Here is a 144,179-nt window from a genome sequence, read left to right as displayed (position 1 = left end):
AATTCTAATTGGATTTACTGTGACTTTCCCTACTCTATTCAGGTTTAAGCTTTGTTCTGGGACTGTGTCCAGAAAAGCTGCCGTACACACTTCACTGGCCCAAACCAAACTGTCCCACCAGAACAGTATTCCTCGGCGGGAATCGGAGGCAAGCTGACAGAAAGGATGGTCAGATATTGCGTTTCAGCATTACTTCCTCACATTTCATCAACGTCACATATTAAATTATTGTTTATTATTATTTACTCTATAAGCATCATATGCACATAGCAAAAGTGTAAACATCAACACACACGTCTAGGTAGCGACATTCACTTCCGTGACACGTTCCCACGGATATCCCACACATGATTCCCGAATCAGAAGAGGAAAGATCTGAAAAAAGTTGCACTTTCAGAGATATTAGACTGAATTCTATGGAATTGTGTATGGATGGTAATTATTGATCGATTTTTAATCAATATGATTAATTCTGTAACTGTAATAACCATGTAAATCACCATGTAATGTCTTAGATTTGGGCTAAAGTGTGTTAAATCTGAATTATAGCTTTTCATAGATTTTTTCTATAGATTTGTTTCATTTTATTCAATGGTCATATATTTATTATTCACATTATTCACAATCGGTTTTTAAACATTTCATGTAACATTAAGTTATAAAATATGTGATCAAAGTTCAAATGATCAGATGAAATGTAACTCCCAAAAGATTTATAATATTTCACACATAATGGATGTAAGGATATAAAACATTAATTAAGAATTTGGCAGAAAAACAATAAAATAGAAAAACCCTTGAATTTTAAAAACGTATTTTATGTTGGTTAATTGGCTGAGACATCAGTTAAAGTGCCAATCCTCTTTTTGTTTTTTAATTTTTCCCAATTATCTCTTCAATTTAGGCTTTCCGAGGCCCCAGCTATCTATAACCGCATTGTGTTACCAGAGAAGGGAGGGTAAAGGTTAGTCTTTAGTTTTCCTCTGTGACGTGTGAAGCTCCACCACATCTTTTCAAACTGAGACTAACATAGCACTGAAGCTCAACATGGGTTTTGGAGGGCAATGCTAACGGCTAATTCTGCTAGTATTCGTCCATATCCAACTTCATTATCACCTCAGAGTCCATTCAGTCTCACTTTACCGTCTCTTCAGTGTTACCGCAGCCAATTAGCATTACCTTAGAGTCCCTTTAGTGTTACCTCAGTCTCTACAGTCTCACTTAGCGTTACTTCAGTGTTACCTCAGTCACTTAGTGTTACCTCAGAGTCCATTTGGTGTTACCTCAGTCTCTACAGTCTCACTTTAGCGTTACTTCAGTGTTACCTCAGTCTCTACAGTCTCACTTTAGCGTTACTTCAGTGTTACCTCAGTCACTTATTGTTACCTATGAGTCCCTTCAGCATTACCTCAGTCACTTCAGTCTCACTTTAGTGTTACGGCAGAATAACTTCAGTCTTACTTTAGCATCTTCAATCTCAATTTAGCTTAACCTCAGTTACCTCAGAATCACTTTAGAGTTAAGAGTTTAGAGTACCTCAACATTACCTCAGCCACCTTAATTTTAAAGTTACTTTAGAGTCAGTTTAGAGCAACCTTAGTTTCCTTCACTGCAATTCAGTATTCAGATTAAAAATGTATAAACAAGAACTGAACAATCTGAACCTGAACCTAACCGAAGTTAACCTGATGACATCATCGCATTTGTAGGAGCGTGGAGTGTTTATGGGAATGTTTATGGGAGTATTGCTTCACATCTGAGAAACTGGATTTTTTTTCTGTATATTTACTTATAAAAAGAAAACAGTTTAATATTACCATAGAAACATCAAATATACACTTACTCCCCCTCCTGGCCCCCATTTGGCACTGCGGCCTTAGCAGTAGTGATGTATGTTAAGTCTCACAATCGTTAATTGTGGTATGTAATGTGTGTGTGTGTGTTTGTGTATGGGTGGGTTATCCATAAAAAAGACAGCTTCAGTTAAAAATTTCTCAGTCTTTGACTTTCCAGGAGCGTTGGTCGGGAGGCGGCTACTGATGGGTGATGTAAGGCGGTGATGACCCCTGGCTGACTGTTAGCTTGCCCTTAGAACACAATCATCACGGACATCAGTTCTGTGGAACAGCAGCTCTGTGTGTGTGGGATTCAAAACATCTGATCGGGTAAAAAAGAGCGAGCTCTAAATGTGCTAAATCACTGAAAGCCCTTTGATGAATGAAGTAACTTTATGGATTATTACTCGGTATTGATTATCGTTAGCGAGGTGGACAGTGGCGATCAGTCAGTTTGATCAGTTTGGATGGTGTGACTCGACCCACGCTCCAATACCCCAATAGATTCAACACTGTTTTTTAGTTTTTCACTAGTATTTCATTCACTAGTATTGTGTTCATCAAGGCCAGAATCGCACGATTCCACAAAAATAAAACAAATAAATAAATAAATACATACAAAGAAACACCTCAAGAGCAGAGACGGAGGTACGAGAGTTTTGGTCCACATTTTCAAGATTCACAAATAAAAAGCATACATTCATAATTCTGAATCAAACGAGAAGATCGGCATCAGCGGAAGAAAAGTGAGAGCGGGAGCAAATAGAAACCGTTTCAGGAGAAAGAAACATGTCATGAATGATTATTTACAGAAAAAAAAAACAAAGCACTTTGTTCACAGTCTGGCGGAACAGACCTTCGGTCCGCAGCTTTCCTCCCAGCATCAGCGGAATTCCACTTCCTCTGTGCACCAGAACGTCTGTGCTTCACACACTTAGTGGCGCTGTTCCTCCATTATCTCTGACCAGCCCTTTATAAGCTCAGTGTGTGAAGGTGCTGGAAGGTCCCCACACTTCAGTTTTTTCTATTTTCAGATCCTTGCTTCATCACACAAAGTGTTTTTTCTTAAAGATTTCTCTAATTATACGAAAGCCATGTTTGTTTAAGGCCACTACCAAAACAAACAAAACAAAAACAAACAAACTAAAAGTTGTGTTACATCAGTGGACGGCCCCCTGCTGGTGGCCAGTCTGAAATGCCCTGCTCCAACCAGGAGCAGTTGGAGAAGCTCAGGTGAACGTTATGTCACAATGTAGTTACGTTGTACTGGCCATCCCTCTCTGGGTTTAGAACATGTAAACACGCACACTGAAGACTAGGTCTAGGAAGCTTTAATTCATCAGCCTGATTCCTACATCCCTCCTGTCTCTGTCCATTCTACCGCCCCCACCTGCGTTGCCCATTCCTCATAAGGACGAGGAGCTTTGGCTGTAGTGCCGCAGTACCAAGCACTCATATTTGGGGGACGGAGTTGGCCCCAGACCCATCTCTGAGCCACCGGGGGAGTTGGGGGACCCACTCCCAGAGGCCACAGAGTCCCTGAATGGTGATGGAGGCGTTAGCGGCAGCAGTTCCTCCAAGTCTGCCTTTGCGGAGGCGGCAGACTCGAGCGCCGATGCCGCACCCACCATCACCTCCTTCACGCTGGACACAGGAGAGCTCCTGGTGCCTGGACCCCGGGATGAGGAGCAGGACAGCGGGCACGGTGCCGGCCGACCTCCGTTGGACTCCACTGGTGGTAGCGGCTGGATCTCTGCGTAGGTCGTCATGGTAGTTGGCATGGAAACTTCTCGGGGGAGGAAATAGGGAGGACAGTTGGACGAGTGACCGTGAGCAGACACACTGGCTGACATGCTTGCAGACATGTTGGCAGACAGTGCCATGGGACCTCCTGGTGGTGAGTTGGTTAGCATCATGCTATTTAGCTCACTAATGTTAGCAGTGAAACGATTAACGACACAGCTAATCTGCTCCATTAGCGAGCCCTGTGACGCGCTGGTGCCACCGACTCCAGCACAGGACACGCTGTCACTGCGAGATGACTGGCTCAGATAAGACGACACTCCACTGATCACCTGTTCCCCAGTGCCTGAGCTCCTCACCAAAGCTCCGCCGACCGCCCTCTGGCTCACGGTGCTGATGGGTGATGGGGTCTGAGGACTGTATGTGACCGGGTAGTGCTCCGCCGGCTCTGTGACCTCATACAGCATCTTGTTGTTGCTGCTATCCGGTGGGATTTCAGTGCCTCCGCAGTAACGTCCCTCCGAAGTCTTTGAGAAAGGCTTGATGACGGCCGTCTGATTGTTCTCCCGTTTCTTGATGTGAAAGGAGAGACGCTGCCACAGGTGGCTGCCTTTGGAATTGCGCTCTGTCTGAGCCCACGTCACCGACTTTCCATTAGAGCTAAAAAAATAACAGAAAGAGAATTTAAGTTTGAAGAGTTTTAAGTAAGAGCTTCTGTAACATTCCCTTAGATCCTATGTTTATGTTTATCAGACGAGTCTCTGTCTGTTCATTTTAGTTTATATGAGGCACGACTCATCAGTTCATTGAATTAATGTAGAAAAGCCAAAGCAATCAAAACCCTATCGAATCTACCCCCCCCCCTCGCCTCGCTCTCTATCTGTTGGGGTTAATTAGGCTTGTTAGTGATGATTTATCTCTTAATTAAGATGCTGATTTTATCATGTAGTCCTGATTGAGTAATGGCAAGTACTTGAAGCTCTTCATAGATTGACTTCACACATGCAAACACATACACAAACAACCTCTTCCTTCTACGCTAATCTGAAGCTGTAGCATTATATCTGTAGACGCTTTCATATTCTGTCTAAAGACTAAAGCAGGTAATGTTAGCACACAAGCACACACCCTCATCCTCACCTGAGCGTTTCCCCAGACGACCCTCTCCTCTTCCAGAGGTTGACGAGGCTGCTAGACCGGCTGGCTGCCGAGGATGCCTTCCCTCCATCGCCCACATGCATGCGCACCACAGTGGAGGTGGTGAAGGCGCTTCGGACGTTCCTCTCCGGTTTAGCCAGTATGATGTAAACCTTGGGTACGAACATGCAGCCCAGCGCCACCGTGGCGCTCAGACTGACTGAGAAGCACATGGTGACGATCTTGTAGTTGGAGCCGAAGTAGATGGGCACAAATGCAAGCCAGATGATGCAGGTGGTGTACATGGTAAAGGCAATGTATTTGGCCTCGTTAAAGTTCGCCGGGACGTTCCGTGTTTTGAAGGCGTAGAACGTGCAGCTCATTATCAGCAGACCATTGTAGCCCAGCGGTGCCACCACACCCAGGTTAGTGGTATTGCAGATGAGCTTGACCTCTCGGATGGATGGATAGTCGAAAATGACATCTGGCGGCACCAGGACGAACAGAGCCACGATGATGCTGAGCTGCATGAGGATCAGGATGAAGGCAATTGCCACCTGGGCGCAGGCACTCATGAACCTCGGCTTCTTGGTGCAGATTTTCTTCTTGCTTCCAGCCAAAATCCGAGCGATTCGATTGGTCTTGGTGACCAGGGCCGAGTAGCTCATGGCGGGTGAGAGGCCAACGCCCAGGCGCTGCAGGTAGCAGTGGACCACGTGCGGTTTAGCAATGAGGCAGAAGGTGCAGAGGTAGCCCAGGCAGATCCCCGCTAAAATGATGTAGCACAACTCACGACTGGATGACTTGACCACCGGTGTATCGCGGTACACCACGAAGACAGCAGTGACAAAAAACGTGGCCATCAGACCCAGACATGAGAACACCACGGCTGCTATAGGCTCAGGGTCGCCCCATCGTAGATACTCCACTGGGATTGGGTCACAACCTAGCAGAGAAGTGACAATGAGTACAGGTCCTGCTTTACATTTACTCTAACAGATTCAATCTTTTTTCCTTTTTTTCTCTCACAAATGACATGTAATGGTGCTTTTTATGAATGACTCTTTGCTCAGGTCTCTGGAGCTTCAGTCTGCATTAATATTCAGGAGCTACATTTTACCTAATTTCACTGGATTTCATCATCGGACTGACATCAAACTCAAATTTTCTCAATGCAGCTAAAATGTTACCAGTTGCTCTAGCAAATATGCAATAAGTGGTAGATCAGACATCATATTTAAAGGTAGATAAGACGTTCATTACAGAAACAGATCAGGTATTCTATTAGAGAAAGATCTGACGTTCTGTTCCGCAGTAGATCAGACATCCTATTCAGAGTTTCACACATTCTATTCACAAACCTGACAACATGTACACATCTTTGCGTAATGAGTACACGTTTTGATCTTCTAGTACACTTGTAAAGTGTGCATATCGTTTAATCTTGCATTTTCCTCATGTCGTCCCAAATTTGTCTGTTGTGAGTGTGTTCCCGCCCAGTATTTCAGCCCTGAGAGATTATAATAACATTAAAAAAGGATCTAGGCTGCCAGACCTAATAAGTATTTTTAAAATGGCAATTAATTTCGATGCATATAGTGAGCAACCAATTATTATCCTTTAAGAAATGCAGGCCAGTACAGTATAAGACTTCTACAAACACATTATTATTATCTTTATCATCAAAATTATAGAAATTATCAAGATAGGTTAGTTGAATAGACTTTTTTATTTGGTAAAACCGGCAGTCCGGCAGTCTGTTTGGAGAAGATCACACTTTCAACGTTTCAGTGTAATATGTTAAAGCAGGAAAAGCACTAAAATGTGCAGTGCAGTGGGCCTGTTCATGGTGGATGAGACATTATGCAGAAATGTGTATATATGGCTTTCTGCTTGTGTCTTTGCTTGCTTGTTTGTTTGTGTGTTTGTTTGTTAACAGGCTCACCCGTGAGGTCATGTGTAGGCCAGGAGCCAAGTTCGCACGCTCTGCAGGTGTACTCATCAAACACGAACTCGTTCTCCTTACAGGGAGTGCACGTCCAGCAGCAGCTCACCTCACCTTTACGGATCACCTACAGAACGAGAGAGAGAGAGAGTCACTGGGGTTCTCCAGTGCTCCAGGTTCTAAGGAGCACATTAGAAGATGTGAGGTTCTAACCTTGATCTGGCCTTTATCGCAGGGTTCACTGCAGACTGACTTGATGATGGTGTCTTTAGAGGACCAGATTTCATCATCATCGATCTGCAGGCCGCTGTTATCCCAGCTACCAACGTTTGTGTAGTCGAAGTAGTCCTTCCCCATCTTCTTAAAATTCATTATCACATAACTGTACACACACACACAGACAAACACACACACAGGAAGCACAGTAAGAAATATGTTACATGGTAATTATCAGTTTACAGTATAGCTAAACTCACACGCAGCCAGTGCTTTTTTTTAATGACAATCATATAGTATGCATTTTTACAATCACACAGATGTGTGTACATATAAACAAAGATACACATGCGTGCGCACACACACACACACACAAATCAACACAAATCAGCATCTTAGCAACTAGTGGAATGCATACACTCACACAGTCACACACAAAAACCATAGAGACACACACTTAGATCTCTGACTCAACTACTGACTGACTAATTGATTGACTGAAGCACTGACTGACTGACTAAATGACTGCCTGAATGACTGACAGACCGATTGACTCACTGACTCATTGACTGACTGATTGATCTACTGACTTATTGACTGACTGATGAAAAGTTAACAAAAATATTTTCTGACTGACTAATTGACTGTCAGAATGACTTACTGGCTTATTGACTGACTGACTCATTGATTTGTTGACTAAATGACTCATTAATTGTCTGACTGAATGATTTACTGAGTGACTAATTTAATGATTGACTGACTGACTGTTTAATGATTTACTGACTGACTGATTTAATGATTTACTGACTGAAGGAATGATTGACTGACTGATTTAATTATTTACTGACTGACTGATTAAATGATTGACTAACTGATTTAATGATTGACTGACTGACTGATTTAATGGTTTGTTGACTGACTGAAATAATTATTGACTGACTGATTTAGTTATTAATGACTGACTGACTGATTGAATTGACTGACTGATGACTAGTCAAATTATTAACAGGCTGACTGACTGACTGATTGATTGACTTATTAACTGATTGACTGACCAAATGATTGGCTGAATGATTTAATGATTTACTGACTGACTGATTGACTTGACTGACTGATGACTGGTCAAACAATTAACTGGCTGACTGACAGGCTGTTTGACTGACTGACAGACTGGCTGAATGACTGACTGACTGATTGAATGAATAACTGACTGAACAAATGATTGACTGACAGACTGATTGATTGCATGATAGAATAACCAATTGATAAAAAAGTAAGTGTACCTCCCAGGAGAGTCTCCGTTTTCATCAAACTGGATGTTTTCTCCGGAGACTCCAGTGAAGTTGGTTTTCATGAGAAAATCGAGCAGTTTAGCTCCATCAATCGGCCGCATGGCATCACAGAGTCCTGCCGCCCCCCGACAAAGAGACTGGTGCATCTGATGGAGTCCGAACGCCATGCTGTAGATTGCATTAATCACAAAACCCATCTTAGTGTCCTGGGCGTACTGCTGTCGCAGGGAGTCCCGCTCTGCCAGAGAGAAAGAGAGAGAGTCGTCGTCACTGTCTGGAAAAATCTTTACAGGGAAAACAAGCAAATAAACTCACAAGCCAAAAACAATAGACTATCAATATTCAAATTGATCATGAAGTGTTACTTCAAGGCACAGCTTGGGAACTCCCGCACCTGTCCCACACTAAGTTGTCAGGTGTTATCTTGTGACTATCCTGAGGCTGAAAACTGGCCAATGTGTTTATGATAAGGTAATGTGAATGTGGTAGTGGGTGCCAGGTGGATGGGACTTTCCATTTCTGATCTTGTGGGCACATTAAACATCTGTTGATCCCCAACAGTGGCACGTGTATCTAGAATATATCATGGAAGGCATTACTACCCACAGTGGACAGTACAGTGGATGATAATGACTGTGACAAACATTGGTCCATATTTATCAAATTTCTTGAAGTAAAAATGCTGAACTCTTTACTGAATTCTATTAGACAGTTAATGAGAGGTAACTTTAGACCAGTACTTTTACTCTGAGACATTCACTAGCCCTTTTTCTTACCCTCACCCATTGTTAATTTCACAGAATATATTACAGTAAAATAATTCACTGCAGGAGAATCCCTCCCACATAATCCACAGGTCAGTGCAGTAATCAATAGTTTCCATAAGACATGCCAAATGTCATGGGACCCGCTATGAGCTCTTGGTATTCTGAGTTTTGCCATTTCACTGCTTTTGCTTTTTTCTTGCTGATGGCTGTGTTTCTGAATGAGTGCATGCAGGGTGTAAATATGATGGGTGGTTCTGTGTTTTGGTGGAAAGCTCTTTCTCTCTCTTTCTTTCTGTCTCCCTCTATTGTACTCTAAAGGAGATGGAGCAACTCAGCGGTCAGGATCTCGTTTTTATTCTGTTCCTCTTTTCTCATTGAAATTGAGTGTTTGAAGTCTCTGGGCTTTGAAGTGACGTGAGTAGAGGCAGTGGAGAGAGAAAGACAAAGAGACAGGGAGAGAGAGAGAGAGAAAGAGAGGAGGGATAACCGAGAGAAACAAATTGACAAAGTGACAGAGCGACGAGACGAGAGAGATGAAGAGTAAGTGAGAGAGAAACATAGAAAGAAAGACATTAAAAATATTATTTAAAGAGGCACTAGACCCTTAATCATTTTGTTTCATTAATAGCTGAAATGTGTTCCTTTTAAGTAATGAAACATACCAGTCCTGCTTAAAATTTCCTAATTTTAAAAAGCGCTCATTTCCACAACTGCAGCGCCCTCACAGGTTCAACTGTGCTATCAGTATAATATGTAAATCAGTCAATCAATAATAATGACCCCGGTGATGTCCAACCGCTATCAGAAGCACACTGCTCAGCCCAATCAGCTCTACTTACTGCCCCAACCCATACATCACCCATTGCCTCTCCCAAACTACTCCTCCCATTTTTAGCATTTGCTTGGGGTCCAATGTTCCACTAATAAGAGGTTTAGAAGGTATTTTTCAGGTGTTGCTCAGATCACATTTTGATATGTGATTGCAGATATAAGCCGGATCAGGTTTGCATTGGGTTGGATGTGTATATTAGTAAGTCTGATGTAGGTTTGGTAGCGTACAAGTGAGTGGTTTTTGATATGGGTTTGGTCAGGTTTGGGTGTGTGGTTGCTTATATGGGCTTGGGTTTGGTTCTAGTCAGGTCAGGTTTGTGTGTGTGTGTGTGTGTGTGTGTGTGTGTGTGTGTGTGTGTGGTAACTCATACAGGATGCTTTTATATCTGGAGTCTGGAGTGCATGCAGATTAGCATGTGAATGACTGGCTGTGGCATCAACACGCAAATATATTTATAAATAAATAAATAATTAAATGAACAAATGAAGGAATACATTAAGGATGTTTATTCACCATTCATTCATTCTTTCCCTCTCTCTTTCCATCAGTGTAACAAAGCTTCTTTAGCCACAGTTTGTGTGTGTTTGTTTGTGTGTGTGTGTACTTACTGCTGCAGGTGCGGTTATATTTGGGGTTCTCCTGAGGGTGGCCCTTCAGTCTGCAGTGGAACCGATGCTGCCAGAACTCAGGGAACCATGGGTTCCTCAGGTTGTTATCGGGACGGAGTTTAAGGTAGTAATCGTCGAACCACTTGACGTCAGCAGACTGGAGCTTTATGGTGATCCCGCCCGCTGCCTCACGCACGTATCCGTCCGTCACATCGTAACGATCTGCCCACCCATCACTGTGATTCGAGGAGAGAAGAGAGGAGTGGAGGAAAGAATTAGAGCTGAACTGATTACTTATTGGTTCTCTTCATATTGTTAATGTTTTATCATTATGGTATTGTCTGATATTTAAAGAATCAGGTAATTCTGATTTGATATTTAGAGAGAATTTCTTTAGTGTGTGTGTGTGTGTGTGTGTGTGTGTGTGTGTGTGTGTGTGTAATGTGTAAGTATATTCTACAGGTGTATGATATAGATCAGGTTAGCTATGTATTGACTGAGTGATTAGTGCAAGAGTGATGAGAATTTAGTTATTGATTAGCAGAGTGATGTAATGGAGTGTGTAATGACGATGCATCATGTGATTGATTAATTGATTTGTGTGAGAGAATGACAGAGTGATCTGCTCTGGGGAGAATGAGGTGCAAAAAAGTGTGTATAACGCTATGATTTGCCATGTCTGACAAAAAAGTCTTCATTCTTGATTAAGATTACTAATTAGGTTAAACTTTATATTTTACCTCATTCTTTACAACTCAGGCTGCATTAAACACTCATCTCATCTGAACAAGCTAGTATGGATAAAATATTTTATAAAAAAAAAAAAATACCAAATCACCAAATAGAGTTTCTCTTAATGTGAAAGCACCTACAGGGCACCACATCACATTTAATCCACTGACAGGGTAATCATTAGGAAACCTTTCACTCTCAAACGTATGGCCACACCCTTTACAGCACTAGACATTTCACATTTATTCCACTGGTGGACACTTCCCCATCAAAGGAGCACCTACTCAGGCACTTCATCATGTTTTTCCACCTTCAGGTGAACCTATTCAGCACCAAATCCTACCAAATTTTCTGTACTAGAAAAGGAACCCTTGGGTTTATGGAGAGTGGCACAGAATGCACTTCCTAATGGCACCATTATCACATTATTCATGGTCTAGAGGGCACATCATCATTTATCGCAAGAAGTGGTACCCTAGTGGGCACTCAATCACGTTTTCCTTCAAGAAGACCAGCCAGTAGGGCACTTTGTCTCTTTTATGCCACTATAGGGGGCACTTTATGGAATGGAGGTACTAGAGCAGAGCACTCCTCTCACAGCTCCTCTGACTGATTCTTTTACATTCTGTTCAGTGATCCCTCTCAATGATCCTCTCACTGCTCCCCTCACTGCTCCCCTCATTGCTCCTCTCATTGCTCTCCTCATTGCACCTCTTCCACTTTTTCTCACTGCTCCTCGTCCTGATATTCTCACTGATCCTCTCGCTGTTCATCTCACTGATCTTCTCACACTCCTCCCACTGCTCCTCTCACTGTTCCTCTCATTGATCTCCTCACTGCTCCTCTCATTGCTCTCCTCACTCCTCTCATTGCTCTCCTCACTGCTCCTCTCACTGCTCTCCTCACTGTTCCTCTCACTGCTCTCCTCACTGTTCCTCTCACTGCTCTCCTCACTGTTCCTCTCATTGCTCTCCTAACTGCTCCTCTCATTGATCTCCTCACTGCTCTGCTCATTGCTCTCCTCACTGCTCCTCTCATTGCTCTCCTCACTGCTCTGCTCATTGATCTCCTCACTGCTCCTCTCATTGATCTCCTCACTGCTCCTCTCATTGCTCTCCTCACTGCTCCTCTCATTGATCTCCTCACTGCTCCTCTCATTGATCTCCTCACTGCTCCTCTCATTGCTCTCCTCACTGCTCCTCTCATTGATCTCCTCACTGCTCCTCTCATTGCTCTCCTCACTGCTCCTCTCATTGCTCTCCTCACTGCTCCTCTCATTGATCTCCTCACTGCTCCTCTCATTGATCTCCTCACTGCTCTGCTCATTGCTCTCCTCACTGCTCCTCTCATTGCTCTCCTCACTGCTCTGCTCATTGCTCTCCTCACTGCTCCTCTCATTGCTCTCCTCACTGCTCCTCTCATTGATCTCCTCACTGCTCCTCTCATTGATCTCCTCACTGCTCCTCTCATTGATCTCCTCACTGCTCCTCTCATTGATCTCCTCACTGCTCCTCTCATTGCTCTCCTCACTGCTCCTCTCATTGATCTCCTCACTGCTCCTCTCATTGATCTCCTCACTGCTCCTCTCATTGCTCTCCTCACTGCTCCTCTCATTGATCTCCTCACTGCTCCTCTCATTGATCTCCTCACTGCTCCTCTCATTGCTCTTCCACTGCTCTTCTCACTGCTCCTCGTCCTGATATTCTCACTGCTCCTCTCACTGTTCATCTCACTGATCTTCTCACACTTCTCCCACTGCTCCTCTCACTGTTCCTCTCATTGATCTCCTCACTGCTCCTCTCATTGCTCTCCTCACTCCTCTCATTGCTCTCCTCACTGCTCCTCTCACTGCTCTCCTCACTGTTCCTCTCACTGCTCTCCTCACTCTCCTCATTGCTCTCCTCACTGCTCCTCTCATTGATCTCCTCACTGCTCCTCTCATTGCTCTCCTCACTGCTCCTCTCACTGCTCTCCTCACTGCTCCTCTCACTGCTCCTCTCACTGCTCCTTTCACTGCCCATCTCAATGCTCCTCTCATTGCTCTCCTCACTGCTCCTCTCGTTGATCTCCTCACTGTTCCTCTCATTGATCTCCTCACAATGATCTCCTCACTGCTCCATCCTATGTGTTTGTGTGTGTCTGTGTGTGTGTCTGTGTGTGTGTGTGTGATTGCCCTAAAGCTACGATGTAAAACACCATCTGGATCACAACTGATAGTGTCACCTTGGCACCTATTCACAGCACACAATACTGTCCACACAACTAAAAACTCTATTAAACACTCCACTAACTACTGCTCCTTATCACAGGGCTAAGCACACTGCTGAACACACTACTGAGCACTTTGCTGAACACACTGCTGAACTCACTGCTGAACACACTGCTGATCACATTACTCGTGTGAATGAGCATATTGTAGTAGGGTGCTACTTTACACTGCACACACTCTCACACACAGGGTACAGATGGCATCATAGCTTGCTCTACATGTGATCTCACTAAAAACTGTGATGTGATTGGCCACATGCAAATTAACTCTAGATACAAGTGATTTATTCAAGAAATGATAGACATATACATATTCTCTCTCTCTCTCTCTCTCTCTTCGCACACACAGACTACTGCAAATACACTAGTATAACTACACTACTGTAAAATGACTACTGCACCATTAGTACACTACTGCTTCGCCATTACTACAGCACCGTAAAACCACTGTACTGTAAAATCACCACTACATCTTTACTTTACTACAGGTATATGCCTACTATAACACTGTAAAGCCAACATTACACCATAGTTTAATCACAATTATACATTAACTACACTACTACACCACTGTTAACCACTGCTACCTTACTGTAAAACCAAACTTCTACACCATTAATACACCATGATAAAATCGCTATTACAACTTCACGACTCTATTGCTACACCACTACTGCTTTTCGTAAAATCAAACCACTATTACACTTTTACACTGTAAATCACTAATATTACATCATTATTACACCATTATTAACAGCACTACAACACCACAACTACACCACTGCAATATCGCAACTTAACCACTGGAACACCACTACTTTGTCAATGCAATTACTCTATTACAGTACTACTACTACTACATTACAAATACACTACAGTTAAATCACTACTACATCATTACTACAATAATGCTACAACATTACATCACTGGAAAACCACTACTACACCAATGCAACTGTACTAATGCAACACTACTACAACACCATCCTTACACCAGACCTGTGTATTGAAGTACACTTAAACTTTCTCACTCTCTCTCTGGTATTGTGGGCGGCCAGACAATATGTTCTCTCATCGTCTCCATCTAAAAGTGTCTGTTTCCGTGGAGACGAAGAGAGAGGAGACTGATCGTCATGGTGATAGATCTGTCACTGTTTGACTAGCCTGACAGCAACTCTCCTCAGAGTGAGTTTAACTTTCTCAGAGAGAGACACAGAGAAAGACATAGAGAGAGTGAGAAAGAGTGAAAGAGAGAAATAAACCGAAACTGAGTGAGAGAGACTGAGAGACCGAGAGAGACTGAGAGAGAGGGAGAGACTGAGAGACAGACAGAGAGATAGATACTGAGCGACTGAGAGACTGAGTGAGACTAAGTGAGAAAGAGAGAGAAACAGACAGAGAGAGAGTAGGGAAAATAACACGTTATCGGGTAAAAGAGAGATAAAAGACAGAGAGTTTAACTTAAATGGATGAAAGAATAAAGTGAGAGAAAGGAAGATAGTAAGGGAGAAAAAAATGAGGGGGGAATGAGCTCACACACAGACACACACACACACACACACACACACACCACCTGACTGAAAGCTTAGTTTGATCCCTCTATGAAAGATTCCATTCAGCAGCTGCACAGCTGTGTGGGCGACTGCTGTTATCTTTGGTATCCTCTGTGTGTATGTGTGTGTATGTGTGTGTATGTGTGTGTGTGTGTGTGTGTGTTTAGTCTCAGTTTCTCTTTTTCTGCCTTTTTTCTTCTTTTACTCAGATATTCCATCTGTTCACATATCTCTCTCTATCTCTTTCAGTCTCCAGGTGGTTGCTAAGGTTTTATAAGCCCATTACTATCTTGTGCGGGTGCTGGGGTTTTGTTGCTATGGAAGTAAAAGTGGTTGCTGAAGTTTTGCATGGAAATTCATAATCTATTGTAGTCTACGTGCTTGATATGGCGTCTTGGGTGGATGCTAGAGTGTTGCTATGCATAGTGCAGGTATTTGTAGGGCTTTAAAATAGTTGCAATTTCTGCCATTTGGAATAAACGTCATGTAATTGTACTGATTATAAGTGTGTAAACTGTATGTGACCATTAAATTTGCTCTTGGGTGAAGTTTAAGTAACACTATACTGGGAGTTGTTCTTTAAACTCTTCTACCTCACATTGATAGTACATCACACAAGAAGTACATCTTTCATTATATTCATAGAGTAGTCAGTTCATACTAAAAATTTAGTAGTTTTTTATCATATTTTTATTAGTCCATTTTCAGCCAGCGTGAAGTCACAGTTTTTACTAATCAAAAAGTAACTTGTGCGTATGACCTACAACACTGTGGCCAGGCAGTCAACCACTATATACATTTAAATGTATTTGATTACCCAAGAGAAGCTAGCACTGGAGGGCAAGACTACACACTGATGGTGAGTGGATGATTCTATGGTTTCTCATGCAGTTAATAGTGCACTGACATATGATTCTACTAGTTTTGAACGTTTTCACTGGTTTCAGTGTTAATAGACGCCAGATGTAAACACACCAAGGACAGTAGGACAGCTAACTACAAAGCATCTTCAGTAAATGTGAGTAAATGAAATATGACTGGAGAATCAGCAGGGGAGAAGAGGGAGGGAAGTGCTGAGAGGATAATCACTCTGTTCACTCCTGTTTCACACTTTCTTACAGTATTAGATAGAGTGTCACACTGTAAAATAGGCAAAACTATGGCTACAGCAGTGTAGTGAAAGTGAGACAGATAGATGACCAAACAGATAAACAAACAAGCAGAGTGAGAGAGAGACAGACGGATGGACTGACAGACTGACTGACAGAAAAAGCAAATGGATAGCCAGATAGACAGGCAGGGAAAGAGATAGACATATAGACAGATAAACAAAAGAACAGACAATAAAGCCAATGCTAATATTAGTCAGCCACTCTATAAAGTATATGGAATTCTCCATTTGATTTTCACCCTTTAAATCCTATACTATTTCAAACCATATCAACAATGGAGCAACCATTTGCCAACTATCATATATGGTATGTAGATAGATAGATAGATAGATAGATAGATAGATAGATAGATAGATAGATAGATAGATAGATAGATAGATAGATAGATAGATAGATAGATAGATAGATAGATAGATAGATAGATAGATAGATAGATAGATAGATACTTTATTGATCCCCGGGGGGAAATTCAAATGTATTGTGTTGTGTTGTGTCAAATGTATCACATAATAATAATTAAAAAAATAGTTGCACCCAGAAGGAAGCATTGGATTGCAATGCAATTCGGAAGGAATATAAAGTTTATATATAGCATTTGTGCATTGTGCTTTGATTGCAGCAGTGTGTGGACAAGCATAGTGCTGTTGGAAGAGCACACCAGCGTGTGCGTTTAGAAAAGGTAGGGTCACTGGTTGCACAACCTAATTAGCACAATAATAATATTAAAATGCCTGTGCCACAGCCTAGAAACCACACAGCAACCACATGTGATACCATTGCAACTGTTTAACCACACACCTGAGATCCTAAAGAAAATGTTTGGTTTTGTAACACCATAGCATCCACTCCTTACAGCACTACAAAAACAAACTAGCAACCCTACAGAAACCACCTGGGATACCATAGCAACCATTTTGTCACTGCATAGCTACCACATGGGGTACATTAGCGACTGCTTGGCAACAGCATTCATTTACAACAGTAATTAGTTGTGTAATTATAGAAACTCTAATACAGCAGTAGTAGTATGACCTTGCCTATTGTGTCCTTGTCTCTCTTTGTGGTCAATGTGTGTAGGGGTGTGTGTGTGTGTGTAGGTGTGTGTGTATCTCACTCCATCAGTTTTTAGAATCAAATCACTCCATTTTCTCTTACACACACCTGCGGCCCCCCCAATAAACACTCTCAGACCCACTGCACCCTGGACACACACACACACACACAAACACACACACACACATTGTCTTATCCCCACTCTTCATTATTCTGTCTATCTCTCTCTCCCTCTACCTGCTTCCATCTGGTTCTCTCTCTCTCCCAGGACGTGATGTGTAAACAGATGGGCTTTTGAGGCAGGATGTCACACACACACACACACACACACGCACCAACACACACACACCCACACACACTGGAAGACCCTTCGTCCTTGTGGATAAGAAAAAAACACAACCAGTTCTCATTCACCAGCTCCTTATTGGAACTGTCCATTCCACCTTAAATAGTGCAGCACTCTGGTGCATGACGCACAACACAGTTTAAGGTGGAATGGAAAACTGGGAAAATCCAAACCAGATCAAACATTTTAGGACTATTATGTGCTTATTTAAACACCATTCCTATTGGCCTCCAAACAGCGACTCAGAGCCTCCAGATACATCAATCAATGTTAATCAAAATCAATCGCCGTCAATCAAAATCAAACTCTGTCTGTCAGCTGCGGCTAAAGTAGGTGGTGGTTGGTCAGACATCTGTCTACATCCAAAAATATGAACACAAACAACTCAAATAAACTCTGCAGCTAATTCTATTAGTCTTCGCCCACTCGAACCATATTGTTCTACACTAACTTTGCAAGATGGCAAAGTTGTCAAATCACTTTTGTGTAATTTATTAATTAAAAAAACATGTTCTCTGGAATTTCTAATGCCCACATTGTATGTGTGTGTGTGTTTGTGTGTGTCTGTGTGTGTGATTTTGCTTTCTGTTAATAGCTGTACAGTCAGTGACAGCGTGCACTTACACCAGTTCACTGTCCTTCTACTGATCTCTCATTACAGCCTGCCCGCTCGCTCTCTCTCACACACACACACACACACACACAGAGGGCAGATGGTAATTACGGTGGTGACGCTGCTGTCGGCGCTCCTCCAGCTGACAACAGTCATTTTCTTGCTGAAGTTTTAAATAGACAATAACACACACACACACACACACACACACGTTTTTTGTCTAGCTTTTCAGGTAAACTATAACACACTCAGGTTGTGTCTATTTGTGTGCAATTCACTTCTCTCTCTCACTTTCTCTGCCTGTGGTGCTGAGGGGGGGTACACTCCAGTTGCCATGGTAACAGAGAAGGGTACCGGCTTGGCATTCCATCACACTCTCTCTCTCTACCCCCTCTCCCTCCCTCTTTTCCTCCCTCTCTCTCTCTCTCTTTCTCTCCTATCACACTCTCCATCTTCACATGCACATTACATGAAAATAGAATTTTTACAATTAGCACTGTGAGCATAATGAGTGAGTGGGGGATCTGATAGTGAGGGAATAAGTGTGGGATATGATGGTGAATGAGTGAGGGATATGATGGTGAGTGAATAAGTGAGGGATCTGATGGTGAGTGAGTCTGGGATCTAATGGTGAGTGAATAAGTGAGGGATCTGATGGTGAGTGAGTCTGGAATCTGATGGTGAGTGAATAAGTGAGGGATCTGATGGTGAGTGAGTCTGGGATCTAATGGTGAGTGAATAAGTGAGGGATCTGATGGTGAGTGAGTCTGGAATCTGATGGGGAGTGAGTGAGGGATCTGATGGTGAGTGAATGAGTGAGTGATCTGATGGTGAGTGGGTCTGGAATCTGATGGTGAGTGAATAAGTGAGGGATCTGATGGTGAGTGAGTCTGGGATCTAATGGTGAGTGAATAAGTGAGGGATCTGATGGTGAGTGAGTCTGGAATCTGATGGTGAGTGAATAAGTGAGGGATCTGATGGTGAGTGAGTCTGGGATCTAATGGTGAGTGAATAAGTGAGGGATCTGATGGTGAGTGAGTCTGGAATCTGATGGTGAGTGAGTGAGGGATCTGATGGTGAGTGAATGAGTGAGGGATCTGGTGGTGAGTGAGTCTGGGATCTGATGGTGAGTGAGTGAGGGATCTGATGGTGTGTGAATGAGGGATCTGATGGTGAGTGAATAAGAGAGGGATCTGATGGTGAGTAAGTTTGGGATCTGATGGTGAGTGGGTAAATGAGGGATCTGATGGTAATGAGTTTGGGATCTGATGGTGAGTGACTTAGGGATCTGATGGTGCATGAGTGACTGAGGGATCTGATGGTGCATGAGTGACTGAGGGATCTGATGGTGAGGGAGTTTGGGATCTGATGGTGAGTGACTTAGGGATCTGATGGTGAGTGACTGAAGGATCTGATGGTGCATGAGTGACTGAGGGATCTGATGGTAATAAGTTTGGGATCTGATGGTGAGTGGTTGTGTAATATAATGGTGAGAGGGTGTGGGATATAATGTGAGTGGGTGTGGGAATATGATTGTGGGTACATGTGGGAATTGATGGTGAGTGGGTAAGGGATATAATGGTGAGTGGGTGAGAGATCTGATGGTGAGTGGGTGTGTGATCTAATGGTAAGTGGGTGTGGGATATTTTGGTGAGTGGGTGTGGGATATGATGGTGAGTGGGTGTGTGATATGATGTGAGTGGGTGTGTGATTTGATGGTGAGTGGGTGTGGGATATGATGGTGAGTGGGTGTGGGATATGATGGTGAGTGAGTGTGTGATATGATGTGAGTGGGTGTGTGATTTGATGGTGAGTGGGTGTGTGATATGATGTGAGTGGGTGTGTGATTTGATGGTGAGTGGGTGTGGGATTTGATGGTGAGTTGGTGTGGGATATGATGGTGAGTGAGTGTGTGATATGATGTGAGTGGGTGTGTGATTTGATGGTGAGTGGGTGTGTAATATAATGGTGAGAGGGTGTGGGATATAATGTGAGTGGGTGTGGGAATATGATGGTGGGTACATGTGGGAATTGATGGTGAGTGGGTAAGGGATATAATGGTGAGTGGGTGAGAGATCTGATGGTGAGTGGGTGTGTGATCTGATGGTGAGTGAGTGTGTGATATGATGGTGAGTGGGTGTGGGATATTATGGTGAGTGAGTGTGTGATATGATGGTGAGTGGGTGTGGGATATTATGGTGAGTGAGTGTGTGATATGATGGTGAGTGGGTGTGGGATATTATGGTGAGTGAGTGTGTGATATGATGGTGAGTGGGTGTGTGATCTGATGGTGAGTGGGTGTGGGATATTATGGTGAGTGAGTGTGTGATATGATGGTGAGTGAGTGTGTGATATGATGGTGAGTGGGTGTGGGATATTATGGTGAGTGAGTGTGTGATATGATGGTGAGTGTGTGTGGGATATTATGGTGAGTGAGTGTGTGATATGATGGTGAGTGGGTGTGTGATTTAAAGGTGAGTGGGTGTGGGATATGACAGTGAATTAGTGGGCAAAGAGGTGAACTTACACTAATGCTCTAAAGAGAGGATAGAACCGGCACATAGGGGCAAGCATAAGTGAGACAATCTAACACTTTAACGCTTCTGTAAAAATCATGGTCGTCTTTGTCTCCATGGCAACCTGGTGAAGACAGGCACAGCAGATTTGTAGAAAATAAATTTCTGAAGCTTTTAACCTGAAGGTGAGAGTGAACTCATACCACAGTGAACTCACACCCGTAGTTCGGCCAGTTAAATGCAACAATTTAGTTCCAGCAACACATGGAATTAGTGCAGTATGTGTGTGTGTGTGAGTATGCGTGTGTTCAATGCTCAATATAGTGCAGTGACGCAGGAGGAAAGAAGACAGGAGTAATTTACTGGTGAGTTAACCACAGCACACACACAGACAGATGTAGGAGGCAGGGTGAGCTGCTGCTGTAATTGTGAGCAGTGTCACATCACCAGATACACTTTTATCACACTCCTCCACTCTGACTGGTTTGACTGGTGACACTCTGACTGAGACTGAGCTTAGCAACACTTTAATATTATTCAATTAAAAGTAACATTAATGTGACTGGACCTCGCTCTTTATCTCTCTCTCTCTCTCTGTTTCTCATTAAATACGTTTAACATTAATGTCCATGTCAATTAAATCATGTATGTGTGTGTGTGTAAGTTTGTGTAAGTGTGTGTGAGTGTGAATTGTGACCCTCAGTGTTTCCAATGCAGGTAATGAGCAAAAGGTGCTCATTCAATTACACATAGTAATTACAGCTTTACACCTATTAGAGAGAATGAGAGCCAGAGACACAGAGAGAGAGAGAGAGAGAGAGAGAGAGAAAGAAAGTGAGTGAGAGAGAGAGAAAGAGAGAGAGAGAGAGAGAAAGAGAGAGAAAGACTACCTGATGACGCTGATGACGATGTGATGGCAGCAATGGGGTGATGACAGTGATGATTATGATGTTGATGTGATGGCAGGCATGATGCTTCTGCTGCTGTTGGTGTAATGGCAGTGATAGTGATGTGGTGATAGTGATGTGATGATAATGATGTGGTCATAGTGATGTGATGATAATAACAACAATGATGATGTAATGGCAGACATGATGCTTCTGCTGCTAATGATGTAATGGCAGTGATAATGATGTGGTGATAGTGATGTGATGATAATGATGTGGTCATAGTGATGTGATGATAATAACAACAATGATGATGTAATGGCAGACATGATGCTTCTGCTGCTAATGATGTAATGGCAGTGATAATGATGTGGTGATAGTCATGTGATGATAATGATGTGGTGATAGTGATGTGATGATAATGATGGGGTGATAGTAAAGAGATGATAATGATGATGGCGATGATGTGATTGCAGTCATGATGCTTCTGCTGCTGTTGGTGTAATGGCAGTGATAGTGATACGGTGATAGTGATGTGATGATAATAATGTGGTGATAGTGATGTGATGATAATGATAGGGTGATAGTGATGAGATGATAATGATAATGGCGATGATGGGATTGCAGTCATCATGTTTGCTGATGTTGGTGTAATGGTAGTGATAATGATGTGGTGATAGTCATGTGATGATAATGATGTGGTGATAGTGACGTGATGATAATTACAACAGTGATGATGTGATGGCAGTCATGATGCTTTTGCTGCTGATGATAAAAATGGCAATAATAATGATGTGGTGATAGTGATGTGATGACAACAGCAACGGTGATGTGATGGCAGTCATGATGCTTATGCTACTGTTCTTGTAATGGCAGTGATAGTAATGTGATGACAATAACAACAAAGATAATGTAATTGCAATCGGGATGCTTTTGCTAATAATGTAATAATGATGTGGTGACAGTGATGTGATGATAATAACAACAATGATGATGTGATGCAGTCATGATGCTTCTGCTGATGATGACATAATGGCAATGATAATGATGTTGTGATAGTGATGTGATGACAACAGCAACGACTATGTGATGGCAGTCATGATGCTTCTGCTACTGTTTGTATAATGGCACTGATAGTAATGTGACGATAATAACAACAATGGTAATATAATTGCAATCATGATGCTTCTGCTGATGATGATGTAATGGGAGTGGTAATGTGGTGCTAGTGATGTGATGATAATGATGACATTGATATGATGCCAGTCATGATGCTTCTGCTGTTGCTGATGTAATGACAGTGATAATGATGTGGTAATAGTGATGTGATGATAATGATGGGATGATAATGACGATGATGGGGTGATGGTGGTGATGACATCCATTTGTTGGTAATGATGATGATGATAAAGATGATGATGAAGCTGATGATCTCCACAGTGTTTGGTGTTTTTCTGTAGATGTATTTATAGAAACAGTTAGAAAATCCAGAGTGGAATAAAGAGAGTTCATATTGTCGCTGTCCAGTGAAAAACACTTATCTCCAAAACAGCAACTTTACAGGAGAGAGAAAAAACCTTGTAAACTTTCAATGGAAGTCAATGTAAAAAGAGTTTATTTCAGGTCATTTTGAAGTATTTCTATTGGTCCGTTCATCAAGAAATTTTGGCACAGTGCAAAGGACGGTTTGTCTGTTCAAATTACGTATTAAACTAAAAATCAACAAAAATGCAGATAAGTGTTTTTCATAGGACAGCGACGATATAGAACAAATATAATACATTATCTCAAAAATAGTATTAGCTATGTAAGCAGTTTTGTGTGGTTTATGATTCTGAGACTCTAACAGATGTTAATGCTGCACTCACCTGCCCACCAGCACAAACTCTCCCACCAGGTTCTGTCTCCTCATGGCCATCAGGATCCCACGGACGGTCATCCCCTCGCAGAAGCAGGCAACCACCCGGGCTTTGGGAAGGTGGCTTCTCAGCTTCATCAGCAGCCGGTCGAAGTTCTGCTCACCAGCGTTACTCCAAATCTTATCAGAATGAGCGATACAGATCCCCTCCTTACCAGCCATCTCCTTAAACGCCGCCATCCCACTCTCACCATAGTTACCTAGAGGAGAAGAGCCAGAGGGAAACGTTAAACTCAGGATCTCACTCAAACACTTCTAAGCACTTCTAAGAGTCATGTGAGTCTACTGAATCTAGCAGACAGACTCGAGTCAGTATAAGAATCAAGAGTCAAATGATTCTCAGTCAGAGTCAGGTAAGTATCAGAATGCATGAAGTGATCAAGCATGTTCAGCATGTTCAGGGTGATCAGGGTCAAATGAGTAATCCAAGTGTGGTTACAGTGTTCAGAGAGATCAGGCTGTTTAGAGTGTTTAGGGAGATCAGACGTTTATAGGGATGCCCCCGATCTGTGTAAATTTCAAAGTACAAAAGATCCAAATCAAGGGCTCCGAGTGGTCCAGCAGGCTAAGCACTGCCACTAAGATCGGGAGATCGCTGGTCTGAATCCCAGTCATGCAGCTTGCCATCAGCTGCCAGAGCCCTGAGAGAGCACAGTTGGCTTTGCACTCTCTAGGTAAGTAGATGGCATTCTCCCACCACAAGGCATCTGTGAGCTGATGTTTCAGAACTGAATCGCTGCATTTTCCTCCGAGTGCACTGTGATGCTACTCGGCAATGCTGTATCAGCAGCAGTTCGAAAAAAAGGGCGGAGTCTGACTTCACATGTATCAGAGGAGACATGTGCTAGTCTTCAGTCTCCTGGTGTTGGGGCATCACTATTAATAGGGGCAGTCCTAATGAGTTTGTGAAATTGACCTTAATAAATTGGGAGGAAATTAGATGAAAATCACTGATTTGTCAACGATGTAACATTACCTTGTTACTCCACACATTCAACGCTGTTGCGTTGACGAAGACGCAAAAACATTTCCACTTTCCAAAATAAAAGTGATATATGCAGCTACAATTGTGTTTATTTCCTCCATCAAAGCTCTCATTTCAACTTAGTAACTCAGCTCACTGAGTAGCTTGTTAAAATATTACATAACAATATATATATTGCAATTGTATACATTGTATAATAAAATAAAAAGTCTTTAATTTAAATCTAGTCTGCCAGGCCTATTAAACCATGCTTTTTTTATAATTTTTATATAATTTGTTTATTTAAGAAAAGATGCATATTTAAATGTATAAATGTATATAGCTATTTAGTACTGGTTTATTTTGTGATACAGATTGGGTGTTTTGATACTGTATATTAAAAAATCAAATGAGTTTAAAAACAAAGAAACTTAGATGTGTTCTTTCTTTTTTCCCCGCATAACAAAAGTATCAGATCAGGACTCGGTATCAGCAGATACTCAAAATTAAATGATTCTGACTTGGAAGCAAAAAAGTTCCTGAACACCTTTACAGTGTTTAGGGTGATCAGGATGTTCAGGGTAATCAGGGTGAATGGGATGATATGGGATGATAAGCACTGTATACATAAACTGATGCTGCTGCTGTAGGAGCTGAGAAATATTACACAGTAGGCTGATGGTGATAAAAGCGGGTCATTAATTTTAATTTAACAAACAACACTCAGTATTACCATCAGTCTCACAAACACACACACACACACACTGCAGGAGTGAGTGTTAGGTGTTGTGAGTGCTTTGATGTCTCTGGCTGAACGATCAAAGTGTTCCAGTGTGAGATCAGAAAGAGTCGAGAACATCGGGGTCAATCCCCTCCCTTAACCAAACAATTTATCTCAGATTCTACAGCAAGCCTTTCAGCGCACCACCATTATTCCATATGATTCTTTCTTATTAAATGATTCAGCACATAATAACATTACATTCTGTTCCAACACAGATTCAGTTCAAACTGATTGATTCAGTATCCTGCAATGACTGTAGAACACATGAAGAGTGCAATGTCTTTTAAAAGTAAAGCCACCACAGGTCTACTACCTTTGCTGGCTGGTTGCAGTATGATGTATAGCTCCGCCCATCTCTATAGGCTTCAATGACAAAAAGCAAATCAGTGTCAAGTAATGAAGTACAAATACTTTGTTACGTTACTTAAGTAGAAATGTTGCTTATCTATACTTTACTGGATTATTTTTTTACAGGTTCTACCCCTTACTTTTGATAAAAACAGCCTCTTTACTCGTTATGAAGATGACCCGTGCAGAGACTCAAGAGACCTCGAGACAAACGTCCAACTAAGCTTCTTTAATATATTTACATTCTACTAAAATACATTCATCTTCAATGGGCATGTGCAGCTAAAACAGGGAGCTTAGTGCATCCCAAATTATTTATCAACATTAATATTTTAATATAACATTATAATCATTATGGCTTTTAGAAAAATGTGTTTTGTGAAGGGGGAGTAGTGCACTATAGGACCCTGTGATGCCACCTAAGCTTTTGTTCTTAATGGCATTTTTCCCCTTACATTTCTTTTACTTTTAAAGTCTTTTAAAACCAATAATTTAGCAGTTTCTCCAAAAGAGTTGGAGTGCACTGCAACAAAGGAGTGCGGGTTTGTAGACAGTCTGATAAGGATTGCTCTCATTTTCGAACTACACAGCTCCGTCTCTCTTTGCTGTTTCGTCATGAAAAGATTTATCTTCTACATCTGTATGAAGTGCACCACAAACTCATGTATTGCATCCAACTTTTTTGTTGTTGTTTAAAAAAGTACATTTGACAGTTTGAGCTTAATTCTGACTTGCTCTGAATGTGTGTATTGGATGTAACATGGTCGTTTTACGTCTTGTCAACAGCAAAACTCACAGAAAACTCACTGTTGCTGTGTTTTATAAAAACTTTGGGATACTGTTGTGTTCTATATTTTACAGTGCAGCACCCTGTGATTTTGGAAGTGTTTGGTTTACCCACAGCTAGTCTGTTCATTATTATTAGTGATGTTTGTGCACGAAGACAGACACATACCAGGAAGTGTAATAAGCTTTAGTGCTAAAAGAATACTTTTAGTAAGTATAATTGTGGGTGTTTTCATCTAAATCTGAAATTTTCAAACAATTCTGTGATTCCTTCTGTATTCTGTGCATCGCAGAAATCAGAGAGCCCTATTAATCTGGTGATTACATGTTTTTAAAAAAGCATATGATTAAAGTGACAGAGCCGCAAGAACTGGTTATGCAGTAGAACACTTAAAATTTTATTATAATAATATTTTTAAGGTTGTTTTGATTGCTGCAAGAGTACAAAACTGACTGGAATGGACAATCCATCACTAAACTGAACATTTCAACACATATTGTGTGTGTGTGTGTGTGTGTGTGTGTGTGGGTGAAACTGGTCTGGTCTATGACACTGTGGCACTGGTCGCTGTGGAGACGTGTAAAGTCCTGTAATTAGTCTCACAGTGAGAGCATCAGAGAGCAGACACCAGCAGATGGTACGTAAACACACACACACACACACACACACAAAGGCAGTGCAGCATGGGTGGTTCTGGTGTTCTGAGCTCAAGTGAAGCTCAGGCAGAGGCAGTACTGGTACCAGAATCCCAAAAAAGACCAAAGGTATTCACTAAACACACTTTTATATTAAAACCTTTTAAGATCACTGATTTTTAGAACCTTCTGGAGTTTGTTAAAATAAAGAGCATAGAAGGAGAGAAAGTTTGGGGGGCATGATGTAATATTGAGGCAACACTGTATTGAAAACTCTTTCTCTCTCTCTCTTTCTGTCTCTTTCATAGTGCAGTTGTGTTGTTCTCCTCATTGTAATTCAGTGTGTGTGTGTGTGTGTGCAAGTCCGAGCAAATAATAGATACAAACACAAGTAGCCAGTGTTCCTCGTTAGGACTGTGCTGTTCCTTATTAAAAGTGTTGCGCTGTTCTTCAACAAGGCTGTGCTGTTCCTTGTTAAGACCGTGCTGTTACTTACCAAGACTGTGCTGTTCCTGACTAAGGCTGAGCAGTTCCTTATTAAAAGTATTGGGCTGTTCTTCGATAAGGCTGTCCTGTTCCCTGTTAAGGCTGTGCTATACCTCATTAGGACTGCTGTACATCTGTAGACTGTGCTGTTTCTCAGTAAGACTGTGCTATTTTTTATTAGGAGTGAGCTGTATTTCATTAAGACGGTGCTGTCCCTAAATAAGATTGTGCTGGTGCTTGTTTAAAGTGTGATTTTAATCATTAAGGCTGTGCTGTTGCTTGTAAAAGCTCTTGCTACGGCTGTGCTGTCCCACATTAAGACTGTGTTGTTCCTTGTTAAGGCTGTTCTGTTTCTTATTATGGCTGTGCTGTTCTTTATTAACATGGTGCTGTATCTCAGTAGGAATGTGCTGTTTTTTATTTAGGTTGTGCTGTTGCTTATATAACGTGCTTTAATGTGATGTCCCACAATTAGACAATCCATCAAGACTATACCGGTCCTCATAAAAACTGTGCTGTACTTCAGTAAGAAGATTGTGCTGTTCTTCATTAGGACTGTGCTCTTACCTATTAAGACTTTGCTATTCCTCATTAAGCCTGTGCTGTTGCTTGTTAAAGGAGGTTTTCCTCATTGAGGCTTTGATGTTCCTCATTAAGGCAATAAGATTGTGCTGTTCCTCATTAGGACTGTGCTGTACCTCAATATGACTGGGCTGTTCCTCATTAGGACTGCTATTTCTAATTAAGGCTTTTCTGTTGCTTGTTATGGGTGTTCTGTACCTCTTTAAGACTGCGCTGTAATTCATTCAGACTGTGCCGATCCTGATTCAGACTGTGCTGTACCTCATTATGATTGTGTTGTAATTCATTAAAAGCGTGCAGATCCTGACTCAGACTGTGCTATTCTTGTAAGGACCGCTATTCCTCATTAAGGCTTTGTTGTTGCTATATATATATATACATAGGCGTAGGAACCGGGGGGGATGGGTGGGACATGTCCCACCCAATATTAGAAACAGGTGGATTTGTCCCCCCCAAAAATGATATCAGTTCGCTCAGGTCGCTGTACTATTAATGAGGAGACAGACCGGACCAATCACGGAGCCGGTTCAGGTATTAAGTCACGCCTCTCAGTAGAAACAGCCAATCAGCTTGCTGGTTTTGCGGCGCGCGGAGCAGAGGCAGTTTGCTGTTGGGGAAGCCCCGCCCCCTCGCTGTGAGATTTAGCAGCGGGATCGGGACGCAGCAGCTTCAGCTGATTTTAAAACAGATATGAATATACGGAGATTTTACTAAAATAAAGGTAACGATAGGCTAACCACTTCAACTGTGATGATATGTTTCTGATATCTGGTTAAAAATACACGTCTCTGAATCAGCACACAGTTTAAACCCACTGTGATTAATAAACTGCAGCTGTGTTAGTGTGTAAGCTTATCTTTGGAATTAGCTAGATTGGGAGTCAGGGTTAAAGGAAAAAAATAAAATATATATGTAATGTTTCCCTGTACCTGATCAGCTAATCACTTTAATTTTCAAACTGTTTATTCATTTAGGATTACAGGACTTACTGTGAGCTATAATGAACGAAAATTGATTTAACTAACTAGTTATCTAGAAGCTGGATGTAGATGATCGCCAGAATTTCGTACAGTACTTTAAGTTGGTAGTTTAAAGCAGTTACTTAACCCCAATCACTGCCCTAAACTAGTGTTTTCCACCTGATCAGCTAATACAGGTGCTGGTCAACGAATTAGAATAATTTGAAATAGTGCAATCATGAAATTCTTTGAATGCATTTTTTGTGCAGAAAGCAAATCAGGTGTTCACCGCACCTGTCCTACTCGTTAGACTAATCACAGAACTCGTTACCTGGGAAAAAATTTGCTCAGCTGAGCTTTCCAAAAGGCCCATTTAGGCCATTTAACTGTGACACTGTTTTTTTATTGAATTAGAATAATGGAGAAACCGTTTCATTGAATTAGAATAAATGCTCGAATTTTTGTTTTCTGTGAAGAGTGTTCACTGTGCAGTATAAAGTCAGGGTTGAGTAGAATTTCTAAGTTGTAAAATCAATCATGGGTAAGCAGCGCGACCTCTCAACCGGAATAGTGGCTCAAATTCAAGCTCTTCGCCAACAAGGCTTGACCCAAACTAAAATTGCTGAGCAGCTCGGCATCAGCCAGTCTTCCGTCTGCAAAGCTCTCAAGAAAAACTGCAGCAAGCGCACCAACTGTTCCGGCGTCCGAAAAACTTCTGCTCGCGACAACAAGCAGCTGAGAAAGATCGCAGTCAGCAACCGGTTCAAGTCCACTTCCGAGCTCACCGACTTGTGGAACAAGCAGACCGGCGCTGACGTCTCCAGATCAACCACTTACCGTCGTCTGCGCGAACTCGGCTTCAAATCTCGCGTTCCAGCAGTAAAACCGATGCTGAACAAGAAACAAATGGAGAAACGGCTGAAGTGGGCCAAAGAACACGGCGAGTGGACTGCTGAAGACTGGCAGAAAGTGGTCTTCAGTGACGAATCACGCTTCTGCATCTCCTTCGGTGACCAAGGTCCTCGTGTCTGGCGTCGTGGTGGCGAAACCTACAATCACGAGTGCGTGAAAAGATCCGTCAAGTTTCCCCAGAGCGTTATGGTCTGGGGATGCATGTCCGCTCGAGGTGTAGGGAAACTCTGCTTCCTCAAGAAGACTGTCAATGCTGCCGTATATCAAGATGTTCTGGAAACGTTCCTGATTCCGACTGTTGAGGAACAGTTCGGCGAAGAAGACTTCATATTTCAACAGGATCTTGCACCGGCTCATGCGGCAAAGTCGACCAAAGATTGGTTCACTAAAAAACAGCTTGAAGTTTTGGCATGGCCGGCCAACTCGCCTGACCTCAATGTCATTGAAAACCTTTGGGCCATCGTCAAGCGGAAAATTCGCGACAGAAAGCCTACTACGCTGGACCAACTGAAGCAGAACATCGCCACTGCCTGGGAAGCTGTGAGTGCGGAAACTTGCGACAAGCTGGTCAAATCGATGCCGCGGAGACTTCAGGCAGTCATACAAGCCAAGGGGGCAGCCACAAAATACTGAGAAACTGATGATTGTAATTATAATAAAAATTATTCTAATTCAATGAAACGGTTTCTCCATTATTCTAATTCAATAAAACAACAGTGTCACAGTTAAATGGCCTAAATGGGCCTTTTGGAAAGCTCAGCTGAGCAAATTTTTTTCCAGGTAACGAGTTCTGTGATTAGTCTAACCAGTAGGACAGGTGCGGTGAACACCTGATTTGCTTTCTGCACAAAAAATGCATTCAAAGAATTTCATGATTGCACTATTTCAAATTATTCTAATTCGTTGACCAGCACCTGTAAACAGTCATTTACTGAGTTTACCTGTTAAAATCCTTTAGCCCCCTATGGAGCCTAAATTAATCATGTATATCCACCAGAGGAAGCTCTAGAATATGCAGAACAGTTTTAATATGCAGTAGAATATATAAGAACTGGGTTGAGAAACACTGCTGTAACGTGACTTCTGTTCATTTGTATTTCACAGTAAGACCACATATCCTGACGTTTATAAAAGTCTGTATGCAACGTAAAGTTACATTCTTTTACATAAAAGGACACCATCTTAAGAAGAGCTCTTAGTAGAAAAAAATAAAAGTGCAGGAGAAAATGTAAATATACAACAGAATTGACATGCCAATACATAATAATAATAATAATAACAATAATAATAATCTGTTATATTATTTTAAATATTAGGTGATAACTGAAACTTTTTGTCATATGTACATAATTCAGACATTGCTTGCATAATTTTTCTAACAACAGTAGCTGTAATGTGGAGTAACATGTTTAGGTTGTAAAATCACCTTATAATAATAATTTACTTTTAATTAAAAGTAATTTCCACAAATGTTGTTCTAGGAATTGGGTGGGCTTGGGTTCATATTGGCAAATGTGTCCCCCCCAATATCAAGCCCGCTCCTACGCCCTTGTATATATATAAGGGTGTGCCAAACTTTTAAGATTGTGCTGTGATTCATTAAGACTGCGCTGATCTTGATTCAGGCTGTGCTGTACTTTATTCAGATTGTGCTGTATTTCAGTCAGACTGTGCTGATCCTGATTCAGACTAGGCTGTACCTCATTAAGATTGTGCTGTTCCTCATCAGGACTGTGATGTACCTCATAAAGATTGCGCTGGAATTCATCAAGACTGTGCCGATCCTGATTCAGACTGTGCTGTACTTCATCAGACTGTGCTGCACCTCATTAAAGCTCTGCTGGTCCTTTGTTTTTGCCCTTTTTTTTTACAATGGTTTTGGTTCTCAGACTCGTCACTGCGAGTGAGAACAGACAGACTAAATCCATGTGCAGCTCACATCAAATAGCTCTATCTTTTATTCATCTTTTCCCTCTCTTGCTCTCTATTCTTCTCTGTCACTCTCTCTCTCTCTCTCTCATTCTCTCTGCCTCAACCCACGCAGCCTAAGGTTTACAATTCAAATAAAATGAGAGAAAAAAAGCAGATAGAGAGACAGTGACAGTCATTGAGAGAGAAAGAGGGAGAGAGAGAGAAACAGGGATATGCAGACAGGAAGAGGGAGATAGAGAGACTAAGAAAAAGAGGGAGTGAGAGAGATATAGAGAGAGGAACGGATAGAGAGATAGAGAGAGCGGAAGGTGGTGAAGAGATAAGGGATGCACATCTGTTTGCATATGCAGAGTGAAGAGGTGAGGTTGCCATAGAGATGCTTCAGTCTGTCATTATTAATTATTCGACAAATTATAAAAACTCAGCTAAAGATCAGAGACAAAGAGATCAGTAGGTCTGTGTGTGTGTGTGTGTGTGTGTGTATGCGTGATCCCCTTCAAGCAGAATTTGTTTGTCTTCCCTCTTGATGTAATTTCATTTAAATTTCATTTGAATTTAATTAGAATTTAATTTTATTCCATTGGGTTTCTAATAAAGTGGCCAGTAAGTGAAAAGAAAGACACGGAAACATTCATTACACTGTGACTCAGCAAGTAGGCCCCTGTGTGTGTGTGTGTGTGTGTGTGTGTGTGTGTGTGTGAGAGAGAGAGAGAGAGAGAGAGAGAGAGAGAGAGAGACAGGGATCCAGAGTTTTAGTCTCAGTCTGATTGCCATCTTAATTAAGGTTGGATCAGTGTGTGGGTTTCTGGGCTTATGGAACACACACACACACACACACACACACATACACACACACACGACACACACACACAGATACAAACACGCACTTCCTTCCCTCAGATGGATAGTATGTTGATGAGATATCTAAGTTGATGTAAAAAGTGCTGATGAGCTTCATTACCAGAGGAAACAGAACTTCAACCAATCAGAGAGCAGCATTTTTATATTTTTATAATAGTTGAATATAGTGATCGATAAAGTGGCAGAATGAGCAGAATATGGGCATACAAGCAAATAGAGAGAGAGAGAGAGAGACAGACAGACAGAGAGACAGAAAGACAGAGAGAGAGAGAGAGAGAGAGAGAGAGAGAATGTGTGTATTTGTGTGTGTGACTCTTAGACAGAGAGATTAATGGAGCATTATTAATATAAAGGATGAGACCTGCTGGTTCAGATCATTTATAGTAGCTATTACACACACACACACACACACACACACTGCTAGGACACCCATTCTTACTACACACACTCTCAATTTGTACATACGTCTAATGCACACACTCACACATTCCTAATATGCACACACTGCATATATATACATACACTGCACACCGTCAGTTTGCCCATGTACCTAACACACACACAAACACATCTAACACACACACTCCCAATCCACACACTACCAATGCAAACTCCCAATCCACACACACATTCCTAATATACACACGTTGTCCATATATATACACACACTGTCAATATGCATATATACCCAATCCACACACTCCCAACACACACAAATCCAATGCAAACTCCCAATCCACACACATTCCTAACATGCATACACTGCCTATATATAGACATCTAATATACGCACACTTCCACTATATACATCATGCAATTTATTTTTCACAATCCCAATACACACATTCTCAATGCACACTCCCACTTCACACACACACCGTTCTAATATAGTCCTAATCACACAATTCCAATATACACATACTCCCAATACACACACTCACAATACACACACACGCCGAGCCTGATAATGATACTATATAAAAAGTCCAGTGCTCAGTAAAATACAATATATATACCCAATATATACATATATACATATATACATCCCTAATACACATTCAAGCAATATAGACACACTTGTAATATACACACTCCCAATACACACTCTGTAGCCTGTTTTGTTTTATAGAAATGCTGCACACGTACACACACACACAAACACACACACATGCCCTAGAGGGAGTTTGCCCTGAACAGCCTTTGCATTCACTTGACAAACAGGCCTACCAAACACACACACAGACACACACACAAACAGAGTGTCAGTTGAGTGTATGAGCTGCAGCACTGAGACAGAAAGAAGTCAGTGTGTGTGTTGCTCTCAGAGGAGTAACACAGCAGAGGTGTGAGAACAGCGCTATTGGGAATAGAGACGTGCGCACACACACAACACACACACACACACACACGCTCAAAAGCAATCCCAACGTAGCATTAAAGTGTTCACACACTCTCACATACTCGAACACCTCCCTAGACAGTTAAATTGTACAAAAGTGTATGTGTGTGTGTGTGTGTGTATCCCCACTCACCCTCTGTGTGAATAGCTGATACATAGGTCCAGTTGTACCTCTTGACGATGTCCACCATGGCTCTGGCCTGCTGGGCGTCGGAGGGCACCACCCTCATAAAGTACTTGTAGAGGGATTTGTCGCTGAGGTCCATGCTGGTGGCGGAGTAGGCGATCTGCGGGATGTTGAAAAGCTGCAGAAGGTTCTGGACCTGAATAGCCACTGAGCTGGACCCCGGACCAATCAGACCCACGATCGGCTTCTTCCCTTTCATGGGTGTGGCCGCGGGATCTGCACACCTGGCAGAAGCTCCGCCTCCACCTACTTCCGAGTCGTCGGCAGCGACCAGAGAGTCCCGTATGAATTCGATGCTTTGCTCGAGGGCCACGGCGGAGTGCCAGCAGGAGTCACGGATTTCACAGCCCAGCGTGACATTGGGCAGGATGTTCGGGTCGGCGTTGATCCGGTCCAGTGTCAACATCATTGCCTCCACGCGCTGGATCCCATACTGCTCCCGCACAGCTCCACACTTTCGTTCATGAACTTTGTCCGCTTGGGGCTGGTGATGCACGGAGAAAAGTGCACCAATGATGATGTCACCAGATATGTGGGCCACTACCCGTCGCTCGTTGGACTGGGCAGCACGGGTCAGCGGGAACAGCAGGGCGAAGGTCAGGGGCAGCAGGGCAGCCATCGCACGGCGGATGGGAAGACGAGTTTCGTACGAAACTGTTGAAATTAATAAAAGATGAGTCAGATGAGTGAGGCAGGTCAGATGGGTAACATGAGTTACATGGGTCAGATGATTAGACAATCAGATAGGTTAGAGGGGTCAGAAAGATCAGATGAGATAGACAGATCAGATGAGATAGACAGATCAGATGAAATAGACAGGGTACAGTTACATTTTCATTTTAATTATACAGCTCTAGAAAAATTAAGAGACCACTTTGTTTTCTCTAAATTTTGATATTTAGAGGTATATGTTAAATGAAAGTAAAATGAAGTAAAATTGTTGTTTTATTCTAAAAACTATGGAGAACATTTCTCCCAAATTCCAAATAAAAATATTGCCATTTAGAGCATTTATTTGCAGAAAATGAGAAATGGCTGAAATCAAATGGCTGAAAAGATGCAGAGCTTTCAGACTTTAAATAATGCAAAGAAAACAAGTTCATATTCATATTCATTCAATGTTTAAGAGTTCAGAAAACAACATTTGGTGGAATACCCTGGTTTTTAATCACAGTTTTCATGAATCTTGGCATGTTCTCCTCCACCAGTCTTACACACTGCTTTTGGATAACTTTATGCCACTCCTGGTGCAAGAAATTCAAGCAGTGGTTGGTTTAGCTTGGTTTGATGGCTTGTGATAATCCATCTTCCTCTTGATTATTTTTCAATTTGGTCAAATCAAAGAAACTCATCCTTTTTTAAGTGGTCTCTATTTTTTCCAGAGCTGTATGTTTGTACCTTTTAGTGAAAACTGTTGCTGTTACTATCCCGTGTGTGTGTTCTGTTCAGATGTGAAGAAATCCGTGCACAAACCTTTTAGGAAAGTGGTCACCGTGGGAATGTGCAGGTGGGGTCACGGATAAAACCGAAGTCGTGCAGCTCCTGCACTCGCTGGAGTCTCCGTGACAACCGGGACCAGGACATGGGGTCGTTGCTATGGCAACCGCTGGCTGGGTAGGGTGTGTGTGCAATCACGATGATCTTCATAACCTTAAATGAGACAAGACACACGCACACACACACGCGCACATACACGCACACACAAAGGTAAAGTTTTATTCCTCTAATAGGCATCTAATTTTTCCTATTTAATAACAGAAGACCTGTGGCATCAGATGAAGAGTACCCTTTCAATTCCAAGCCTTTACCAGTATCTCCCATTATAAAATAACTGTACTGGAATTACTTACCTCAGTCCTTTTTCTAGTACTTTTACAGTACCATCTAAAACCCACACATCTGCAACCTTTTATTCCTTTTATAATTCAGTGAATGGCCAACCAATCACAACTTTCTCTGACTGGCCAACCAATAACTTTCTTTGACCTTCCATTATTTACCAACCGATCATAACATTCCCTTATTTACTAACCAATCATGACTTTCCCTTATTTACTAACCAAATATGATGTTCTCTTATTTACCAACTGATCATGACCTCCTTTATTTACTAACAATCATGGCTATCCCTTATTTACTAACCAAATTCGATGTTCTCTTATTTACCAACTGATGACGACTTTCCCTTATTTACTGACCAATCACGTCTGTTTCATATTTACAGACCAATTACGTCTTTCCCTTATTATTGACCAATAACAACTTTTCAGTGTTTACTGTCCAAGAGAAAGACTTTCTCTTATTTACCAACCAATCACAACTTTCCTTAATTTACTGACCCATCACGACTTTCTCATTTTTATCGACCACTCACGACTGGCTGACTGACCAAGCATGACTTTATGTGATCCCCTAGCCAATCACGCCTTTATTTTACTGACTGACCAATCACATTGTTCTATGACTTACGAGCCAATCACAACTTTCTCTGATTTAACAACCAATCACAACTTTCTCAGATTGAACAACCAATCACAGCTTTCTCTGACTGAACAACCAATCACAACTTTCTCTGACTGAACAACCAATCACAACTTTCTCTGATTTAACAACCAATCACAACTTTCTCAGATTGAACAACCAATCACAGCTTTCTCTGACTGAACAACCAATCACAACTTTCTCTGACTGAACAACCAATCACAGCTTTCTCTGACTGAACAACCAATCACAACTTTCTCTGACTGAACAACCAATCACAACTTTCTTTGACTGAACAACCAATCACAGCTTTCTCTGACTGAACAACCAATCACAACTTTCTTTGACTAAACAACCAATAAAAACTTTCTCTGACTGACCTATCAGAGTGTCTGACACTCACAGCATCTGATACTCAGTGTCTCACACTTATTTTACACCAGCTTACTATGAGCACTTTTCACTCTGCGCAACTCAGCATCTCTTCCTGTGTCCCAGTGTCTCACTCTCACCATCTTACTCTCAGAGTGTCTCACTCTCACCATCTCACTCTCAGAGTGTCTCACACTCAGTGTCTCACTCTCATCATCATACTCTCTGAGTGTCTCACACTCAGTGTCTCACTCTCATCATCATACTCTCAGAGTGTCTCACACTCAGTGTCTCACTCTCATCATCTTACTCTCAGAGTGTCTAACTTAGACAGCGTCTCATACTCAGTGTCTCACTCTCACCATCTCACTCCCAGGGCATTCCACTCTTACAGTATCTAGCTCTCAGAATAATGACACTGGCAGTAATTTTCTAACTAAGTGGAAAGCTTCAGTCCCAACACAAATCAATTAGTGATCACCTCAGCCTTTCACATTCTCTTAATCTCTGTGTATTGATTACCAATCGAATGTGTAACCCGCACCCTGAGGGATGTATCCTAATAATTCTTAAGTAATCTGAAGGTAAAGATTCTTCTGTCTCAAGAACCTTTACAATCAGTTTTACTGAAATGATTCTGCTTCTAGAACCTGACACTCCACACACACACACACACACACCAAAGACACACGAACAAGTGCTCACTGCAATGTTTATCACTGTGTTTATTACAATGTTTATTGTAAGTGTTTAATATCAAGTGTTTAATATCTCTGTGGTTATTACTGTTTAATACTGTGATTATTACAGTAATTTTACGTTGTTTATTGTTGTAATTAGTGAAGATTGTGAGATCAGTGATATAATTGTGATTATTACAGTTTATCTCTGTTTATCGCTGTGATTATTACTTTGATTTTACAGTTTTTACTGTTTACAGATTGTGAGATCTGATATCACTGTTTATCACTGTGATTATTGCTTTGTTTATTACTTTATATCACATATCACTTTTATCACTGTTTATTACTTATGATTATTACTGTACATCTCGGTTTATCACTATGATATATTACTGTGACTACTACTGTTTCATGCCCATCACATTATCATTGTTTGTCTATGTGATTAGTACTGTGATTATCACTGTGCTTATCACTTTGTTTAGAATGTAAAACAGTTTTATTAATCTGTGTATATCACTGTGATTATTACTGCGTTTACCACTTTCTTTAGCATTTATTACTGTGTTTGTATAAATGAATGTTTGTTACTGTGACTATCAAGTTGTAATGCCCCCCTCCCCACCTGTTAGAACATTGCTGTGGGTTCAAATCCCTCTGCTGCACCTTTAAATGTGATACTAATCCTCAAATTGGTGATTAACTCATACACATACCACACACACATACACACACACACACACATGGTCTAACCTATGCAGTTTGACTCTAATCAGACCGAGGTGATAAATCACTTAATATACATTGATCCACCCAATTCCCTACAGCTTCATTCATCCCTTCATTCCTATCTCTCTTTGCCTCTTTCTCTATCTATTTCTGCCTCTCTCTCTCTCTCTCTCTCTCTCTCTCTCTCTCTCTTTTTCTCTGCCTCTCTGTGCAATCGTTTCCTCCACTCTTTTCTTTGATCTGGCCGCTGCTATATATCTCACCATTGATCAGGCTGCTACCCCCCCCTCTCCCCCTCTCTCTCTCTCTCTTTCTTTCTCTCTAACTCTCTCTCTCTCTTTCTTTCTCTCTCTCCCTCTCTCTCTCTCTATCTCCTCCATATTAAATGGGATTGCCAGATACTGTGCGGTTGTATGTAGTAATCCCTCAGGCTCTCTATCAGTGATGTAGGTGTGTGTGTATGTGTGTATCTGTGTGTGTGCATGTGCGTGTGTGTGTGTGTGTGACTCTATTGATCAGGCTGCATAAATCCTCCTCTTCAGCTGAACGGTGATTCGCCACTCAGACGCCAAACCACAGATTGGAAACGGCGCTCGTTAAAGTGTTTTATATGCTTTCCATTAAAGAGAGGGAGAGAGAGAGAGAGAGAGAAATGGAGAGAGAGAATCTGAATATCTCTCTGTAATAAATAGGTGAAGATGAGAGCTGAATGAAAAGAGGATCGAGATCAACATCAAAACAAACTCTCTGTTGTGTTTTGAACATACTGACCAAATTAAAACAACACTAATCACAATCAGCTCATCTTGCTGTCCCTCACGTCCACCACCATCACCAACATCACCACAAGGACGTTCACACTCACAGCCTTCTCTCTGACATGACCAGAGACATCGCAAATCAATGACCTTGCAGTAGGTCAGCACACCCCGAGCTGTATGTTCATCATACGGACAAAGTTTACCATATGAAAATCTGATATCTTTAACAACAACTGATCACTATACTCACATCATTAAGGAGGACTGTTCACTATACTGACATGCATAATGAAGACTGTTCACTATTCTGACATCCTTAAGAAAGACTGTTCACTATACTGACATTATTCATAAAGATCAATGACCAATTTGGAATTTTTATCAAACAATGTTCTTCATTGACTGCTCACTTTATTGGCATTTTTAATAAAAACTGTTCACTATAATGACATCCTTAAGAAAGACTGTTCTCTATAATGACATCCTTAAGAAAGACTGTTCACTATACTGACATCTGTAAAGAAGATTGTTTACTAAACTGACATCCATAATGAGGACCGTTCACCATACTGAGATCCGTAATGAAGATTGTTCACTATAATGACATCTGTAATAAGGACTCTGACATACTATACTGACATGTGTAATCAAGACTACTGACATCCATAATTAAAACTGTTCACTATACTGACATCCTTAATGAAAACTGTTCACTATACTGACATCCTTAATGAAAACTGTTCACTATACTGACATCCTTAATAAAAACTGTTCACTATAATGACAACTGAAATGAAGACTGTTCACCATACTAACATCCTTAATGAAAACTGTTCACTATAATGACATTCTTAAGAAAGACTGCTCACCATACTGACATCCTTAATGAAGACTGTTCACTATACTTACATCCATAGTAAAGACTGTTCAGTATACTGACATCCTAGACTGATCACCACACTTGCACCTTTACCAAAGACAGTTCAATATACAGACACCCTGATGATGACTGATCACCATACTTGCACCCTTACCAAAGACTGTTTCCCATACAGACATTCTTACCAAAGACTGTTCCCCATACAGACATCCTTAATGAAGACTGATCCCCATACTTGCACCCTTACCAAAGACACCATCCTTGCACCCTTACCATACACACATTACTATCATAGACTGTTTTCCCTGCAGACATCCTTAATGATGACTGATCACTATTCTAACACGCTTACCAAAGTCTGATCACCATACAGACATTTTTACCAAAGATGGTTCCCCATACAGGCATCCTTAATGATGACCGATCACCATACTTGCACCCTTACCATACAGACATTCTTACCAAAGACTGTTCCCCATACAGACATCCTTAATGATGATGGATCACCATACTTGCACCCTTACCAAAGACACCAAATTTGCACCCTTACCATACAGACATTCTTAGCAAAGACTGTTCCCCACACACACATTCTTGTCAAAGAGTGTTCCCTATAAATACATCCTTAATGAAGACTGATCACCACACTTTTACCCCTACCGAAGACTGTTCCCAATACAAACATTCTAATCAAAGACTGGTCCCTATACAGACATCCTTAATGAAGACTGATCACCATACTTGCACCCTTTACGAAAGACTGATCATCATACAGTCATCTTCTTCGATGCTGAAATTGTGATTCTGAGATGTAGACTGTAAGTGTTGCTGAATGGTGATGATGCTAAAACATTCACACTGTTCAATCTCGCTCTTCACTGTTCCCTCCTCAACACACTGCAGCGGCCAAAAGGACAAGTTCTGCTCCTCTCACACACACACATACATACATACATACACAAGCAGCAAATATTAAAGCCTGGTTTGCTGATTGGTCTTCAGAATGATTTGGTTCATCAGCCAGCCGTTCATTAGGATATCAAAGAGAAATCGGTCACACACACACACACACACACACTGACACACACACACACACACACACACAGCAGAACACACTGCAGGGCTTGAGTGGTATTAAGCCCATTACAGACAGAAGCCCATATGCGCAAAAAGGGTGCTCATACCTGCATGCACTCCTCATCCTCATCAGTAGCCTGTCTGGATTGGGAATGTGCTCGCGCTAAAGCTCGCTTTCCTCCAGTCGCGCTCTCTCTCTCTCTCATACACTCGCGCACTGTGGCGATGCGCGCTCACACCCCCTCCCCTACGGTCATGCACCTGCACTCGCGGAGAGAGAGGGGATGCATGTTATTAGCTGTGTGCAGAGTGTGGTGAATATGTGTATATATGTTGTATAATAATTGTGTGTGTGTATGTGTGTGTGTTTGGTGTATGTCAATGGAGTGTGTGTATGGTCTATCAATGAAGGGTGTGTGTATGGTGTATAATAAAGCTGTGTGTGTGTGTGTATGGTATATCAATGGAGTGTATGTGTGTGGTGTTTATTAATGCTGTGTGGGTATGGTAAATCAATAGCTTGAGTGTGTGTGTGTGTATTAATGGTGTGTGTGTGTATGGTGTATATTAATGGAGTGTGTATATGGTGTATATTAATGCTGTGTGTGTATGGTGTATATTAATGGAGTGTGTATGATGTATATTTATGGTGTGGGTATGGTGTATATTTATGGTGTGGGTATGGTGTATATTTATGGTGTGGGTATGGTGTATATTAATGGTGTGTGTATGTGTATAATTATGGTGTGGGTATGGTGTATATTTATGGTGTGGGTATGGTGTATATTTATGGTGTGGGTATGGTGTATATTAATGGTGTGTGTATGTGTGTGTGTGTATTGTGTATAATTATGGTGTGGGTATGGTGTATATTTATGGTGTGTGTATGGTGTATATTATTGGTGTGTGTGTGTGTATTGTGTATATTAATAGAGTGTGTGTATGGTGTATATTAATACTGTGTGTGTGTGTATGGTGTATATTAATGGTGTGTGTACAATGTAGATTACAGGTGTGTGTGTGTGTGTGTATGGTGTATGTTAATAGAGTGTGTGTATGGTGTATATTAATGGTGTGTGTGGGGGGTATGGTGTATATTAATGGTGTGTGTACGGTGTAGATTATTGGTGTGTATGTATGGTATTTCAGTGGAGTGTGTTTATGGTGTATTTTATGAGAAGACGCCCTCTAGTGGATGAAGCATAAAATCTAAAAATCAATACCTCAAATACCTCCACCCACCCTTCACCCCTCCAACACTACCTTCTCCCATCACTCCATTTTTATTTTTCTCTCAGAGTCTATATTTTTCATTCTGTCTGTCTGTCATTCTGTCTGTCTGTCTGTCTATCTCTCTCTCTCTGAGTGCAGGGGGTTTAGGGTGGTTTTGATAAGCTGATTTAATATGAGGCTCTGAGTTACACTGAGCACTATTTCAATCTGTCACTCAAATAAACATAAAAGCACTCTGACTCCACCCCCTGCTCCCTGCTTTCATCAGGTCTCTGATAGTGACCAGCAAGTCGTACAGCATCCAGAGCAGAAAAGAAAAAGCACATTCTCCTGCTCTGAGAGCAGAACTGTGAACCCACATCTGTCTGCACTTAGACCAAAATAAAGAAACCCACATCCTTCTGCACTGAGACCAGAACAGAGAAACCTCCGGCAATGAGACCAAAACACAGAACCCATATTCTTCTGCACTCAGACCAAAACAGAGAACCCACATCCTTTTGCACTCAAACTAAAACAGAGAACACACATCATTTTGCACTCAGACCAAAACAGAGAACCCATATCCTTCTGCACTCAGACCAAAACAGAGAACCCACATCCTCCTGCACTCAGACCAAAACAGAGAACCCATATCCTTCTGCACTCAGACCAAAACAGATAACCCACATCCTCCTGCACTCAGACCAAAACAGAGAACCCATATACTTCTGCACTCAGACCAAAACAGAGAACCCACATCCTTTTGCACTCAGATTAAAAAAGAGAAAACACATCATTTTGCACTCAGACCAAAACAGAGATCCCACATCCTTTTGCACTCAGACTAAAACAGAGAACCCACATCCTTTTGCACTCAAAACAAAACAGAGAACCCACATCCTCCTGCACTCAGACCAAAACAGAGAACCCACATCCTTTTGCACTCAGATTAAAAAAGAGAAAACACATCATTTTGCACTCAGACCAAAACAGAGATCCCACATCCTTCTGCACTCAAAACAAAACAGAGAACCCACATCCTCCTGCACTCAGACTAAGATAGGTAACCCATATCCTTCTGCACTCAGACCAAAACAGAGAACCCACATCCTCCTGCACTCAGACAAAAACAGAGAACCCACATCCTCCTGCACTCAGACCAAAACAGAGAACCCATATCCTTCTGAACTCAGACCAAAACAGAGAACCCACATCCTCCTTCACTCAGACTAAAACAGAGAACCCACATCCTCCTGCACTCAGACCAAAACAGAGAACCCATATCCTTCTGCACTCAGACCAAAACAGAGAACCCACATCCTTTTGCACTCAGATTAAAAAAGAGAAAACACATCATTTTGCACTCAGACCAAAACAGAGAACCCATATCCTTCTGCACTCAGACCAAAACAGAGAACCCACATCCTCCTGCACTCAGACCAAAACAGAGAACCCACATCCTCCTGCACTCAGACCAAAACAGAGAATCCACCTTCCTCTTCACTCAGACCAAAACAGGGAACACACATCCGTTTACACTGAGCGCAGAACAGAAAATCCATGTCCTTCTGTACTTAGACCATAACAGAGAACCACATTATCCTGCACTCAGACCAAAACAGAGAACCCACATCCTTCAAAACTCAGACCAAAAGAGAGAACACACATCCCTCTGCACAGAGAACTCATATCCTCCTGCTGTGGGACCCTAACAGTGAACCCACTCACTCTAAACACACTCATAACAGAAGCCAGTAAACAGAAGCATCACCAGCACACTGTTCCTGCTGTAGCTTCAGTCAGACCAGCATGTCCAACACCCCCCCACTGAAAAACCAGTACTAAAGCAGTACAGTACTAGTGAAGCAGGGGGTGTACAGCAGGGGGGTATAACAGGGGTGTACAGCACAGGTGAACAGCAGGGGTGTACCGCAGGGTGCAGCGGTGCTCAGTTCTACATCAAATCCATCATTATAATCCGCATTAATCTGAGAGAGTGTGAGCTCCTACCTCACACACACTCCGCCAAACAGTCTCTGCAGGCGACACTCGCTGTGGCGATCTGTCCTCCGCTCTCCATGGCAACCGCAGCAGTCTGAATCGTGTGGTACCACTCTCTCTTCACCACCCTCGGCTGTGATGTCATAAACTGCCTGTCCGGTGTGTCTGTACAAGGAGAATGACAGCGTGGGTGTGAGCGTGTGTTAGTGAGTAGTGTATTACAGACACATACACATGTAGCAGTGAGTGAAAGAGAGAGAGAGAGAGAGAGAGATAGGCAAAGAGAGAGAGAGTGAGAGAGAGACATAGAGAGAAAGAGGTTTAGTGATTCCGGGTGGGATTAACAATCACTGGATTAAAAGCCATTAAAAGCACAAAACCACCATGAGGCAGCGATAAGCTTTCTCTATAAAACTCTATCTCTCTCTCTCACTTATTCTCTCTTTCCCATTTCTCTCTCTCTTTCTCTTTCAAAAACACACACACTTGTCATGGAGAGAGGACATTTCTCTCCACCGCCAGCCTAGAGTTCAGTAAAGCTTAATTTAGATCAACTCCCATCACCACGGAAACAGCACACATTAACACACACATTAAAGCTCACACACACTTGTCAGCATGTGAAAGTAACATTACCAACAGTGTGGGAGAGTAATGTTACTGCCAGAGTCTGAGTTCTATTGCTGCCAATGTGTGATACTTACAGCTCTGTGAGCTACATATCTATCATATCTAGTTTTGAGAGCAATGTTACCGTCAACACAAGGATAACATTACTACTAATGTGTGAGAGGGACATTACTGCCAGCATGTAAGAGTAATGATATTTGCAGCATGAGAGAGTAACATTACTGCCAGTGTATGAGAGTCATCTTAGAGTAATGCTATTGACAGTCTGTTGAGAGGTAGGTTACTGTTATTGGTCGAGAGTAACATTTCTATCAGCATGTGAGAATAACATTAATGCCAATGTGTGAAAATAATATTTTCACACTATATAATAAACAAGTCAAGTAGTTTTATTGTCAATACTACATATGTACAGGACATACAGAGAATTGAAATTACGTTACTTCTCCTTCCCAATTTTACAGCAAGTACAGATAATAGATATAATAAAGGAGAATGGGAGACACTATGTGTACAATACAGCAGGGACACAAATAGACATACATGAGACAAAAACAAGGTGCAGTGGTGTGGGGGAGGAATAGATATATAAATATAAGTAAATAAGTAAAAAATAGATATATAATTATAATATAAAAGAGTGGGAGACACTATATGTTCAATACAGCAAGACACAATAAACATACGTAAGACAATGGTGCAATATTGATGGTGATTGAGATGGAATGACAGTAAAAATAGTAAATAACAGTAGTGCAAATACGGTATATGGTATATAGCTTAAGGCTGGTAAAGTGAATGGGTGCGTAAGTCCTTAAAGTTCACAGTTTAATTAAGTGGAATTAAAGTGCGTATAGACAGTGCAAGTATATCAGTAGTGCAGGTGTTGTGTAGTGCAAGTCCGTTTGGAAGGGACCAGTACTTTGTGCATTGTAGTGCAGAGTTTCAGTACTTTATTAGTGGGGGGGTTCAGGATGCTGAGTGAGTGTGTGCTGGGGGCAGGATTGGGATGGGGGGTAGAGCAGGAAGAGAGTTCAGCATCCTCACAGCCTGATGGATGGGGCTGTCTCGCAGTCTGCTGGTCCTCGCCCCGAGACTCCGCAGTCTCCTCCCTGATGGCAGCAGGCTGAAGAAGCTGTGTAGTGGGTGGGAGGGGTCTCCTGCCAGACGGAGGGCTTTCCGTGTGAGGCGGGAGCTGTACAAGTCCTGAAGGGAGGGGAGAGAGGTGCCAACAATCTTCTCAGCTGCTCTCACGATGCGCTGGAGGGTCCTGCGGCAGGATGCTGTGCAGGCCCCGTACCACACGGTGAAACAGCTGGTCAGTATGCTCTCGATGGCCCCTCTGTAGAAGGTGGTCATGATGGGGGTGGGGGCTCCAGCTCTTCTCAGCTTGCGGAGAAAGTAGAGACGCTGATTTGCCTTTCTGGCCAGTGACGCTGAGTTGGTGCTCCAGGAGAGGTCCTCTGTGACGTGCACACCCAGGAACTTGGTGCTGCTCACCCTCTCCACAGCAGTTCCGTTGATGAACAGAGGGGTATGCAGTGTGTGAGTTCTCCTGAAGTCCACAACAATCTCCTTGGTCTTCTCTGTGTTCAGAGAGAGATTGTTGTGTTTGCACCAGGAGGCCAGGCGGCTCACCTCGCTCCTGTAGTGTGACTCATCATTGTTGCTGATGAGACCCACCACCGTCGTGTCATCCGCAAACTTGACGAAGAGGTTGGAGGTGTGTGCTGGTGTGCAATCGTGGGTCAGCAGAGTGAACAGAAGGGGGCTCAGCACACATCCTTGGGGAGCCCCTGTGTTCAGTGTGGTTATGCTGGATGTGCTGCTGCCAACCCGCACTGCCTGTGGTCTTCCAGTCAGGAAGTCTAACAGCCAGTTGCACAGTGATGTGCTCAGCCCCAGACTGTCCAGTTTGTGTATGAGCTGTTGGGGGACGATTGTGTTCAATGCTGAGCTGAAGTCAACAAACAGCATTCTGACGTAGGTGTTCTTAGGTGTGTGAGGGCTGAGTGGAGAACAGTGGAGATGGCATCATCGGTCGAGCGATTTGACCGATAAGCAAACTGGTAGGGGTCCAGGGAGGGGGGGAGCAAAGACTTGATGTGATGCATGACTAGTCGTTCGAAGCACTTCATGAGGATGGGGGTGAGTGCAACTGGACGATAGTCATTGAAACAGGATGGCGATGCCTTCTTTGGGACAGGGATGATGGTGGTGGCTTTGAAGCATGTGGGAACCACCGCCTGACTCAGAGAGGTGTTATAAATGTCATATAATAAACTCCCAACATGTCAAAGTAATTTTACTCAGAGTTTGTGGAAATAATTTATTGACAGTACGTGAGAGTATACGTTGGAGTAATGTTACCATTAATGTGTGGGAGCAACGTTAATGGCAACATGTGAGAATTGCCTTACTACCCACACGTGTAAGTAATGTGGTGGTGAATTCTGTGACTGATCGTTGGTGAGCTCTGACTGTGAGTGGTAGTGAGCTGATTGTGAGTGATGAGGAACTTTGTGAGTGGTAGTGAGTTATGATTTTGAGAGATGAGTTATGATTGTAAGAGTAACTGAGATCAGACTCTAAATGGTGGTGAGCACTGATTGTGAGCCTGGTAACCTCAGATTGTGATTGGTGGTACACTCTGGTGGTGATAATCTCAGACTGTAATTGTTGATGGGCTCTGACTGAATGGTGGTGAGCACTGATTGTGAGTTTTGGTAACCTCAGATTGTGAGTGGTGTTGAGTTCTGATTAAGAGGGGTGGTGAGTTACTTTGAGTTGCCGTGAGTTATGATTGGTAAGCTCTGGTTGTGAAGGGTGGTGAATGATGTAAGTGGTGGTAAGCACTGATTTTAAATGGTGATAAGTTCTGATTGTGAGAGGTGTTGAGTCCTGATTGTGAGTTTTGTTGAGTTATGATTGTTAGTGGTGGTGAGTTATGATTGTGAGTGGTGGTGAGTTATGATTGTAAGTGGTGAAGAGCTCTGTTGAGCGTTGGTAAGCTCTAATTGTGAGTGGTGTAGAGCTCCGATTGTGAGTGGTGGTGAGTTACTGTGAGTTGCCGTGAGTTATGATTGGTAATGATTGAATAAGCTCTGATTGTGAGTGGTGGTGAGTTATGATTGTGAGTTTTGTTGAGTTATGACTGTTAGTGGTGGTGAGTTATGATTGTGAGTGGTGGTGAGTTATGATTGTAAGTGGTGAAGAGCTCTGTTGAGCATTGGTAAGCTCTAATTGTGAGTGGTGTAGAGCTCCGATTGTGAGTGGTGGTGAGTTATGATTGTGAGTGGTGGAAAGCTCTGATGAGTGTTGGTAAGCTCTGATTATGAATGGTGTTGAGCACTGATTGTGAGTGTTAGTGAGCTCTAATTGTGAGTGGTGGTGAGTTATGATTGTGAGTGGTAAAAAACTCTGAGAAGTGTTGGTAGCTCTGATTGTGCGTGCGGTTGAGCTCCGATTGTGAGTGGTGATGAGCACTGTAGTAGTAGTGAGCTCAGAGTGAAAAGTATCTTGTGAGTGTTCAGGTGCAGAGATCTGTGGAATATAAATGAAGAGAGTAAGGCTTTAAAGTCCTGATTAATTTGTTTGTTTTTGCTTTAATTCTGCTCTCAGACTCAATCAATGTTTTATTGATTGCATTCCTGCAGTCGCACAAATCCGGACTGCGCTTCTGTCCAGAGAAACTGCCCACTCACCACTTCCTCTTTTCTCCCTTTGAGCTGCATTACGCATTCGAGTATCTGAGAGCTCTCTACTGGAGATCCGACTAAATGCCGTTTACAAGCAGGTGTGAGTAAGTGTGTGTGTGTTGGTGTGTGTGTGTGTGTGTGTTTGAGATGATTAAGAGGACCAGAGCGCCTCTTAGAGTGTCTGGCATGTATTGGGGTCGGTTTCCATGGCAATGCCTCTCCACACTCAAAATGACGAGCTGTCAGAATGGAGTGTGTAAGTGAGCTGTGAACACACACACACACACATTGTTGCAAAAATAAAGAATACCAGAAACTATGCATTCAAGTATTGAACTGGCAGAACTGCGAGATATTAACCGGACAGTAAGTTTTTCTATCTTAATGAAGGAAAAGTTTCAAAGTAGCCAATAAACAGAGATATGTAGATGAATCGAACAGAAACTGCAATTAAAAGGTGGGAACCAAATAAGGAATGAAGAAAGCAGAAAGTGAAAACAACTACACCTGTGACAATAAGTACAAAGGGAATTTAGGTAAAGTTTACTTATGGGATATAATTGTAATCTCATCATTTATGCAGTGCTCTCTGGTGGCTCAATGCACAAATAAAGTTACACCCATAATATTTTTCGAACCAATAATAGCTCACCTGAAACAATTAGGTAAATGATGGGAGGGATAATAATTCTTTGATTTTTACTGTGTAAAATACGTAACTTACGTAATCCATACTGTATGTATTATATTTACAGTATGTTAGTATTAATGCAATAATCTCTGTACAGTAAATTAATTATTCAATAGGCATTTAAGGATATTGCTGATTATCATGTTGCCATAGAAACAGTGGTGCTGATGCGGTACAACACCTCTATCTCTCTCTCTTGCAATATCAACAGTTTCAGCAGTGCTGCTGGTGTGAGTGCTGACTAACTGAATAATAATAATAAAATAAAGTCAGTGTAATTAACTCTATATAACATCAGAATAAACTCAAATAAACATAAAGTCAGTGGTCAGTGAGAGTGTCTACCTGTAATTAACTATATATAACATCAGAATAAAACCAAATAAACATAATAAAGTCAGTGTTCACTGAGTGTCTACCTGTAATTAACTTTATATAACATTCGAATAAACCCAAATAAACACAAAGTCAGTGAGTGCCCACCTCTAATTAACTCTATGTAACTTTATGTTTTTTTGTGTTTATTCTAATGTTATATATAATTAATTACAGGTAGACACACCTATAGAACACGGACTTTGTTTATTTGTGTTTATTCTAATGTTACATGGAGTTAATTACAGGGACACGCTTACTGACCACTGACACTAGAACAAACCCAAACAAACATAAAGTCAGTGGTCAGTGAAAGTGTCTACCTACAATTACCTCTATATAACCTAAGAATAAAAACAAATAAACAAAGTCAGTGTTTCTTAGGTGTGTCCACCTTTAATTGACTCTACGTAACCTTATGTTTATTTGGGTTCATTCTAAATTATTTATTATTAATTACAGGTAGACACACCTGAGGAACACTGACTTTGTTTATTTGTGTTTATTCTTATGTTATATGGAGTTAATTACAGGTAGACTCTCTCACTGACCACTGACATTAGAATAAACCCAAATAAACATAAAGTCAGTGGTCAGTGAGAGTGTCTACCTGTAATTAACTCTATATGACATTAGAATAAATGCAAATAAACATAAAGTCAGTGGTCAGTGAGAGTGTCTACCTGTAATTACCACTATATTAAATTAGAATAAACCAAAATAAACATAAAGTCAGAGGTCAGTGAGAGTGTCTATTAGTAATTAACTCTAAATAACATTAGAATACAAAACCCAAATAAACAAAGTCAGTGGTCAGTGAGAGTGTCTACCAGTAATTAACTCTATATAACATTAGAATACTTAACCCAAATAGACAAAGTCAGGGGTCAGTGAGTGTCTACCTGTAATTAACTCTATATTACATTAGAATAAACACAAATAAACATAAAGTCAGTGAGAGTGTCTACCTGTAATATACTCTATATAACATAAGAATACTAAACCCAAATAAACATAAATTAAGTGGTCAGTGAGAGTGTCTACCTGTACATAACTTAATGTTTATTTGTTGTTTATTCTAATATTATATAACATTAATTGCAGGTAGACACTTTCACTGGCCACTGACTTTATGTTCATTTAGTTTTTTTCTAATTTTATATAGAATCAGTGGTCAGTGAAAGTGTCTACCTGTAATGAACTCTATAAATTATTAACTGCTCACTCACTTCACAGTAGCAGGCTGATAGCAGGTACCTGGATGTATTAATCAGTGCATTGTTTATTACTCTGATTATGGTTATTATTAGTGAATGATGTGGATGTGTGTATGACTTGGCCCCAGGCGATCAGCAGTGTAATGACTGTCGGAGTGTGAGAGAGTGTGTGTTGCAGTAATCCTGTGATGGGATAGCTGCTCTGTGTGTTCTCCTCTCGGGGGCAGAGGATAAGCTGGAGCTCGTGCTGCTGCAGGAGACATGTGACACACTCATGATGGAGAAAGTGAACGCATGATATGCACGCACACATACACTTGTGCTAATATCAAGATATGGAGTCACATGCTACATTAGTATTATATTAGTAAATATATAAAATAATAATAATAATGGTTACACTATAATAAGGGTACATTAATAAACTGTACTTGCGACAGAATGTCTAAACTGATTATTAAGACTATTATTAATCATTAAAAAAGCGTCAATTTTATAACAATTTTTGCAACGTTAAAAAGTGTATTAATGTATATAATAATAATGATTTAAGACATTACTTACATTACTACATAACAATGTTATTACTGTTGTAAGTACTGTTGATAGATATACACCCTAATTAATAATAATCTATGATACCTATATATATATATAATCTAATAACATAAATATATCTTTATTTAATCATAATACAACAGTTGGAACATGGAAAAACATCATGCTCCTTAACCTGTTAACCTGCACCAGATCCTACTCCAGAATCTCCACCAGGACCTGCTTCAGAATTATGGCTCAAGATCTTGCACCATAATCTGCTCCACAACAAGCTCTAGACCCTGTAACCAGTGCATCCTCCAAAAACCGCTCAGTGTCCTGCATCCAGACAAGCACTAGCCAGAACCTGTACCAGGATCTGATCCAAATCCTCTCCAAACCCACTCCAAGACCTGCTCCAGGACCCTCTCCAGACCATCACTCTTCCAAAGAAAGCTGCTGATGGTTTGTATTTGTTCTCTGATCATTAGAAATGTGTAGAAACGTGTGAGAGATTAGTGATGGTCATTTTGGCCAAATTCCTGCACTGCTTCATACACACACATACACGCACACGCATGCATGCACACACACACACGCACACTGACACACATACTTACATACACACTGACACACATTTCACAGAGCCCAAGGGGCTGAAAGGGGGGCAATAGTTTAACACAGGCAGAGACTGAAGTACAAAACCTAATCCCAAATCCCAAAAGAGAGAGAGAAAGAAAAAGAGGGAGAGAATGATTTAGAACAAATGAGAGAATTTAGAAAGAATGATTTAGAAGAGAGAGAATGAATGATTTAGAAAAAGAGAGAGAAAGAGAGAGAGAGAAATTCAGAAAGAGAGATTCAGAAAGAGAGCAAGATTTAGAGAGATACAGAGGTAGATTCAGAAAGAGAGAGAAAGATTCAGAGAGAGTAAATGACTTAGAAAGAAAAAGAATGATTTCAAAAGAGAGATACAAAGGGAGACGTAGAAATAGAAATAATTAAAAAGAGAGAGAAAGGTTTAGAAATATAAAGATTTAAAAACAGAGAGAAAAGTTTAGAAATAGAAAATTAAAAAAAGAGAAAGGTTTAGAAAAGAGGGAGAGAGAGTGAGTGTGGGTGAAAAGAGTTTAATGGTAACAAAAGTTGTATTTTTCTGGTTTTAATAGTGATTTGTGGTCTTTTATCAATCAATTTTATTCAGATTAATAAATTAAACTGGTTTTATTTAAATGGAAGTGAATCATTTGTTACTGCGTTACATCACTGAGTGATCCTGAGTATTACAACAGCAGTGTGTGTATGAAGAAGTGGGTGGAGAGAGAGGAGGGATAAGAGACTGTGTGTGAGGGTTTTGGGGTGTGTGTTTATGAACAAGTGGGTGGAGTGAAAGGAGGGATAAAGGTGTGTATAAGGGGTGTTGGGTGTGTGTATAAAGAAGTGGGTGGAGAGAAAGGAGGGATGAAGGTGTGTGAGAGGGGTTTTGGGGTGTGTGTGTGTGTGTGTATGAAGAAGTGGGTGGAGAGAGAGTAGGGATAAGTGTGTGAGAGGTTGTTGGGGTGTGTGTGGGTGTATGTGAGTGTGTGTGTGTGTGTGTGTGTGTGTATGTGTAAGACTGTGAAACTTCATTCTCTCCATCTCTTCATTCCCTGCTGGTCTCTGCTGCTCATCCAAAGCAATGCTCTCTCTCCCTCTCTCTCTCTTTTTCCTCCTCTTCGTCCATCTCTCTGTCCAGCAGTTTCCGCGCTTCTGTGCCACTCCAGAGGCCCTGACCTCCAGGAGCTGCTGCCCGCCGTGGCCGGGTGACGGCTCTGCCTGCGGTGCCAACTCAGGTCGAGGATTCTGTCAGGATGTGGTGGTTTCAGACCTGCCGGACGGCCCGCAGTACCCTCACTCTGGACTGGACGACCGGGAACGATGGCCTCTGGCCTTTTTTAATCGGACGTGCCAGTGTGCTGGAAACTTCATGGGCTACAACTGCAATGAGTGTAAATTCGGCTACTACGGTCCGACCTGTGCAGAAAGGCGAGAGTCTGTGCGCAGAAACATCTTTAGCTTATCTGCTGCAGAAAAGCAGACATTCATTTCCTACCTGAACTTGGCTAAGAACACCATCAGCCCAGAGTACGTCATTGCCACCTCGACCCGAGCTCAAATGAACGGCGTCAACGGCACAGTCAACCCCCTGTTTGCGAACGTCAGCATATACGACCTGTTCGTGTGGATGCACTACTACGTGTCCCGGGACACGCTTCTCGGCGGGCCGGGAAACATTTGGCAAGACGTCGATTTCGCCCATGAAGCTTCAGCCTTCCTGCCCTGGCATCGATTCTTCCTGCTCTTCTGGGAGCACGAGATCCGCAAGCTGACCGGAGACTTCAACTTCACCATCCCCTACTGGGACTGGCGCGACGCCAGAGACTGCCAGGTCTGCACAGACGAGCTCATGGGGGGGCAAAGCTCTCTGGACCCGAACTTCATCAGCCCAGCGTCCATCTTCTCATCATGGAAGGTAAAGATTAATCTTCATCTCTTTCATCTCCAGAATCACAGATCACAGAGATAAACCTCAAAGGTTTTTGATGAGGAGATCACAATCAGATTTGACCTGCTTGCATGAAATCCCAAGTGTAAACACTCTTGGGATGCATCACATAAGGCAAAATAAAATAAAATCTCTATATATGTACATACATTTCTGGAAAAAATAAGAGACCACTTAAGAATGATGAGTTTCTTTGATTTTACCAAATTGAAAACCTCTGGAATAAAATCAAGAAGTAGATGGATGATCACGAGCCATTAAACTGAACTGCTTGAATTTTTGCACCAGGAGTGGCATAAAGTTATCCAAAAGCAGTGTGTAAGACTCGTGGAGGAGAACATGCCAAGATGCATGAAAACCGTGATTAAAAACCACCAATTCCACCAAATATTGATTACTTAACTCTTAAAACTTTATTAATATGAACTTGTTTTCTTTGCATTATTTTAAGGCTGAAAGATCTGCATCTTTTTTGTTATTTCAGCTATTTCTTATTTTCTGCAAATTCCTGCTCTAAATGACAATATTTTTATTTGACATTTGGGAGTAATGTTGTCCGTAGTTTATTGAATAAAGCAGCAATGTTCATTTTACTCAAGCATATATCTATGAATAAGAAAATCAGAGAAACTGATTCAGAAACTGAAGTGGTCTCTTTTTTCCAGAGCTGTATATTAATATTTTTTTATTTATTTATGTATTCATTTGTTTTTTTGGTGAACAATACGCAAAACCCTTCAACCTTTGATACATCTTTTATAATAAGTGTAAATATGTAAATCAATGCCACATAAAAATGTATAACACACCTAATACACCTGACGATGAATCAAGTGACAAAGTGGAAAAAAATAACAAATACTGGCCAGCTGTGCTGGCAACCCACTAAACTAAACTGTACTATACTGTCAGACCCGAGCTGCTCTAAAGCCACACATTCCTCCGATATCTCCTGTTCAGGAAGCCAGAGGCAGCCACTTCCCTTGTGACGAAACCTCAGGTTGCCAGATCTAGGCAGTTACAGGGTGCAGATTGTGAGGGGTAGCCTCAGGGCTACTGGCCCGACTCTCACACACTCACATGTGACTCAGGTCAGTGTGTAGGCAATCACGCGGTGGTCCGGTGCCCCACAGATCCACAGTCACGTCCTTTGGAGAATTAGCTGAAAGCAGCTTTACTCCGAAGTCAGCCCACATGGTCAGAATCCAAGCACTTTGGATCCTGCTGGCATCCGACCGACCCGGAACGAACCCAAATCTGATCACATTTCACATACATACAGTTCAGCATCTACACACTACAACCCTTATATTATTAACAATGATCCTCAGCTGTGCCAGGGTTAGAACCAGAACCAGAACCAGGACTAGAGCTAGAACTAGGTTCAGTACAATTCCATTGACTGACAAAAATATTTAGCATGGGAATATGGAAAAAGTTACATTGAGTGTGTAAAATCTGAAATATTCAAATAATAATTTCAATTAAACAGTTCTTTTAAAGTTAGAGTTAGCATTAACGTTAAAGTTACTATTAGATGTAGAGATTTTAACAATTTAGTTAAAGTTAAATATAAAATTTATTATTAAATTATTAAATTTATTATTTATTTATTAAAATAAAGTTAGAGTTAAATAGTTTATTGTAGAATTAAAGTCAGATTTAAGGTTAGTGTTAAATATAGACGGAGTTAATGACAGCTTTGAAGTTAAAGTTTAATTTAGAGTTGAAGTTAGAGTTAATGTTGAAATTCAGTTTAGGGTAAACATAAGGTTAGAGACAGCAAATTTGGATTTAAAGTTAGATAATAAGTTAAGATTAAATTTAAAAGTTAAAGTTACCAGTTCATATTACATTTAGAGTTAATTTTTATTTTAGAGTTAAGGTTAGAGTTACAGTTAAAACTTTAACTGTAACTAAAGTTTAAAAGGTAAAGTTATGGTTTAAGTTTGACTTGCAGTTAAAGATACAGTTAAGGTTAGAGTTAGAGTTAAAATAAATAAAGTCAGAACTAGAGTTAAAGTTTAATTTAGAGTTAAAGTTAGAGTTACAATTAAGATTAGATTTAGACTTACATTTAGAGTTAAAATCAGAGTTAAAATTGGATATATAGTCATATTTAAATTTCAAGGTTCAATTTAGAGTTAACTAGTTAAATTGTTTGATTTAGAGTTAAAGTTAGAGTTAATGTAAGAGTTACAGTTAAAACTTTTTGAAACTTTTTCATGTTTAATAACATTCACTTTCTACCAAAAAGTTATATTTCAAAGTAAATTTTTAGTTTAAATTTAATTTAATTAATATGTTTTCAAATAAAGTGTAAATATATTTCAATTTAGGTTGCACATAATGCACATTTATGGTGAAGTTTAGAAGTAGGAGAGCTAAAATACAAAATTATATATCATTTATATTTAGGATTATATTTATTTTAAATAGCTCTTAAATTATTTCTGTACTACTTTTAATGTTTTATATTGTTTTATCATTTTAAACTGCATTATTTTGTGTGCATTGTCTGTATGAGTGCAGCAGAGAGCATTTACTGGTTACTGTAGTTTGTGAACGTGAGCTGCAAACTAATCTGATCTGATTTGAACGTTTTTGGTTATTATAGTTTAAAAGCTCACGTTTTGAGGAGTGTGACTGGAAACAAGTTTGGAACTCTGAAGCAAAAATGAAGCCAGAGCCTTAGAAAGACACACACGCTCACTCAAACTCACACACACACTCTCACACACACTCTTGAACTGAGTTCGACTCAGTGTGAGATTTCTCTTGTTGTGAGTAAAGCTTTTAATACTGTGGATAACGCATGACTGATTAACTCACACACTCTCACACACTCATACACACTCACACTTTCACTCTTATACTCTCTGTCTCTCTCTCAGTGTGTCAGGGGTCCTCACTGTTCTTAAGATGAAAGTTTTAAAGAGCTCAACTATGTGGGAAATGTGCAATAACACAGCCACATGATACAAGTCATGCATGTCTACATATGTATGTGTGTATATGTGAATGTGTGTTTGTGTGTGTGGATATACATACTGATGTGTCTCTAACCCCCACCCCCCTGTCAGGTGATCTGTACCCTGCCTGAGATATACAACGCTGAGGAGACACTGTGTGATGGGGTAGGCGAGGGTCCACTGTTCCGTAACCCGGGCAACCACGACCCAAACCGGGTCCGCCGCCTGCCCACCTCCGCCGACGTGGAGTTTGTTCTGGGACTGAGCGACTACGAGACCGGGTCACTGGATCGCCGGGCTAACATGAGCTTCAGGAACGCTCTGGAGGGTAAATGACAATAAGTCAGTTTATATGGATGATATGATGACATGTACATGCAACCTTTAATCAAATGTATGACATGTATCTCTGATCATTACTCTGTAGATAGAAGTATAGATACTAGGGTTACTAGGGCAACTTAAGCTTTTTACTCTTTAATTAAATGTGCAAAAATACTGGTTTCAAAACTACTTAAAGTATAAAATTAAAAGTAATATAAGGGGAAAATGCCATTAAGAACAAAAGCTTAGGCTGCACCACAGAGTCTTATAGTGCACTAGTCCCTTCCCGAAAACAGATTTTTCTAAAAGCCAAAATGACTACAATTTTATATTAACATGCTAATGTTGATAAATTTGGTGTGTGTGTGTGTAGGTTTTGCGAGTCCGGAAACTGGTATGGCAGTGCCGGGTCAGAGCACGATGCACAACGCCATCCACGTGTTCATGAACGGCTCCATGTCTTCAGTACAGGGATCTGCTAACGACCCCATATTCCTACTGCACCACGCCTTCATTGACAGGTAACTCCCATACTAGGGCTGTACAGTAAATCATGTTTTATCACGATAAAAACTCTTATATCAGGATATCTATTTTACATTTTTGTCCATGTCATGCACATCACGTATCCCTAACATATACATATACACATACGTATACTCATGTATCTATATTGCATTACTAGCTAGAGTGGTGGGAAAACGTGTTTGCCTTCTTGAATGTGAAAACACAACTGATCCTTCAGCTTCCTTTAGTGTGTTACATGGCAAAAGTCATCCGTATGTGTCCCTTAACTGTTTTCATGTCAATATTATCATACCCCATATCTTACAGTGTAAATACTGATTTACTAATGCTGCGTGTGTGTGTGTGTGTGTATGCAGCATATTTGAGCGCTGGTTGAGGAAGCATCAGCCGCCCCGCTCTCACTACCCAACAAGCAACGCACCCATCGGCCACAATGACGGATACTACATGGTGCCCTTCATCCCCCTTAACAAGAACGGAGAATACTTTCTGGGAACAAAGGCTCTGGGATACGAGTACGCCTACCTGCTGGACCCCAGTAAGTACCAGAGATGCATAGTAACAAAGTAGAACTACTTCACTACTGTACTGAAATAGTAAAATACTTTATATGTATCTACTGGAGTATTATTTTTACTTCACTACTGTACTTAAGTACTAAAAAGCTGTATCTGTACTCTATTGGAGTATTATTTTTACTTCACTACTGTACTTAAGTACTAAAATGCTGTATCTGTATCTACTGGAGTGTTATTTTTTCTCCTAATTCCACTTCTACTTCACTCATATTTTGGATGAGTTTAATATTTTACTCCGATCAGTTTTTATGTGCTGCATCGTTACTCACAATGAATTGTGAGTGTCCTTTAACCTAAACATGTATTAAATATTTAACACTTAACACACTACTTGCAATACTTCAGTACCCCCACTTAAGTGTGGAGTTTAAAGGACACTTTAACTTCTACTCAAATTACATTTTTTGATAGAGAACTTGTACTTTTACTTTGTAAGTCCGGCTCTCTAGTACTTTATACATCTCTGTTAAGTACACACACACAATCACAAGCATACACTCACTGAGATGGAGTTACAGTCTCTCATTTGGGCTAAATGAATGCATGTCTGACCTGACAATAGCAGATATAGAGTCTATTAGTGGGTGGAGCCTGTAGATGCTTGTCTGCTGAGGATCTCTGGGCAGTGTCCACTCTCTCACAGATCTGTGTTCATCCGCAGGTCAGCGCTTCATGCAGGAGTTCCTGACCCCGTACCTGCAGCATGTGCAGCAGATCTGGCCGTGGTTGGTGGGGGCCGGCGTGCTGGGGGGAGTGCTCGCCGCTATCATTACCAGCCTCATCATCTTCACCTGCTACAGAGGGTCGAAGAACCAAAAACGCTCTGCCTACGGAGAGAGAAGACCCCTACTGCACAGCAGCGACGAGGAGGCCACTGCGTCCTACCAGACTACACTATAAAACACACACACACACACACACACACATATGTATATATACACACATACATATACATAAACACACTCATTAAACACACACACACACACACACACACACACACGTGTCAGGGAGTTCAGCCAAAGCTGCAGGACGCCAGGCCGCTCCGAGTTGAGGCCGTCCAGAAGAGGTCACGTGACCCCCAGGCCCACAGAGAGCCTGTCCAGCCCAAACTCCACGCAGCCAATGAGAACACAGAACTGGTGCTTTTACATTTATTCTGTTCCTCTGAACTCAAACTGCTGTGGAAGATGATTATTAATATATAAACTCATTAAATATCTGTATGTTTGAGTCTGACCCTGGTCATCAGCGCCATTTTTCAACATCAACACAATAAAAGCAGGTTCTCGCACCTGAGAATGGTCAGAGAACCTCCAGCACTGGTAATTTACCTGCACTCTCACAGTGATACACAAATAAAGGTCTTTAACAAGGTCTACGCTGACTGACCTGAGGCCTGTCTACTCTTCACTTTAACTCCAGTGTGTTTACCATCTGTTCCATCTGTTTCTATATCTCAGTCTTTCAATTTTTCATTGTTACCCTTTTTCAGTATGTCAGTCTCTCGGTCGTTCATTCTTTAATATTTTCAGTCCTCATTTTTCCAGTTCTTTGGTCTTTCAGTACTTTGGTATTTTAGTCTTTCAGTCTTTTTGTCACCTTGTTGTCAGTCCTTCAGTCTTTCAGTACTTCAATTATTTAAGTCTTGTAGCCTTCAAGTTTTTTTTAGTCCTCCAGTCTTAATCTTTTACTATTTTAGTATGGTAGTCTTTCAAGGTTAATGTCCTTCTCCACTCAGACTTTCAGTGCTTCAGTCTTGATAATCTACTCTTGTAATCTACTGTCCTTATGTCCCTCTGTTTTTAGTCCTTCAGTCTTTTTGTACTTTAGGCTTTAAGTACTGTCTTTCAGTTATTTGTTTTTTCAGTCCTTCTGTCGTCTTTTCTTTTTTCTTCTTTGGTCAATCAGGTCCTCATAAAGTTTGTCTGTGAATCCCAGAATCATTTGGTGTCGTCTTCCTCGGTTATGGAGGAGGTGTTTGTTGTTGTTGTTGTTGGTTCTTGTGGGTCTCAGCTGAAGGACTCCTTGTTGTACTCGAAGACGGTTCCTGAAGCGGAGAACGAGTTGCAGAGTTTGTGTAACTCTCTGGAGACACTTTTAGGACCACAGCAGAACACGCCCACTTTTTTACTAGAAAAAAAAAACACAAATCAGATTTTATTTATCAGAAATAAAATGCTGTAGTTTGGGGGGATGTGGGGGGTTCCTGATTTACTATGAGTTAAGAGCTCACCAAATCACTTCACACCAGCAGGGGGAGCCACTCTCCCACAGCGCACAAGGTATTCAGTATCCAGGTGATTTTACTATTGCATTTAACAGTTGATATTTGAGCTGAGAGGCTGCTGGGAAACCAGAGCTAATGTAAACTGTCTGGTTGTGCAGTAAATAATAATATTAATAATAATAATAAACAGTGGGAGATGTAACCAATGCTCAAACTTATTTTTATTCAGAAAGCAATTTATGTGATACATTAAATTCTTATTATTTAATTCTTATTTTCTCTCAATGTCTGTTGATTATTTGTTTATTATTTTTGCTAATAAGATGACACTGAATTATAATCACAAATAAATATAATCAAATATTCGAATTAAGAGCAGATGCTGTAACTCTACTCTCCACTGGAGGGCAGCACAGTGAGACAGTGTGGTCCTTAGGTCAGGTGGGTGGAGCCAAGTGTAGATTATGGTTCAGTAGACCAGTGGGGTCTTATAGTGGGTTCTGATGACGTAATGCAGTGTAAAGCTTGGATTTGATCTAAACGGCATCAATGGACTTAAATCAGCTCTGCTTGCTTTCTTCCATATATTGATTCTGAACTGATCTCAAAATTAAGCTCACTGCTGATTGGATTGTCCGATCTCCCCAAAGATATCCTTCCATCTGGGTCGTCCAATCAGAAGACGGGAACTTAGGGGACGGAACCGCTCCTCTGAAAAGCTCTGAAATAAAAATAGTGATTTCTCTCATCTTTATCCAAAGAGCCCAAAAAAAGTACAGACCAATTTTCAGTTTAATAACAACAATAATACAATAATGAAATGATTTAAAGTGATATATATATTAGAAAAATTGATCCAACATAGCACTGTGTGTGTGTGTGTGTGTGTGTGTGTGTGTATTTACCTGCAGCTGCTGTGTGTTAGTAAGGTACAGCCGGATGTTTAGATAATCTGGACGATTCTCCTCCCACAACTACAGAGAGAGCGAGAGTATCAGTGTATTAATCCAGACTGCAGGTGGTGCAGTACACACCTACATTAAGTTCCAGCTTCACCTTGCAGACACCTGGACAACAATGTGTGTGTGTTTGTGTGTATGTGTGTATGTGTGTGTGTGTGTGTGTGTGTGTGAGTGTGTTTGTCTGTTACCTTGTGGTGGAGGTCACACAGCAGGTTGGCAAACCAGTAGAAACACTGCAGCTCTCTGCACACCCACACCACATACAGCCTCCTCAACCTGTACTGACTCCACCCCCCACTGCAACAGACACACATACATACATACATACATACATACATATAAACACATAGGTAATCATACATGGACAAACACAGACACACACACACAAACACAGACAGGTGTAATACTCACAGAAGTGTGTGTAGGACGCAGGCGAAAGGTGTGACTCCGATTCCCCCGGCCACACACACACTCACTTCGTAGTTAAACACCTCTTCTGATGGTGTACCAAACGGACCATCCACATACAGCCTGGATGGAACCACACAGCAAAACAGCACACAGTACAATAGCCAATCAACATACACCACAACAGCCAATCAACACACAGTACAGGTCTCCTAGTGTCCCTGCAGCTCTATTTATCCTAGTGTCCCTGCAGCTCTAATTTTCCTAGTGTCCCCACAGCTCTAACTGTCCTAGTGTCCCCACAGCTATAGTTATTCTAGTGTCCCTGCAGCTCTAATTGTCCTAGTGTCCCTGCAGCTCTATTTATCCTAGTGTCCCCGCAGCTCTAACTGTCCTAATGCCCCCTCAGCTCTAATTGTCCTAGTTTCCCCGCAGCTCTGGGTCTCCTAGTGTTCCCACAGCTCTAGTTGTCCTACTGTCCCCTCAGCTCTGGTTCTCCTAGTGTTCCCACAGCTATAGTTATCCTAGTGTCCCCTCAGCTCTTTTTGTCCTAGTGTCCCCCAGCTCTAACTGTCCTAGTGTCCCTGCAGCTCTATTTATCCTAGTGTCCCTGCAGCTCTATTTATCCTAGTGTCCCCTCAGCTCTATTTATCCTAGTGTCCCCTCAGCTCTATTTATCCTAGTGTCCCTGCAGCTCTAATTGTCCTAGTGTCCCTGCAGCTCTATTTATCCTAGTGTCCCCACAGCTCTAATTGTCCTAGTGTCCCCTCAGCTCATTTTTTCCTAGTGTCCCCTCAGCTCTAACTGTCCTAGTGTCCCTGCAGCTCTATTTATCCTAGTGTCCCTGCAGCTCTAACTGTTCTAGTGTCCCCTCAGCTCTGGGTCTCCTAATGCCCCCTCAGCTCTAACTGTCCTAGTGTCCCCTCAGCTCTAGTTGTCCTACTGTCCACTCAGCTCTGGTTCTATTAGTGTCACCGCAGCTATTTGTCCTAGCATCCTTTCAGCCCTAGCTGTCCTAGTGTCCCATCAGCTCTAAATGTCCTAGTGTCCCCTCAGCTCTGCTTGCCATAGCGTCCCATCAGCTCTGGTTCACATAATGTCCCCTCATCTCTTGTTGTCCTACTGTTCCCTCAGCTCTGTTTGCCATAGCGTCCCATCAGCTCTGGTTCACATAATGTCCTCTCGTCTCTAGCTGTCCTACTGTTCCCTCAAAGCTCAGAACACCATTGTGTTCATTCAGATTTGGATGTTCTAGTGTCCTGCCTGTTGTAGCTCTGTTTGCAATAGTGTCCCAGAGACATTCGGAAACATCCCTGCAGCTCTGATTGCGATATTGTCCTCACAGCACTGCCTGCCATAGCATCTCTACTGTGACTGTACTCTTCTTTGCTCCCTGATAGATTTAACCAGCTGATTCATTCCCTCAAAACACACACACACACACACACACACACACACACACACACACAAACACACACACAAACATACACACAGCTGTCATAGTCTAATCCCAGAGGGCATTAAGGGCAGCAGGTCATGACCAGCCACCTCTCTGTATATCCACACTGTCACACACAATCTCATCACACACCATTTTCCCACAACACACACATACACACGGGCATACTTTGGGTATGTGCGCTGATGCATTATGGGAAGAATCTCAGAATGGTTCAGTGCAGGAAACAACAGCTCAGATAAACATTCTACCAAAGAGAGAGAGAGAGAGAATTACACTGAGGGTTAAATGTCTAAAATATGAAAAACACAATTTAACTGGAAATTTAATTAAATGTGTGTGTGTGTGTGTGTGTGTGGGTGTGGGTGTGTGTGATCTCACCAGTCCAGTCTCCGAGCACTCGGATATGAATGCCAAAAGTTTCTTTGTTCTGTGTTGGACACTGAAACCAATACACACACACACACACAGGATGTTAATAAAATATGACTAAATTAAGTGAATGCCGTGTCTAAGCTGAAGTCATTCCAGTCTGCTGATCCAACTATTCCACTCTACACATCACTATTGAAATACACGGATCTCCAAAACAGCAACTTTACAGGAGAGAGAAAAACTTCTTAACTTTCAATGGAAGTCAATGTAGAAAGAGATTATTTAAGGTAAGGTTTAAGGTAATTTTGAGGAATTTCTATTGGTCTACTCATCATGAAGTAGTAAACTAAAAATACAAAATCTCATGTCTCCAAAACATTAACTTTAAAACATTCAATGGAAGCCAATTTAAAAGATTATTTATTTTTTTTAAAATTGGAAAAAATGTATGGTCCTTTTAAGTTGTGGTGAAGTATAAATGAACAAAAATCTAGATAAATAAAGTCGTTTTTATTTGTTCATTGAAAAAATCTTATTACCATTTTTTACATTCACATGCATATTGTTTAGTATACTGTATAACCATACACAACTCTCACACTATAACCTGTAACTCTAAAATAAAACCATCTTAACTTTAATTGAAACCAATGCATTTTCATTGGTCCATTTATTATGAACGTCTGAACTTTTGTTATCATTAAATGATACAGTACCTGAAAGAAGAAGACAGACTCACCGCGGTAAGAGTAAAAGCATGGTTCTCAAATGAGGACACACTCGGGCAGTTCAACAAGATGTACTAAGGACACATACACAAAGATGCATTTAGACACTGTGAGACCATTTCTTTATCAAAATTACAGTACATTAATATCAAATCAAATGTATTTGTATAGTTATTTGTACAGTTGCTTTTTGCAACTGATGTCACAAAGCAGAAATGTGATTGCAGGACTAAGAACCAGACAAAACACTGAACATACAATACAGAACCTGCAGTGAGCGTACAACAGACAATGAAAGCTTATACCCTTAGCCTTAGATTTAAATTCCGATAATTAGCACTGGAGCTATGAGGCTAATATGGCTCAAAAAGAATGGAACTTATACTCTGCAAATTAGCACTGGAGATACAGTACAGTGCATATTCTAACTACTGTATTTAAATGATGTTATTTGTTTCCACAGCAACAAAAGTGGGTGGAGCTCACCTGTCCAGGGCGGGCCTTAAAGCCGCTCTTCAGCATGCGCAATTCGATGACATCACAGGGGTGCCTGATGACGGACACTACGGTAACCGGAGCGCTGCCTCTAATGTAGCGATACAGCCTCTCAGCACAGTACAGACAGAGGGGTGCTGTAACCCACAGCCACGTCTACACATACACACACACACACACACACACACAGTTAAATAAGATCATTTTGTACACTTTACAACTGAAAAACTGTGTTTTGCCTTTCAACACTGACAATAATATTTAGATAGATTTAGACTGTGCTGGGAAGGTGTTTCTAATAAAGTGGCCAGTGAGTGGAAGCACAAGGTAGGTGTTACTTATAAAGTGGCCATTGAGTGGAAACACAAAGTGGGTGTTTCTAATAAAGTGGCCATTGAGTAAAAGCACAAGTTGGGTGTTTCTAATATAGTGGCCAGCGAGTGAAAGCACAAGGTGGGTGTTTCTAATAAAATGACCAATAAGTAAAACACAAGGTGGATGTTTCTCTTAAAGTAGCCAGTGATTAAAACACAAGATAGGTGTTTCTAATAAAGTGGCCATTAAGTGGAAGTACAAGGTGGGTGTTTCTAATAAAGTGGCCAGTGAGTGGAAGCACATGGTGAGTGTTTCTAATAAAGTGGCCAAGGAGTGGCAGAACATGACTAAAATGCATACAAATACCTGAGGGAAATGATGCTGAAAGTGGGCATCTTCTTTACACACTGTGATGTGTGGCATTTCCTTTAACTCTGCTTTTGTTTGTGTCTCTGGCACCTGATTGGACGACGTGTATGAGCTACTGTTGGTTTGATTGGTCCGTATACAGCCGGGTGGGTGTGTGTCGACATTCGTCTGGTACTTCAGAGCCCCTCTGAAAGTAGGGAGATATTAATGTGTGTAATATGTGTGTGAGAGAGAGAGGGAGAAGGAGAGAGAGAGAATGGTAAACTTACCCGACCACATGCAGCATCAGTATGATGTAGAAGAGGATGAAGAGGTTGTGCGTATACCAGAATATCTCATAGTTACAAACCCTGTGAAGATACAAGAGTTTATCTTCAAATACAGAGTACATTAAAGCAGTAAATCAGTTTGGTACATCTGTGGGGCATGCACCCAATTATGCCAGGATTTTTCTGCATGCATTTCCTGGACACTCATTCAACAAAAAGGAGATAAAGGCCTGACCTTGTCTTAGATAACATCACATAAAAATGGAATAATTTCGTTCTACTTTGTTATGGACACAGAGTCTACAACATAACCAGCAAATGTAGTAAACATTTGACTGAGGACTGCTTTAGAAACCTCACTCAGGAGGCAAGTCGCACAAATCTAGGGCACTTCTACACCTTGTGGGGAAACCTGGCTTAGATGTTGGTCTTAGCCAGGGCTTACAGAAGCTGCCTTTTCAATGTGCGGACAGAAAGTGAGCCTGTATTCCCATGGGCTTTTTTATGGATTATCAGGCTACTCAGGACTCTTAAAGGTTAAATGAGGGAGTCCACCCTTGTCTTCAGGCTGTACTTGAGAAGCTGTGTAGAAGGTTGAGTGTGGTGGAGGATGGTGGAGGGTGGTGGCGATTACAAAGCCAAGTGTTCAGACCACTCAAACCCCCGATCACTCCTCCTTTGATCCACTGAAGAGCCTTGAGCCGATAAGGAGGACACTTCAGTCACAGCCCAGATCAAACGCAAAGACCCTCCTAGACAGTCACAATGTAATTATAGTGGTGTGTGTGTGAATGTGAGGGTCAGCTCTGGGGCAGTTATATCAGTCTAGACTGCAGCTCAACTGCTTGCAGAAGCAGCATTTTCATAGTGTTAAAGTGTATGGCTTGTGTCTTAATATCACATGGTATGATCTGAGATGTTCTGGTCAGATGTGAACAAGACGTATCACTGCCTTCACTTAAAAAACCCTGAAAAACGTTTTTTCTGTAGGTGTAAAGAAAAGCATAAAGAGCAGACCTGAGATAATAAGAAGATGAGCAGGTAACTCACCGTATGCTGTAGGAAGATGCTGTGAACATCAGGAACAAAATCAGGACCAGGATGACACCAGTAATCCCAGGAACTGACCATACAGTAAACAAAACAACCATCAATCATTCTATAAACCATCTCTCTCTGTTCAGGTGTGTCTCAAATAGATTATTTAGTAAAGTAACAGGCTATTTAGTAAAGTAAATACACATCCCTGGACTAATATTCACTTATAAAGCAAGTTTGCCAAATATTCCCTGACCAGATGGAAAGGCAATAATCTAGACAGCTATTACAGAAACAACAATGTTTAGCTATCATGATAAACCTATGTCTACAGATATCGCTATTGTGATTTTAGTGATGCTAGCAGCTAGTCTACCTTTCGCTCGCTGCTGGGGGCATTTCTCTAGTATTTGCTATAAAAGACTCTTGTGGCCCACAGGTTGAGAAACCTTGTAATACATTACACTGACTATGGCAGGCACAGCTGTCTGAGGGAATATGAAGAGAATCACTTCAGCTACTTCATTTGTGCCTCTGAGGTTCTCCCAGTTCCTCTATATCATACTGACTGTAGCAGAGACAGGAGTAACAGGTGGTTGAAGTGAGATCTAGTCTGGATCTCCTAAAATTCCTTAAATAACATAAGCAGTCTCAGTGGTGTTGTAGGTATATATTTGTGGTTGTTAGGTGGTTGCCGTGCTGTTGTTAGTGGTTGCTATGTTGTGCTATGCTAAGCAGTTTTTATAGTGTTGTTATAGCATCCTAGGTGGTTATTCTGTGGTGACAAGGCAGTTGCAATTTTGTGGCAAATAGTTGCTATGCTATTGCTAAGCATTGGCAATCAAGCCCTAAGTGGTTATAGTGGGACTGCCAGGCACTTGCCTTCAAAGCAGTTGTTATGTTTTTGCTAAGTGTTTTCAGCAGTGTCTTTAGTAGTTATACTGGGATTGCTAGGTGGTTGCTACGCTGTTCCAAGGTTTGCTTGGATGCTTATATGTAGTTGGTAATGTATCCCAGGGGGTTTGCTTTGGGTTGCTACGCTGTTCCAAGTGGTTGCTATGCTGTTTTTAAGCAGTTGCAATGGAGCTCCAGGTGGTTCTAGTGTGCATGTTAGAAAGACACTATGCAGCTATAATTGCACAGCAGTTGCTATGCTGGTTCAAGCAGTTGTCAGGATGCTCTTATGTAGTTGCTAAGGTATCCCAGGGGGTTGGTATTCGGATTCTATGCTCTTCCAAGTGTGAAGTGTATTAGAGCAGGTAAGACCTGTGCAGGACTCACCTGTGGTCAGGATGAGAATACGCGGGTCCTGCAACACAAACAACAGAAACTGTTCCAACTGTTTTTCCAAGCTGAATTACTCACTGATAGTTGATGATAGGTCATTTAATACTGCCCTGCACTACACTGATGTAATATGTGTATCATTTCTATAGATTATTACCAAGTTCAGAATACTAGCATCGACCCCAAAACATGACATATAAAATGTAATTATATATATACATCGTAACAGTTGGCAACAGCAATTCAACAGTAGTCAAGATTGTGGGACACAGTAAGAGTGACCCACACAGCGCCCCCTGCTGCTGCTACTGCTGTTTGATGACTGTATGACATGCTCAGGCCTTTAACTTTTTACACACACTAAAACTATGACTGCAAGCCTTTGTGTATTAATGAGATCCTGCTGGTGTGATTCAGACTGGTTTCCTTCCTTTCAATGTGTCTTCACAAACACCATTATAATGGCTAACAGCACCCCCCTAGTGAAGAGTCTTTGTCTAGAGGATAATCTAGCGCATACACTGACAGGAAATTATTTTTCCATGTTGGTTTATCTCATCTGGGTTTTTAGACAGTGTGTGTGTGTGTGTGTGTGTGTTACCTGTCCTCGGTGTTGTGCTACATTCAGTGCAGGAAAGTCATCTGAGTATCTCACAGAAAAACTGACGGCATTCACCAGATGGGCGCAAACATGAACCACTGCAAACACACACACACACACACACACACACACACACACACACACACACACACACAAATAAACACACAAACACACAGACACACGAATAAACACACACACACACACAGACACACGAATAAACACACACACACACTTTGTGTTTATTTGTGTTTACTCTGATGAGAATGAACAAAGTCATACTGCTCAGATAAACAGCTGCCATTTTCCTCTCAAACAGAAAAGAACTATTGTACACACACACACGCACAGGCGCGCACACCCACACACACATACACACTTGCACACACACACCCACACACGCACAGACACACACACAGTTCCCCCACAGCGGTGTGACAGCATGCTGTAAGAATGCAGAGTTTAAAGTTGCCTGTTTCAACAGCTGATAATGTGCCCAACACACACACACACACACACACACACACACTCTCACACTGTGTTCGGTGTGCGGGTCTGTTGCCGTGGTAACAGGATGTCTCTGAACTAAGCTGTCTGTAATTAGAACAAGACCACAATGTTCATAGACAGGAAGTGGCAGCAGGACGTGGGGGAGGGTTTGGTGGGAGTCCCTGTATCAGTTAACACTGGGGGTCTCCCTGTACAGTCCACACACACACACACACACACACACACACCTGTCAGCTGGTGAACCACATCTGGAACCCACAGCCTAAAACAAGTAACTCAACCTAATACGTTCCTTATACAGTAAATAAAATTAATTATTCAGAATTTCTTATTATAATTATTCAGTATCCATTATGAACTATTATAAACCCACTACAAAGTAGGTCATATTCATTGTTAAAATGTATTTATTCATTATCTAATAGGACATATTTAGTTTCCACCATAAATTAGTCAGTAACTACTATGCATTATTCAGTATCCACTATGAATTATTCTGTGTCTACTATAAATTGGTCAGTAGGCACACTAAATAATTTATTATCCACTATGATTTATTCAGTATCCATTATTATTTTTTAAGTATCTACCATGCATTATTCAGTATCCACTATGAATTATTTAGTATGTACTATAAATTAGTCAGTATGTACATTAAATAATTCTGTATCCAGTATGAATTATTCGGTATCTACTATAAATTGATCAGTATTCACACTAAATAATTCAGTGTCTACTATGATGTATGTAGTATCCACTATGTATGATTTAGTATCTAGTATAAAGTATTTAGTCTACTAGGATTTTTTATTTTCAGAATGCTCTCTAAGAGTTATCAAGTATCTGCTAGGAACTCCAGTTAAATTCAATTATGATAATGATGATGATGCTTATGATTTTGATGATGATGATGATGAGCTGTAAGTAAATGTTCAGTAACTCACCAGAGAAAACACATATGGAGACTCCACAGACAACATGGAAGGTTTTACTTTTATCCAACAATCGACGAGCTTTCCTACTGTTTACCTGAGAGAGAGATGGAGAGAAAGAGAGAGAAAAAGAGACATAGAGAGAGAGAGATGGAGAGAAAGAGAGAGAAAAAGAGACATAGAGAGAGAGAGATGGAGAGAAAGAGAGAGAGAGAGATGGAGAAAAAGAGTGAGAGATTCCCAGTAACAGTTATTTAGACCACGGTGTCCCAATGGTTTGCACGTCACTAATAAAATCGGTTGTTATTTAATAATATATATTAATACTATGTCAATACTAATTTTAATAATTTAATAAAATTACCTGCTGTGTTCCTCTTAGAACAGTCAGGATGGACCGGCACATGGGCAGCAGAACCAGACTGCAGTTGAGGTTTAAAACAGAGGCGGACGCTCGGCTAATGCACAGCCCTAACTGAATAAATACACAGAGGGGTTAGATCCAAAATTAGAGCCAAAATTGTCCACTATGTTGTCAAATTTGCACCCAGAGTATGTACAGTAAAGACCAGACGCGGAGTCACTCATCAATCATTAAACTGACCTGCCCCTTTCCCAGATTAAGTGTGTCTCAGACAGCCTTCATTGAGTTTACAGCACAGCCTAAAGAACTAAAAGTATAATGTTTCTTCCCACTAGGTTTTTCCCAGTTTGAATAAGCTTATAGTAAAAAGCTTAGTTCATAAGTGTAGTGGACCAACACCAGCAGATGACATGTCTCTCCAAACCATCACTGACTGTAGGAACTTCACACTAGACCTCAAGCAGTTTGGACTGTGTGCCTCTTCACTCTTCCTCCAGACTTTGGTCCCTGGATTTCCAAATGAAATGCAAAATTTACAGATGGTTCAGATGGTCAGTGATGGTTTAGAGAACCATATCATCTGCTGGTGTTGGTTCACTGTGTTAAATCAAGTCCAAAGTCAGTGGAAAATCTTACAGCACTTCATGCTTCCTTCTGCTGAAAACATTTATGGAGATGCGGATTTCATTTTCCAGCCGGACTTGGCACACTTCCAAAAGTACCAATTGGTCTTATATAATATTCTAATTTTCTGAGACACTGATTTCTGTGTTTACATTGGCTGTAAGCCATAATCATCAACAATAAAATAAATAAAAGCTTAAAATAGATCACTCTGTGTGTAATACATCTATATAATATATGTACAGTATAGATGTTATTAGTATTAGATGATTAGTACTAGCATTAGATGTTGAAGAGATGGTTATTTCAGGACACTAATAAACTTAATCAGAATATTTTGCCCTCTCTTAACTCAGGAATGCTGCTGCTTTTATCTTAAAAGCAAAAATAGATCTTAGGCACTGCTGCTTTAATGAAACGTGTTTCTTATTATTAAGGCATTTTGTCATCATCCTCATCACAATACCACCACTATGTTTGATTGTTTGATGGCTGCTGTGACACTCCTGCTCTGGAATGCTGTTTGTTTTATAGCAGACGAGACGAGGCACGAATCTGCCAGAAAGTCCTATTTCTGATTCATCTACCCACAATGCCTTCTCCCAAAACAACCCTGTTGTCCAGCTGATCCTCCTAATCTAGATCAGTCTTCCTGAGTTAGCATCAGCTCCTTCTCACTGTTCCACACAGCCTGTTAGAACAGCCTCTCCCGATTGGGTCATAAACACATAGGGAAAATGTTCGGTAAGAACTTGGAGAGCCGAATGAGAATGTCCATTTTTCTTCTCCAGAACAAACAGGGTTACCTAGCCCTTCTCCAAGCAGATACACATCTACAGCATGTTCTGACTCACAGACTCCCTCAAACCTAACTGATCACAAAAACTGATCTGAGCCAACACCAGCTCTGATTTACAGACCCCCTCATACAGTCATTTAGGGAAGAATTCAGAATGATGAAAGCAGTGTGTGTGTGTGTGTGTGTGTTTCTGAGTTCTTTCAGGATAAGCTGGCATGCTGTCACACGCCTAACCAACACAGAACTGAGGTTAGAGGAGTCAAACTCATAATCACTCACACATTTCCAGTGCACACACTTGGAATAAAAATGTTAGAAATGCTACACTCTTTAAATGGATTCTATACAGGTTCTTTAGGACACATACATGGTTCTCAGTCTGGTTAAAGGATCCTTCAAATACAAAGTAGGTGGTTCTTTAAAGAATGTTGCACTGTAAAGTACCGTATTGTACTGATTATTAAATTGTCACAATAGTTTTAAGCATCAGTGAAAAGTTTTAACACACCTTACATTAAGTAACATTTGGCACTGTAGATTAATACTAAAGTCTTCCAAACTATGAAGAAAAACATGGAATAATTAAGTAAACAAATATGTGTTAAACAAACCAGGATATGTTTTATATTTAGATACTCTAAAGTAGCACTTCTTGCATACAAGAACTGCTTTAGATAATTTGGCTGGATTTCCTCAGTCAGCTTTATGAGGTAGAATCACCTGGAATGATTTCCAGTTAACAGCTGTGCTGAACCCGTCAAGAGATAATTACCTGAATTGCTTGTGTTTGAAGGATCAGTTGTAAAGTTGTAAAGAGGTAGAGTTGGTATACAGTGAATAGCCCTATTTGAGTAATGTTCTAATCCAAAAACAACTCAACTAAGTAAAAAAAAGCAAAAAAAAATACTTAAAGAAATGAAAGTCAGTCAGTCCGAAAGTCAATTCCAAGAACTTTGAAAGCATCGTCAATTGAAGTCACAAAAAAGACAATCAAAAACAATATGATGATGAAACAGGCACGCATCAGTCTGCCTCAGGAAAGGAAGACAAAGAGTTACCTCTGTTGCACAAGATAAGTTCCAGCCTCAGAAACTGTTAAGTCAACAGCTCCCCAGATAAGAGCACCTAAATGAGTATTTTGGTTTGTTTAACCCTTTTCATGATTTCTTATGTGTTTCCACATAGTCTGGATCACTTAAATAAGATGATTAAATAATATGTTGTGTACAAATGTTTAACTTCCAACAACTAAAAGAACTGAATGCTTCAATGGTGCTTGATTGTGTACAACACAAAACAGTATTCAGTACTCTACAGACCCTCTTTGATTCAGAACTGTGGCCTCCCCCCGCAACGGAACTGCACTCTCTTCTCTCTTCTGTTTTTAATAGTTTTTTTTAGCTTGTTTACACCGAGAACCAGATGCCTATAAAGTCATGAACATAATAATATTAACGACTAAAGGCTATGAAAAACATCAAGCAGAGCTAACAGCCTGGAGAACAGTCCATTGTTGCAGGACTTGGGAGAGCAAATTTAGTGATTAGCATGCAAGTGAACACAGATACAACAAACAATAAGCTACAGCGCAGGGCAGGACACTGAGTTACTGTATATATGCTGAACTTTGTATACGAAGCTGTATGTAAACTATATATAAAATTGTATAGATAGAACTGTTTATATGAAACTGTACATACACTTATATAAACTGTGCATAAAAACTGTATACAGTACCAGTCAAAAGTTTGTACACACCTCTTCTTATTCAATGTGTTTACTTTCACTTTATAATGTTTTACATTGTAAATTTTATTAAAGACTATATTAAAGCTATACAGGAACACATGCAGAATTATTCTGTAAACAAAAAGTTTTAATAAACCAGAATATGTTTTATACTTCAGATTCTTCTAAGTAGCACATTTAGCAATGAGGACACATACACCCTGCCCTAAACTTAGGCCTACTTGAAGTTATGAGCATGAGAAAATGTGAGCATATGGGAATAATGTGTGTCACTCTCATGTATTTTGAGTCAGTGGGGGGGGGGGGGGGGGGTAATTGCTGTGTTTAGACTCGACTAACATTAGCATTTCCTTTGGGTCAAAGCCAGCGTGTAATGATTTAGGCATGCAGTTATAATGCTAATTGGTGGCTGTGTTAACTCTTATTACTGGTTAACCACATTAGCCTGATAAATCCAGTGCTAATTGGTGGGGTAAAGACTTCTATTACTGGTTAGCTATAGTACATTAGCACAAAACTTTGGTGATAATTTGTTGGGTATAAACAGAGATATTTGTAATGAGGAGACCAACCACTGGTTGATATGATTGAGAGTTCTCAACAGTGCTCAACCCAACGTCTGTTTGAGGATAAAGCAAGCTGATTGGCTCTTCAAAAAGTGCTGCTTACACTGTGGAGGGTGTCAGAATGCTAGTGGGGAAGCTCCTCCTCAATAAGGAGATAGATAGATAGATAGATAGATAGATAGATAGATAGATAGATAGATAGATAGATAGATAGATACGTACATTAGCTATGTAGTTCCTGATAAACCTGGTGGTCCCTTTTGGGGGTACATGTGCTGAGATGTGCTTATCAAGACGAATATAACTGGCAGTTATAGACCTCAGCTTCAGAGGGGCACATGTTATACACACACAATTTGTCAGAAAGTCTCTCCATATATATATAGCGATGGTTAATTTAGATCCAGTCAAAAAACACCCAACTGACTAGGCAGTAGGCAGTAAGGGATTTCTTTCTTTCTGGAGCTGCATTTACCATCTCTGGCAATAGATTCAATAAGGAACAATGGTGGAGTGTTTCCAAATGTAGTGAAACAATTGTTTTGAGTAAATGCTTACTGTGTGTGTGTGTGTGTGTGTGTGTGTGTGTGTGTGTGTGTGTGTATTTGTCCTGAACCTATGTGTTTCTGCAGATTCCCAGTAAACCCTGACCCTGGCTAACCGTCACTTACAAGGTTCTCTATAACTGCCCCTCACTGAGCTCTGAGAGCCACAACGTAGCACAAACACCAACAAATAAAGACCACTAGTTCTATAACTGCCCCTTTCTCAACCCTAACTGCCACAGAGAGCACAAATACCCTGCAATACAGACCATAAGTCCAATAACTGCTGATTCTATAGCCTTGACAGCTAGAGATGCCCTCAGACAAAGACCCTAGAACTGCTCCTTTCTCACCTCACCTTGCACAAATATCTTCCAATAAAGACCTCAAATACTATAATGCCCCTACATCAGCCATGAGTGCAACATCTCAGCACAAATACCCCCTTAATAAAAACGACCCGCCTACAACTGCCCCTTTCTTAACCCTGACTGCCACTAATCAGGACAAATACCCAGCAATACAGACCATCAACCCATCCTTTAGCCCTGACAGCCAGAGATCAGCACAAATAGCTTCCAATAAAGACTGTCAAACCTATAACTGACCCTCCCTCAGCCTTGACAGTCACAGCTTAGCAGAAATATTCCACAAAAAAGACTATTAGGAAGTTGAACCCCTATGGAGTTCACTGGCAGGGTTGGGTGATGCTAAAAAAGCAGCCGACTCTGCTGAACAAGCTTACTCAAGGTTTAAGGTTAAACTTTGTCACAGTGAAATTTCCCCGAAAAACATTATAATTCACATTTCTTATAGTTAGCTCTGGCCTTCACAAGCTGGTTACAGGTCAGTTTAAGGAGTCTGTTCTTACCCCCAGCATTTGGTGCAGGTAGTAGTATTGAGGTCCACTGGAGAACAGCCTGAAAGTTCTCCAGAACAGCCACGCACTGACAGCCACCCAGACCACCTGAAAACACACACACACAAAAAAACATCAGTGACTGTGGTGCCTGGTGCACTAATATCTGTAAATTCAAAATTTGAGCAGTATAGGGCGCAGAGTGGTCCAGCAGTCCAAAGTGCTGCCACTATGATTGCGAGATTGTTGGTTCGAATCCTGGTCATGCTGCCGCAGGAACCCCGAGACAGCACAAGATAGGCCTTGCTCTCTCTGGGTGGGTAGATGGTGCTCTTCCCCCTCATCACTCCTAGGATGATGTTGATTTCCTGATGATGGCCTGGTCCAAAGACCAAACCATTTAAAATGTATTTTCATGTATCAGTTAAAACTCTGGACTCTGGTTCATTTGTACCCTTAGTGTGATTTGATTGAGCAGATGTGAAAACAGTAATCACACTCGGACTGAGACCAGCTAGTGAAGGTAGCTTAATCTGGAGCATTTTGCTTGTGGTGAGAATGTGATCCGGTCTTGATCTGACCCAGCTAACATATATACTCCTTTTATTTAAGCTAAACTACTGATAAGGCGTAGTTAATCTGATATATGAGCCAGATAACACTGCCTCTGCCCCACGCCAGACAGCTCTGACCAATCAGAAGAGACAATGAGCTTGTGTGGTTTATTGGTGCATATTTTGGTGCGTTTAGGTTCATCCCTGTGAGAAACCAAACAAAACACAGGGAGAAAACTCTCCAAATAAAGAACTCACCAACTGATCCCGACCATAGGAACCAAATATAAGAGCACCTCTTTTGGTCTGACCAATTTTGGTTCTTTGTTCTAAAGCGTGGTTGGCCACACCTTTCACACCAGCTATTTTGGTGTGGACCAAACAGGGTAGGTGTGAAAACACACTGCATTCTGATTTTGATGGATCCAAGAATTCTGGATGGACCTAAACGATTTTGTTTTCTTTAATAATCTGTGAAATATTTGAACAGATGTTACAGTCAACCTCAAGTGTTAAACGTGGACTACTTTGTATATATATGAGACGAAGTATAGGGCAGCTATTCAGAGCAGAATTCATTTACATGTAACAGTCAAAAGTGTGGGAACACCTCTATTTACTTAATGTGTTTTCTTTCATTTTATGTTTTTTTTTACATTGTAAATATAATATTTAAAACTATATTAAAGCGACACAGGAACACATGCAAAATTATTCTGTAAACAACCAATCAGAATCTGTTTTATACTTTTGATTCTTCTGAGTAGCACATCTATCTTTGAGGACAGATCTGCACACTCTTGGTATTTTAATCTCAGTGTCTCCATGAGGAAGAGTCACCTAGAATAGTTTTCTCAGCGTCTTGAAGGAGTTCCTGAAGGTGCTGAACAATAGCTGCTGCTTTTCCTTCACACTGTGAAGCTCCAGCTCATCCCAAATCACCTTAAATCACCATCTCAGTTCATCAGATTTAGATCAGGTGATTGTGAGGGACTAAAACACTTTATTACTGTTTCTTACGTAAGTCCATATGTGTCCCTTAACTGTTTTCATGTCTTCAATATGAATCTACAATCTAATATACAAATGTATTAATCTAGAAAATTTATTAAATAAAGAAATAAAGAAAACACTCAATGATGAGAAGATTTTATAGAGAAGACACAAAGGTTTTTTGACCTGTCATGGTTTATAAAGTGTTCTACAGACATGTAAGTACTTTAAGTTTCGACAATCCCAAAACACACACACACACACGCACACACACTCACCACAGCGCAGTGTTTAGCTGCTTCGTTCGCCGCCCAGCTCCTCAACACCAAACCCATGACCGCGCGCGTCCCCTCGGTAAACTCGCGGCACGAGCTTCCTAACGAACGCACGAGGACGACCTGTATGTGTGTGTGTGTGTATGTGTGTTTTGGGTCTTTGCCTTTTTGCCGGTGTCCCGTCCCGTCTGGAGGAGGAGTTATGCACGAATGCATGTGTGTGTGTGTGTGTGTGTGTGTGTATGTTTGGGGGGTGGGGGGTCTGTTCCACACCGCATTTATTATTACATTAATGATAAATAATATAGTATTATTATTAATAATATAATATTATTATTATTACAATGTGAAAATGTACGAATACAGAGTTTTAGTGTGAACTGCAAAGCGACAGAGTTTAGAAATACTTTTACTGTGAAACAATAGGAAACCATCGCCATCTACTGACACACCTGCTACAGTGCATCCAAATAGCGCTCCATCTATTAACCAAGATGCTTGTAATGAAACTCTGTTATTAAATAACTTGCTATCTCATTATTTTTAGATTGTTTAGAGTCAGTTAAAGGTCAGACCCAATTAGGTAAAAGGTAGAGCCAATCAGGAGTCAGCTTGTTAATTGCTCAGCTGCAGACTTTTTAGTGGTTACTTGTTGCAAGTTTAGTGCCATGGAGCTCTGTATATCAGTGACTGTGTGAGTTTCATGAGAGTCTGATATCAGTTAAACCCTATTTCAGCCTCTCTGTATTGATTTCAAGTGGACAAAAAAAAAATCTCCTCCAGCCTTGATATACTATAAACCCCTTTACAGAGATACTAAGAGATAAGAGATACCACTTAATATAAAAAAATGAGCTGGCAAGTTACTCCAAATAAATATCTATAGCAAACTTTCTGTCTTATTGTTTCAGCATCAAGCATGAGCTGATGTTGCAGTTTGTAAAATGCACAGATCGTGTGTGTCAGTGGGATAGAGAATAACACTTGGAGTTACCCAAAAAGGAGACTTGGAGATGCACAAAAGGACACTTCTAGATACCCAAAAAGCCACTTGGAGTTGCTTAAAAAGACACTTGGAGATGCCTAAAAGTACACTTGGAGATACCCAAAAAGGAAACTTAGAGATGCCCAAAAGGACACTTGGACATGCCCAAAAGGACACTTGGAGATGCCCAAAAGGACACTTGGGGATGCCCAAAATGGACACTTGGACATGCCCAAAAGGACATTTGGAGATGCCCAAAAGGACACTCGGAGATGCCCTAAAGTACATTTGGAGATGCCCAAAAAGACACTTGGAGATGCCCAAAAGGACACTTGGAGATGCCCAAAAGGACACTTGGAGATGCCCAAAAGTACACTTGGAGCAACCCAAAAGGACACTTGGAGATGCCCAAAAGGACACTTGGAGATGCCCAAAATGACACTTGGAGATGCCCAAAAGGACACTTGGAGATGCCCAAAAGGACACTTGGAGATGGACAAAAGAACACTTCGAGATACCCAAAAAGACACTTGGAGATGCCTAAAGGTACACTTGGAGATACCCAAAAAGACACTTGGAGATGCCCAAAAGGACACTTGGAGATGCCCAAAAGGACACTTGGAGATGCCCAAAATGGACACTTGGACATGCCCAAAAGTACATTTGGAGATGCCCAAAAGGACACTTGGAGATGCCCAAAAGGAAACTTGGAGATGCCCAAAAGTACACTTGGAGCAACCCAAAAGGACACTAGGAAATGCCCAAAAGGACACTTGGTGATGCCCCAAAGGACACTTGGAGATGCCCAAAGGACACTTGGAGATACCCAAAAGGACACTTGGAGATGCCCAAAAGGACACTTGGAGATGCCCAAAAGTACACTTGGAGAAACCCAAAAGGACACTTGGAGATGCCCAAAAGGACACTTGGAGATGCACAAAGGACACTTGGAGATGCCCAAAAACACACTTGGAGATGCCCAAAAAGACACTTGGAGATGCGCAAAAGTACACTTGGAGATGCCCAAAAAGACACTTGGAGATGCCCAAAAGTACACTTGGAGCAACCCAAAAGGACACTTGGAGATGCCCAAAAGGACACTTGGAGATGCCCAAAATGACACTTGGAGATGCCCAAAAGGACACTTGGAGATGCCCAAAAGGACACTTGGAGATGCCCAAAGGACACTTGGAGATGCCTAAAAGTACACTTCGAGATACCCAAAAAGACACTTGGAGATGCCTAAAGGTACACTTGGAGATGCCCAAAAGGACACTTGGAGATGCCCAAAAGGACACTTGGAGATGCCCAAAGGACACTTGGAGATGCACAAAAGGACACTTCGAGATACCCAAAAAGACACTTGGAGATGCCTAAAAGTACACTTCGAGATACCCAAAAAGACACTTGGAGATGCCTAAAGGTACACTTGGAGATACCCAAAAAGACACTTGGAGATGCCCAAAAGGACACTTGGAGATGCCCAAAAGGACACTTGGAGATGCCCAAAACGGACACTTGGACATGCCCAAAAGTACATTTGGAGATGCCCAAAAAGACACTTGGAGATGCCCAAAAGGACACTTGGAGATGCCCAAAAGGAAACTTGGAGATGCCCAAAAGTACACTTGGAGCGAACCAAAAGGACACTAGGAAATGCCCAAAAGGACACTTGGTGATGCCCCAAAGGACCCTTGGAGATGCCCAAAGGACACTTGGAGATACCCAAAAGGACACTTGGAGATGCCCAAAAGGACACTTGGAGATGCCCAAAAGTACACTTGGAGAAACCCAAAAGGACACTTGGAGATGCCCAAAAGGACACTTGGAGATGCACAAAGGACACTTGGAGATGCCCAAAACTCACTTGGAGATGCCCAAAAACACACTTGGAGATGCCCAAAAAGACACTTGGAGATGCGCAAAAGTAATCTTGGAGATGCCCAAAAGGACACTAGGAAATTCACAAAGAGATACTTGGAGATGCCCAAAAAGACATTTGGAGATGCCCAAAAGGACATTTGGAGATGCCCAAAAGGACACCTGGAGATGCACAAAAGTACTCTTGGAGAGGCCCAAAGGGATACTTGGAGATGCCCAAAAGGACACTTGGAGAAACCCAAAAGGACACTTGGAAATGCCCAAAAGTACTCTTGGAGAGGCCCAAAGGGATACTTGGAGATGCCCAAAAGTACTCTTGGAGATGCCCAAAAGGACACTAGGAAATGCACAAAGGGATACTTTTAGATGCCCAAAAAGACACTTGGAGATGCCCAAAAGGACACTTGGAGATGCACAAAGGGATACATTGAGATGCCCAAAAAGACACTTGGAGATGCCCAAAAGGACACTCGGAGATGCCTAAAAGGACACTTGGAGATGCCCGAAGGTACACTCGGAGATGCCCATAAGGACACTCTGAGATGCCCTAAAGGACACTCGGACATGCCCAAAAGTACACTTGGAGATGACCAAAAGGGCACTTGGAGATGCCCAAAAGGACACTTGGAGATGCCCAAAGGGATACTTGGAGATGCCCAAAAAGACACTTGGAGATGCCCAAAAGAACACTTAAAGATGCCCAAAAGGACAAGTGGAGATTTCCAAAATGACACTTGAAGATGCCCAAAAGGACACTTGGAGATGCCCAAAAGGACACTCGGAGATGCCCAAAAGAACACTTGGAGATGCCCAAAAGGACACTCGGAGATGCCCAAAAGGACAATTGGAGATGCACAAAGGCACACATTTGGAGATGCCCATAAGGACACACGGAGATGCCCAAAAGGACACTAGGACATGCCCAAAGGGACACTTGGAGATACCCAAAAGGACACTTGGAGATGCCCAAATGGACATTTGGAGATACCCAAAATGTGCAAGTCTCCTTACTGTGGTCTAAAACAACAAACACAGTCACAAACTGTGACCTACAACTTTTTTACAAATTCTTTGTACTGTAACCTACGTTTTAAACCTCCTTACTGTGACCCACAAAGATACAAACTGCCTTACTATGACCCACAACTTTACAAACCACCTTACTGTGACCAACAACTTTACAAACTGCCTTACTATGACCCACAACTTTACAAACCATCTTACTGTGACCAACAATATTACAAACTGCCTTACTATGACCCACAACTTTACAAACCACCTTACTGTGACCAACAACTTTACAAACTGCCTTACTATGACCCACAACTTTACAAACCATCTTACTGTGACCAACAATATTACAAACTGCCTTACTATGACCCACAACTTTACAAACCACCTTACTGTGACCAACAACTTTACAAACCACCTTACTGTGACCAACAACTTTACAAACTGCCTGACTGTGACCAACAACTTTACAAACTTATTTACTGTGTGACTTACCACCTATACAGCCTAACTCAAAACTCTCTCATACACACACACACACACACACACACACACACACTTTGCTGTGTATGGGTCTGAATTCAGATTGAGAACAGTCTCCTCCCCCTCTGTAATCTCCTCCCCCTGGCCTCTTATTGCTCCACCCCCTCCTGTCCCCTGGACAGTGTCTGTCTGCAGTGTGAGCTGTGATCCGAAAGAGAGAGAGAGAGAGACACAGAGACAGAGAGAGACAGAGAGAGAATGGGGGCTGAGAACAGACTTGTCCATTTAGTAAAGTGGATCATCATCATCACACTCTTCTTTTTTCTTGGATTCATCATTGGTATGTAAAGATGTGTGTTTGAATGTGTGAAAATGTGCATGTTTTCCTTGTTCTGTACTGCATGTTTATAGTGAGTGTGTGTGTATGTGTTTAAGATTGTGCACAACATAGGCATTCAGAGACTAATAGGTCAAACTTATTAGTGGTAAAACCAGTAAAACCAGCTTAATCTGCTATACACATTCTTGCAGTGAGTACAGCTGGGAGTGGTGGTCTGGGGGAGAGGGGGCAAGGGTCTTCATATATCAGCACAACTCAACACCCGCTGGGGCCAGGGTGTGTGAGTTACACTCAGCAGGGACTCAAGAGTTCAAACACTGTAACTGAGAGACAGACAGACACACACACACACATTTACACACAGGTGTGAATTGGAGTTGCTGTGTGGACAGTTAATGTAAATTAACATGTAAATGAGGAGTGTTAAAACTTTGCCTTATAGTCACTCTCACACCTCATTGTTGATACTAGAGTTGATGTTCAAAAGTGTTTGGGAGGTCAATCGAATTATTTTGATTAATCAAATTAGTTTTGATGCGATTTTCAAAATGAGATGAAGGAGATTGTAAGTCTTTACATACAGAAGCTGTCAAAGGTTATTTCAGTAGGTAGACATTTACTTTTGTCAGGAACCTGTAAAGAACTCTTTATATAAAAGTGATATTCATATTTTACACTTTTTCTTAACTATAGTACTGAAATAAAAGGAGGTTATGTTTGCACCATGTTAAAAATAAAATGTTGCATTTAAGGTTGAAGTTAAATGTAAAGGAAACAATAGCTTGCACATCACTTTAAAAGGTGCTGTCTGTTTACAAATAAAAAACTGAAGTTATGTAAAAACTAAAAACCATTATTGAGAATCGTAAAGAATATCAATTTTTTTGTGCTAAACTATTACATAATGCTTCTGATCGCTTAATTCTACGTAGGTATCTATCAGTATTAATGAGTACAAAAATATGAATAATCAACCTCGGTATTAAAACATTTATTTCAGGCACAATTTATCAAATAGTTATCTTGACATGCATCAGTTAGCACAGGAGCTACAAGGCTAATGAAGCTACGAGTATTCCCTCCTAATTAGTACCAACAGTGTGTATTTTCTATCCCAGGCTGGTTTGCGAGACCTGGCCCTCAACATCACGAGAAGCCGGACTACCTTCAGAATTTCCTGAAAGAGATACATGCAGATAACATCAAACAGCATCTCAGGTAAACAAACACACAAACACAAGCACACAACCACACACACACACAGACACACAGTGGTAATAACAGTACTAATACAGCTCCTCTGGATGTTTTGTTCTCATTTCCAACAGGAAATTCACCCGTCTGCCCCACCTGGCCGGTACGCAGCAGAATCTTCGATTGGCTAAGCAGATTCGGGATGAGTGGCTGGCCTATGGACTGGACTCGGCTGAGTTGGTCTGGTATGATGTCCTGCTGTCATATCCCAATGGCTCCAGACCCAACTACATCTCAATAGTGGACCAACATGGAGACGAGGTAGTGCTGAATCCTTACTGCTGCATTAGCCTGATGTTGCTAACAATACAAAATGTAGCAAGAAAGCCAATTAGCACTAGCGGTATGAGGCTAAAGAAGCTTATAAAGTAATAGATGTCTGTATCCCACCAATTATCACTAATGGTATGAGGCTAATGTAGTAAGTAATATAGGATTAAACCCCACCATTTAGCACCATTATCATACTAAAGTAATTACAAACTTGCCTGTGTCAGTGTGTGGAGGTGTTCAGTGACCTCTGACAGACATGTTTACATGGTTGCTGATGCTGTATTACAGTTAAAATGTAACTTCTAACATAAAATTATTATAGACAAGCTTCTAAATGTCTTGTGACACAAGGATTTCGCAGTAAATGATAAACTGACTTCCTGTCACTCTCTGTCTCCCACACACACATGCACACAGTCATAGGTGAAAGGCTGAGTAAGCACATTCACTGTAATTGAGGGGGAGACATCTGAGAGTCACTCCAGCCCTGGACGAGAAAAACAAGCTTAAGTTGCACAATTCCACGCTGAAGCTAACGAAAAATAACCGCTGCTGTTTTACTAAAAAAAAAAAAAACATAATACATAAAAACTGCATAGTTTAGGTAGAGTACAGCTACCATAGTTCCAAAAGGTGTTTGACAAGTTTCAGTACCGGGAAGCTAAATCTGCTATAGGTCTAGTTTTGTGAGGTAAAAGGTGCTGTACATTTAAGTTTAACAAATGCTGCTAAGCTGCACTAGATTCAATCAAGGGAGGCTATGCATTGCAGATTCAGTTTGGGGAGGCTAAGGCTGCTCTACGTTTAATATGTTAAGGAAAAACCTGCTTTCTGTTGGTTGGGATACTGTTGTAGCTGAAGTTTAAGCAGGTCAAAGCTGCACTACGTTTAATTAAGGGAGGCTTAAGATGATATAGACACAAGTCAGGGAGGTAAAGCTGTTGAATGTTTGGTTTAGGGAGGCTACTAGGTTCAGTTAGCATTTTTCGTTCAGTTTAGGGAGGATAAAGCTGCTGTAGTTTCAATTTTAAGAGGCTAGATCAGCACTAGGTTCAGTTTAGGAAGGCTAAAGCTCTCGTAGGTACAGTTGAGGCAGTTGAAAATTGAGCCAGGTTCAATTAACAGAGGCTTAAGCTGCTGTAGGTTCAATTAAGGGAGGGTACTGCAGGTCCCGTTCGGGAAGGCAAAAGCTGCTACAAGTTTAGTGTAGCATGCTAAACTGGTATTCATTTGGATAAGGGAGTCAAAAACTGCTGTAAGTTTACTTTAGTGAGGCTAATGTTTCTACAGCTTCAGTTTATGGAGGCTAAAGCTGTACTTGGGTCAATTTAACAATGGCTAAACCTGCAAAGGTTCAGTTTAGGAAGGCTAAATCTTATGTAGGTAAGGTTTCAGGTGAGTAATGCTGCTACAGTCTGGCTGTAATGATATCAGGATAGTAAATTATAGCTAAGGTTACTGTAATAACACCATGGGTGTCCTGGTGTTACAGGCCTCATATATCTCACCTGAGTCATTACAGTTCACACAGTGACATAACTGTCCCTACATCAGCCTTACTCAGCAGAGTCAGCGAGTCATATTTTAAGTTAATCTTTTGTGTTTCTGACACTGTATAGAGCATTACTTAAATAAAATGACAAAGCAAAGTGGCAAACATTTATTGTCCTTCTGCAGGTGTTTAACTCCTCACTCTCTGAGCCGGTTCCTGAAGGATACGAGCATGTGACTGATATCGTCCCTCCCTACAGTGCCTTCTCTTCACAGGGACAACCAGAGGTTACACACATTTTATTTTACAGAAATAAACTGCAATAACATTGGTTTCTTTTGACTTCCAAACTGGTTATAAACATCTGAATTGATTCTACATATCTGAACTAATGCCAAACTTATGAACTGAATTAAACTTTCTGAATAGATTTTAAACTTCTGAACTGATTCCAAACATTTATTTTTATTTTTATTTTTTTATAGCGCTTTTCTAAAACCCAAAGACGCTTACAATTATTGGTACAAAGATACAGATATACAATACACAGACAATACAGGTACAACATTTACAGTGGAACTCCAACTCAGCAGTACTATAGTATGTGAGATCAAACATAATGTTAAGCAGAAGAGAGACCATAAGCAAGAGAGAATAGATGAGTTTTAAGATTTGATTTAAATATGGGAAGAGTGGGAGATAGCTTAACTGCAGTTGGAAGAGAATTCCATAGTCGGGGAGCGATCCTGGAGAAAGCCCGATCACTGAAACTACGACGATTGGATGACGGGACATTTAGAAGCCCAGCAGTAGAGGATCTGAGAGAGCGGGAAGGTTTGTAGGGATGAAGAAGGTCAGAGAGATAGGGCGGTGCCAGGTTATTTAAGGCTTTATAGGTAAGTAGGAGAATCTTAAAGTGAATCCGGTGTTTAACAGGAAGCCAGTGAAGATCTTGAAGAACAGGTGTGATGTGATCGTGAGTGCGAGTGTAGGTGAGCAACCGAGCAGCAGAGTTTTGAATCATTTGGAGTTTGTGGACAGAAGAAGAGGTCATGCCAGCCAATAGGGCGTTGCAGTAGTCTACCCTGCTGGAGATGAATGCGTGAATGAGGAGCTCAGCAGCTGATTGAGAGAGGGACCGTCTAATCTTAGCTATGTTACGCAGATGGAAGAAGGCTGTTTTTACGACAGTGCTTACATGTGCTGTGAATGAAAGAGTGGAGTCGAGGACGACACCCAAATTTCGAACCAGTGCAGATGGTGAGAGCTGTATGTCACCAATTTTGAGGGAGAGAGGGGGAGTGTGGTTAAGGACCGACTTAGTGCCAATCAGTATGAGTTCAGTCTTATTGTCATTTAGCATGAGGAAGTTTTGCTTCATCCAGCTTTTGATCTCAGTTAGACAGCTTTCTATATGTGCAGTGGGTGGATTATTGATTGAACTGGTATTGATGTAAATTTGGGTATCGTCCGCATAGCAGTGGAAATTAATGTTGAAGTGACGCAATATACGTCCAAGGGGAAGTATATATATGATGAAGAGAAGAGGTCCAAGGACTGATCCTTGAGGATCCCCTTATGTAATCACAGAGGTAGAGGAGGAATAGCCACAGAGTGTGATGTACTGTTTTCTGTTAGTTAGGTAGGATGAAAACCAATCCAGCGCATTCTAAATGTCTGAACTATTTCCAAATTTCTGAACTATTTCCAAACTTCTGAACTGATTCTAAACTTCTGAATTGATTGAAATCTGTTGATTGTTTTAACCTTATGAACTGATTCTACACATATTAACTAACTCCACATTTCTGAACTGACTCTTAACGTCTGATCTAATTCCAGACTTCTGAACTGATTCTGAATTGATTTGAAACTGATTCTAAACTTCTGAAATGATTCTTGACTAATTCTGAATTAATTTCCAACTTATGGAATTATTTTTAAATGTTTTACCTATTTCCAAACTGATTCTGAATTGATTGAAACCCATTTTTAACTTCTGAATTAATTTAAAGTTAAATTAAAGTGATTCTGGACTGATTCCAAATTTGTGGACTGCTTTTAAACCTCAAATTCCAAACTTCTGAACTGATTCCTAACCGATTCTGAATTGATTCCAAACCGATTCCAAACATTTGAACAGCAGTGTGTAATCAGTGCTGTTGGTTGTTCACAGGGGGATCTGGTGTATGTAAACTATGGCAGGACTGAAGATTTTTTCAAGCTGGAACGAGAGATGGGAATTAACTGCACTGGAAAAATCGTCATCGCCCGATACGGAAAAATCTTCAGGGGCAATAAAGTGAGTGATGTTAATACTACACACACACTACATTTAGGCACCCCGCATGATCACCAGTTCAGCCCATATTACACTCCTCCCTCAGCTGATACAAAGCTCAATGCTGAGTTTAAAGCTGATGTTCATTCATGTTAACCTTACAGGGACAGTTTTGCTGACAAGCTTAAGCCTACTTATAAACTAAATGCTACAGTCTAAGACTAGGGAAAACTGCCCCATACAGAGTGTACTACTGAATTGGCCCTGCTCCCTCCGGGTGGGTAGATGGCGCTCTCTTCCCATGTTACTAAAAGGGTTATGTCCGCAGCACGGGGCGTCGGTGAGTTGATGTATCGGAGTTGCTGCGCTTTCCTCCAAGCGTGTTGTGATGGTACTCAGCAATGCTGCATCAGCAGCAACATGAAAAGAAGCTGTGGCTGACTTCACATGTATTAAAAGAAACGTGTTAGTCTTCACCCTCCTGGTGTGTAAAGACAAAAATTGTATAAAAGGAAAAGTAGTAATGTCTGTTACACAGTAATACCCGTGTGTTTGTTTGTATCAGGTGAAGAACGCAATGCTAGCGGGGGCTAAAGGCATCGTGATGTATTCAGACCCAGCGGATTACTGTGCCGAGGGGGTTGAGCCCTACCCTGCTGGATGGAACCTGCCAGGAGGAGGCGCTCAACGAGGAAACGTCCTGAACCTGAATGGGGCAGGAGACCCTCTCACACCTGGATATCCTGCCAAAGGTGCGTATTTACACCTCTTTTTTTAAAAAGAGTATACAGTGGTGCCGAGTGGTCCAGTGGTCTATAGCACTACCACTATGAGCGGGAGGTCGCAGGTTCGTCCCCCCGCGCTTGCAGCTTTGCCATCAAGCTGCCGGCACTCAGAGGGAGCAAAACTGGCCTTGCTACCTCTGGGTGGGTACATGGCGCTCTCTCCCCACATCACTTTTACGGTAATGTTCGCAGCACAGGGAGTCTGTGAGCTGATGTACCGGAACCGAGCCACTGCGCTGTCCTCCGAGTGCGCTGGCTGCTCGACAATGCTGCATCAGCAGCATCTCGAAAATAAGTGGTGTCTGACTTCAAATGTATCGGAGGAAGCATGTGCTAGTCATGTGCTACCCTCCTGGTGTGTTGGGGTATTACTACTGATAGAGGGAGTCCTAATGAGTGGGTTGCGTAATTGGCCGTGTAAATTGGGAAGAAAATGGGAAAACAATTAGAAATAAAATTATTTTAAAAAAAGAGTACACAGTAAAAAGTATATAACTACAACACTCGCTGTTCGACTACATCAAATGGGTGTTTATTTCGGATGTTTGTTTTTGTGTTTTTTCAGAATACACTTACAGATCTAGTCTAGAGGAAGGAGTAGGGCTGCCCAAAATTCCTGTGCACCCTATTGGCTACCATGACGCTCTTCATTTGCTAAAGTAAGTTCCTGGTTTTGTTACAAAAAATAAAAAGAAGCTATTGTTTGATCCAGTAATAAAGAAAATCATCAAATAATGTTTGTGTGTGTGATGTAGGAATATGGGCGGGGCCTCTCCTCCTGCTGGCTGGACAGGAGCTCTGAATGTGTCGTATCGCATCGGGCCGGGATTCACCAATGATTTCCAGCAAAAGTAAGACCTGTACAGAACACCAGTTCAGTTACAGCTCAGTCTCCTAGTCTAGTCATTTCTCTCTCACTTTCCTTCTGTTTTAGTAGAAGTTCTGAGCAGTAAAAGACACACTGCACACACACACACACACACACAGCACTAACTTATTGTTTAAAGTCTGGCTCGGTTGTATGTGTCTAATGAATGCTGGAGTAGAGCCCAGATTCACATAATGGACCTTATGTCTACATACACACACACACACACACACACACACACACAGAACACTGGTGTGACCTTCAGTCTAGATTTATTATTGTTTATACTACATACTCACTTAAATATTCAAATAATGAATTCCATATTTCCATATTCGGTTACATCTCTCTGATTTCAGTTCTGTGCGCTTAAAATCCATCCCGACCCTGTTCTAAGTGTTTAGGTATAAAACTCTGACTCTGTGTGTTTTCAGTAAGGTGCGCATGAACATTCACACCTACAACGAAGTGACCCGCATCTACAACGTCATCGGAAAGATCAGAGGAGCGCAGGAGCCAGGTACGCTGCTACTCGTAAGCTCACCTACACTCACCTGCTTACCTATTGCTCACCTGCTCAAGTCTCCAGTCACAGCACTGGATGCATTGCAAACTGAAAATCATATTGAAACTCCTTCTGCTGATTAGGTTTGAGTATGAAAATGTATACACAGTGTCTGCATCACACAAGAAGATCAATGCCTGAGCAACCATTTAAAAACCATAGCAGCCACCTAGTAACATTTTACCAACCACCAGGGATAACCTATCAACTGCCAAGCCACACCTGAACAACCATCTCTAAACACTGTAACTATACCATAGTAATTAAAGCAAGCAATCTTAGCAACACACAAGAAACAACCTTTCAGATGTCTAATTTATCATATGAGCCACCTATCAATTTTTAGCAACAACTAATGACATTGCTTAAAATACCATACCAACCACCTATTAATATCCAAGCAACAATCTAGCAACCACCAACTAGTGGTGACTAATCCCAGCCTTACATGACCTAACGACTAATTAATGTCCTAGCAACAACTTTGCAATGGCTTTAAGAATAAACTTCCTGTGCAGAAACACACTTATGCCATTAATTTGAATATTTTGTCCCACCCAGGAACACATTCTCCTTTCAGTTTAAAAGAAAACATTTTAAGGACTACTGCCTTAATATAACAGAGGTAAAGATATAGTTTATCTAACATTTTTTAGTACATCAGACAAAAAGTAAAAATCTTTTCTATTGGCTTCTGGCATAATATTTATTTTCATAACTGGTGTATCCACCTTCCCACAACTCCTGACCAGGACAACCTTTCTGTGGGTATTCAGTTATAGCAGGTATATCAGTTAATCTTCTGGCGATTCTTACTTCTCTAAGTCAAATTTTCAATTAGTCACTCAGTAAGACTAACCATTGCTTATTCAGGAAAGTTAGTTTGTGTTTTAGCTTTTTAATTCAGGATAAATGTATCTTAACTTGGACCATAACCTGCTCTTATGACCTACACAACACTGTGTCCAGGCAGTTAATCATTATATAAAATGTTCTTCTAAATAAATCCAAAATACTACACCACCAAAGAGTACTTTTGAACTGGAGTTGTAATCTTACTTGGATAATCAACCCAAAAAAGTGAATTCTTCCACACATTCACACACTAACTCCATATTATCCAACTCAAGAAATGCTGTATAGCAACCATCAAACACTAACTTCAAATGCCATAGTGACCACCTACAATACTATAGCAACCATACTATATACTGTCCTTGCAGCTATGTAAATTACTGTAGAAACTACCAAACAACATACTGTTCCGTGTAGACCAGGCAGCACCAGTGTGTGTAGGCAGTAGGCCTGTGTTTTGTGTAGACTTGTAAAGTGGCTGGTGTGTTTATGTGTGTGTGTGTTCAGACAGGTATATAATCCTCGGGGGGCATCGGGATGCATGGGTTTTCGGGGGGATTGACCCAGTCAGTGGAGCAGCCGTGGTGCATGAGACTGCCAGGGCTGCAGGAAAACAAATGCAAAAAGGTGTGTATTCACATGCACAAACACAGTGTACTATGCACAATAAATAATCTCATACAGTTACACTAACAATAACATATGTGTATGTGTGTGTGTGTGTGTGTGTGTGTGTGTGTGTGTGTGTGTGTGTGTGTGTGAGCCAGGCTGGCGTCCCAGGCGCACAGTGATCTTTGCTAGCTGGGATGCTGAGGAATTTGGCCTGCTGGGATCTACAGAGTGGGCGGAGGTGAGGGAGAAGGAGAGACAGACAGATTTTCTTGTGTTACTGGTGTATTATGACCTTAATGTGTGTGTGTGTTTTTGTTTGTGTGTGTAGGACAATGCTAAAATGTTACAGGAGAGAGCTGTTGCTTACATCAATGCAGACTCTGCCATTGAGGGTAAGATATACACACATTTAGATATAATAACACTCATTAATAATAATATGACACTTTACAGCTAAATTGTGTGTGTGTGTGTAGGTATGTACACACTCAGAGTGGACTGCACTCCCTCTCTACATACAGTGGTCTATGACATCACTAAACAGGTAAGCCCTAAACTGTCCATTCCACCTTAAGTGGTTCTGCAGTTACATTCTGGCACCAGACCATAAATGTGAAACAATTTAAGGTGGACATTGGAGAAAATGGTTTATAAACAGTAAGCAGGTAATAGCAGGTAATCTGTATTTATTCAGGTAATGAGCCCAGAGAAAGGTGAAGAGCGGATGACTCTGTATGAGAGCTGGCACAAACGAGACAACTGGACTAATGACCGAGATGCTCCACGGTAAGAGCATTGCATTACTGCTAACAATGGCATGTTAAGTAGCATTTTTATTCTTTAATAACATAAATAATGTGATCATCTGTGTAGGATCAGTAAACTAGGCTCCGGGAGCGACTTTGAAGCGTACTTTATCAGACTGGGAATCACATCTGGCAGAGCAAGATACACCAAAAACAGGGTAAGTGAATTTGTGTATTGTGTGAAACACCATAGCTTACTGGCTACTTTATCAGAAATATTAAAGGTGGAGCGGTGTAGATGCAACATGGGGTTTTACATAGTATGAGTTTTTAATTCTGTATTGGAGTCGCATATTCCTTATAAGGCTGTATAGAGTATGTATTTGTTTAAAGTTTAAGTAGTTTACAATAGGGGTTTGTTTACAGTATGAGGGCTGTATACAGTATGGATTTGTATACAGTGTGGGTAGTTTATAAATAGGTTTGTATATATTATGACTTTGTTTAAAATGTAAATAGTTTACAGTATGAATTTGTATAAAGTATAAAGATTGTGTATAATATATGTTTTTTTTATACAGTACAGAGTTTGAATACTGTATGTGAGTTGTAAATATTATCAGGTTGAATATTGTTTGGAGTTTGTATACAGTATGATATTGTATACCACATGTGGGTTATATAAAGTTTGGGGGAACATAATATGAGGTTGCAAAAAGTATGATAATTGTATAAAGTATGTGGGTTGTATAAAGTAAAGCGGTGTAATAGTGTATGCGGGAGGTTTGTATACAGTATGTGTTTGTATACAGTATGATGAATAGTGTGTAATGTTGTATACAGGTGCTGGTCAACGAATTAGAATAATTTGAAATAGTGCAATCATGAAATTCATTGAATGCATTTTTTGTGCAGAAAGCAAATCAGGTGTTCACCGCACCTGTCCTACTCGTTAGACTAATCACAGAACTCGTTACCTGGAAAAAAATTTGCTCAGCTGAGCTTTCCAAAAGGCCCATTTAGGCCATTTAACTGTGACACTGTTGTTTTATTGAATTAGAATAATGGAGAAACCGTTTCATTGAATTAGAATAATTTTTATTATAATTACAATCATCACTTTCTCAGTATTTTGTGGCTGCCCCCTTGGCTTGTATGACTGCCTGAAGTCTCCGCGGCATCGATTTGACCAGCTTGTCGCAAGTTTCCGCACTCACAGCTTCCCAGGCAGTGGCGATGTTCTGCTTCAGTTGGTCCAGCGTAGTAGGCTTTCTGTCGCAAACTTTCCGCTTGACGATGGCCCAAAGGTTTTCAATGACATTGAGGTCAGGCGAGTTGGCCGGCCATGCCATGTTTTTTAGTGAACCAATCTTTGGTCGACTTTGCCGCATGAGCCGGTGCAAGATCCTGTTGAAATATGAAGTCTTCTTCGCCGAACTGTTCCTCAACAGTCGGAATCAGGAACGTTTCCAGAACATCTTGATATACGGCAGCATTGACAGTCTTCTTGAGGAAGCAGAGTTTCCCTACACCTCGAGCGGACATGCATCCCCAGACCATAACGCTCTGGGGAAACTTGACGGATCTTTTCACACACTCGTGGTTGTAGGTTTCGCCACCACGACGCCAGACACGAGGACCTTGGTCACAGAAGGAGATGCAGAAGCGTGATTCGTCACTGAAGACCACTTTCTGCCAGTCTTCAGCAGTCTCATTTGTTTCTTGTTCGGCATCGGTTTTACTGCTGGAACGAGAGATTTGAAGCCGAGTTCGCGCAGACGACGGTAAGTGGTTGATCTGGAGACGTCAGCGCCGGTCTGCTTGTTCCACAAGTCGGTGAGCTCGGAAGTGGACTTGAACCGGTTGCTGACTGCGATCTTTCTCAGCTGCTTGTTGTCGCGAGCAGAAGTTTTTCGGACGCCGGAACAGTTGGTGCGCTTGCTGCAGTTTTTCTTGAGAGCTTTGCAGACGGAAGACTGGCTGATGCCGAGCTGCTCAGCAATTTTAGTTTGGGTCAAGCCTTGTTGGCGAAGGGCTTGAATTTGAGCCACTATTCCGGTTGAGAGGTCGCGCTGCTTACCCATGATTGATTTTACAACTTAGAAATTCTACTCAACCCTGACTTTATACTGCACAGTGAACACTCTTCACAGAAAACAAAAATTCGAGCATTTATTCTAATTCAATAAAACAACAGTGTCACAGTTAAATGGCCTAAATGGGCCTTTTGGAAAGCTCAGCTGAGTAATTTTTTTTTCCAGGTAACGAGTTCTGTGATTAGTCTAACGAGTAGGACAGGTGCGGTGAACACCTGATTTTCTTTCTGCACAAAAAATGCATTCAAAGAATTTCATGATTGCACTATTTCAAATTATTCTAATTCGTTGACCAGCACCTGTACAGTGTTTTTGTATACTATATTAGGTTTATATACAGTATGGTGGTGTGTAATAGTGTATGGGGTGGGGCTGGTAAACAGTAAGTGTTTTATACAGTATGTGTTTGTATACAGTATAGTGGTGTAGTGTATGGGGCAGGTTTAAATACCGTATAGCAGTTAAATAATGCATGGGATGGGGTAGTATACAGTGTATACAGTATGTGTTTGTATACAGTATGTGTTTGTAAAAAGTATGATGTATACAGTATGGGGGTTGTATATAGTATGGCGATTAAATAGTATATGGGGTGGGTAGAGTATACAGTGTGTTTGTATACAGTATGATGTTTTATACAGTATGATGTATATGTTTTTGTATACAGCATGTATTTGTATACAGTATGATGTTGTATACAGTATGTCTTTGTATACAGTATGTCTTTGTATACAGTATTTGTGTACAGTATGATATATACAGTATGATGTTGTATACAGTATGTATTTGTATACAGTATGATGTTTTATACAGTATGATGTATACAGTATGTCTGTATACAGCATGTATTTGTATACAGTATGATGTTTTATACAGTATGTATTTGTAAACAGCATGTATTTTTATACAGTATGATGTTATATACAGTATGATGTTGTATACAGTAGGTCTTTGTATACAGCATGTACTTATATACAGTATAATGTTGTACACAGTTTGTCTTTGTATACAGTATGTGTTTGTATGCAATATTCTAATACAGTGCTGTTATTCTTTTTGAAGAAAACTGAGCTATACAGCAGTTACCCAGTGTACCACAGTGTGTACGAGACGTTCGAGCTGGTGGAGCGTTTTTATGACCCCTCGTTTCGGCGGCTAGAGGCAGTGGGGCGGGTGCGGGCGGGGCTTGTGTTCCGACTGGCGGACGACCTCATCATTCCACTGGATTGTAACGAATACGCCCAGTCCCTTGCCCAGTACTCACATACCATCGAGCAGCTTGCAATGAAACACCCGCAGGAAATGCAGATGTACTCTGTCAAGTTCGGTACGAAACACACACATACACAGGAGAATTTAATTTATGTATTTAATAATGTGTTTCGGATTGTCTAGACAATAGACGGCACTCTGTACAGAGTGAAGAGTGTGTGTGTGTCTGTGTAGATATGGAGGTTTCAAATAAAACTTTGGTGTGTAATTCATAATAGCTGCTATCAATTTCTTAACGCAAAACAAACACTTCACCTCAGCTCACAGAACTCTCTCTTCTCTCTCTGACACACACACACAGATGCTCTGTTCTCAGCTGTGCAGAACTTCACAGATGCAGCAGCAGGGTTCCACCATCGACTGAAAGCCCTAGATACTACAGAGTAAGAATAACACACAGACCGATATTTTAAAACATTTAGAACACACAAACTCACGCACATTATACTATTATCATACACATGTAACATTCTCTCCCTCTCTCTCTCTCTCAGTGCTCTGGCAGTTCGGATGGTGAATGACCAGTTAATGTATTTGGAGCGAGCCTTTATCGACCCACTAGGGCTGCCAGGCAGGCCTTTCTACAGGTAATACCTTAGCATAGGTAAACACTACAGGTAAACTCGTGTCTAAAGGTTAATATCTTCCATAGGTAAACATCTGTCTATGATTAAACACCTGACTACAGGTTAACACCGTCCATTAGTAAACACTTGTCAGCAGTTAAACACCCGTCCATAGGTAAACATCTATTTACAGTTAAACATCTGTCTATAGGTAAACTCCTGTCTACAGGTTAACACCTGTCCATAGGTAAACACTTTTCTACAGGTAAACACCTGTCCATAGGTAAACGTCTGTCTACAGGTTAATACCTTCCACAAGTAAGCACCTTTCCATATGTAAACACCTGTCTACAGGTAAATACTTATCCAAAGGTAAACACCTTTCCATATATAAAAATTTGTCTACAGCTAAACACATCCACAGCTAAGCACCTGTCGAGAGATAAACATCTGTCTACAGGTTAACATCTTCCATATGTAAGCACCTTTCCATAGGTGAACACTTGTCTAGAGGTTAACACCTGTCTATAGGCATGTTGCCCATAGGTAAACACTTGACTACAAAAAAACACCCATCTAAAGACATCTCTGTGTTTATCGATTTTAGTCTATATCAGTAATAAAATGCTTGCTCTCTCTCTTTTTGTTTACAGGCATGTCATATTTGCCCCTAGCAGCCATAATAAATATGCAGGCGAGTCGTTTCCCGGTGTGTACGATGCTCTGTTCGATATTGAAAATGCTGTGGACCCTCACAGTGCCTGGGATGAAGTCAAGCGCCAAATAAGCATTGCTGCATTTACCGTCAACTCTGCTGCCAACACACTACACCCAGTGGCATGAGGTCAGCTCCACATGACCTCAAACCTGACGATTCTGAGATAGACTGTGTAATGCTTACTGCACAGCGCCTACGATGCTGACCTCATTTCAGTTTTCACTGCTAATATACTGTAAAACAGTAGTTAAACAGTAATTAGTAATGAGAGGAGAATACTGAGCTGTTTAACAGAGCTACATGAGCTAGAGACTGAATGGGTGGGGCTGTACTGCTGTAGGATGAATGAGTGGGGCTAAACTGCTGTAGGCTGAAGTGAGTGGGGACTGAACTGCTGTATGATGAATGGGTGGTGCTAAACTGCTATAGGATGAATGCGTGGGGCTGAACTGCTGTAGGATGAGTGGGTGTGGCTAAACACTTGAAGGATGAACGTGTGAGGCTAAACTGCTGTATGAATGAGTGGGGCTGAACTGCTGTAGGATGAATGGGTGGGGTAAACTGCTGAAGGATGAATGTGTGGGGCTAAACTGCTGTAGGATGAATGGGTGGGGTAAACTGCTGAAGGATGAACATGTGGGGCTAAACTGCTGAAGGATGAATGTGTGAGGCTAAACTGCTGTAGGATGAATGAGTGGGGCTGAACTGCTGTAGGATGAATGTGTGGGGCTAAACTGCTGAAGGATGAATGAGTGAGGCTGAACTGCTGTAGGATGAATGTGTGGGGCTAAACTGCTGAAGGATGAATGAGTGAGGCTGAACTGCTGTAGGATGAATGTGTGGGGCTAAACTGCTGAAGGATGAATGTGTGGGGCTAAACTGCTGACGGATGCATGGGTGGGGCTAAACTGCTGAAGGATGAATGGGTGGGGCTAAACTGCAGTAGGATGAAAAGGCTATATGTAAAATACTTTTTTGTAATGGGGTTATGCATTTTTTATCTAAATAAGGGTTGTACAGATAGGAGGGCGGGTCAAGGGTGTTTAAAAACAGTGTTTACATGCTGTTGTTTTCATGAAGAAGTGAGAATAATACTATATTTGTTCTTCACCATGTGTACCTTCACTTGAGTTTTCACAATTTTTAGTATTTTTGGAAAACATCAACATTCCAAAGACATCACTACTTTTTATAAGTATTCTCCTCAACTCAGGATGTTTGTACTAAAAGCAGTGATATTTTGAACACGACAAAACAAACCCATTTAGTTGTATTCATTGACAATTTTTTAATGAACTGTAACCTTGTTTTAAAAAGCTTTAAAACACACACACACACACACAATCTAAGCACAGACTGCACAGTGCACATCAGTATATGTGATGTTCATAGTATAATCAGTATTAGCCACAGTAATAAAGACTAAACTGGTCTGTTGTTCTGTTGTCTGTTATTGTGTCTATTCATATGAATCACCATCAGATCGATTCATCTGTTCTCCCCACATAAAGCAAGGAGGGGTCTGAAAAACAAACAGGACATTTTACAGATAATGTTTCAGTCATTCTTTCTTTCCAAGAAATATACTGATATCTTTTCATTTGATCATATTTCAGTTATTTGACAATCATGTAACAGGAGTTGTATTTTTTTATTCACAGGGATCAATATTGTAATTTTGTACCACTGACCCTGATACAACGTGAATTTTTAAAAAGATTCTCTTTCCAAAAGACATTTTACCAATACAAAAAAATAAATAAATAATCTATATGATTAGAGATGGACATGTAGGACATTCAACAACTTAGTGTAAAAGACAGGAGGAGCTGGTGATCAGCACTAGAGGTTTTACTGGTTCTTTAAGGCAGAGATTGGTGAGAAAAAGGGGTCACAGGTTTTTGTATGACCTAAAGGTGAGCAAAAAAAGGCAAAACTGCAAAAATGTATCCTCAACATTGAGCTGAATCAGGGTACATTAATAAACAGTCATTACAATAGAATGTCTAAACTAATTATTAATTCACACTTAATTTCACTTAATTAATTCACTAATTAAGCCATTATTAATAATTACAATGTTTTAAAATAATTTATTTGTCTTAATTTATTATTATTGCAATATTCTTAAGCATTCAAATTTGGTAATGTTTAATAAAGTCTTAATTTGTGTCAACTAATAACTAGTTGAGACATTACTTAACTATTAACTATTTATTAATGTGTATTACTGTCATAGGCACTATTATTTGAAACCCTTATTGTACAGTATTTCCAACATTAGAATATAAAAAAGGCAGATTTGTACTTGTTCATACATACAGGAAGTGAGACACAGAGATCAAACAGAAATTATTTAAGAACTTAAATGTATAATTATATTTCTAAATCCATTCATGGTGAAGGCATACCTGTGGAGGGCATTGTGCAGCAAAACAAATGTCCCAAGTAAAACAGTATTCGTTCTCCATTATTTACCATCATCATAATTCCATATAAATCTCAGAAGATTGTGTAGGTTGTGTAGGTTCACAGGTGCATTTGGATAATAAATAAAATTGCTATATGTGTATTGCAGTTATCATAACTGATACTGAGTTTTATTCATTACCACTGTAAAGAAATCTCCAGTCTCTCCAATGAACCATTTTACACAGAATCCCACTGAAACAGCGACAAAGTGAAAGAGTCAGTGTGTTTATGAGGGTCAGACAAAACCAGTCTTTATGGGAGGGTAAAGGCGGATGTTCAAGGCTCATTCTGATAACAGTGTGTCAGATTAAGGCAGGTGAGTGTGTGTAAAGGTGGATGTGGTCCAGAGCGTCAGTGTGGTAGAAACCTGTAATGGTTCTGCAGTTTCAGTGGAGATGAGATTGTTTAGACCATAGACTGTATATAAAGATGGACACCGTGTCGCCGTTCCCATTCATTCAATGAAAATGAAGCCAAAATCTTCCTCCATTTTGGCGATTCAGAGACCAGAGTCTGCGCAGAAGAGACCAGAGGAGGGAGAAAGGCTGTGGAGAGACCGCCTACTCATTTAAATAACCCCGCCCCTGAGGGCTGCCTCGCGGTCACAGACTGCAGAGCGGAGCGGAGCTGACGGTCTGTTATTGGTCCCGCCCATAAGCAGCCCTTTTACCATAACCACACCTTTTTTGAATAGAGCCGAATAACGTTTTAAAAACCGAATTCTGTGGGGATATAAAAATTTGACAATATAAGCAGAGGTTACACTAGCTGTTACATTTAAATAATGGAGGTAGAATTACAGTATATTAGAAAAAAAAAGTGATTGAAAGTTTTCTGTTTTGCCATTGAAACCTATGGGGATGGGTGGAGTTACACAGCTTTCTGCAGCCGAACAGCAGGGGGCGCCCGACCTGAGGTGGCTTCACTTTTAAGAGACGATGCTCTGTCCAGCTATATACAGTCTATGGTTTAGACAGTCTCTCCAGGCTCTTTCAATCTCCGCCCTTCTTTTCACCACTGGTTGGAGGCTGTGCAGGGGGCAGGTCCAGCCGTGCCCATGACATAGGCTCCGCCTTCTTCATGGAGATTTCAATTTTGGAAGCCATGATGTTAACTACACTCTTACTGACATCAATCACCTGCCGAAACACACACACACACACACACACAAGTTCAGAGCACAGATTCACAACATTTAAGAGTAATTTCACACTTGCTTGACTTTTAGAAACAAATTACAGGAGGCTAAAGCTGGTAACTGTCACTAATTTCATAAATGATGGAACAAATTACTGTTATATATCGCATATTTGCATTCCTCCAAATTGACTGATTATTTATAATATAATACACATTGCTTGTTAATGTAACAGTGCTTATTTGCACTCTTTACTGGATTGATGGTTACATACTGCATATTAGCATTTCTCCAATTGAACTGATTACTTAGAATATTGCAATTCAACACTGCTCCATTGGACTGTTTGCATATATTGTGCCTAACCTTACATTTACTATGCATATGTATTTACTACATTTTTTGATTTGTTTTATTCATACTGTAATGTCAATAAAGTTATTCATATTCGTTATGTGATTAATACGGTGGCCGAGAAAGCCCAGCGCAGTGCAAATTGAAAAGCGCTGCAAAAGCACAAAACACATCCATCAAAATTACAACACAGGCGCAGCAAATAGAAAAACGCGCTGCAAAAAGAAAAACGCGCTGCAAATAGAACCACAACACAACGGAAGTGAGTCACAACACAACAGAATTTTCCCGGGGGACCTTAAAAGATGCTGTACCAGCTGTATACAAAGGACAATAAGTGGCAAACAAGCTTCTGAAAAGTAAGTTATGTTTATTAAAAGTTCTGCTTCACAAAACGCCTTGTTTGCCACTTATTGTCCTTTGTACACATAGTGAAGTCCGAGACGTTACTGAAGACGCAGCTTAGCTGGTACAGTATCTTTTAAGGTCCCCCGGGAAAATTCCGTTGTGTTGTGACTCACTTCCGTTGTGTTGTGGTTCTATTTGCAGCGCGTTTTTCTATTTGCAGCGCGTTTTTCTAGTTGCAGCGCGTTTTTCTATTTGCTGCGCCTGTGTTGTAATTTTGATGGATGTGTTTTGTGCTTTTGCAGCGCTTTTCAATTTGCACTGCGTTGGGCTTTCTCGGCCACCGTAGATTAAAGCATTTTGAAGGAGAAGTGGACTTGTAGTGAAACATACAGCGCTTTTAGCTGATGCTCCAAACAGGTTTACAATGGGGCATAGAGTAACCCATGCAAAGAAAATACTTTTTTAAAGAACTTAAAAGTATTTCAGAATGCTCAAGGTGAACAGAGGTGGGGTATTTGACAAAAGTTCATACTCGTTATCATGTTCACTTCAACCCAAAGTCCATTTTACACAGCAGTTCTCCTTTAAGCTATAGAATGGGTCTGAAGCTTCACTATGGACTTACCCCCCACAGACTCAGCTTCTGCTCAAACTCCTTCTCCACCTCGAACACCGCACGCACACACACCTGCAGAGAAGAACACACACCACTCAGTAACAGGGGAGTGCGTAAGTACATAGACACACACTCGTAATATATTACACACACTCACAGTAGTGCTGTTGGCCTGCACTGAACACAGCTCAGGGTTACAGTTCTTAGCGTAGATTGAGATGGTCACCTGACCGCCAGTCTGGTGCCAATCAAACCGACAGGGCACCACCTTCTTCCCCTGCCAAGATAAACATAAACATATACAAATAAACACATCATTAAATCAATTCAGGAAAATTTCCTAATGAAAGTAAATTAAGTAATATTTTACACAGGTTACTGCATAATAAAGTATGTACACTCACATCTGCATTCTTCCACACATGAGAGCCCTTGCTGCAGCCCTCCTGAGACAGAAATGAGTTAAAATCTGATGTTTTCTTTTGACAGCAGCTCCAGTACTTCATCCTAAAAGGACAGGGACACACAGACCCTCTATTAGAGAACTGTAGAACAGAAAGTTACTTAAGCATTATGACACTCAATTTGGCGACATGGCCAACAGGTTGGACACTAACACTGCAGGTAGGACATTTTTTCAGCTATTGTGGACAAAGCTTAATGCTGTGTAATGCTCAATTAATGCTGTATAATTTTAAGGGCTGTCAACATTAATGCAGTTAATTTGTCAACTTTAATTTCTTTTATTTCTTTATGCAAGATGTTGAGTGTGGAATATGAAGCTACACTAGCGTTTATTTTCTCAATTCTCAGTTAACTTCAGTAACTAATAATCAAATAATCAAAAACTACCTTGAGATTTTATTATACAGTAAAAATAGGATCTAGTTTGCCAAGTGTAAACCATACTACATCATTATTTTTCTCCCCTTTCTAAATATAAAGTTCAATACCAGTATTAATTTTTTTTATCATGATTTAATCAATGATTTATTCACAGAATATTGTTGTTAATAATATAATTTATTAATAAGGGATTGGCACCAATAATACAAAACTGTTTGCAAGAGCGATTCTTTTATTCACATTTAAATATTCATTATTAAAAGCTCAGTGATTATTTTTTTAATTGATTGAGACCACTAATAATTTATGTTATTTATTTTTCCTTACCCTTCGTGAAAGATGGGCACCCCAGAGTGATGCACACATGTCTCCTCGTCGCTCTTTGGTCCGGAGAATTTCTGTAAAATACACATTCAAGTGAGTACATACTGTACATACTTGCGTAAGAATAACATACACATATACACATACTGAAACACAAGCTCTATTAAATTCCACCTTAAATGGTGCAGCAGTTACATTTGTGTGTTGGAGGTGCCAAAATATAACAGCTGCACCATTTACATGGACTGGATCAGTTAAATAAGAAGCTGGTGTATAAGAAGCCTTGAGTTTGTTATTAAAAAATGTTTCGAATACCTTAGAGCAGCCTCTGTTTTTACACACCGTTCCGTATTTCACTTCATTTCCATCCTCGACTGTAGAACATATGAAACACACAACCGTAGAGCTCAGATCTCACAAACATGACCATGTTAAATGTGAGAGAGAGACTAAACCAATGCTTGTTATACCATTTAATAACTACCTTTGTAATAAGATACTCATACAACTGTAGCTACCGTAAAACAAATAGTGAGTGGAGCTCACTGGAGAGAGGGCTGTTACCTTTCTCTGTGCTCGCATTTGTCTCGGCTAGCTTGAGTTTTTCAAGTGCCTGTTGAAGGGACGGTGAAACCTTCTGCTGCAGGTCCACCAGTGGCTCCTCAGCACTGAAATAAGTTTATATTTATTATTACAGTCATCTGAAAAAAGTAGTAAATCCCATGGAAAGGTTTACATTGGACATTTAATCTTCATTTTAACAATATTGAGATCTTTAGGTCTGCTTGGAGCCTCACATGGTTGGCTAGGGTTTGAGCTGCAGCTATAACCAAGTTATTGATGACCTAGGGTTATGGGTACAATTGGGACTTTGGCAAGCTTCCATTGTAAAGCCCCTGAGCAAGGCCCTTAGCCTTCACAGTTCCCTGGACACCACAGCGTTCGATTCACACTGCTTAGGGCACTGTGTGTGTGCTCACTAATGTGTGTTAAAGTTTGTGAGCCCTTCAGTATTTTCTCTATATCTGCATGAATAAAACCTAAAGCATCATCAGACTTTCACACTTTTATACACATTAAAAGTAAATCAAGAGAACCCAGTTAAACAAATGAGACAAAAATCTGATATTATACATGGTCATTTATTAAGCAAAATGATTCAATATTGCATATTTTTGAGTGGCAAAAGTATGTGAACCTCTGCTTTTAGTATCACATGTTAGTTATGTTAGTTTATTACTGTTATATTCAGTTATAACCGTATATTAGTCTCTCAATACTGTTCAAATACGGATAAAATGTCTATTTAAGTGTCTATTTAAATATGTTAAAGAGAGTAAACATGGTTTAATAGGGTGTAGAAATTTTTCACATGACTGCATATATAGTACATACAGACAAAAAGAGCCTATACCTGGGTCTCTGGATGAACTCCAGAGGTTTTGGAGCCTGAATGATGTACTCATCAAAACGGGGCTTCAGGTCTTCCAGCTCCTTCTTCTCTCCAGAAGACTTTACCTCTGGCTTCACAGGCTCTGGGGGTTTTTCCTTATTATGGCAACCCTTAGTGCAGCCCTATGACACAACAAACTCACATTACAGATACAGTCTCTCATTAGAGAGAATATAAATAACACTCTAAATGTAGGTGTTGTGATATACACTGTGCAGGCAGATATAGTCTCTCAAAAGGGTGAATATATAAAACACACTAAATTTAGGTATTGTGATATTAAACACTGATTAGGTGGAGCTACAGCCTTTCATGAGGGTGAATGTATATTATTAACACTCTTAATTTTGGTATTGTGATATAAACATTAAGGGGTTGAATAATACACTTACAGAAATGTTAAGGAAATCTGAGAAGTCTGTTGTGCGTCTCTTACAGCAGGACCAGCCCTATAACAAAAACAACACAGACAATTAACTAAATTATGCTAATATCCTGAGTAGAGTTGCTGTTTTAAGTGTTAGCTGTCATCAGGAGATTGCAAATTCGATCCTTGATGATTCCACAGCCCCCTCATATCTGAGAGTCGCAGAACTTCTCACCTTCAGAGCATCGTGGAACACTGGAACCCCGGGATGAAAAGTGCATGCATCTGCAAAAACAAAAACACACATCTTAATTATCACACACTCAGAAATAACAATTCAGAATTCAGCACAATTAGACTCTGCTAATTCTGCATATAATGAAACACATCCAATTTCTATCGCTATATTAATCTGACCAGTTTAAAACCTTTACACTTATTATTTATTATGGCTATGGATTATTTTTGTACTATACTGTGTACATGGGACATAACATTAGAACAAACCTTAATTATATATTAGTCTATTATAGTAACAGTAATATATTGTTTACTGTACATGTGCTCAATACAAGTTGTCATCAGGGTATTAATTACATATTTTCTAGTTTTATTATTAATAATAATAATAATAACAATAATAATAATAATAATAAATATAGCCGCAAGCGGCAATCATCGGGTTCAAGCACCAACTTGCACAATGGTGCCTACTGGAGCATTGAATGGTGATGTGTAAGAAGGTCTAATATGATTGGAGATGCCCTGTCACATTTAGAAATTATCAAGTTTTTCACCTGTTATTAATGTTGAGCAGAGGCCTTTCAACCTGATCAGTGCTTAAATTCACATGTAAATCTAGTGAACTTTGTAGGATATTCATTAAGTGAGTTAGAACTAGTCAAAAGGTGTCTACATGTTATTGGTATTGATCAGGTGGCTTCAACCAGAATGTTCACAAAGTGGTATTCAGATTGACCTTTGAACCTTTGCAGAACAAGCTGAAATGTTTGACCAAACAAGTTTAAATTAACACAAAGGAGTGAATGTTCTGATATGACATGTAATTACGAAGTTATTATAAATCTAGTTCTGAATTAAATGGCGCTTCATCAAGCACCAACTAGCACAATGGTGCCTACTAGAGCATAGGATGGTGATGTGTAAGAAGGTCTAACACAATTGGAGACATTCTGTCACATTTAGAAATGATCAAAAGTCTTTCACCTGTTATTAATGTTGAGAAGAGGCACAAAGGAGTGAATGTTCTGATATGACATGTAATGTCAAGTTATTCTTAATCTAGTTCTGTATTAAATGGCGCTTCATCAGAGTGATATTGTACAGAGGTCTTTAACATTGTGAGATTACAGCAAATACTGCAGAGTTACAGCAATTTAGGTTAGAAATTCCAAGGCGCACAGATTGCTTGATGCCTGGAGAGTATTGTATGTGAAATTTTCACAAATGTTTTTAATGAACATTTACCTAGAGACTCTACAGTGTGCAGCAAGACTGAAATGGAGGTGATAGGCCAAATATCCAGAGAGTAGTTTCAATATAGCTATTTTCAAACAATTAGCAATTATGAATGAACAAAGCACTTTTTAAACATAGTTGTATTGAGAAATTTGTCAGAGCCACTGTACTAAATATGGCAAAAACAATTAGATGTCAAAATAGTACAGCATGATTGACATATACTCGTTTTTTTGGAACAGCGCCCCCCAGTGGGCGGATTGTTTCAGCACTTTGCAGGTCACTACAGTGTCTCCACCTGAACATAACTGCCAAATATCATCCAGATTGGGCAACATTCAGCCTGCCAAAATGTCTGCTGAATGCTGATTGGCCGATGTTGTTCAGCCATGTTGATTGATTAAGTTGCCCTTTGAACATCCTTTAGAGGCTGTATGATAGATTCTGCATGCAAAGTTTCAACTTGCTAGGTTGCACGGTTGCTGAGAAACAGTGCTCCAAATTTACCTCTTGAAGTGAATGGGGCATATATCCGGAAGGACTAATTTGCATATGGTGGCCATATTGTTTACATATTTCAACTTTTTCTTAATGAATATTAAAGCGCATGCTCTCACGAGTGTTTTGATACCAAACATGCCAGGATTGGTCAAAATTCCTAGGACTAGTTTGCAAAAGTAGGTTTTGCATATTATGCAAATTAGCACAAAATCTATATAGACGGAAGTGCATGGTCCAAATTGGAAAGTTGTTGGTATTGACCCAAGGAATCCATCAAAAAAAGAATTTTGAATGTAGGTCTTATGGTTTTTGAGTTATTGAGAAAATTGTGAAAAATGAATTTCCTTGTTTATAGCGCCACCACTTGACCAATCGGTGCCATTTTTGTTGTCCACCGAGATGCACTGATCCTACATCTACCTACCAAGTTTCATTTCTCTATGACTTACGGTTTAGGCTGCACAACTGTTTTTACAGGAGAAAAAGAATAATAATAATAATAATAATAATAATAAGAAGAAGAAGAAGAAGAAGAAGAAGAAGAAGAAGAAGAAAAATCTTAGCAAAAACAATAGGGTTCTACGCACCTTCGGTGCTTGAACCCTAATAAGAAGAAAAATCTTAGCAAAAACAATAGGGTTCTACGCACCTTCGGTGCTTGAACCCTAATAATTTATTCTGAAGATGTATCATTTAACGTTTCAAACATAACAATTTAAAACCTTTAGCAAATAATTTTCACTAATTCAGTAAAATTACATTTATAACCTTGATTTTTACCTAAAACTGTAGTAAGGATTAGGTTTAATACTTTGTTCAGGTTAAGTTTTCCAGTTCTAGGTGTAAACTTTAGTTTAGGTACAATTTTGGCGTTTAGTTCATTTTTAGGTTTAATGTTTAGTACGGGACAAAGTTTAATATTTAGTCAGTTTTAGTTCAATATTTAGTCCAGAGTTATGCTTAATATTTAGCTAGGTTTAACATTTAGTCTATTTTTAAATGTAATATTTAGTCCAGTTTTAAGCTAAGTTATATCTATAATACTTAAATGCCATCTTATTATTTTGAGATATTAAGTCATTATTTTGAGATTGTAAAATTACATAGAATCTCAAAATAATGAGATAGTATTTCAAAATAATGACTTACTATCTCAAAATAATGAGACTTACTATCTCTAAAAACTTACTATTTCAAAATAATGCGATAGCAGTTTGTGCTGGATTTTTTGTTAGTAACGTTATTTAGTTAAGGATAGGTTTTATATTTAGTTAGTGGGTTTCGGGTTAATCAGGCTGTGATAAAGCGGTTTCTCGGAGTTTTACACACGGCAGTCTGACAGTAATCTACTATCAGGTAGTTAATTAATTAAATATAATTAGATTAGCAGCGCGGCTAACTGTAAATACAGGCTCACTGCCCGGCTCGTGCTCAGTGTGTGATAGTTGTAGCTTTAGTTAGTAAGTTAGCATGATGCTAACCGAAGCCGGTAACTTACCCTCAGGGTTTCTGTCCGGATCGAAGCGCTGCCCGCAGCCCCGGTTATAACACAGCTCTGACATTATAACACACACAAACACAGATTAGCGGATAAAACACGGAGAGGGATAGATAGTTTGCGCGCGTGCGTGCGCGTGTGTGTGAGTAAGAGTATGTGTAAGTGTATGAGAGAGACAGGAGCTTGCTCTGTGTGTGTTTGGTTTGCCGGCTAAAGAAACGCCTGTAACTCGCGGACGGTTCGGGAAACTTCGAGAAGCGTCTATCTTCGGCTGCAGTTCGTGATCACTCGGCTCCAGTCGGGAATGCAGTTTTAAACTTCGGATCGTTTTCCGAAGTTGCGTTAGACCCGAGTTCGTTAAAATTCGGCTAAAATCGGAATGTTTCGACCTCACAGAGTGATTAACAGTGTAAATTAATAAATGTTAAATATACAAATTAATTTATTTCCACCAGAAGACAAAATCTTCTGATAGGATGCTGCTACACCTTATGCAACAAATACTCAACACAATATTAGAGGTGATTTTACATCCCAGAATATCCAATCATTATTTTCACTCGGGATTACATTGAGGATGACCCTCATTTACAGTGCAGCCGAATATTTACAGTTTAAAATAGATTGAAAACACTGAAATAAGAAATTAGAAATAACGATCTTGAGCTGTTTAGTATAGACAAATGGGTCTCTATAAGTTGCAGGGTAAAGTTGGCTCTACAAAGTATTGATATAAGGGGGGCTGAATACTTTAACACGTCACACTTTTTAGATTTTGTATTTTGTGAATTTTCGTTTCACTTCACAATTATATGCTACTTTGTGTTGGTCTATCACTTAATATCGCAATAAAATACATACAGCTTGTGGTTGTAAGGTGACAAAATGTGTAAAAGTTTAAGGGGTATGAATACTTTTTAAATGTTGTAATTTTTGTGACCTATTTGTTACATATGTATGTATGTGCTATACTATGGTATATACTAGAGCATCTCTAAAAAATATCATTGAAAAGTTACTTTATTCAGTTCATTATAAAGATGTATTACACACAGAGTGATCTATTTTAAAAGTTTATTTTTATTTTATTGTTGATGGTTATGGCTTACAGCCAATGAAAACCCAAAAATCTGTGTCTCAGAAAATTTGAATATTAAATAAGACTAATTTTTGGCAGTGTGGGCAATGTGCCAAGTCCTGCTGGAACATAAAATCTGCATATCCATAAAAGTTGTCAGCAGAGGGAGGCCAGTGCTGTAAGATTTTTCAGGAAAACACTGCACTGACGGACTTGATATAACACAGTGGACCAATACCAGCGGATCACATGAGTTTCACATTTTGAACTAAATTACTCAAATAAAGCAATTATGTTACATTTTATGTTATGTTATTCAATTATGTTACTTTTTTTTAGATGTGTTAGTACATATAGCTGTGTCTACATACCACAATAGATATGCAGAGCTTTATGTAATTGTGGTAAAGTGAAGTGAAGCAACGCAACACTAACTGCATTAATAACAGAGGTCTTTATTTACTCTGATATAATAAGACATCCAGCTGTTACATGGATTAGATCTCTCCCAACCTACACTCAACTCACATTACCTACACTTCACCATTAGAGCTGGTGTTTGTAAAGCAAACCAGGTTGAGTGAAGGAGACTGTAGGCAGCAATTACACACATGTTCATTCAGGCTACACACACACACACACACACACACACACACACACACACACACACAAAGCTGAGAAACAGCACCATACATATCAAAGTTACACTAATGAAGATTTCCTTCAGTTCTTCAAGTCCACCCACTTTTTTGCAAAATTCTTTGCATAATTACAGTTAATAACAGCAAACTCAAAATGCATGACTCACATTCATCAATAGATGGAGCTCTTCCTGCTGCGGACTTTGCTCAAATAAATATTTTTACCTATGCTGGAGGCAGCGCGAGGCAGAGGCCACAGTTAACACACATAAACCAAGTGCCAAAAACCCTTTGAGGAGCCAAGATATTATTTAAAATATCCTAAATCATTCATATTAATAGGCTCTTCTTGCTAAGAAAAACAGAACTAAACAAATAAAAACCCCACTCTGAATGTGTTCATCATAAACACTGAGTTATGCACAGAATTTTGGAAACCAGGTGGAGTTGCCCTTTAATATCAGCACAGGTTTCTGTAGCAGCATTTCAGACGTTCTACTAGAGTTTGTCAGTGATGAACATCAGCAGTATGTTTAAAATTGGATTCTCCAGATCTAATGAACTGCATAGAATTCTTCATCTAGTGCATCTTCATCTGTAAACACAGCTTTTGATGACACAATTTTTACATTACATACACATACACACACACACACACACAGGGCATGTGCAATACTTATAAAACAGTAAATATTCTCCTCCTGTTCATTAATCAGTGTAAATGCGTAAATGTACATGTAATAATCAGTGTATGGCTGTTTTTATACTCTATGGTCAAGTATATATGATTGGTTTACATATCATAAAATGCATTCAATAAGGCAACTCATCGATGTGTCAACATGTCCTGTTTCCCTTCACAACCTCAGGAAATTGTCTCACCCTTATGCCCAAGATAACCCCAGCCCTCACTCAGGCAGACCAGATACCGGATTCACAAACAAGGCAAATAATAAATCTCTGAAAATCAACAAAATAAAAAATAAACAACTAGTAAAGCTATTGGTTGTACAATCTTGTGATGTTTTGTGGCTCTACGTCAAAAACTGTAGGAGTGCATTGAGAATTTTGAGAAAAGAATAATAAAATAATAAAAATAAGAAGACCTTTGTGTCTAGCAAGTACAAGCTAGGAGGCCAATCTAGCTAATACATGATAAAAGCTCACAATCCACCATTAGCAATACATCTAAGAAGCTAATGTGGCTGACAAGTAACAAAAGCCTACCCCCCACCATTTAGTTGACTTTTATTTTCTGGCTTTTTACTGAAATGTTACTGAAAAAGTCAGAGGATAGAATAAGAAATAAACTTCAGGCTTGGTCTAAATATGGCTGTACATAAAAAATAACGGCTCTTTTTCACAGACTATTCTCATAATCCTTTAAAGACTTCCATGTTCAAATGCCAAACAACTTGATTGTTTTTTCTTTTGAATAAACCACTTGTGAACCCGGCATAACCCCGAAAACAAAGATGAACGTGATATGATTTAGTTCAAGACGATTTTACTGTTACTCCTCCAAATAGGCCAGTGCTTCTGTATTCAGTCATTCACACACGTTCATCTGGTTCTCAAATCATGGGGCAGTTTGGTAAAAAAAAAAAAAAATCCCATCCAAAAGTACCATGATTAATTACTGATTCCAGATTTAGTGAGACATGAGATTTTAAGTTGCTGACGTGTACTTGCTTAATTTACAAGAGGCGATGTTAGGCCAATGTGCTAAGAAACAATGGATGTCTGTAAACAAAATTTAATAACTTAAACTTAAAACCTGATGTAATGTGATGTGGTTTCATATGCAACAGATGTTAATTCCAAGGTGTTTTATTCTGTAGAAACATATATAGTGTAATCTAAAAATGTGACTACACCTCTTTAAGCTTGATGACTTCCAGCACTGGTCTTTGGAGTGAGCAGTATAAATAAAGGATTTAAAAAGTCAGAACTAAAAGATGTAGTGAACGCTGCCTTCCAAATGTCGCCCATAATCATTCTTAGTTTTGTCATCTATCATTCTTGCCCTCCTCCAGCTCGTTGAGGCACCACTCCAGGTTCTTGCACCTGTCTGGTGAAGCATTCTCTTTTATCTTCTTGTTCACGTACTTTACAACATCTTCCAAGCCCCTGGGCACCGGGTGGTGCTGGGGCATCAGGTATCCGCGCAGGTGTGCCTCCGTCCCGGGCGTGACGAAGCCAAAGAGAAAGCGCAGGAACATGTCCAGGTGTCCATTGCGGCTGGCTAGGGCTCGGTCGACGGCCAGTTTGTAAAGGTCAAAGACAGGTCTGTCCTTCAACAGCTTGGCCATCTTATTCTTGATCTGCTGCTCAAAGACGTTCTTGCCCTTGTTCCGATACGTCACATACGTGTACACGGCAGCCATGAATTCCTGCATGCTGTAGTGAACAAAGCTGAAGGCTCGCCCACTTCGTCCGTACCCACCCTGACGCCTCACTTCAGCTGAAATCCCTCCTCGATTGGCCACCTGCTCCATGTCCAACTCCATGGCCGCAATATCATCCTCAAAGAAAACATCTCTTTCCTCTAGAATCATCTTCAATGCAAGCTTACCCATCTTCACCAGAAAATCCTTGTCAGTATCCTTCCAGCGCGACGCTTCAAAACCCACTCCCACATAGCGCTCAATCTTACGGTTCGTCTGCACAATCATGTACTGGGCGTAAAAGTTGGTGAGGGCCGGTGGGTGCTCATCGTTTTCCGGGCTACGTAAGCGTCTTTCAAAGATGAAGCCCACAATCCAGCAAAACAGAGGCAAATGGCAAAAGTTATACATTGCCTGAGAGCGCTTAATGTGCTCGAGCACTCGGACACCGACCTCTGGAACCTTAGTTCTCTTGGTAAAGTACTCATCCTTCTTTTCATTGGATAACCCTTTCAAATCTGTGAACCTGCTGACATACTCTAAAGGGATCTTGCGTGCTGCCACCCTATGACATGTTATCCATATCCTGGCATGAGGCAGCAGCGTACCCTTGATCAAGCTAGTGAAAAGAACATCAGCAGGAGCTGGTGTTGTGACGTCACGGACCTCCGGATTGTCCTTAAAGTTTAGGGGCTGCCTGCAAAACTCCAGGGCATCTATAATGAAAAGGATGGGGCAGTCCTCGTTTTGCAGAAAGTCAATGTTCTTCGTCTCTGAGTAGAAGTTGGCGAGCATTTCCAGGAAGCTGTGATCATTTTCCTTAACCAAGTGCATCTCTTTGCCAGGAATGGAAAAGACAAACTGAAAGTCCTGGTTAGTGAGCCCATCCGACCAGTCCATGATGAACTTCTGCACAGCTACAGTCAGACCAATACCTGGAACCCCCGTCATAAGGACAGTGCGGATCCGGCCTTCTCCCTCCAGTGGACGGAATATATCACTTGCTCGAATGGGTGTTCCTTGGTTGCTGGAAAAGTTCGGCTTGTGGAACTCGTGATCTGTATTGATGTCCCAGTCTCCACCAATATATATGGACGGCTCTGCAAAGACGTCACTCACGAAGCGCTGCTGACCAGGACGACAAGTACCCTCATACAGGTTGTAGTAGCGCCTTGAGTGGCTGCCCCTCAACTCATGTTGGACAATAGCTAAACAGAGAAAGAAAATTAATTAGTCTGATATGGAACCAGACCATGTACAGATAAACCAAAAACCAGCTTAAACTTGAAAAATCTTCAATCTTTGTTATATTTGTCTAAAAATGGCAATTATGACTAGAACTAATTCATTTAGAACAGACTGAAATAGCTTTTTCTACCTCTCTTGCATTTAATTTCCAGATCATCTGCGAGTGGCCGTTTGTTGATGTTCTGCAGGGTTCGGGTGGCGTAGTACAGTGCCTCTCCTTTCCCACGCCGCTCCAACAGCCGGTCAACAACATCCAGCACATCGCAGTCTTCCAGCTGGGAAAACTCAAAATGATGCTTATACTGACTGCACAGACTGCGCTTAAACCACAGCAGCTCGGCGAGGTTCAGTTTGCTCAGAACCCCCTGTATAGCCTTTAATAAAAAATAAACAAAACACATATCTTATGAAAACAACAGGAAAACAACTTTTCTCTTAACGGCAACAAGACTAAGGAGCTGATACCAGAGACTCTCTCAGAGAGAGGAAAATAACCAACTGAAAATCTCACCTGGGTTTCTTTGACTACTAGAAAGAAAAATGAATGGGTTCATATAAGGGCTGGGAGAGTAATTTAATTTATTTGATGAATCAAATTAAATGGTTTAATGCGATTTTTAAAATGGCACACTGGAGATTGTACATCTTTACATACAGAAGCTACAGAGTGAATCTCAGTAAATAAAAAAATTGCTTCTGTCAGAAACATGTAAAGAAATATTTTATGCGGCAGTGATTTACATATTTTACTCTTTCCTCATATTTACTGAAATACAAGGAGGATATGTTTACACTGTTTGATATAAAAGCTGCATGTAGGGTTTATAAGGGGTTGCAATTCATATAAAATAAATAAATGAATAAATTAATAATTGTGCATCACTTTAAATGGTGCTGGTTACAAAAAAATACGATAGTTTTTTGTGTAAGAAGTGAAAGTCTAAATTGTAATTGAGAATCACATATATTTGACGAGTTCATATGCAGCAATTGAAAAAAATCAAGAGCTCATTAATGTTTACTTATTTTTATCCTAAAACTATACTAATTTGGGACTCACTCGTTGGTTTGCAGTAATTTTCTGATATAACAGCAGAAATAGGAAGCTAGTATGCTCTACAAAACTAGCTCTGCTGATACCTCAGTTTGTTGTTACAGTGACCTCATTATCATCTTACCTTGAATACATATGGCAGGGACAAGGTTTCGTGTTCGATTCCAGACTGTAGGCCAACGCCCTCTGGTGGTGGGGGAAGATTCTGCTGGGGCTCTGGTGGGATGACCTCCATAGCCACCTGAGACTCTGCCCTCCTGCTCGGCCTCCCTCTGGGACTGTAAAACTCGTCATCTGCCTCATCTGCAGTCCTCATCCCAAAACTCTGCTCACGTCTGAGAAGTAAGAAAGAGAAAGAGAGAGAGAGAGAGAGAGATGATTGATTTGTATGTGTCATCATGGGGTATTATCTAAACCTGAGATCAGTCATGGACGTGAGGGTCAATAAGAGCTATAAAGAGTGGTGGACGAGGGTTTGAGAGTCAGTAGATACTCCGGAATATACTGGACAGGGGTGTGAGGGTCAGTAGAAGCTGACAAACATGGTGTAGAAGGTGCGAGGGTCAATAGAAGCTGAGAAAAATGGTGGATGGGGTGTGAGGTCAGTAGAAGCTGAGAAACATTGTGAACGTGTGTATGAAGGTCATTAGGAGCCCAGAAGCATGGTGAACAAGAGTTTGAGAGTCAGTAAAAGCTGAGAAACGTCATAAATGGTTTGCGAAGGTCAGTAGGGGCTCAAAAGCATGGTGGATGGAGGTTTGAGGGTCAGTAGAAGTTAAGGGAATGTGGTGGACGATGTGTGAGAGTCAGAAGAAGCTAAGAAGCATTGTGAATGAAGGTGTGAGAGTCAATAGTAGTTCAGGAGCATGGTAGACAAGGATTCAAGAGTCAGTAGGAGCTTAGGAGTGTAATGGACGAGGATGTGAGAGTGAGTAAGATCTCAGGAGCATGGTGGAGAGGAATTTAAGAGTCAGTAGAAGAGTCAGGAGTGTAATGGACGAGGATGTGAGGGTCAATAGAAGCTCAGGAGAGTAAAAGTATTGAGTGTTAGGAAAGAAAACCCAGCAGCACAGGAAGAAACGAAAGGGTAAGGAGAAGCAAGGAATATAATCCAACAAGACTTGACATCTTCCAAGCTTTCCTTTTCTTTCTTAAACTAATTCACTTTCTCTTTTACATAAGTACGGTGAGATAGTATTGTACTAAATTCTGTATCTCAGGCCAAGTCTACATTACATCAAATTTTACAAATTCTGATCCTTTTACCGCTCATCCGAACCATCAGATAAGAAGAAAGAGTATATCTGGCCTACACCATTGTCAGTGTTTAGAAATATTCATTCATGTGTCTGTGTTGTGTGGCATTTAACTGCAGTGGTGGAAATGTGTTAACAGGAACACAAAGCTCGGCAGCCAGTTAGGCATAGTTACACTTCTGGAAAGGTGCACTGCACCGTAGGTTATGGTGTAGGCACATGGCTATGGACTTTGATGCAGAAGCATCTGCATTATCTGTACTGCAGTCTTTAATAACTGTTCATTAGCATAGAAACACATTTTGAACACTGAGGAGTAAATCCCTATATTGATAAATCTCTTTTATGCTGTAACACACAACACACAAGACTTTTTTTTTACTTGTCCTGTGGTCATGTGATTTTAATACAACACACAATACAAAAATCAAAACAATTTGATTAAATTGAGATTTTTGTTTGACAGGAATTGTCACACAAAGTCTCATTACTGTGTTACTTGTCAATCACCAATTAATCATCTACATAAATAATCATCACTCGGGTCTAACTTTCAGAAATTATCTCTGAAAGGAAAATGAAAAATAGGAAAAAGGGTGTGAAACAATGTGAAACTTAATGTGTAAACACAGCTCAAACCAATGTTTGTAATGTGATAGTGGTGAACGTTTATACATGTCCTCACTCTATGCGTGACTGGAGTGCAGCTGCTTTCACATACTCATACAGTCTCCTTTGCAAATTCCTTTCTCATAGATACTATAGAAATCAAACTCATTGTATGTGTGCATGTGTGGGCGTGTGCCTGTGTGTATACCCCATTTCATTGAGATAGGCTCCCTCCATGTGGATGCTGGACTGTTGCTGGGTGAGCGCAGTGATGCCGGTCTCTGGAGAGTCTGAGCGATACAGTCTGACCCTGCAAAACATGCACATACAATTCCCTTATATTTCATGCCTGCACATAGAATCAGTTTAAGGTTTTTGGGTTTACATACACCATGTTATACTCTTAGGTGTTTATGGTGGTGTTTGATTGGTCAGAAATGTGACAGACATGTTTATGTTGATAAAATCTCTAATGATGCCTGATCACTCCCCATGTACACGCTGCAGACGGGAGCTCTACTGTGCAAAAAGTTACCATAACATCAAATGAAAAAGTACACCTCATGTAACTGATTACTCTATTTATGTGGAGCAGTCTAAGTGTTGCTTTTTATCAATTGGAGCAGCTGTTTAAACACTGGCACCATTATCGAGTGGAGCAGCTATTTAACTGCTTGCTCTATCAGAGTAGAGCAGCTGTCAAAATTATAAAATGGAGAAGCTATCTAATTGCTTGCTCTATTATGTAGTAAAGCAGCTGTTGAAATGCTGGCTCCATTATTGAGTGGAGAAGCTATCTAAGTGCTTGCTCTATCATGTAGTAGAGCAGCTGTCTAAATGTTGGCTCCATTATCGAGTGGAGCAGCTATTTAACTGCTTGCTCTATCACAGAGTGAAGCAGCTTTCAAAATGCTGGCTCTATTATTGAGTGGAGGAGCTTTCTTAATGCTGGGTCCTTCAACGAGCGGAGAAGTTGTCTAGGTGCTTGCTCTATCATGTATTAGATCAGCTGTCAAATGCTGACTCCATCACTGAGCAGAGAAGCAGACCAAGTGGATCAACTGTCTAAGTAATGGTTCGTCAACCAGCTGAGCAGCTTTCTAAGTGTTCCTTCTTCATCAACTACAGCAGATGTCTAAGCGTAGTGTATATATGTTTACGTACCCTGTAGATGCTCCCGGTGTCTGCAGGTTGACTTTAACAGTCAGCAATGGAACATCATCATGATCATCATCGTCATCGTGATCATCGCTACGCATTGAGCCGTAGCTGCTAGGAGGACGCTCCATTATCCTGAAAACACATTTAATTAATCAATATAGCATTCAATCAACTAAGCAATCTATAAATTGACCTTATAGATGCCTTTCTTCCTTGTAGCATCAGTGCTAATTTGTGGGGTATATTATTGATATTACTTATCTAGCTGCATTAGCCTAAAAGCTCCAGTGCTAATTGGAAGGGTATTTATATGCTTCCACTACTTGTTATCTAGCCATTGGCGTAGGAACCGGGGGGGATGGGTGGGACATGTCCCACCCAATATTAGAAACAGGTGGATTTGTCCCCCCCAAAAATGATACCGTTTCGCTCAGCTGTACTATCAATGAGGAGACAGACCGGACCAATCACGGAGCCGGTTCAGGTATTAAGTCCCGCCTCTCAGTAGAAACAGCCAATCAGCTTGCTGGTTTTGCGGCGCGTGGAGGAGAGGCAGTTTGCTCTTGGAGAAGCCCCTCCCCCTCGCTGTGAGATTTAGCAGCGGGATCGGGCTACAGCAGCTTCAGCTGATTTTAGAACAGAGATGGATATAAGGTGAATTTTCTAAAAGAAAGGTAACGGTAGGCTAACCACGTAAACTGTGATGATATGTTTCTGATAACTGGTTAAACATACACCGCTCTGAATCAGCACACAGATTAAACCCACCGTGATTAATAAACTGCAGCTGTGTTAGTGAGTTAGCTTAATTTAGGATTTAGCTAGATTGGGAGTCAAAAAAAAAACTATATATGTAATGTTCAACTTGCCTTGTACCTGATCAGCTAATAACTATTACATTTTCAAACTGTCTTTATTAATTTATTATTACAGGACTTACTGTGAGCTATAATGAACGAAAATTCATTTAGCTAACTAGTTATCTAGAAGCCAGCTGTAGTGGATAGACAGAATTTATTACAGTACTTTATGTTGGTAGTTTAAAGCAGTTTCTTAACCCTGGTCTCTGCCCTAAAATTGTGTTTTCCACTAGATCCAGCTGATCAGCTAATAAACAGTCAATTACTGACTTTACCTGTTAAAATCCTTTATCCCCCTATGGAGCCTAAATTAATCATGTATATCCAGCAGTGTATTAAACACATCATACCACCACTTACTTTATAAAGTGCATTTAAAGCAGAGGAAGCTCTTGAATTTGGAGAACAGTGTTGATATGCAGTAGAATATGTAAGAACAGGGTTAAGAAACACTGCTGTAACGTGACTTCTGTTCATTTGTAGTTCACAGTAAGACCACATGTCCTGACATTTATAAAAATCTCTATGAAACGTAAAGTTACATTCTTTTACATAAAATGACACCATCTTAAGAAGAGCTCTTAGTAGAAAAAAGTGGAGAAAAAAAGAGTGGAGAAAATGTAAATATACAACAGAATTGACATGCCAATAATACTACTACTAATAATAATAACCAAATCTGTTATATTATTTTAAATATTAGGTGATAACTGATCATTTTTGTCATATGTATATAATTCAGACATTGCACGCATAATTTCTTCTAAAAACAGTAACTGTAACGTGGAGTAACATGTTTACTTTTAATTAAAAGTAATTTCCACAAATGTTGTTCTAGGAAACTATAGGGTGGGCTTGGGTTCATATTAGCAAATGTGTGCCCCCCAATCTCAAGCCCGCTCCTACGCCCTTGTATCTAGCTACATTAGCCTAGAAGCTTCAGTGATAATTGATGGGGTTATATACGCTTCTATTACTTGTTATCTAGCTATATTAGATTAGCAGATCCAGTGCTAATTGGTGGGGTATATGCTTTCACTACTTATCTTTTTACATAAGCTTAGCAGCTCCAGTGTTAATTGGTGAGGTATTTATATGCTTCCATTACTTATCTTCCTACATTAGCCTAGCAGCTTCAGTGCTAATCAGTGGGGTATATGCTATCATTACCTGTTATCTACATTAACCGAGTAGCTTCAATGCTAAACAGTGGGGTGGATGATTTATATACTTGTTATCTACAGTATCTCACAAAAGTGAGTGCACTCCTCACATTTTTGTAAATATTACAAACACTGACGATATGACAATTTGATACAATGTAAAGTATTCAGCGTACAGCTTGTATAACAGTGTACATTTTCTGTGCCCTCAAATGAATACAACACAGTCATAAATGTCTAAACCGCAGGCAAAAACAGTAAGTATGGTACACCCCTAAATAAAAATGGCCAAACTGTGCCCAGTTAGCCATTTATTCCTTCTTGGTGTCATGACTCATTAGTGTTACAGGGTCTCAGGTGTGAATAGCCAGCAGGTGTGTTAAACACACTGTATCAAATGGCATCTGCGTGGCAGTCGTCCAAGAAGCAAGCCTATTCTAAAAATGATGAACAAGAAAGCCTGCAAACAGTTTGCTTAAGACAGGCAGACTAAAGACATGAATTACAGGACCAAAATACACTTATTTGTTTCAGAGGGTATTAAAAGCATGTGTGGTGTCAACCAGGTGAGGGGCTGGATGGTTTGAGGCTTCATGCAGCTTGTTATAGCTGTACTATCGGTTGTTGACATTGTTCATTGTCTTAAGACTTACGATAATATTAAATACAGGACGAGAAAATGACTGACTCTTGATTTTATCCCAACTCTGGAAATTTGTCTGTGACAGTGAAATCACTTGGAAATTATTTGGTGTAAGGTTAACATGAGGGTAAAAGTGCTGGACTGGCCAAGCATATCTTCAGACCTAAACCCAATTGAGTATCTGTGGGGCACCCTCAAGCGTAAGGTGGAACAGCACAAGGTCTCTAACATCCATCAGCTCTGTGATGTCTTCATGGAGGAGTGGAAGAGGATTCCAGTGGCAATCTGTGAAGCTTTTGTAAATTCGATACCCAAGAGGGTTAAGGCAGTGCAGAAAATTTGTGTTGCAGCAGTTTAGACATTAATGGCTGTGTTTTGAGTTATTTTGAGGCACAGTAAATTTACACTGTTATACTGTAGCTGTACACTGACTACTTTACACTGTATCAAAACGTGATTTCGTCAGTGTTGGCCCATTAAAATATATAATAAATAATTTACAAAAATGTAAGGGGTGTATTACTTTTGTGAGATACTGCACGTTAGCCTAGCATTAGCCTTTTTACTTTTATTTGTTAAGTTCCTGTTTTTGACACTAAAAATTAGTGGTGTTTTTTGGGAAGGGTCCTTTAAGAAAAGACAATTAGCTTTAATACCATGTATTAGTTTATAAAATAAAGCTTTGCTTAGCTTATTTAGAAAAAAAGAAGTGTGTAAAGAGGTGAAAGAGTGTGTGTTTACCTGTCCACTTCGCTGTCGAGGTCACTCATTTTGAAGGTTTAAAAATTCAGTGTAGAAACACACACCATATCCCTGCCTTTAAACACAAACAAACATAAAATTTACTTAAAACAAATTTTCAGTTGGAATTATCCGTTCCACCTTAAATACTGCAGCACTTATATTCTACAGCATGAAAGCTAACTACTCTAACAGTGTACTATTTAAGGTGGAACAGGAATTTCGAGCTAACTGCTTAGCACCGAATTTCCGACCCAAATTAAGCCCACAAACAGCACCTTTTCGCCGCTGCTGACATGTTTAAAGTCCAATCTCACCCTTTAACTCCCCTAAGTAGCACTACAATGACAGAAAAATCACTTATTAATCCAAATAAAACTATAATAATTCTCACCGCTCGCTCTGTTCGGCAGCGCTTCCTCTTTCCGCAAAGATCCGAAATGCACAGCAGCGCTACGTCAAAGTTTCACTTTCACCCGGACTTTTAACCTTAAAACCATATACACACACTTCTTATCTTATCAACAAAGAATAGAGCAAAATACAGCTCATAGAAACTATTTTTTAACTTGTTAAAAAAATAATTATTATTTATTTAAACAAATATTTTTTATAAATAATTTTTAATTATATTTTAATGGGACACCACTAAAGATATGAAACTTTGATATAACGTAAAGTAGTGAGCGTATAGCTACAATATAACAGGGTAAATACGCAATTCCCATAAAATAACAACTTACAGCCCATTAAAGTCTAAACCACTGGTAACACAAGTGAGTACAACCCCTAATTGCATGGCAGGTAAATCCTGCAAAAAAAATAATTATAAAATAAATAAATAAATAAATAAATAAACACAAAAATTAAAAAGCAAATACCATTTTGCATTTTTTCCAAATGTGTGAAAATATTACAAAATAAAAAATGTAATCACTTCACTTGCAATTCAAATTTTCACTTGAATACAGGTCATATGTGACAAATTTAATTAATATTACAAAGGCTTTTTGTCATTTCGTTTTTATTACCATACAGGTATTTCACAGTCAAACCTAAAATGAAAAAGCTTAACATCAACATTAAATTTTCTATTTTAATTTATTAAAACACTGGTCTCTCAATGTAAGAATAGATTTATTTACGCTCATCAATTGATTTAATGGCGCTATTAGGGAAAGCTAAGAAAAGGTTATGGTTGTCTTTCTATTATACAACCACTAAACAGTTAACGCAACAAAAACAGCCCTTTTATGTTGGAAAAATAACCATAAGCAAGTAATAAGTAGCTATATAAAAACGCATCTTGTGTTTGTAGGCTTTGATTAGTATGTTTGAGAGACTAATGCAGAAACGTGTTTCAGTGATGAAAACGAATAACATTTAATTACATAAAAGAACAGTTTTACATAGAAAACCTGAAGTTTCATAAAAAGAGAAAGATTTTGAACCATAATGTAATGAAAAGAAAAAGAAAAAGAAAAAAACCTTAATCCCAAAGAGAATTTAATGATTTAGAAACACCAGATTAAAAGTACATTTATTTTTATTTACAGTACAAAATTTTAATTGGAAAAAAAGTAAACAGAAAAAGGAATGGAAATAGGAAAAAAATAATGAAATACAAATATATAACAAAACCGAATAGGAAGACAAAAAGAAAGAGTCAAATAGAGAATGATGCTAAAAAGATTATGCACAAATATATAATTACTTTTTTATAATTTGACAAAAATCATCACCAATATTGCACAATAAAAAAAAAAATAAAAAAAATCAGGCGGAGGGCACATCACGTCTTCATCCTGAACCTCATCAGCTGAAAAAGCAGAAATAAACAAGAACAAAAGGTTAGTATAACAGCATACCTCCACACTGCAATGGTTCATATAAACCGCTGCTCTATATCTGTATATAACCCAACATTCCTGTTGATTATTCACCCACATAACAACCATTTAATAGACCCACAAAAAAAATGCCATAGCAAATCTTAACCAACCACACCAGTCTGACACTCCTGACACACAAATGCATGACACTTCAATAATTAATTATACAGGTGCATCTCCAAAAAATAGAATATAGAAAGTTGCTTTATTTCAGTAATTCAGTTCAAAATCTGAAACTCATTATATAAATGTATTACACAGAGTAATCTATTTTAAACGCTTATTTATTTTATTGTTAGTTTTTGACACTGATTTTTGATATTTCATTGGCTGTAAGTCACCATCATCAACAACGTGTAATAGATCTAAAAAATATATTTTTATATTTTGAACTGAATTACTGAAAAAAAGTTACTTTTCAATCATTCTTTTTTTTTTTTAGATGCATCTGTATCAGCCCACAAGTTAAAAATTCTGTTGAAGATTCAAGCTCAAATGCTGAGTACAGACACAGCCAGAGCCATCTATGTGCAAGAAACAAACATTTGGTGGAACATTTTTACACAATTTACAGCAGTTTACACCACTGCACATTTCTGTTTTTTTGTAGTAAGCACCACTTTCTCCACAGTCATCATGTTTGTTCTGCTCTCTGGTGCTTGTATTGCTCAGCATTAATGCCAATGTAAAATATGCATAAATAAGTATGTGGCAGTGAAATTTAAATTGAATGTAGTGTATTCCTTTTCATATATTAAAGGGAGTATAAAATGAGCCTCAACATGTATGACCAGACCAGTTCACCTTCACCAGTGCAAAAGAAAACCCTGATCTCAGGTCAGTACAGAAACGTGTTTACCTGCCTGGTTTAAAGCAGACCAAGGTTCACATCCTGTTTTAACATGAAAATGGGTAAGTAAAATGGGTGAGTAAAGCGCTTACATTTATTTACAGTAAACTTAATTATTAAATATTTTGTCTAAGAGTGATTTTTAGTAAAGTGACTTTTCACTAGCATTAGTATTAGCCACGCAAGTGTGGCTTCAAACGGGTAATGTTATTGGATTTGGCTAAAAATATCATGACATGGCTCAAATACAGGTCAATTTGGCCTTGGAAAATTCCTGCAGTTCCTTACAGTTGAAAACAGAGGAGGTTAAATAAAATTGTAGTAGATCATGGACATCTTGAAAAGTAATAATGCTAAAATAATAAAAATAATTGATAATTTAAAAAAGTAGGGGGGCTTCAACTAGTGCTGGACGATATGGCCAAAATTTATATCACGATATATTCCTTAAATTTCGGTCGATACGATATAATTTCGATATCGATATAAATACTTTGAAGGCCTCAGAAAACTGCTAAGAAGCCCTGCAATCCCTGCAGCACTGCGAATTTAAATTATTATATAACTGTGTATTTGCACTTTTTGTATGGTTGGCATCAGATACCCTCATTATATGCACATCTATCTATCTATCTATCTATCTATCTATCTATCTATCTATATATCTAATGGAAATCTGTACCTACTACTGTCTGAAAATTTAATTTAAGCCTTTGAAACCTCCTTTCACAAAAACTTTAATACTTTAGAAATAAAAGTAGTCAAAATATATCAATGCTCAATATTATTTGCATATAGCAAAATAATAACGACATCCCTGTCAAACATAAGCCTATATAACTATTACCAATAAAAATAACTTTAAATTACAACAGAGGCAGAGCTTCTTATTCTTTGTGAACAAATTTAACAGATTAAAACAAGTGTTTCAACTAGGATATAGAATACAATAAGCCTTTATATACGTAAAAGCAACAAGATTTTCCCGTCAAATAAACAAACCTACAGGCTTTATCAACTATGAATAACTTAGTTACAACATAAGCTATAAAAGTGCTTCAGTCAGTATAAGAAAAATATTGTATGTAGTGGAGTTGCTTGAAGTGGTGGAACAGTTTAGATCAGGGGTCACCAACCTTTTTGAACCTGAGAGCTACTTCTTGGGTACCAATTAATGCGAAGGGCTACCAGTTTGATACACACTCATGAAATTACAACTTTTCTCAATTTACCTTTAATTATATGTTGTTATTAATAATTAATGACATTCATCTATGTGAAGACACAGATATCAATATGCAACACTATTTTTATAAATCTCTGCAATTGTTTACATTTTATATTATATTATATTTTAATATAATATTACATATTATATTACATTATATTGTATAATAATATATAAACTATAGGCTATCTCTAAGCTAATATTAATCTAATATAATCTAAAATTACACCAATGCAACTGTGATTAAAAAAAAAAAAAAACAATAGCAACAAAAATGCTATTTTTAGACCAGGTCTGCGGGCTACTCATAAGGTCCTTGCGGGCTACCTGGTGCCCGCGGGCACCATGTTGGTGACCCCTGGTTTAGATGTATGAACATTACCGCTGCTGGTCGGCTGCACTCTCCGGCACAATTTGCAGCAAAGCGGCAAGGGAGCGGACCCGCGGCCGGCCTCGAGGACCCTCGGCCGAGCGAGCGGACCTGCGGCCGACCTCGAGGACCCGCGGCCGGCCTCGAGGATCCTCGGCCGAGCGAGCGGGCCCACGGCCGGCTTCGAGGACCCTCGGCCGAGCGAGCGGACCAGCGGCCGGCCTCGAGGATCCGGGGCCGACCGAACCGAGTCTACCTTATCCTTGGATCCGCTCGTCCTGGCTCCGTTTGTCTCCAGCGCGAGACATTTTTGCTGCGTAGCGAAGCGGACCCGAGCCTAGCCATTTTAACCTAGCCTTGCCTAGCCTAGCCTATTTGGCTACGTGCCTGTGTGGTTACGTCATCACGCACTGACGTAGCCCAGCTACGGAGGCTGAATGTGTTGAGCTCTGCGGCGAGCTGACGCCAGTAAAAAACGCCTGTCCATGATTCTAATACATATCGATATACCACAAAACTGATATCACCGTTATTGAAACATTTCTTATCGCGATAAATACCGATATCGAATTATTGTCCAGGCCTAGCTTCAACATTAAATAGAGTAAACTGTTGAATACCAATCATTTACTGTGCACTCGTACCTTTTTAGCGCTGGTGGGGATCTTTGGTGACTTTGCACTGGCAGTGCGGGGGGACTTCCTGTGCCTTCGATCCACCAGTGGAGAACGGGTGTTGGTGGCACTAGACTGGGCCAAGCGGGCAGCAGCAGCGGGGGATTTGCGGGCACTGTTACGAAGCTTATTGATGCCGCGCTGCAGCCTGCTGTCCACACGGCCACTTTTCTTAGGGGTGTTATCAATAATAAATGCCATGGACTGCCTGCGATCAGCCTGAAAGGCATAAACAATTATTTACAAACACAATACAATATTCACACCCACCAAAACATCATAACAGATCTACAGCTACTTACAGGAGACGGGGGGCGGTTCTGCGAATTGCTGGTTGTGGAACGAAGGCTCCTGCCTTTAGGTGTTGCTGGACGGGGGAAACAGCTCGCTAGCCTCTTAGCCTGCAGGAAAGAAAGTAATCAGATTAATATACAAGTGTGTGCATGCCCTGCAGGTATACAGTTCTATACAGAAACAGCTCTGCAGTTCACTTGCTTAAATAAGTATTAGACAGTGCATTTAAAATAAATAAATTAATAAATAAATATTTTTTTTTAATCCAAGATGCACACAAAAATATTATTTATATTTATGTACTTGTGTATTTACAGAGTAAATACAGGTGCTCATGCGAATAAAATTTTGGTGTTTGAGTTTTACCTCAGGAGTGTCCTGGTCTGGGAGCTGACCAGCTTGGCGTTTCGGAGCCAGAGGGCTGCGGGTGGATCGGACCCCTTGCGTTTTAGTGGCAGCTGCTCTGGAGAGCTGCTGGGATGAGCGATGAGCTGCAATGCCTGCGCTGATCTGACCCGGCAGCATGGTGAATCGTTGCTGCTGGGAAGGTGCATGGTCTCTGACCACTGGGGGCGGAGCCAGGGACAGCCGGTGGGAGTGGAGAGAATCAGTCAGCTGACCCGGCATCAGGGAGGCACGCCGGATAGTCTCCTCTGGATCTCCAAACCGAACCTCCTCATCAGTGAGCAGACGGCTAGAAAAGCCCAGGCTTGGCTAAAACAACACAAACAATTTAACAAATTATCTTGCTAATGCTTCTTTTTTTTACTAGCCTTTCTTTATTTGGTTCTTCTTTATATGTTAACTTTCATACATCATTTATTCAGATCATTAACAAACCAGCCTAAAGGCCAAATAATGCATCTATCTATGACGTACCCTATGCTAAAGCTCGAACCCCCCCCCCCCCCCCCCCAAAAAAAATAACAACCACCAACCTGAGCAAAGACTGTGCACGTTATGTCTGAACCAGACCCGGCCCACCCCATAAAGCGACACCAAACATTTTTTTATATGTAGAGGGTCAAAAATTCACCTTTTAACTACAAATCTAATCATGCAATTGAAATTCAGGGCCAAACATGTAATTTTAACCATAAATTTAACTGTAAATTTAAACATAACTAATTTGTTATTATAACCAAAATATCCCTAAATGAATTGATATCGAATTGAATAAGCTACTAAATTAAACTGAAAACTTGTGAATCAGCCATTTTTAGTCTACGCCTGAAACACTGCGTTGAATAGTTTAGCTTTAAATACTGAGCAGGTCCATCTTGTACTACTAAAAGTTTTTTGACCAGTGAAGGCATGGACTCCACGCGATCTTTGTAGTATCTGAAACCAAAACATTAATGTAAGTAAAAACTTACATCAATTAGTATTGGGTGCCTGTTACTCTGACAATAGTTCACTCTTTTGGTAGGTACTGACCAATGCAGATTATTAACATGATTCGAAACCCAGAGGACCTGCCCGATATTCTAACCCCTTTGTTTAGCCATTACTCTTACTTGAAAAGAGTCGCAGATATTTGCCCTTGCCCCTTTATCCAGCTTCAACAAATCAATTCCATAAATAACAGTTCAATTGCTGCCTAATATAAAAACATCCCCTTGACTGATGCAGAGTACATATTCTTTACTTCATCTAACTGTGGTTTCAAATGCTATGGCTAATTGATATATTACCACTTAGAAAAAATACTACATGCACATTGAGTTATGAAAGTCATTAGTCGCACGTACCCTGGACTCGAGAGGGTAGCTGCTCTTCAAATGAGGTAAGCAGGCTTTGTTGCGCGACTGCAACTCTGCAATACGCATCCAGTCATCTGCAACATGTTCAGGCTCGTACTCCGCACCCACGCAGAACGTACTTGTAGCTAAAGAGACACAGATGACAATTTTATTCACACTGACCTCTGAAGAAAAACTTTAGCCTCTTTTTTCTGTTTCAAGTGCCAAAAGATTACTTGCTTGGTTTCTTGGACAAGGATTAAGTCTAGTCCTGGACTTAAAATCACTTTAAATGCAGATTCTCCATTTAAAACTGTAGTCTAGCATTTAAGGGTAACTAAAGCACCTGATTTTAGCTGACTCCACCCTCAGCTCAAAAAAAAAAAAAAAAAAAAAAGGTGCACCAAAATTAAAGCTTTCTTTAAGGGTCAGGAAAGGTTTAAACAATTCAGCTATTAAAGTAAAGAAGTATGGTTTAGAGCTTTATTTTAAACTTTAAGCTTAATTCCAGTCCAGAAAACCAATCCTTAATCTTCAATGCTCAGAACAGGCCTCAGTTGTCAAGCAGTTTTGTGCTGAATGAGATGTGTGGTACTCACCCCGTGGTGGTGCATTTCCATTAACGTTGCTGCGGCGGTATCCCGGAAGACTGAGGAGTTTGTCGCTGGAGTTCACTTCACCAGGTTCCTCAAAGATTTCCATGGAAATAGGACGAGATTTTAGGGATGCCAGATTGGGCTGGGACTGAGAGGCCTGCAGACTGTAAAAAGAATCGTCTGCCTCTCCACCACCACCAGGGGTTTTCTGTAAGACATTCACTTTATTACAACCTACATCTACAGAAGTACAGTGATTGGTTATTTCTCCCCTTTTTACATTACTTAACTTATACCTAAAGCAAAAGCACAGACAACAGTCTCTCTCTGACACAATCTAGGAAAAAGATTACCCAATCAAATTAACTTAATCAGGACACAAATAACATACATTATATGGACACCTTCTTATTCAATGTTTCTGCCTGACTTTGGTGCAGTAACTGTCTCCGTTATCCAGGGAAAGCTTTATACTTATTTTGGGACATTGCTGTGAGGATTTGAGAACATTCAGCAACATGCGTTTGAGAGGTCAGGATGTTGGAAGATCACCAACCCCCATCTAGTACCCAAGATATTGAATGGAGCACCATCATTTCAGAGTAACATCATTCTATTTTACTGCTCCCCAGCTCAATGCTGTTTAAGACCATACCTGGCATTAGGCGTGATGCGAGTACGTCTTTCCACTCTGATTAACTTATCCTGTTCAACAAAGGACCTCTAAATCTCAGTGGTCCTGATGAGTGCCATCATGAGTTTCATCATAAACTTTTTGATGGTCTTTGCGACTGCACCTGAAGGTTTTACAGATTAACTGACCATTTCCTAAAGTTATTGTTGTTCTTTACTTTCTTGAGTAGTTTTGCCATAATATGGATTAGAACATTGCTCAAATAGTAAACACATTTGGAAGCAAGAAATTCAAGTAGTAAACTCTTGACGAGGCATGAAAATCCAAACAAGATGCGTAAAACAAGAGGAGTCTACTTTGAAGAAAGTAAAATATAAAACATATTCTGGTTGGTTTAACGCCATTTTGTTTACTAAATAATTCCATACATTTTTCTTCATAGTTTAGATGACTTCCTTATTAATATTCAATGCAGAAAATGTTTAAATAATGCAAAAACACTAAATTTAAGGTGTGTAAAAATGTTTCACTGGTACTGTTTAGTATACATACGTAGAAAGAACAACAAAATAAAACTACCTCGCTTGCATAATTAAGACACAAAATAAAGCAACCAAAACACTGATCATGCATTGTGAAGTTCTCTACCTTAGTCATGGTGATGTTTATGACCTGGGTGGTGCGATGTCTTCGGGCGGAAGACACCGGCTTCTTGGTGGAGTCGAGCGTGAGATCACCCAGCGATGTAATGCTGCTTTCCAGTCTGCTTTGATGGGTGGCACCACTGCTCTTCTTGCACCGTGGGTTTAAAGGAGTGAAGTAGAGGGTCTCCAGAGATCCTCCATCCCTGATGTGACGCTTCGCTGCCAATCTCTCCGAACTGCGGACCAGCGGGGTGCTAGACTCTCCAGGCACTGACGGCTTACTGTTGAGAGGAACCAAGAGAGAGAGACTGGATTAACATGCACGGTCCCTGATGGTTAAGTTAATTATTTGTAAAAGAGACTAAAACTGTTACCCAGCAGTATTTAGGGAGTCATCCAGATCAAGTTCCAGGCTGTCGCTGCTGGTATTTTCCAATTTATTTGGGACTTTCAGGTAAACACTCTCTCTGTGTTTCACCTGGACACTCTGACCTGCTTGTTTGTTCTGCTCTCTTAAATGCCAATCTGCATAATCCAGCTAAAAGGAGGGGAGGGAGAGTAAGGAAAGGAGGGAAAGAAAAGGGGTTAGAGCTGTAGAGACAACTGCATTACCAACTTATCATACAATAAATGGACGTAACCTCAAAATAATTCTAATAAATGATATCTATTGTATTTATTTGTACGTTTTCACATATATAACAGTGAACAGTATTTTTACCAGTCAGTCTAAATAATCAATCAGAGCTTCAATAACATTAATCCCATACACAGTGTGCAGCGATGGCAGTAGGTTAAGAAAAAGGTTGCCTTTAAAATGGTATAATTGCTGTGTTATGCTATTATCATGTCATTGGCATTTAAAGGTCTTAAATATTTTTATTGTGAAAGGCCTACTAGTGGTCAAATTACAACTCCTAAAAGTTTGCTAGCTAATGGCTTTTGACAAACTTAAACAACATATTGACCATTATTGAAAAACAGATGCTTTTGTACACTAGACACTAACTAGTGCTAAATCTAAACAAAGCAGGTGGAATAGGTGGAATTTGGTGGAATCACCCTCTTACCTGGGTTTCTAGGTTCTGGACCTTGACCTGCAAGTTCTTTTCTGATATTTTGGCCTTCTCCAGCTCCATAGAAGCAAGTTTTAGTTCAGCCTTCAGGGCCTTCAGCTCACTCTCGCTGGTCTCCAGAGAGACCTGCAGAGCGTGCCGTGCCTCCTGCTCCTCCACCAGCAGTTGCTTCTTGCTGTTGTAGTGTGTCTTTGCCTTCTCCAACTGTAGAGAAACAAAACAGTTGTTGACACTTCATGGTACTTGCAAGATGCAGAGTTGGGCAATATGGTTTGAAAACTGTATCATGATTAAACATTTTAAACATTATTCTTATTGAGAATGCAATTTAATGTAATATAAACAAATTACCATTTTCATAAAAAACAGAAGTGGAGCAGTTGTAACATGGCAGCAATATGAACGAGAACTACGACAGTACGGGGTGGAGTTAGGTGAACATGCAAGCAGTAATATGCAAGTTGGGGAAAGTATCAACAGCAGGGCTGTACTAGATAGCGAAATATAGATCAAAACTTTTTACCAGAATCTTAAATACTGTGGCTCATGTCTTATGTAGGTTTGTGGCCAATTTTTTTTTTTTTTACTACATTGGCACAAACTCCTCACATATTTAAACCTTTTTTTATTAATCTTAGACTTTGTTCATTAATTGTACAGTGACTTACTACTAATGTGTGTAATGTGTGTTGAAAGAAAGAAAGAATTAATGTCTTTTTTTAAAACTATAATCGCAAGTTATATAAGCAGTAAATTAATCTTAATATTTGCAATAAATAAATAAATAAATAAATGACATTGGCCTTAGATTACATCGATTAAAGTCTCTGAATAAAATTTATGATTAATTATTTCTACCACTTCAAAAATAATAAAAAGGTTTGTTCCTAACCTGTATTTTGTAGTGTTCCACTGCTTCAGTCTTCAGCTTCAGTTCCTCCTGTAGCTCTTTGTTCTGCTGCTCTCTTTGTTGAACAGTGTCTTTCAGGGCACAAACTGATTCACTGCGCTCTCGTAGTTTCAACTCTAACTCAGATTCAAGTTTTTGGGAAGCATCACTTTCCCTCCGAAGAGACTGGTTCAAAGAAAAGAGATGTTCATTCTCTCTTTGCAAGTCCTCTTGCTTTTTTTGGTACTGATTTAGAGAGTTCTGCAAGTCAGCCTTCAGGGTATTCAGAGTCGACCGTTCTTCCTGTAAACTCTGGTACTTAATCTGGAGAGACTGGTTGACCGAAGAGAGTTGTTCCTTTTCTTTTTGCAAGGTCTGTACCTCTTTATGGAACCCATCTTTAGTATTTTTGAGGTCAGCCCTTAGAGCATTGAGAAGCTCCTGTTGCTCTTCGTTCTTGGCCTGCAAGCTCTTGCAATCAGTCTGGAGAGACTGGTTGACCAGGGAGAGATTTTCCTTCTCCTCCATCAATTTGTCAGTGTTTTTCTGGGCATCATCTTGAGCATTCTTCAAAACATTTGTTAGAGTATTTAGAGCCTCCACTTTCTCCTTGATCTCAGTCTGCAAGCTCTGGCACTGTTTGTTAAGGGACTGGTTTATAGAGAAGAGATCATCTTTCTCCTTGGTCAAGTTCTCCAATTTTTGTTGATGCTCATCCTGAGTGTTTTGCAGTCCCTTCATCTCTTCCTGTAAGCTCTTGCACTCAGTCTGGAGAGACTGGTTGACCAAAGACAGATGCTCCTTCTCCTTTTGCTCGGCCTGTATCTCTTTGTGGGAATTATCTTGGGTGTTCTTCAAATCAGTTCTTAAACCATCAAGAACCTCCTGATGCTCCTTGTTCTTTGCCTGTAAGCTCTGGCACTCAGTCTGGAGAGACTGGTTGACAGAAGAGAGATGTTCCATTTCTTTTTGCAAGGTCTGTACCTCGTCCTGGAACCCATCTTTGGTATTTTGGAGGTCAGCCCTTAGAGTATTGAGAAGAGTCTGTTGCTCTTCGTTCTTCGTCTGCAAGCTCTTGCATTCAGTCTGGAGAGAGTGGTTGACCAGAGAGAGCTGTTCCTTCTCCTCAGTCTTTTTCTGTGCATCATCTTGAGCATTCTTCAGAACATTTGTTAGAGTATTCAGAGCCTCCACTTTCTCCTTGTTCTCAGCCTGCAAGCTCTGGCATTGAATGTTAAGGGACTGATTTAAAGAGAAGAGATTGTCTTTCTCCTTAGTCAAGTTGTCTATTTTTTGTTGATGCTCATCCTGGGTGTTTTGCAGTCCCTGCATCTCTTCCTGTAAGCTCTTGCACTCAGTCTGGAGAGACTGGTTGACCAAAGACAGATGCTCCTTCTCCTTTTGCAAGGCCTGTATCTCTTTGTGGGAATTATCTTGGGTGTTCTTCAAATCAGTTCTTAAACCATCAAGAACCTCCTGATGCTCCTTGTTCTTGGCCTGTAAGCTCTGGCAATCAATCTGGAGAGACTGGTTGACCAAAGTAAGTTGTTCCTTTTCTTTTTGCAAGGTCTGTACCTCTTTCTGAAACCCATCTTTGGTATTTTGTAGGTCAGCCCTTAGAGCATTGAGAAGATCCTCTTTCTCCTTGTTCTTGGCCTCAAAGCTCTTGCATTCAGTCTGGAGAGACTGGTTGACCGAAGATAGATGCTCCTTCTCCTTTTGCAAGGCCTGTATCTCTTTGTGGGACTCATCTTGGGTGCTCTTCAGATCAGTTCTCAGACCATCGAGAACCTCCTGTTGCTCCTTGTTCTTGACCTGTAAGCTCTTGCACTCAGTCTGGAGAGACTGGTTGATTGAAGACATACATTCCTTCTCCTTTTTCAGAGTCTCAATCTCTTGGTGGTACCCATTTTGTGCATTCTGCAGGCCAGAATGAAGTGCATTCAGTTCCTCTATTTGATGCTTCATTTTTGCCTCATAGCTTTGATAATCTGACTTCAGTGACTGGTTGACTAAAGACAGTTGCTCCTTCTCATGCCTCCATGCATCCTTCTCTTTGTTGTACCCATCTTGAATATTCTGTATGTCAGTCTTTAGAGAATTTATAGCATCCTCTTTATCTTTGCTCTCAGCCTGCAAGCTCTGGCTTCCATCTTGGAGGGTCTTGTTGACAGAGAAGAGATGCTCCTTCTCCTTGTTTAATGTCTCCAAATCTTTTTGATGCCTATCTTGAGTGTCCTGAAGATCAGATTTTAAGCCACTTATGGTCTCATGCTGCCCCTTGATTTCTACATGCATTGACTGACACTCACTTTGGAGAGACTGGTTGACAGAGGAGAGATGCTCCTTCTCTTTCTTTAAGGTCTCAACCTCTTGCTGATAATGGTCCAACTCTTGTTTTTGTTTGGTACGAAGATCGGACATTGTTTTCTCCAACATCTCTTTAGCCAGAGAAGCTTCACTAATAATGTTCTCCTTCTGTTGGCACAGAATTTCCACCTGTTTGAGTCTCTCTTCAGTTGACTCTAGGAGCTCAGTTTTTGCCAGAACCTGGTGTGTGACAGAATCCAGTTGTCCCTTTAGTTCCAAAACTTTCTGAAGTTCTCGCTCAAGAGCTTCTTTGGATTCTTGAAGATGTTTCTGTTTTAGGTCTTCTTGCTCCTTCATCTTTTCATTAAGAGAAGAAAGTAGTGTTTCTCTTTCAGCTGCAAGCCTTGCAAGCTCATTAACTTTAGCTTGAAGTTCAGACATCTCCTTTTTCAATTCTTGACGCTCAGTCTCCTCAGTTTCCTGAGCTTGTGCTCTAAGATTCTCTTGATGCTCAGCCTCCTTCTTAAGTGAGAGCAGCTCAGACTGCTTTTCTGTTGCAAGTGCAGTGGCTTCTACAAGTCTATTCTCAAGTTGAGCAAAGTTTTCTTCCAGAGCTTTATGTTTAGTGTCTAAAACAGATGCATCTTTTTCCTTCTGCAGCAATGCATCCTGTTGGTATCTTATTTCCTCTTTGAGAGATTTAATCTCAGCCAGCAACTGCTCCAAGTTAGTCAGGTGTCCGTCAATCTCTTGCCGCAATTGTGCCACCTCCAGTTTCAAAGTTTGCTCCTTTATCTCATAGTCTTCTTTTGATGCCTTAAAATCATTTTCCAGGGTGGACGCTCTCTCCCTCTCAAATGAAAGCTCTTCCTTCAAGTCCTTTAATTGCCGGGCAAGATCCTTTAGAGCCTTGTCTTTATCAGAGATCAGTCTTTCGGCTTCAACAAGTTTTGCCTTAAGGTCAGACACAGTAACCCTATTCTCCTCAATTTCGTTCTGTAGATGATCACGCATCTCATTGGACTTTGCTTCAATAGACTGAATGCTGACCTTAAGGGACTGGATCTCTCCTTCCTTTAAATCAAGCACTCTCTTGACTTCTTGTAACTCATTATCTTTGGAAGTTACGTCTTGACTCAGATGTTGAGAATTCCCTTGTTCCTGCAAAAGATGCTTCTGTAAAATGTCTGCCTCACTTTCCAGAGAGGCTAGTTTCTGCTGTTGCACTCTGAGCTCTTCATCTTTGGAAGATATTTCTTCTTTCAAGACAAACAGTTCAGACTTGCTTTTATTTAGAGACTCTACTGCTCCTTCAATCTCAGACTGTAACTGAGATATCTTGCTCTGATGCTCAGTAATGATGCACTGAAGTCCTAGCTCAGTTTCTTCTTTAGCTTTCCTCACTAACTCCAGTTGTGAGTGGGCCTGATCTCGTTCTTCTGTGAGGCTGACAGTAAGTGCTCTTCCCTCCTCTTTAAGCTTCTCTATACATGACTCAGCATCAAGTTTCTGTTGCTTCATCTTGCGAAGTTCTTGGCTCAGATTCTCTAGTTCTGCAAACATTTCATGAGCCTTTTCCTCCTGTTTCTGGAACCTTTCATTCATCATGGATTTTTGTTGCTCTTTTGCTGCAAGAACCTCATTGCCTCTTTTTCTCTCTGCATCAATCTCACTTTGCAAAAGTGCTACAGTGTTATCCAAAGCAGAGATTCTTGCACGAAGAGAGGTGTTATCTTCTACCACTTTTTCATGGTCTGCCAGTTTTCCTTCATATTCTACAAGAGAAGCCTGAGCAATCTGTAAGTTTGTCCTGAGAACCTCAAGAGCCTCCTGTTGTGCCTCACTTTCTTTTTCCATACCCTGACACTTAGTTCGCAGAACATTAACAGTGTCCTCCAAGGAGGCTACCTTTGCTTCCAACTCTCCACGCTGCTTGCGAAGTTCTGCAGAGATGGCAATCTCTGCCGTTAGCTGGGCTTCCAGCTGTTGAAGATGGGCCAAGTCAGTTTCTAATGCTGTTATTTGGCATTTCAGAAATTCTTGTTTCTCCTTTGACAGCTGTTCCTGAGCCTCCCTCTCGGCCCGGATGCTGTTTATAGACTGCTGAAGTTCAGTAATCAGTCCCTGCAATCGCAGGGTTTCTTGTTGAAAGGAACTTCTTTCTTCCTTCAACATCTTCTCAACATCTTTCTTTTCCTTCTCAAGGTGGGAAATTGTTTTTTCAAGTTGAGAAAGTCTCAAAATCAAATCTGCCAGTTCCTGCTTCAATTTCTCTCTCTGTGGGGACAAGAGTAAATATTTAAAATAATTGTTAAATAAATAAAATAAAAAGTGCATCAGTACCAGTCAAAAACTCCCAAACAACACCTACCTCCATAACAGGCCCCAAAACTTCACCCTTATCTTGAAGTTGTACTGAGACCTTGGAGAGTTCATCCTCCAAAACGGAGATCTTTCCTTGTAAGATCTCAATCTGTTCACTAAGGCATTCCTAAACATTAAAATTAGAGAAATTAAGACCAGAAATCATTACGAACAGAAAAATACTAAATAAAAGAAAAAAATATTCCACACACATGGTTTCAAAACACACGAGTAACACTACAACAGTGCATTGATTAATTACAGAGGAAAAAGGTAGGGCTGGGCAAATAATTGAAAATTAACCAAAATCAAATGCTTAAAAGACCTCTAACTGAACTAAGCGTGCTTATCAGCTTAATTGTTTATTTATGGTCATACATTTTGTTTTTTAATCTGTTGATGCTTTCCACGCAGTGTGGGATCATGTAATATCCCCTTAAAACATGCAAACATATGTGTAGGCATATGACTTCATCCCACTCTATGTGTGAGATTGACCCATAGCATTTTTCCACCAAAAGAATTCGGGCTTATAAAAAAAAAAAAAAAAAAGTGGAGCTTTTTAGCAAACCAGTACACATTTACACCAGTTTTAGTGGAACGGTCGAAACGTCACATCATACGCCACCAACAGAGGACGTTGCACAGCGGCGGTGTTCTTGTACAAACAGACACACCCACAGTTTGTGCAGAAAAACCTAATATTCTTCTATTCCCACTGGGCCCTGGTTCCAGAACCTATTTTGTTGGTGGAAACACAGGGAACGGTTCAAAATTATTTTCGCAAACCAGAACAGTGTCGGGTTTACATTGGTGGGGGAAGAAAAATAAAAATAAAAAATTAACGACTCAAGCAAATTTCCTATGTAGAGTCAACACTGCAAGAGGAAAAAAAAGCTCAACAAATTGTCATTTTAGGCCATATCGCCCAGTCCTACAGGAAAAAAAAAAAAAAAAAAAAACGATGTTGATGTAAAAGTTTCAAATACAGTAAGTAATTACCCGGTCTGTAATGGCTTGGCTCAGCTCTTTCTGCAGAGTCTCTCTCCTGCTGCCCCATTCTGCCTGGGATGACTCATGGGTTTGCATCAGTTTAGTGACCTCCTCCTCAGCTCTCGCCAGCTGGGCAAAGGCAGTACGAACCTGCAGCAACCAGAGATTATTTTTTAATTATTTATTTATTTTATTTAATTTTTTAAAGATTTTTTTTTTAAAGATTTTTTTCTAATTTTCTCCCATTTTCTCCCAAATTTAGCTAGTCTGCCAGCTGTATATCCCCAAACACTAGTGATGCCACAACACACGGTGCGTGAAGACTAACTTACGCCTTCTCAGCCACCACTTTTTTTTAACTGCTGAGTAGGCAGCTCACTAGAAGGAAAGTGCAGAAACTCATTTTTGATACATTAACCAGAGAGAGCAAGGCCAATTGTGCTCTTACAGGGCTCTCGCAGCTGATGTCGAGCAGCATGACTGGGATTCGACATGCAGTCACCCGATCATAGTGGCAGCGCTTTACACTGCTGGACCACTCAACACCCCAAAGAGGAGAAAGTCAGGCTGGAGGAATAGACACAACTCAAAAAGTGAGTTGAAAATGAAATATAATTTTAGACTAAACAATATTAGCCTGTTTTGACTATTATCACGATGTTCTGTTCATATATCATCAGGACCAGAGGGACCTAGTGAAAAGATATGCAGAACACCAGCTCCTACCTGTGTAGCCAGAATCCCGTTCTCATCCATCAGCTCATCTATTCTTCTGTCTTTTTGACCATTGTCCGTTTTCAGATCTTGGCACTGTTTCAAGACTTCATGAACTCGATTGAGAAGACTGTGATGGAGCATTAAGATAAAATACAATACATAAGAACAAACTAAGGTGTAATATATATATATATATATATATATATATATATAAAAAATCATAATAATCATAAGATCAAACAACTGAAACAGGTCCTGACCCTTCATTCTTCTGCTGGAGCTCCAGCAGTGCAGACTTGTGATCTTTTTCCAGCTCTTCCTGGTCCCTCAGCAAACGTTGTAGTCTGTGCTGCAGCTGAGAAATCTGACCCTCTGAGAGAAAGAGACATTTATTGTGTTATTCCACTTTGCAGCACAGATCAGTGGTTTATAACCAATAGGCTGCAGAGATACTGCAAGGGGGCTGTAGGCCAAAAATTCTTACAATATTTAAATTGTTCAGCAAATGCAATTTAATGTAATGTAAAATGTGTACCAGTCAAAAGTTTGGTTTCTGGGCTAAAAGGAACCACTACCTTTTTCAGAGATGATGGTGATCCTTTCGGCCAGCTCTCGCTCCAGCTCATCTCTAACATCGCCCTCTCGAGCCAGCTCTGCCCTAAGCCTCTTCAGCTGAACTTTCGGCGTGTTCATCACCTCCTGCACTGGAGAGCTGAGCAGATCAGAGCAGGATTAGGAAAACACTTTGCATAAAATGACTGGAACCTCAACATTTTTGATTAATGTCTACTGGTCAAGTGGTCATCAAACAGAACACACAGATGGGGTTGGTGCAATCAATCAACCAATAATAATAATAATATTAATAATAATAAAAGAATTACAATGGTAACACAGTTTGAGTATGACTGAAGGTCAGATAGCTGGTACAGATATAGAGATCAGTACCTGAAGGAGCTGGAGGCCACAGTCTTGAGCTGCAGGAAGGGAACGAGTGGAGAACGAGATCGAAAAAACACTGGAGACCCGTCGTCACTGGACAACGACTCACTGCTTGTAGAGCAGTAGTTTATGAGGGCTGAGAGAGAGATAGAGACAGAGAGAGAAAAAGTTAATGAATAATTAGGCAGCCCATTCATGTCATCTCTTATTGTGATAAACAAATGATTTAAAAAACACGTAAATATTTACAAAGGTTAAAAACTCCTACATAACAGAATACAAAAAAAATACTATTTTGCATCAACTATTTAAATTTTAACAATTTTGTTTGTCTGTGGGTTTTCATTGGCTGTAAGCCATAATCAGCAATAATAGACACAGATACTTAAATAGCTCACTCTGTTGGGTAATACATCTATATAATATACAATAATAATAATTTCACATTTTAAACTGAATAAATTAATAAACTGAATGTTACTGAAATAAAGTAACTTTCTAATGATATTCCAATTTTTGAAGATGCACTACTACTATTTTATGTCTGTGGCATTATAAGTTCTATGGGAGATTTAGGTTTTAAAAACCCTGTTAATACCATGTAAAGATAAAGAGATATGAAGTGCTGAATGACCCTAAAAGATTGGAGGGTGTGGGCGTAATGGGCAGTAAAATGGACACTTACAGCTGATGGTAAGAATTTTATCTAGACCTGGAGACAGAGAGAACCTGTTGGCCTCGTGCTGGATGTGCCGAAACATGGTGGCCATCTGCAGCTGAGAGACAAAATAAAAGCAAGATGTGTGTAGGGCTTAGTATTGGCAAGAAAGTTTAAGATTCAATATATTACAGAGAGATATTAAAAAACACCCCAACACACCAAAAAAAAAAATCCATGTTTTGCATAAAAACCTCACCTCAGTCTCAAGCTCCACTTTAGGAACCAGTCCATGATTAACGACACCACTATAGCACAGCAGCAGCACCACCTGCACCAGAGAGAAGCATGAGGAACAGACACACAAAATAACTGCAGTCCTACATAATCAAATTCAGACCTCACAAGACATCACAATCCTACACCTCTTTACCCTGATCTGTCTTTTGGTCATTAAATCGGACTCAATCTGGCTTATACAGTTTTAATATTATTTTACTTTATTCATATTTGGATTCTCTATAAGAAAATCTCTCTGCCATTTTTTTTTGCTCCACAGATTATTATTTTTTACTTTTTTTGTCTGTATACATCACAATTAAAGTGGTTGTTTTGTTCTATTGTAAATGTACCCTGAACCATATTATTATAGTGTGATATCACCCATCCCCATATTATCAGCTCTCCTCTCCAAATTAAACATACGATCATTTGCATAACTATTGTTCTCCTGGTTTCCCAGCTGGCAAAGGTCTGTGGGCTGATCTGGTCAGAACTGGAGGAACTTGGAATGAAACCAACCACACCCACCTTAGTCAGCTGCAGCTCCAGTGTATTCCCATTGGAAATGTCCTCAGTGAAGAGGAGACCCTGATCTCTCAGACATATACCTGGAAGAGTAGACACAGGAGGAAGACAAGGGAGGTTACACCGATCAGCTGAGTTAAACCAGAACAGAAACCGCAGCAGTTTATTAATCAGTAAAGAAACATACTGTGGAGGAACTCTGAGATGATGGACAGTCTCTCTGCTTGAGACAGGTCTACAGGGGCCTGGCTAGTCTCCTCCCCCTTCCTAAAGAAACCAATAACAGAGCAGAAACAATTATTTACAGTTTCAAATGCATACAGGAGCAGTTAGTGCATCAGACCAATAGACTTTCATACATTTAATCAAACAGCTTATCAGATTCCCACAGCAAAGCTGGTGATGATTATGATGATGACCATACTCACAGTTTATATACCAGCTTTAGCAGAAGCTGTCCATCCTGTAGGTGAGCCACTCTCTTCACATGTTCATGCAGCTCTAGACTGTTTATCTGTACATTCACAACACTGCATATTAAAAGGAAATCTCCACCAATCATCATTAAATACAGTAATTATCTTGATAAGCCATAAACAGTCATTTAGTATGGGTTTGGTGCGAGTGAAACACTCAGTTCTAGAGATTTAGAATAGAATTGTTTACAGTGGTAAGCTGGAACACCATAATGGTTATAAAACACTGCCTGATGTCTGAGACCAAGATCATGAGTTCATGAGTATCATACCTAACGGCCGTAGCTGTTTTAATAATAAGAAAATATATATAGTTCCAGTGTTAATCAGACTCACCCATGACAGTAACGCAGTTTCTTTCGATGGATGTAAAGCCATCGCTACCTAAACAACACACATTTCACAAACATTGCAGAGGTGTGAAAATATAAAACGCAGACACAAAATAAAACACCAATAAAAATACAAATCCAGGTCCAGAAAGTACAAGTCCACCACAGGTTCTTGTTCCAATTGCCTGTATGTGGTGGGATTTTTACTTTCTGAACTTAACACAGACTGAACATTAAATTAGCTAATAGCTTCCGTGATTAAACATTGAAAAAACGTTAATCATCTTTTAAAGGAAGATGATTTAAAAACAACCTTAAAGAAACATTTACTACTTAAAATGTAATATATTTTATATAATTTATATATTATATATATATATATATATATATATATATATATATATATATATATATATATATATATATATATAATGAATAATAATAATAATAATAATAATAATAATATTAATAATATAATATAAATATTGGTTAAGGTTGGAATTCTGACATTAAATCAACGTTACTTTTAAATTTTAAATGTTTAAATCTACACTCAATGCTTTTAGGAAAAAAGGTGCTGCCAACTAATAAAAATGATAATACATAAACCAGACACAATACAAATGTAATATAAGTAATGTTTAATAACAAATATAGCTACATATAAAACCATAACGTTAAATTAACGTCCTTTTGCTACTTGGGTAAGTTAGTTTGCTAGCTAGTGAACTAGCTAGCTAGTCAGCTAACTTACCTTACGATAACCTAGGTAACTTAACGTTTAAACTAACCTAGCTAGTTTAAATCAGAGCAGATACATTAACCAAATTTAGCGCTAAATATAAACTAAACTCAAAAATAGTTAATCAGTAGTTTAAGTTAATATTTCGGGCTGTAGGTTATAGAGTTAAAAAGTGACTCGCTCCATAGCTCGTGTTTTAACTGCCGCTTAGAGATAAACCAACTAACAGCACATTTTACATATTAACACTCAACCCGGGGATAAACCCGCTTTTCCGAAACTCACCTTTTCCTGAAATCTTCAGTTATTCCACATTAAACCGCTGTTTATTCTTCTGTTTATCCCCTTGTGTGTCTCTCTATTTACCTGTGTAACGTTTCTTACCCTGCGCTTTTTCAAATTTCAGCGCCTGCGCATTACAACTGTTCAAGTCGTTGCGGAGCTCTCTGATTGGATGTCTGTAATCATGGCGTAACACCAAAAGTTTCTCTTTTACTGGCTAGCGCTAAACAAAAGAGCCAATGGCAGCGCTGGGATATTTGTCCCGCCTCCTGCGTACTGGGGCGTTTTGTAGGTAATAATAATAATAATAATAATAATAATAATAATAATAATAATAATAACAATTAAAGCTAATTCAATTCAATTAAACATAATATAATAAAAATAAAAACATTTTATATAAATATTATATATTTACTTAATTAAAATAATCAAAATAATAATGGTGTAACTTTCGTGCAGAACTTATTTTAAATATACTTAGAATTTTTCAGAAAATTATTCTACTTATACCCGTTTTGTTATACACATGTTTATTGCCAATGTGTGTTTTGGAACAACACAAAAAGGCTGAGAAAAAGCCCAAATGTATATTATTTCACAAAAAAAATGGGCTATACAAATTTGTGGGTAATTAACTTTGTTTCTAGCATGTGATGCTCGTTTAAACTCACCTGTGGCCAGTAACAGGTACTACTCAAAAGTTTACAGTATCAGTCAAAAGTTTGGACACACCTAGTCGTTCAATGTTTATTTTTTTTCCTACGTTGTAAATGAATACTGAAGTGATCTAGACTATGAAGGTACACATAAGGAATCATGTAGTAACTTAAAAGTATAAAACAAAACTCTGTGTCTGTGGAGAATTTGGGTTGTAACTTCTATTTTCTATTTACCACAGTAAACTTTATACTTATATATAATGTAAATGTTCCCTTGAGAAAAAATGTGTATTTAAAAATAATAATAGCGTACTTGAACTATATGCATAATAATTTAAGTATACTTTTTCTCCTTTACATTTTTACCTACTTAATCAGTATTTCAGTATACTTTGATTTTTGATTTTTTTTTTTATAAAACTGCTTTTCATGATGTTTTATAGTAGCCTGCATATGATGTTTATAGCAACTGTGTTGATGAACCTTTTGTGTTAAAATTTATTTTTAAAGTTTACTGTAGATGTTAACTGTACACTTTAATCACACTTTTAACATGTTTTTAATGTTCAGTTGGAAAACTCAAACAAATATACTTAAATTGTATTAAATTGTGGTGAAAATAACATAACCTATGACTAGTTTACTCATTATACATTTTGTGCAAATGTTATTTTACTATTATGTTATTTTAATTACACACCAGTAGTAATTAGGTGCAAATAAGTGGTTACAAAAAAACATAACTATTTTAGCATACTTTAAGTACACTTTTTTCCACAAGGGTTTATTAAACACAACGCACATCCAGAAAGGAAAAAAAAC

The 144,179-nt window shown here is 40.2% G+C and overlaps 7 protein-coding genes across 11 annotated transcripts in view; 2 read left to right on the top strand and 5 right to left on the bottom strand.

Moving 5' to 3' along the window:
* The window catches only part of grm5b (glutamate receptor, metabotropic 5b), a 45,263-nt gene extending 566 nt beyond the window's left edge, over window positions 1-44,697 (bottom strand). The window contains exons 1-11 of one of the 5 annotated variants that reach the window (XR_007425319.1): window positions 41,360-41,471; window positions 35,743-35,919; window positions 34,216-34,923; window positions 23,384-23,633; window positions 10,376-10,611; window positions 8,160-8,406; window positions 6,874-7,042; window positions 6,661-6,787; window positions 4,719-5,661; window positions 1,284-4,238; window positions 1-1,242 (exon numbers count right to left, since the gene is read on the bottom strand). The exon at window positions 1-1,242 is cut by the window's left edge and continues 566 nt beyond it. Coding sequence is in view for 2 of the 5 variants with exons in the window: in XM_007248599.4 (XP_007248661.3) it covers window positions 3,242-4,238; window positions 4,719-5,661; window positions 6,661-6,787; window positions 6,874-7,042; window positions 8,160-8,406; window positions 10,376-10,611; window positions 23,384-23,633; window positions 34,216-34,888 (3,642 nt within the window). In the remaining 3 variants the exon portion in view is untranslated. Of the gene's footprint in view, window positions 4,239-4,718; window positions 5,662-6,660; window positions 6,788-6,873; window positions 7,043-8,159; window positions 8,407-10,375; window positions 10,612-23,383; window positions 23,634-34,215; window positions 34,924-35,742; window positions 35,920-41,359; window positions 41,472-44,477 lie in introns of those variants that run through there. The other 4 variants (XR_007425318.1, XR_007425317.1, XM_007248599.4 and 1 more) reach the window with 4 other exon arrangements.
* An 8,405-nt stretch (window positions 44,698-53,102) lies between these two features.
* On the top strand, window positions 53,103-59,799 carry tyr (tyrosinase). The gene is made up of 5 exons (XM_007248579.4): window positions 53,103-54,128; window positions 57,245-57,461; window positions 57,831-57,978; window positions 58,342-58,523; window positions 59,225-59,799. The coding sequence occupies exons 1-5, from the start codon at window positions 53,295-53,297 to the stop codon at window positions 59,461-59,463; spliced, it is 1,620 nt and encodes a 539-aa protein (XP_007248641.3). The 5' UTR covers window positions 53,103-53,294; the 3' UTR covers window positions 59,464-59,799.
* On the bottom strand, window positions 59,701-78,058 carry LOC103041142 (NADPH oxidase 4). The gene is made up of 18 exons (XM_049467094.1): window positions 77,867-78,058; window positions 76,054-76,149; window positions 70,900-71,010; window positions 70,548-70,632; window positions 69,097-69,194; window positions 68,490-68,517; window positions 67,221-67,293; window positions 66,171-66,251; window positions 65,899-66,088; window positions 65,209-65,373; window positions 64,734-64,796; window positions 64,001-64,061; window positions 63,788-63,866; window positions 62,164-62,283; window positions 61,941-62,049; window positions 61,696-61,764; window positions 61,411-61,511; window positions 59,701-60,693 (listed from the first exon to the last, which is right to left on the bottom strand). Exons 1-18 carry the CDS (start codon window positions 77,921-77,923, stop codon window positions 60,573-60,575), a joined length of 1,707 nt encoding a protein of 568 aa, XP_049323051.1. The 5' UTR covers window positions 77,924-78,058; the 3' UTR covers window positions 59,701-60,572.
* Window positions 78,059-82,413: 4,355 nt separating this feature from the next.
* On the top strand, window positions 82,414-98,383 carry naalad2 (N-acetylated alpha-linked acidic dipeptidase 2). The gene is made up of 19 exons (XM_022669811.2): window positions 82,414-82,563; window positions 83,682-83,781; window positions 83,892-84,078; window positions 85,768-85,869; window positions 87,759-87,884; window positions 88,429-88,615; window positions 89,214-89,307; window positions 89,404-89,499; window positions 89,951-90,036; window positions 91,444-91,563; window positions 91,704-91,786; window positions 91,877-91,940; window positions 92,025-92,092; window positions 92,243-92,334; window positions 92,422-92,512; window positions 95,453-95,717; window positions 95,964-96,045; window positions 96,157-96,249; window positions 96,882-98,383. Exons 1-19 carry the CDS (start codon window positions 82,482-82,484, stop codon window positions 97,069-97,071), a joined length of 2,208 nt encoding a protein of 735 aa, XP_022525532.2. The 5' UTR covers window positions 82,414-82,481; the 3' UTR covers window positions 97,072-98,383.
* Window positions 98,384-98,578: 195 nt separating this feature from the next.
* On the bottom strand, window positions 98,579-108,696 carry chordc1a (cysteine and histidine-rich domain (CHORD) containing 1a). The gene is made up of 11 exons (XM_049467095.1): window positions 108,343-108,696; window positions 105,100-105,149; window positions 104,890-104,946; window positions 104,459-104,619; window positions 103,609-103,712; window positions 103,360-103,418; window positions 103,048-103,118; window positions 102,279-102,381; window positions 102,032-102,151; window positions 101,884-101,946; window positions 98,579-100,557 (listed from the first exon to the last, which is right to left on the bottom strand). The coding sequence occupies exons 1-11, from the start codon at window positions 108,404-108,406 to the stop codon at window positions 100,411-100,413; spliced, it is 999 nt and encodes a 332-aa protein (XP_049323052.1). The 5' UTR covers window positions 108,407-108,696; the 3' UTR covers window positions 98,579-100,410.
* A 1,159-nt stretch (window positions 108,697-109,855) lies between these two features.
* On the bottom strand, window positions 109,856-121,694 carry nlrc3l (NLR family, CARD domain containing 3-like). Its single transcript, XM_007248583.4, has 7 exons — window positions 121,578-121,694; window positions 121,184-121,259; window positions 117,780-117,908; window positions 116,824-116,925; window positions 114,875-115,085; window positions 113,827-114,070; window positions 109,856-113,656 (listed from the first exon to the last, which is right to left on the bottom strand). Exons 2-7 carry the CDS (start codon window positions 121,210-121,212, stop codon window positions 112,071-112,073), a joined length of 2,301 nt encoding a protein of 766 aa, XP_007248645.3. The 5' UTR covers window positions 121,213-121,259; window positions 121,578-121,694; the 3' UTR covers window positions 109,856-112,070.
* Window positions 121,695-122,672: 978 nt separating this feature from the next.
* Window positions 122,673-142,836, bottom strand: numa1 (nuclear mitotic apparatus protein 1). The gene is made up of 23 exons (XM_022669802.2): window positions 142,699-142,836; window positions 141,676-141,723; window positions 141,292-141,377; window positions 141,051-141,130; window positions 140,867-140,946; window positions 140,316-140,387; window positions 140,084-140,174; window positions 139,405-139,534; window positions 139,032-139,168; window positions 138,717-138,828; window positions 138,466-138,583; window positions 137,749-137,889; window positions 136,754-136,873; window positions 132,076-136,659; window positions 131,178-131,387; window positions 130,482-130,645; window positions 130,112-130,388; window positions 128,833-129,037; window positions 128,243-128,379; window positions 126,858-127,205; window positions 126,500-126,598; window positions 126,168-126,416; window positions 122,673-123,002 (listed from the first exon to the last, which is right to left on the bottom strand). Exons 2-23 carry the CDS (start codon window positions 141,715-141,717, stop codon window positions 122,976-122,978), a joined length of 7,509 nt encoding a protein of 2,502 aa, XP_022525523.2. The 5' UTR covers window positions 141,718-141,723; window positions 142,699-142,836; the 3' UTR covers window positions 122,673-122,975.
* Between the last annotated feature and the right edge of the window lie 1,343 nt (window positions 142,837-144,179).

The sequence above is a fragment of the Astyanax mexicanus genome, chromosome 18 (genome assembly GCF_023375975.1).
Source record: "Astyanax mexicanus isolate ESR-SI-001 chromosome 18, AstMex3_surface, whole genome shotgun sequence".
Classification (NCBI taxonomy): Eukaryota; Metazoa; Chordata; class Actinopteri; order Characiformes; family Acestrorhamphidae; genus Astyanax; species Astyanax mexicanus.
This window is presented reverse-complemented; position numbering and strand designations above follow the sequence as displayed.

Excerpts from the sequence above, each read along its gene's own strand:
- tyr (XM_007248579.4), top strand. The coding sequence starts at position 53,295 with ATGCTCTCTCTCCCTCTCTCTCTCTTTTTCCTCCTCTTCGTCCATCTC. Across the intron at positions 54,129-57,244 it reads CCATCTTCTCATCATGGAAG|GTGATCTGTACCCTGCCTGA; the intron begins GTAAAGATTAAT and ends CCCCCCTGTCAG. Across the intron at positions 58,524-59,224 it reads CGCCTACCTGCTGGACCCCA|GTCAGCGCTTCATGCAGGAG; the intron begins GTAAGTACCAGA and ends GTTCATCCGCAG.
- LOC103041142 (XM_049467094.1), bottom strand. The coding sequence starts at position 77,923 with ATGGGTTTGGTGTTGAGGAGCTGGGCGGCGAACGAAGCAGCTAAACAC. Across the intron at positions 68,518-69,096 it reads TAGCACAACACCGAGGACAG|GACCCGCGTATTCTCATCCT; the intron begins GTAACACACACA and ends TTTGTGTTGCAG. Across the intron at positions 64,062-64,733 it reads ATGCTTTTACTCTTACCGCG|TGTCCAACACAGAACAAAGA; the intron begins GTGAGTCTGTCT and ends TATTGGTTTCAG.
- naalad2 (XM_022669811.2), top strand. The coding sequence starts at position 82,482 with ATGGGGGCTGAGAACAGACTTGTCCATTTAGTAAAGTGGATCATCATC. Across the intron at positions 83,782-83,891 it reads AACATCAAACAGCATCTCAG|GAAATTCACCCGTCTGCCCC; the intron begins GTAAACAAACAC and ends CATTTCCAACAG. Across the intron at positions 92,093-92,242 it reads TCTATGACATCACTAAACAG|GTAATGAGCCCAGAGAAAGG; the intron begins GTAAGCCCTAAA and ends GTATTTATTCAG.
- chordc1a (XM_049467095.1), bottom strand. The coding sequence starts at position 108,406 with ATGTCAGAGCTGTGTTATAACCGGGGCTGCGGGCAGCGCTTCGATCCG. Across the intron at positions 103,713-104,458 it reads GAGTTCATCCAGAGACCCAG|TGCTGAGGAGCCACTGGTGG; the intron begins GTATAGGCTCTT and ends AACTTATTTCAG. Across the intron at positions 103,419-103,608 it reads AAATGCGAGCACAGAGAAAG|TCGAGGATGGAAATGAAGTG; the intron begins GTAACAGCCCTC and ends TATGTTCTACAG.
- nlrc3l (XM_007248583.4), bottom strand. The coding sequence starts at position 121,212 with ATGAGTGACCTCGACAGCGAAGTGGACAG. Across the intron at positions 114,071-114,874 it reads CCCTGCCATATGTATTCAAG|GCTATACAGGGGGTTCTGAG; the intron begins GTAAGATGATAA and ends TTTTTATTAAAG. Across the intron at positions 113,657-113,826 it reads GGAAATTAAATGCAAGAGAG|CTATTGTCCAACATGAGTTG; the intron begins GTAGAAAAAGCT and ends TTCTCTGTTTAG.
- numa1 (XM_022669802.2), bottom strand. The coding sequence starts at position 141,717 with ATGGCTTTACATCCATCGAAAGAAACTGCGTTACTGTCATGG. Across the intron at positions 140,947-141,050 it reads CATCTCAGAGTTCCTCCACA|GTATATGTCTGAGAGATCAG; the intron begins GTATGTTTCTTT and ends CTACTCTTCCAG. Across the intron at positions 129,038-130,111 it reads TAAACATCACCATGACTAAG|AAAACCCCTGGTGGTGGTGG; the intron begins GTAGAGAACTTC and ends AATGTCTTACAG.